This window comes from Ranitomeya variabilis, chromosome 1 (assembly GCF_051348905.1).
Source record: "Ranitomeya variabilis isolate aRanVar5 chromosome 1, aRanVar5.hap1, whole genome shotgun sequence".
Lineage (NCBI taxonomy): Eukaryota > Metazoa > Chordata > Amphibia > Anura > Dendrobatidae > Ranitomeya > Ranitomeya variabilis.
The window spans coordinates 974,862,006-975,006,184 of record NC_135232.1 but is presented as its reverse complement, the minus strand read 5'-3'; positions in this window follow the sequence as shown (position 1 = coordinate 975,006,184).

Genomic DNA, 144,179 nt, shown 5'->3' with positions numbered 1-144,179 from the left:
TTTAATAATCAAAACATATAAAATTCTCATCCACAAATAAAAGTGGAATATTACTTATGTTATAATTACCCCAGTATCATCTGTCATATATTTTATTAAAAAAATATTAAATAGAAGTTACCCCACAACAGTGTGATATGCATTATTATGTTAATTCGCTAAACAAACAAAATATATTATTTATTCTTAAAACCACTTACTTAGCCCATTATTAGGTCTGAGTCTTATAGCAAAAACCTCTATCACCAATGTAAAGAATACAGACCAAAGGCTGCATCCCTGTGTTCTACGTCTTGTAAGAGAGAATAAGTAAGCCCGATTCATTTCCATCTTCTGTTTGTGATCCCAATACAGCAATCTACACTCACCGGCCACTTTATTAGGTACACCATGCTAGTAACGGGTTGGACCCCCTTTTGCCTTCAGAACTGCCTCGATTCTTCGTGGCATAGATTCAACAAGGTGCTGGAAGCATTCCTCAGAGATTTTGGTCCATATTGACATGATGGCATCACACAGTTGCCGCAGATTTGTCGGCTGCACATCCCAAAGATGCTCCATACAAGGCAGGATGGATCCATGCTTTCATGTTGTTTACGCCAAATTCTGACCCTACCATCCGAATGTCGCAGCAGAAATCGAGACTCATCAGACCAAGCAACGTTTTTCCAATCTTCTACTGTCCAATTTCGATGAGCTTGTACAAATTGTAGCCTCCGTTTCCTGTTCTTAGCTGAAAGGAGTGGTACCCGGTGTGGTCTTCTGCTGCTGTAGCCCATCTGCCTCAAAGTTCGACGCACTGTGCGTTCAGAGATGCTCTTAGGCCTACCTTGGTTGTAACGGGTGGCGATTTGAGTCACTGTTGCCTTTCTATCAGCTCGAACCAGTCTGCCCATTCTCCTCTGGCATCAACAAGGCATTTCCGCCCACAGAACTGCCGCTCACTGGATTTTTTTTCTTTTTCGGACCATTCTCTGTAAACCCTAGAGATGGTTGTGCGTGAAAATCCCAGTAGATCAGCAGTTTCTGAAATACTCAGACCAGCCCTTCTGGCACCAACAACCATGCCACGTTCAAAGGCACTCAAATCACCTTTCTTCCCCATACTGATGCTCGGTTTGAACTGCAGGAGATTGTCTTGACCATGTCTACATGCCTAAATGCACTGAGTTGCCGCCATGTGATTGGCTGATTAGAAATTAAGTGTTAACAAGAAGTTGGACAGGTGTACCTAATAAAGTGGCCGGTGAGTGTAGTCCAGGAGATAAATTCTTATCTAGATCTAAATGGTCTCAAATATTCCCACAGACATGGCTGGCCACTCAACTGTGTTAATAATTTTTTTTTTTATATCTAGCAACAGGATACCTTGCTCTCTTAGATAATATGAATAATCTCATTTTATTATACAATATTGATTTACTTGAAATAAATCCTGTCTGGTCAATGGGAACTAATAAAATAATAATAAACCTATTTTTCTTAACAACTGTTATTAACACTTTCGTCATTCACTGAGGGAGTTTTCTTTATATCGCTCATAGGTATTCCATCCCTCCTCTTATTATTTGCTCTAAGTTCTCAATCTGTATTTAATCTAATTTTGGGAAATTAATTATTTCAAAGTATCAGAGCATTTTAAAGTCTTCTCACTTCTCACTGAGCCATGTCATGTATAATTGATTGTAGTTAGATGTGAGCAGATTGATCCGCTGTTGATCGACTTTGAGTTTATTTCCTAGCAAATTTGAACAATTGCATTGTGTCTCGCGAGGATTGGAAAAAATTCCTGGCACCAGTTCAAACAATGCTATTTATCTCAGGTGCCACAAAGTGGGCTTCCTCATTATGTCTTGCAGTTATCACATCACATGATCTAATGCTGCTAATCAGGGGGGACTACCATAACCACAATAAAAGATGAGAGCCAGCCAAGCAGAACTATTTTAGGATTTTACAGCTTAGGAATAGGAGGTTAAGGTGCATAGATCCATACATATGGGGACAGAAAAAAGCCAAAATCTCATTGTGGTGTAGTACTGCTGACATGAAGCACATTGAAACTGGGAGTGGAAGTCTCAGTCTGTAAAATAACAATACAGATCCAAAAGATATGTAGAGCGTTGCTTTAGCTGTTTACCTGCTTCAGAAATGTAATCGCAACTTTATACCTCACACAGTGTGCAAGTTGTAAAAATAAAAATAAATTATTTTATTTGTACACCTCTGTCACAGTTACACTATTTGGGAAAGTTTATGCAGCTCTTAATAGAGCTTCCACAGATAGGCTTAGGACAGGTCACCCCATTTACTAGATCCCAGAGGTTTCCTGAACCTCCAACCCCTGTACAGGGATCTGAACTTACAGTGGTGCATCTTGGTTGGATCTACAGAGTCAGCTGCTGATGAGAGCAAGTTGAAGACAAGAAAGGTTGCCACACGGGGTCAATGCCAATACCATTAACAGAGTCACAATTGATGCAACCCACAGCCGGACCGGCCCTTCTGGCATTTGCCAGAATTGCCAGATTGCCAGTCCAGTCCTGACTGCAGCAGTCACTCATCGCCAGCACCAAAGGCCCTAGTAGCCAAAACAGAAACAGAGGAGACAGGAACCAATACATAGTCCAATACTAGACCCATGCATACCAGCCGAATACAGCTGTTAATTCCCCCAACTTACAATGTAAAAAAACAAAATAGACAAGCACCCCCTAATAATAAAAAAGGAAGGCAGCCGACAGCACATCAATAGTGGGATGCACACTCCAGTCCAACGACCCAATTGGAAATAAACAGTCTTCAAAGTAAAAGGAACAGCATCCAGTCCAGGTGATAAAAGAATCCAATATCTTATCCTCAAAAGCTCTTTGTCAAGCATGCTTTGAAGCACCCCCTAATAGTCACAGCAACCTTCACATGAACATTTATTTAGTTTTTGTCAATTTTAATTTTATTTTTTCTGTTGGAGGAGATGAGGAACTCCATGTTAGCTGAACACTCCTCCTGTCTGTCTAAGATTGTTTTTAGTTAGAATTGGATCCTCTGACCTTTAAGCTTGTAATTCCAGGAGAGGTCGATCTGTTGTGTGCAGTTTGCTATCTAAAGAGATGGCTTTATCGCTGGCAGATAAGCTCACACTATTAGATCAAACTGTAGAAGTATTGTCTATATAGCAGTAATGACATTCAAATTACATATATTCAGTGTTCACATATACTCTCAGGCCATGTGCACACGTTCAGTATTTTTCGCGTTTTTTTCGCGTTTTTTCGCTATAAAAACGTGATAAAAACGCGAAAAAAACGCTAACATATGCCTCCTATTATTTTAAGTGTATTCCGCATTTTTTGTGCAAATGTAGCCTTTTTTTCCGCGAAAAAATCGCATCGCGGAAAAAAAAGCAACATGTTCATTAAAATGCGGAATTGCAGGGGATTCCGCACACCTAGGGGTCCATTGATCTGCTTACTTCCCGCACGGGGCTGTGCACACCATGCGGGAAGTAAGCAGATTATGTGCGGTTGGTGCCCAGGGTGGAGGAGAGGAGACTCTCCTCCACGCACTGGGCACCATATAAGTGGTCAAAAAATAAGAATTAAAATAAAAAACAGTCCTATACTCACCCTCGATGTCTTCCCGCCTCCACTGCACGCTGCCGTTCGGTTCCTGTAGCTGGTGTGCGGCGAAAGACCTGCCGATGACGTCACTGTCCTGTGATTGGTCGTGAGCGGTCATGTGACCGCTCACGTGACCGTGACGTCACGGAAGGTCCTGTGCGCACAGACCAGCTATAGGAAGAGGAGCCGGACGCCGGTGAGGAGATGTCTGGGTGAGTATAAGCATTTTTTTATTTTTTTTATTATTTTTAAACATTCTATCTTTTACTATAGATGCTGCATAAGCAGCATCTATAGTAAAAAGTTGGTCACACTTGTCAAACGCTATGTTTGACAAGTGTGACCAACCTGTCAGTCAGTTTTCCAAGCGATGCTACAGATCGCTTGGAAAACTTTAGCATTCTGCAAGCTAATTACGCTTGCAGAATGCTAAAAAAACGCGAAAAAAACGGAAAAAAAACGCAAAAAAAAAAAAGCGGATTTCTTGCAGAAAATTTCCGGTTTTCTTCAGGAAATTTCTGCAAGAAATCCTGAACGTGTGCACATACCCTCAAAGTGTGGTTGTATCAGATTGTATGCTAAAACAAATATTTGATTTATTGGCAGTTTGTAAGCAAAGTAATACCATGGCATAGAGAAAAAATTAATTGAAACTCCAAATAAGTAAAAATATTTTACTTTAAAGCCGAAACTTCTATGAATCTTGCATCTTTTCTGCAGTCCTGACCCCTCATCCAGTTAATCAGCAGCACCCTAAATATGTTTTTTCTCTCCATACCATAACGCTACTGGCTCTACTGGTGCACATCTGGCCTCTTAATTCCCTGACTAGAGATCCTATACCTGGGTATGGGCTGCAGATAAGAAAAAACCTTCCTTCCTTGTAGGAAACATGCAATTTTATCGCTCACATAAGGTAAGCAGCGTCTTGTTAATCCTGGTAGGGTAGAGTGCCCGAGAATATTACAAGAGGCACTATCCTCTCATTATATATATTTTTTTCAATGTGCAAGTAATGATAAATATGGAAATGGAAACCCAAGCAACCAGAATATTCCAAGAAACCATGAGTGATTCTTTACTGCAGTAAAGGCCAAAACTATATGGCTTTTAAATGACTTAGGCGTGAATCAGAAGACCATTTTTCTTTCCGTATGACAAGAGTGTACATATCAACAGAAACTTGTCCAAAGACAATGATTTACAACATGGATAGAATACGTAGGTGAATCAAACACATCTGTACATGTACTGTAGCTATTGTCTTCTCGAATAGTCAATGATTAAAGGGTAACTAAGCAAATGCAACATTTGTTTTCTCCTTTTAATTGTCTGCACGTGGGTGGGGGTAAATCTATTTCCCCTAAAGGTTACCGTTGACTTAAATACTTGACATTTTCATAAAAATTGATGCAAGCTAAGAAAGTTGATGCAATTATCATAAGTTAAATGAGAAATCACATAAGCTTTCCATTATCTTCAGCCTTTAGCTTTCAGGAAATGATTCAATCCATCAATAAATACAGTAACTAAACTTTTGCTATAAAATTTTGTATTGTTTTCATCATTTCAATTGTCTGAAGATGGGTTTTGACTGGGGCAGGAGATCTTCATCAATCGCTTAGAAGACCCCCTGGATATGCTCCCAGAACAAAGTCTAAAGCATAGACTGGGCTTCTGCCTTCTGAGCCTCTTACATCTTGGGGGGTCTTATGAGTCAGTGGGAGAATACAGGCTCAGACTCACACCCATTTTTAGACAATTAATAAAAACTAAAAATGTATAAAATTTTGTTTAAAAACATTTATTTAATCTTTAAGAATTTACTGATAAATTAACTTGTTTTTCTCACAGCTAAAGGCTGAAAGTAATGAAAAGTTGATGTCATTTCTTATGCAGCTTCTGATTAGTGACTCAGTTTTCTTAGCCTGCATTTATTTTTTTTATGATAATGGCAAATATTTATGTCATCTATAACCTTTAGGGTAAAGGTTATGCACAGTGACACCATCTGCAGCAAGTTGATGCTGCAGCTCTCTGGAGATGGTCTGAGGATTGTCCTTGACTGATCTCACCATTCTTCTTCTCTGCCTTTCTGATGTTTTTCTTGGCCTGCCACTTCTGGCCTTAACAAGAACTGTACCTGTGTTCTTCCATTTCCTTACTATGTTCCTCACAGGGAAATTGACAGGTTAAATATCTGAGACAGCTTTTTGTATTCTTCCCCTGAACAGCTATGTTGAATAATCTTTGTTTTCAGATCATTTGACAGTTGTTTTGAGGAGCCCATGATGCCACTCTTCAGAGGAGATTCAAACAGGAGAACAACTTGCAAGTGGCCACTTTAAGTAGCTTTTCTCATGATTGCATACACCTAGCTATGAAGTTCAAAGCTCAATGAGGTTACAAAACCAAAAAAAGTGCTTTAGTTAGTCAGTAAAAAGTAGGTAGGAGTATTTAAAACAAGAACATGATAAGGGTGCCCATACTTATGCACCTGTCAAATTTTGTTTGAATGCAGATTGCACATTTTCTGTTAGTACAATAAACCTCATTTCAAGGCAGAAACATTACTGTGTCCAACAATTATTAGATATATGAAACTGAAATAGCTGTTGCAAAAAAAACTATTTTTATAAAACATTAAGCTTAAGATTAATAGGGGTGCCCAAACTTTTTCATATGACTGTATATTATAGATTTATAGATTATATTTTTACAACAGCCTTCCTGATGGTGATCACCCTAATGCATATTTTGCGGTAACAAAGTGTACCTGATGATGTACATGTATGTTATTTTTACTGGAGGGATTATAAATATTGGGAGGGTTTTCCTGCAAAATTTACATTTTTACAGCCTAACATTTTTTTTTTCCTGCGTGCTTTTTTGTTTGCTAGGTGTCTGGTAAAATATTTACAGATTACATACATCATGCAAATACATGAACATCTTCTGTAAAGCGTTTATTGGATATTTTGACTTGCAATGGCTTTTGAAGGAAAGTCAATGTATGTTCAATTCATTTCCAGTTACTGTGGAATTTACTGTAAGCCTTAATTGAGTGACCCATATCAATATGCTATGTGACCAGGTTTTATCTCCAGACTGATGTGCTGATGTTGACAATGCGATATAGAAAATAGAATATATCCAGTTAGATTTCATTTTAACTACTTCAGGATCAGGCCATTTTCACCCATTCCTCACCAGGCACATTTTCGGGTTTTATCGTACATCCACTTTTAAAAGGAACCAAAACATTTTCTTGTTCGAATATTAAAATAGTTTTGATACAGTTTTGGGGGGACACAAGGGACCTAATTTTTATATTCCTTTTTTATTTTTTATGATAGGGACAAATGTAAAGAAAAATACGTGCCTATTTTTCCAAATGTTTTATCTTTCTTTTATTACCACAAATGACCAATAACAACATTTAATTTTGAATTTTCCTTTACATAGAAATTATTTTGATATATTTTTGACATATTTTTCACAGGGGCGGGACTAGAAACAATGATTTGGACTCCCAGGGTTTCTTTTTTTTACCTTTGTTTTACTTTATAATTTGTTTGCCTTTTTTTTACTTTGGTGAGCATTTTGACACATTTTTACATTATTTTCATTGCCAAATTCCCCTGTGACCAGGGTTTGTACACGAATCCTGGTTACAGCGGAAATTCAGCCTTCTGGCTGCATTGGGTGTCCTAGTATCTAACAGCACCTACTCTCTCCCTATACACAGGGCCGCCATTAGTGCATTTCTGCCATTATTACTGTATGGGTCCCAATGGACAGAAGTAAAGAGTGGGGGCCCAGACCAAGCCCTGTCGCAGGGTATCATGTGCCGGCGGTGTACATCTAGGAGCAGGGACGATTGGAGCTCTCACGGTCATGACATCCATGCAGTTCCAAGTGATTCCCTCCACCTCCTATGTGATGACGCACTGCTGATGGCGTGTATGCAATTACTCATTGTGCATGTGCCGTCATGTAAGAGCGCCAAGATGCCAGTCCAGAATGGAGCTGCAGGGGATCGTGTGAGAGGTAAGTATGGAAATCTTTTTTTTTTATAGAATTAATTACATGGTTTTGGGGGACAGCAAATGACAAGTTTGGGAGTGGGGGGTGGGGAAAGCAAATGATGAATTATGAGTGGAGGGTGGGGAGAGCAAATGATGATTTGGGAGTAGGGTGTGGGGGGAGCACATGATGTATTGGGAGTGGGGGTGGGGAGAGTAAATCATGAATTGGGAGTGGGGGGTGGGGAGAGCAAGTGATGAATTGGGAATGATGTTTGGGGAGATCAAAAGATGAATTGGGGGTGGGGGTGAGGAGAGCAAAAGACGAATTGGGAGTGGGGGGTGGGGGAAGCAAATGATGAATTGGGAATGGAGGGTAGGGAGAGCAAATCCTGAATTGGGTGTGGGGATGGGGAGAACAAATGATGAATTGAGTGTGTGGGTAGGGAGAGCAAATGATGAATTGGGAGTGGGGGTGGGGAAAGCAAATGATGAGTTGAGAGTGGGGAGGTGGGGAGAGCAAATGCTGGATTGGGAGTGTGGGGAAAGATGAGAGCAAATGATGAATTGGGAGTGGGAGTGTGGAGAGCAAATGATGAATTGGGAGTGGAGTGGCGAGAGAAAATGGTTGGGGAGTAGGGGTGGGGAGAGCAAATGCTGAATTTGGAGTAAGGCTGGAGTCACACTACAGCGAGATACGGCCGAGTCTCGCAGGTTAAAAACAAGCTCTGGCACCAGCACTGTGGAGTGGAGCGTGCGGCTCCATGTATTGCTATGTGGCCGCACGCTCCGCTCTGGAGTGCTGGTGCCAGAGCTTAGTTTTAACCTGCGAGACTCGGCCGTATCTTGCTGTGTGTGATCCCGGCATAAGGGTGGGGAGAGCAAATGATAAATTGGGAGTGGAGGTGGGGAGAGCAAATGGTGAATTGAGAGTGGGGGTGGGGAGAGCAAATAATGAATTGAGAGTGTGGGGAAGGGTTAGAGCAACTTATGAATTGGGACTTGGGGTTGAGAGAGCAAATGATGAATTGGGAGTAGAGGCTGGGGAGATCAAATGCTAAAATGGGAGTGTGGGTGGGGAGAGCAAATGATGAATTGGGAGTGGGGAAATGATGAATTGGAAGTGGAGAAGAGAGCAAATTATGAAATGGGAGTCAGGGTGGGGAAAGCAAGTCATGAATTGGTAGCGGGGAGAGCAAAAAAGATGAATTGGGAGTGGGCGCCGAGAGAGCAAATGATGAATTTGGAGTGGGGGTGGGGATAGCAAATGCTGAATTGGGTTATTTTACACCTAAATAAAATGGGAATGGTTGGTGATATCAACTTCCAGTTTGTGGCACATTAGTATATGGGAGGGGAAAACTTTTCAAGATGGCTGGAGAGCATGGTGGCCGTTTTGAAGTTGGCCATTTTGGATGCAACTTTATGAATGGCCCATCCAAGTGTATCCATATAAATGGCCCACCCTGTGTGTGTGTATATATATATATATATATATATATATATATATATATATAATCACATTTGCCAAGTGGACATCAATAAAGCGCATATGCACGTGCTAATAAACATTTTTCACAGGGTATCTGTGGGAAAAAGCTAACTCGAAACATGCATCAGGGCTGTCCCCTGGGTCTCTACACTTGCACTTTACTATGGGTAAGATTCATCTAATGCGATTTCATAGATATTCACATATTATTTAGACACAGTCATTAGCATTAGCTGTAAATGCTGGGGGAATCTCATGTTTAAGGGACTCACATGGGACTCACATGAACATTAAGATTTTTTAATGCATAGACTTAATTTTAATTTCTGCTGGTATAAGTCAATTCTATCACCTTATGTTTTCATCTCCTATTGATCAGTGCTTTATGTTGTAAAGAATTTTGTATAAAATTGTAAAATGATATCCATTAATTATATTCATGAAGTCAGCACTCTATTTTTTCTATCTTAACATTAAAACGCTGCACCGATGGCGTGTGGATTATCCCAAAATTTAGGCCACGTGCAGACATTGAGTATTTGGTCAGCATTTTACATCAGTATTTGTATGCCAAAACCAGGAGTGGGAAAAATATGCAGAAGTGGAGACATGTTTCTATTATACTTTTGCTCTGATTGTTCCACTGTAAAATACTGACCAAATACTGAAAGTGTGCATGTAGCCTTGTAGTCCATGGATGATCCAGGAGTAGTTAAACATAAGCACTGTCCTGTGTACACTTGTCAATAGAAAATCAGAAACTCAGAATAACAGATGTGAAAAATGTCAAAATATTATATTTGAGAATTCATTAAAAGGATAAAGTGTCTTCTTTTTCTTTTATTCCAACATTTATTGATTTGTCTAGAGAACGATGCTCATCATACAGCACAATCACATGATATTTTGGGGCATACACACTGTTACTATTCTCTGTCCATAACAGGGTATATTTGGTAAAAGTAAAAGATGAAGGTTCATGGATTTATAAGGATCATCATTCTTATCATTCTTACTGATAAACTATTTTTGCTAATTGTATTATTATAAGTATATTGTGTTGGTATAGCATTCAATAAATCCACTGACATGTTTTTTCTGGTCATGTGGGTCTTCAAAAATTACTCCAGAATGTCTGAATTATGCAAAACTGCAAATTTAATAAGCAATAATAACATTCATAATAATAATTTGTATGCATACAATGTGAACCGAATGTATGAACTAGTCTCATGTTCAGATATCAGTAACTAAGATCACATAGGGAAAGAGTTACAAGCCATAGAGCACACTAATTATTCTTGCCATTAATGTCACTCAAAAGCCAGTGGATTAAAGCTAAGCAATAAGTGCATTATCTGGTAAATCCTTGTGAATAATCCTGAAATTATACTGGTAAATGATGTATAATACCTATGAATGTCCAAATGAGTCCCACAGGAAAATAGATGTTGTTTTTGATAAAGGGATTTGATTTTTGTTTGCTGATGTTTCTACATCTATTTAAAGGCTATGTACTACTTTGGACAGATTTTTTTAAGCTGTTTATTTGCTTCACTAAAATAAAATGCACAGCCATGAAAATAAAAGGAACTTTAAAAATTCCCAAAATAATTCAATTATAAACATAGCAAAAAAAAAAAAAAGGCAATGGTATTTACCAGCCAAGGTAACAAAGGAAAATGCACAAATAGGATGCAGCAGCCCCCCCTTACTAAAGGAGGTAATACAGGTGCAAAATGCACACCTGTTCTTTGCTGGTTCGAGATCTACAAGTTCCAGTGACTCCAAGCAAGGGCTGCATTTTAAGTGCGAGATGCAGGTAGGTGCATAGCTAAACACAATATCATAGTTTAACACAAGAGCATAGTTTGGTGTTTTCCTTGCTAGTTTTCCATTGCTTTCTACTTTTATCTGTACTGTTTATCCTCATTTATTATATGCTCTATGGACATAAGGCTACCAGGTGTGCACCTCGTGAGATGTATTCGTGCTTTGAACATCCGTTTGAGGGTGAATATGTCTGCTCTCAGTGTCTGACACTTAGGGCTCATTTCCACATGCGAGGCACACGTCCGTATCTCGCATGTGGAAACCAAGCTGTGGCGCCGGCACTCAGGAGCGGAGAGTGCGGCCGCATAGGAACACATGGAGCCGCACAGCTCCGCTCCTGAGTGCCGGCGCCACAGCTTGGTTTCCACATGCGAGATACGGACGTGTGCCTCGCATGTGGAAATGAGCCCTTTCATGTTTGGTAGCCCAGATAAAGGATCTTAATGTGCAGATTGCAACACTCAGGAGCATTGCAAACCTGGAGAGGAGTTTAGAGCTCACTGAGCTTACCCTGGCTGGCAGGGGCGTAACTACCGCGGTCGCAGGGGTCGCAATTGCGACGGGGCCCGCAGTGCCTAGGGGCCCCGACTCTGAGCTACAAAATGGGCCGCCGGCCCTTTAAATAAACCTTCTTTACAGGCCCTAGTGCGCGTGCACTCTCTCAGTGCACGCGCGATCACGGGTGGGACTGCACTTGTCCTGCAGCAGAGCCCCTCCACCCCAGAGAGCCGCACACCGTCCACAACTATGGCTGCAGCTGCTCTGTGCACGCAGGACCTGTGATGAGGTCACAGGAGGGGAGGAGTCGGAGTCACATGATCAAAGGCTTCCGTGTAGTGCAGGACACAGGACAGTAGTGCAGTGCTGGTCGTCATCTTGCTGGAGGAGGGTAAGCTTTTGTGTGAGGTCAGGATGGGTTTGTGTGGATGTAGCAGAGCAGTGTGTGTATGAGGTGTACAGAGCGGAGCCGTGTGTGTATGAGGTGTACGGAGCGGAACCGTGTGTGTATGAGGTGTACGGAGCGGAGCCGTGTGTGTATGAGGTGTACAAGGCAGAGCTGGGTGTGTATGAGGTGTACGGAGCGGAGCCGGGTGTGTATGAGGTGTACAAGGCAGAGCTGGGTGTGTATGAGGTGTACGGAGCGGAGCCGTGTGTGTATGAGGTGTACAGAGCGGAGCCGTGTGTGTATGAGGTGTACGGAGCGGAGCCGTGTGTGTATGAGGTGTACGGAGCGGAGCCGTGTGTGTATGAGGTGTACGGAGCGGAGCCGTGTTTGTATGAGGTGTACAGAGCGGAGCCGTGTGTGTATGAGGTGTACGGAGCGGAGCCATGTGTGTATGAGGTGTACGGAGCGGAGCCGGGTGTGTACGAGGTGTACGGAGCGGAGCCGTGTGTGTACGAGGTGTACGGAGCGGAGCCGTGTGTGTACGAGGTGTACGGAGCGGAGCCGTGTGTGTACGAGGTGTACGGAGCGGAGCCGTGTGTGTACGAGGTGTACGGAGCGGAGCTGGGTGTGTACAAGGTGTACGGAGCGGAGCTGGGTGTGTACGAGGTGTACGGAGCGGAGCATGTGTGTACGAGATGTACGGAGCGGAGCCGTGTGTGTACGAGGTGTATGGAGCGGAGCCGTGTGTGTATGAGGTGTGCAGAGCGGAGCCGTGTGTGTATGAGGTGTGCAGAGCGGAGCCGTGTGTGTATGAGGTGTGCAGAGCGGAGCCGTGTGTGTATGAGGTGTGCAGAGCGGAGCCGTGTGTGTATGAGGTGTGCAGAGCGGAGCATGTGTGTACGAGGTGTACGGAGCGGAGCCGTGTGTGTACGAGGTGTATGGAGCGGAGCCGTGTGTGTATGAGGTGTGCAGAGCGGAGCCGTGTGTGTATGAGGTGTGCAGAGCGGAGCCGTGTGTGTATGAGGTGTGCAGAGCGGAGCCGTGTGTGTATGAGGTGTGCAGAGCGGAGCCGTGTGTGTATGAGGTGTGCAGAGCGGAGCATGTGTGTACGAGGTGTACGGAGCGGAGCCGTGTGTGTACGAGGTGTATGGAGCGGAGCCGTGTGTGTATGAGGTGTGCAGAGCGGAGCCGTGTGTGTATGAGGTGTGCAGAGCGGAGCCGTGTGTGTATGAGGTGTGCAGAGCGGAGCCGTGTGTGTATGAGGTGTGCAGAGCGGAGCATGTGTGTACGAGGTGTACGGAGCGGAGCCGTGTGTGTACGAGGTGTATGGAGCGGAGCCGTGTGTGTATGAGGTGTGCAGAGCGGAGCCGTGTGTGTATGAGGTGTGCAGAGCGGAGCCGTGTGTGTATGAGGTGTGCAGAGCGGAGCCGTGTGTGTATGAGGTGTGCAGAGCGGAGCCGTGTGTGTATGAGGTGTGCAGAGCGGAGCCGTGTGTGTATGAGGTGTGCAGAGCGGAGCCGTGTGTGTATGAGGTGTGCAGAGCGGAGCCGTGTGTGTATGAGGTGTGCAGAGCGGAGCATGTGTGTACGAGGTGTACGGAGCGGAGCCGTGTGTGTACGAGGTGTATGGAGCGGAGCCGTGTGTGTATGAGGTGTGCAGAGCGGAGCCGTGTGTGTATGAGGTATACGGAGCGGAGCCGTGTGTGTACGAGGTGTACGGAGCGGAGCTGGGTGTGTACAAGGTGTACGGAGCGGAGCTGGGTGTGTACAAGGTGTACGGAGCGGAGCTGGGTGTGTACAAGGTGTGCGGAGCGGAGCTGGGTGTGTACGAGGTGTACGGAGCAGAGCCGCGTGTATGAGGTGTACGGAGCGGAGCTGGGTGTGTACGAGGTGTACGGAGCGGAGCCGGGTGTGTATGAGGTGTACGGAGCAGAGCCGGGTGTGTACGAGGTGTACGGAGCGGAGCCGTGTGTGTACGAGGTGTACGGAGCGGAGCCGTGTGTGTACGAGGTATACGGAGCGGAGCCGTGTGCAAGGTGTACGGAGCGGAGCCGGGTGTGTAAGAGGTGTACGGAGGGGAGCCGCATGTGCAATGTGTACGGAGCTCAGCCGCATGTGTAGGAGTAACTATGTGTGGCCATTATACTGTAGGCAATATCATGTGTGGCCATTGTACAGTATGGAGCACTATGTGTGGCCATTGTACAGTATGGAGCACTATGTGTGGCCATTGTACAGTATGGACAGGGGCACCGCGGTTGCAGTGGTCGCCATTGCAACCGGGCCCAGCAGGTCAGGGGCCCGGGGCCAGCAGGTCAGAGCAGGGCCGGACTGGCCATCGGGCACTTCTGGCAAATGCCAGAAGAGCCGGTGCCAGTCATGGGCCGCTCGATCCGCCTCCCCCCGCCGCCGACGACTCACCCCCCCTGCCGTCGCATTCAACTATACCGGCGTCTATGACGCCGGTACAGTTGAATGCAATGACGGAGGAGAGAGCGTCTACAGATGCTCCCTCTCCCATCATTCCGCGCTCTGCCTCTGACACTGCGGGTGCGCGATCCCGGGCAGACTGCAGCCGAGCCTGAGACCGGAGCAGGAAGCAACGCTGGCAAGAGGAAAGGTAAGGAGAGTGGGGGGGCGAGAGATGCGGGCTGTGCTGGATAGACCACTGTGCGGGCTGTGCTGGATAGACCACTGTGCGGGCTGTGCTGGATAGACCACTGTGCGGGCTGTGCTGGATAGACCACTGTGCGGGCTGTGCTGGATAGACCACTGTGCGGGCTGTGCTGGATAGACCACTGTGCGGGCTGTGCTGGATAGACCACTGTGCGGGCTGTGCTGGATAGACCACTGTGCGGGCTGTGCTGGATAGACCACTGTGCGGGCTGTGCTGGATAGACCACTGTGCGGGCTGTGCTGGATAGACCACTGTGCGGGCTGTGCTGGATAGACCACTGTGCGGGCTGTGCTGGATAGACCACTGTGCGGGCTGTGCTGGATAGACCACTGTGCGGGCTGTGCTGGATAGACCACTGTGCGGGCTGTGCTGGATAGACCACTGTGCGGGCTGTGCTGGATAGACCACTGTGCGGGCTGTGCTGGATAGACCACTGTGCGGGCTGTGCTGGATAGACCACTGTGCGGGCTGTGCTGAATAGACCACTGTGCGGGCTGTGCTGGATAGACCACTGGGCGGGCTGTGCTGGATAGACCACTGGGCGGGCTGTGCTGGATAGACCACTGTGCGGGCTGTGCTGGATAGACCACTGTGCGGGCTGTGCTGGATAGACCACTGTGCGGGCTGTGCTGGATAGACCACTGGGCGGGCTGTGCTGGATAGACCACTGGGCGGGCTGTGCTGGATAGACCACTGGGCGGGCTGTGCTGGATAGACCACTGGGCGGGCTGTGCTGGATAGACCACTGTGCGGGCTGTGCTGGATAGACCACTGTGCGGGCTGTGCTGGCACCCAACACCATGTTGCAGTGCAGGAGATTCCTCCTGCACGGCAACAGTCCGAGGCGTATCTAGGGGAAGGGGGCAGCCGGGGCACGTGAGAGACAGGAAGCAGCTCCAGTCATCACGATGAGACAGCTTCTCAGTCTGTATTTTTCCCCCCTCATACATCTCATGTACGTCTGAATGAGATCGTATTTAAGAGAAAGCCAAAATAACCCCGGGACAGAAGGCGAGAGCAGGGGGGAGGTGCGGGACAGAGCCGCTTTAGTCAGGAGAAGCTGAGGAGCTGCAGCCGGTTTACATCAGCCACCCCTGTACCAGAGAGGAGATTGTGAGTTGTGTATATGAGCTGGTATCTCTGGTGTGTGTGTGTGATATCTGTAGTATGTGTGTGTGTGATATCTGTAGTGTGTGTGTGATAACTGTAGTATGTGTGTGTGTGATATCTGTAGTATGATGTGTGTGTGATATCTGTAGTATGTCTGTGTGTGTGTGTGTGATATCTGTAGTGTGTGTGTGATATTTGTAGTGTGTGTGTGATATCTGTAATATGATGTGTGTGATATCTGTAGTGTGTGTGTGTGTGTGTGTGTGAGATATCTGTAGTATGTGTGTGATATCTGTATGTGTGTGTGTGTGTGTGATATCTGTAGTGTGTGTGATATCTGTAGTGTGTGTGATATCTGTAGTGTGTGTGATATCTGTAGTGTGTGTGATAACTGATGTGTGTGTGATATCTGTAGTATGATGTGTGTGTGTGTGTGTGTGATATCTGTAGTGTGTGTGTGATATCTGTAGTATGTGTGTGTGTGAGGCAGCGGCGTAACTACCACGGTCGCAGCTGCAAGCGGCTCTGGCAGGTCAGGGGGCCGTGTGTCCCCTTCAGCCTGTCTCCCTTATGCTTGTGTCCCCATGTGCCAGTCTCCCTTGCCCATTAGTCACTGTGTGTCCCCATGTGCCTGTCTCCTATGTCCCCTTGTGCTTGTGTCAGTCTCCTTTGTCCCCTTGTGCTTGTGTCAGTCTCCTTTGCCCACTAGTGCCTGTGTGTCAGTCTCCCTTTCCCACTTGTCCCTGTGTGTCCCCTTGTGCTTGTATCCCTTGTCCCCTTGTGTCAGTCTCTTGCCCACTAGTCCCTGTGTGTCCCCTTGTGCCTGTCTCCCTTTTCCCCTTGTGCTTGTCCCTTATCCCCGTGTGTCTCCTTGTATCAGTCTCCATTGCCCACTAGTCCCCTTGTATCAGTCTCCCTTGCCCACTATTCCCCGTGTCAGTCTCCCTTGCCCACTAGTCCCTGTGTCCCCGTGTGCCAGTCTCCCTTGTCCACTAGTCCCCGTGTGCCCTTTGTGTCAGTCTCCCTTGCCCACTTGTCCCCGTGTGCCCCTTGTGTCAGTCTCCATTTTCCCCTTGTGTCAGTCTCCCTTGCCCACTAGTCCCCTTGTATCCTTCTCCCCTGCCTCCTAGCCCCCATGTGTCCCCTTGTGCCTGTCTTCCTTGCCCCCTTGTGCCCTCTCCCCACCATTTGCTCGTGTCTTTCTCACTGCCCCTGTATGGAGGGGCTGCATTATACTATGAGGGGGGCTGCATTGTATTCTACGGGGGTTACATTGAATTTTATGGCGGGGGGGGGGGGGCCCATTTGGAAGTTCGCACCGGGGCCCATAACTTTGTAGTTACGCCACTGACCAACCACATAGCCCTCACACAGTCCCCTCAATCAACAACCAAAGCAATCAACCTATGGGGCCCTAATACAAAACCTTACAAAATTCTCTGTCTAGTTACTTTAAAAACCCAATACATAAAGACATAAATGCACACACGTTTGCACAGAAAAACAGTGATTTAAAAAAAGAGCAGAAATGAGGGAAGACAAGGACTAGTTTTGCCCTTCTCAATTCCCTTCCTAACAGCGGAAGTTGGCAGCCTACACTGAAACGATATGACATCTCCGCTCCTCTTCAACAGCCCTTATGTAGCCCAACCACTACTCTAACCGATCAGGCATCCTCTATAGGTGATCAGATAGTATGTAATGAAGATATATAAATATATACAGCACAATATAGATACAAGCGGAGTGAGGGGTATATATATAGACACATTTCTATGGACATAGAATACTATATATATATATATACATATATACATATATACATATATATATACATATACCGTATTTTCCGGCGTATAAGACGACTTTTTAAACCCTAAAAATTGTCCCAAAAGTGGGGGGGTCGTCTTATACGCCAGATACAGGTGCACAGAGCAATCCTGGATGGTTCCCAGGGTCTGAAGGAGAGGAGACTCTCCTTCAGGCCCTGGGATTCATACTCATGTAAAAAATAAAGAATAAAAATAAAAAATATGGATATACTCACCCCTCCGACGGACCCTGGACCTCAGCGGTGCAAGCATCTGTTTCCGTTCCTAAGAATGCAGTGAGTGAAGGACCTTCGATGATGTTGCGGTCACATGACGTCATCGCAGGTCCTTCACTCACTGCATTCTTAGGAACGGAGGCAGACGCTTGCACCGCTGAGGTCCAGGGTCCATCGGAGGGGTGAGTATATCCATATTTTTTATTTTTATTCTTTATTTTTTACATGAATATGGATCCCAGGGCCTGAAGGAGAGTCTCCTCTCCTCCAGACCCTGGGAACCACACGCCGTATAAGATGACTGGGCGTATAAGATGACCCCCGTCTTATACGGTGGGTATATCCCAAATTCCATATTTTATATGGAAAAGTTGGGGGTCATCTTATACGCCCAGTCGTCTTATACACCAGAAAACACGGTATATATACACTCACCGGCCACTTTATTAGGTACACCATGCTAGTAACGGGTTGGACCCCCTTTTGCCTTCAGAACTGCCTCAATTCTTCGTGGCATAGATTCAACAAGGTGCTGGAAGCATTCCTCAGAGATTTTGGTCCATATTGACATGATGGCATCACACAGTTGCCGCAGATTTGTCGGCTGCACATCCCAAAGATGCTCCATACAAGGCAGGATGGATCCATGCTTTCATGTTGTTTACGCCAAATTCTGACCCTACCATCCGAATGTCGCAGCAGAAATCGAGACTCATCAGACCAAGCAACGTTTTTCCAATCTTCTACTGTCCAATTTCGATGAGCTTGTACAAATTGTAGCCTCAGTTTCCTGTTCTTAGCTGAAAGGAGTGGTACCCGGTGTGGTCTTCTGCTACTGTAGCCCATCTGCCTCAAAGTTCGACGCACTGTGCGTTCAGAGATGCTCTTAGGCCTACCTTGGTTGTAACGGGTGGCGATTTGAGTCACTGTTGCCTTTCTATCAGCTCGAACCAGTCTGCCCATTCTCCTCTGACCTCTGGCATCAACAAGGCATTTCCGCCCACAGAACTGCCGCTCACTGGATTTTTTTTCTTTTTCGGACCATTCTCTGTAAACCCTAGAGATGGTTGTGCGTGAAAATCCCAGTAGATCAGCAGTTTCTGAAATACTCAGACCAGCCCTTCTGGCACCAACAACCATGCCACGTTCAAAGGCACTCAAATCACCTTTCTTCCCCATACTGATGCTCGGTTTGAACTGCAGGAGATTGTCTTGACCATGTCTACATGCCTAAATGCACTGAGTTGCCGCCATGTGATTGGCTGATTAGAAATTAAGTGTTAACAAGAAGTTGGACAGGTGTACCTAATAAAGTGGCCAGTGAGTGTATATATATCCTGAACAGTTGTGTACTTAGTTCCATGGCATATTCTTCAGAAGCGTATTCTCTTTTGGTCATTCAGGGGTTCATCAGTAAATTCCTTCAATCGGGACAAGAAAAGGAGAAAATAAGCTATACTGCAATGAGGATAACAGATCACAGGCCCAGGCAATGTGCCCCCACATAGCCCCCAACACACCATATGAGCCCTCACAAAGCCTCCCTATATACAGTTTGAGCCCCCATATAGCCCCATGCATCCAGTATGAGCGGCCACGCACAGTCCTCTACTTACTGTATGAATCCCCACACAACCTCCTACATGCAATATGAGTCCACACACAGCCCCTTACACACAATATGAGTCCATACACAACCCCTACATACAGTATGAGCCCCCACATAGCTACCTATATACAGTATAATACCCACATACAGTCTAGCTCCCTATATACAGTATGAACCCCATATAGCTACCTACATATAGTATAATCACTCACATAACTCCCTATATACATATGCAGTATAAGCCCCACTTAGGTCACAGAAAGAGCCCCTATATAGCCTCCTGATCCAATTTGAGTCTGCACATAGCCTCCTATATACAGTATGAACCCCTATATAGCCTCCTATATACAGTATGATCCTGCACATAGCCTCCCGTATGCAGTGTGAGACCCCTATCTAGTCTCCTATGCACAGTATGAGCCCCCATATAGCCTTCTATATACAGTGTGAGCCCCTATATACAGTGTGTGCCTGCACATAGCTTACTATAAAAAGTGTGGGCCCCTATATAGACTCCTATATGCAGTATGAGCCCCTATATAGCCTACTATATAAGCCTGCACATAGCCTGTGCAACAAAACACATACAGAAATACTCACCTCGCTCCCGTGCCTTTGGTGCTTTGCTCCAGTTCCCGAGGCTCCACTTCTAATCTGACCCGTGCTTACATGCTAGCACGATGACATCATCTCGCCAGCGCCAGCTGATGATGTAATTGAGCTGGCCTGTCACAGCAGAGGCAATGTGAGCTCCCCTGGAGCTCTGCTGCCATTCTATAGCTGTACAGCTCCAGGAAAGCTCCCTTTCGGAATATGTGCACCACCGATGGTGGCACACAAAACATTTTAATGTGGCCACCTGTACCCTCGGGCCCTGGGTGGTAGACCAGATTGCCCTCATTATAATCCGCCTATGACTACAGCAGGACGTTGCTCCTATCAACCAGGAAAATGACTGATGTAGGAAGAAGGGAATTAGGAGTTCAGGAAAGGACACACAGATGGTGATAGGAGACTCTATAGGTGGATAGACATGGTTATCTGCCATGAATGCCAAACAGTGTGTTAGCCGCCAGGTGCTTGGGATCGGCATATTGCGGATTGGAAAGACAGATTGTTGAATGGGGCTAGGGAAAACCCAGCTGTCATGGTACACATTGGTACCAATGACAAAGTTAGAGGGAGGTGGAAGGTCCTTAAAATGATTACAGGTAACTAAGAGGAAAGCAGAAATCCAGGATCTTTAAGGTGCTGTTTTCAGAAATATTTCTTATGCCATGAGCATCACTAGAAAGACTGTGGGAGCTTAGGGAGATAAATAAGTGGCTTAGAAATTGGTGCAGGAAGGTTCATGGAGAACTGGGTCAACTTCTCTGTCGGCTACAAGCTCTACTGTAGGGATGGGCTACACCTCAATGGGAAGGGTGCAGCTGCAATAAGGGAAAAAATGATCTGACAGATGGAAGAGTTTTTAAACTACGATCTGGGGGAATGGTAGTTATGGAAATAAAGGGATAGAATAGACAAAGATTGAGACAGTCAATGAGGATTTAGGGGGGCTAGAACATGAAATGAAAGTAGGGAGGTGAGTAGGACTAATACATGTGATAATAGTATTACATGTTCGCTGGCAAATACAAGAAGTCTTTCAAACAAAATGAATGAAATGGAGACTCATATGTAAGCCGCAGACTATGATGTGGTGGGCATTACGGAAACCTGTCTGGATAAAAGCCACGACTGAGTGACAAATGTAGAGGGATACACTACATTCATAAAGGGCAGGAAAGCAAAAAAGGTGGAGAGGTGTGTTTTTTCGTTACATCCAATATAAGACCTGTGCTCAATGACGACATTGGGGAAAGCTACAACAATATAGAGTCAGTATGGGTAAATGTATATGGGGATCGCAATAATGGAAAGCTACTAATTGGAGTTTTCTATAAGCCTCCTAATATTCCTTAAGAGGTAGAGGATGAAAGCAAATTAAAAAGGCAACAAATATTAATAGGGTCATTATATTTGGGGGATTTTAACTATCCAGACATTCAATGGGTCATAGAATCTTCTGGTTGTGCTAAAAGTTGCAAGTTCTTATCTTATCTTTAAAGGGAAGGTGTTGCGGTTTTTAATTTTGTAATTATTGATTTTATAATTAATTATTTTTAATACAAAATTAAATGTACAACTTTAATATTTTTAAATTAATATATACCAGAATTTTAACCATTGGGGGCTGCCATTTTCATTTTGGGGTGTGTGACTAGCTGAGCAGTACACTTAAACACCTCACTTATGGCAGCCACGGCGCATAAGGGCCTGCGATTGGATGGTGACTGCATCTCCTCTATTGAGGTTGCTCCTCCAGGATGAACTGTATGGAGCCCTTTATACTGTGGGGCACTATATGGGGCCTATTATACTGTGGTGCACTATATGGGGCCTATTATATTGCAGGCCACTATATGGGGCCATTATACTGTGGGGCACTATATAAGGCCATTATACTGTGGGGCACTATATGGGCCCTATTATATTGCGGGCTACTATATGGGGTCATTATACTGTGGAGCACTACATGCGGCCATTATACCATAAGGCACTACATGGGTCCATTATACTGTGGGGCACTATATGGGGCCATTATACTGTGGAGAACTCTATGGGGATAATATACTGTGGGGTGCTACATGATGCCATTATACTGTGGTGTACTATATGGGGCCATTATGCTGTGGAGCAATATGAGGGGCACATTATAGTATGGGGAACAACATGGAGCCAATATACTGAGAGCTCGATGACTCTGATGAGTGGGGTACTTACTGATGTCACCGCTGTTCAGAGCTGCCGGGTCTCATGGAATGCAGTGGAGTCCGAAGAGTCTGCTGCTACAGGCTATGGAGCAAGGTTCACCGAACAAAGCACCATAGCCTTTGGATATCGGTGTAAGGAGGAGACCAGACTCGGTGTGCTTTATCCGGGACAGATCCAGAACCACCGGTGTTGTCTCCTGAGTTGCAGGGGGAAGAGTTTAGTTCCTCGGACCGACCCTTGAATCCAGAACAAGGAGGTGTGGATAGGATAAAATGGCGGAAGTGCATGGGAACGAGGGCTGTTATGGCAGAAAGTTGCAGAGCGTGGAAGCTAAGTGTTAGGCTCCCTGCGCTGCAGTGTCAGGAGAAAGCAGGCCCAAGCCATAGGGGTCCGCAGGTGGCTGCCAAAGACTACCAACGGGGATGTATCCAGATACCGCTGTCTCTGCCTACTTCTGTGACACCGCTTAGCATGAGTGACTTTCCCCCATGACCAGGCCCTGATTTGCGAATTCCCAAACGGGGAAACCAGGCCACATGCAGAGTGTGGCTGTCTGATGTACCTGCTCCCAGACACTCACAAGCAGTGCCAGCAGTGAACAAGGATTGCTCCCCTCCCATGTTTTCCTCTCCTAAGCGCAAGGACTGCAACTGGACATCAGATAATCATTGATGACGTCGGAACCCCGGACTCCTTCCTCAATGGGATGACACCGGATTCTTCAAGCATTCAGGCCAGGACGCCACCGCCATCATCTCAGAGACTGCTCCTCCACATCGCCAGACTGACAAGTTTGATTCCTTTGAACGATACCCTCTGTGTACACTCATTACCCCTAAGTTCCCAAACCCTTGCTTTACCACACTGTCTATCTCACACCTCCTCACTGTGCGGAGTATCCCTGTTATATTAAATCCCCACGTTAACCCTTGCTCTGCCTCCGACCGTTACTGCATTCCTGTGCCTGCTTTCACTGGATTCGGAGAGCGTCATTGTGTTTTGTTAAGGTTCAAGGAATTGTGATGAATAAATAAATGCTCACACGAAAATGTAATAAACTAAAATTAATTTACTTAATAAATGATAATATTAAAATAAATACAAAGCATTATTCATACATTACATTCTCAAGGTAGTAGTCCATCACTGATCGTCCAGAAAGCAAGAGAGCCAAGCACGTCTTGTCTCTTTTATTTGTCCAGCTAAAAAAGGTGTGTCCAGCCCCACATGTGGGGAATGATGTCACAAGTCTATTGTCCACTGGCAAAGGTACACGCCTCAATCCTCAATGAAACCTGTTCCACCATCAAATGGCAGCTGGAGGAGGTGGCCTCATGTGGAACACATGGCAGAAATACAGCAAGCTGGAGGAGGGGCTTCTGAGCACATGTGGGGAATTATATATATATATATATATATATATATATATATATATATATAACTGATTGAAACCATATCAATATTTAATTAATTGGAGTGTTGAAATAATTTTAAAATATAACATACTGCACAGTCATGGGAACATCATGGACTCCATCGGACCTGCATGGGAACTTTTTGCTTTTTAATAATTTGGTGAATGAGGGACAGTGTCTTATCTTTGTTTCTGTTGTTTTATTTTCTTCAGGTTTCTATTTTTGGAATACGGCACATTCCCAGGACTAGTGTGCACCTGCATTTTATATAAATTAGTGAACCATTGAACATGTTGGGAGTGTTTTTTTAAATAAAATGTATTTTTCTGCCTGTGTAATTTTCTTTCATTATAGGGTTAGTAATGTGGAGGGGTCTGATTGACGCCTCTCCATTACTAAACCCAGGGCTTGATGCCAGATGTGCTATTTGATAAATCACAGCTGTCATCAACTCCACCATGGCAATCGGGAAGAGCCAGGCAAAGTGCCAGAATCCCCATCCTGTGTGATATGCCCCAGACCCATGCATCCAATCCCCATTCTGCATGCTACGCCCCACACCCGTCTATCTAATCCCCATCCTGCGTAATACTCCCCAGACTCATGTATCTAATCCCCATCCTATGTGATATGCCCCACACTTGTGTATGTAACCTCATTATTGGCATGTATGATATGCCCCAGTCCCATGTATCTAATCCCACTATTTGGCAAGGGTGATATGCCCTAGACCCATGTATCTAATCCTATCATGGGCATCAGTGATACGCCCCATACCCATGTATCTAATTCCATCATGCTAGATATGCCCCAGACCAGTGTATCTAATCCCATCATGTGATACAATACACTGAGCCCTGTATCTAGATACATGGATTATAAAACACACTGAAATTAATCGCAGCACTTGATACACTCCACGTATCCGACACCAGTTTATGATACAGTGAGCAGCACCAACTAACAGAATCGGTGCTGCTGTCCGTCCTCAATGACACTGTACTTGTCAGTATCACTGGAAGTCACCAACAAAATGGCTCCGCACTGATATCCTAAACTTCATCCTTTATTATCCTTTTACAAACACCCAGAAGGGGAGGGGTAACATCAGGGCCGGCGTCAGCACCCGGTGCACCCGGGCAAGTGTCGGGGCCCTGGCGAGACGGGAAGGCCCATTCATGGTACGGTACACACACACCGGTCTGCCACAGGCACCATACACAAATACACTCCTCTGCTACAGACACGGTGTACACACAGCCCTCTGCTACAGGCACCATTCATGGTATTACTGGCTACTCCTGCACATACACCGACCAGGCAACCTCCCTATCCATCACACTACCCGGGTCATGACTCCTCCCACACACGTGACTGATCACATGGTCATGACACAACAAAAGGTCCTTTAACTATGAACTTTAGCATCAGCGGAGCTGTCATCTCTCCGAGCAGTGTGTCAGGGCTGTCGGGTAGGGCAGTGACGGGGATGATGGCCCCGGCTGGGTCACTCCTGCGTTGTGTATTACACAGGGGGTGAGCGACCTCCTCCGTGTCGTGTGCTGTGTATACATGGATGGCTCAGTGTTGGGTTATGCATTAGGCCCGGGATGGACGGAGGCTGCGGTTTTATGATCACGGATCAGTCACATGAGCTGAACTTGTGTCTGTATCACGTCCGTCATGATGACTGCGGCTGATCATTGCGTTTCTCTGCCGATCGCTGTGTCGGGGGCAGGACAGCCTGGTGACAGCCTCCAGACAGTCGTTTGGACACAGTGTACAGGCAAAATTGGGCTGTCAGTGACAGTATCGTTCTGTGCTCCGGCATTAAAGGGGTTTTCTGGGAATAAGTTCTCCATCGCCATCAGCTTCCTGTAGAGTAAAATAATAAAATCAGCCAGATTCCCTCTTCCTGGGCCAGCACTGCCCCCTCCACCAGTGCCCTGCACTTCATTGTACTGCTGCAGCGGTGACATCATGACTGCAAAACACATGACCGCTGCAGCTAATCACTGGGGTCAGTGTCTTGAATGATTGGTTGTTGCAGTCACGTGTACTGTAGTTGCTGTACCTGGGGAGAGTGTAGTGGTGCCGACATTTAGAATGTTATCCTACTGTAAGCTGATGAAGATGAAAAATGTATTCCCAGGAATTCCCTTTATGGATACAATCCAGGAAACATTAATGGCTGCGTTATGCCCAAATTATAAGAAATTCTTCTTGTAAGTGCGGAGTGTTATTAAACAAGACTGGAGAGCAAGAGTCACAAGAAGCAGAATGTGTAGATTTTAATCAAGTTATACGTTGTTTTGCTGCTGAAAAACACAGGAGAAAAGCTTTTTAGCAATTTTCAAATCAAATCTTTGGTTTGTCACCGAATTGCACTACTGGTTTATTTTTTTTGTTTTCTTGTTTTTATAGCTCTTAAGCTGCATTTTTGCACATTTCACTTACTGGGGTCAGTCATCAGCACTACAAATTGACAGTGAATTCAAAACAATGGGAGAACGAATACTGATGTATTGTGATTAGTGTTGAGCGATACCGTCTGATACTTGAAAGTATCGGTATCGGATAGTATCGGCCGATACCCGAAAAGTATCGGATATCGCCGATACCGATACCCGATACCAATACAAGTCAATGGGACACCAAGTATCGGGAGGTATCCTGATGGTTCCCAGGGTCTGAAGGAGAGGAAACTCTCCTTCAGGCCCTGGGATCCATATTAATGTGTAAAATAAAGAATTAAAATAAAAATATTGATATACCGTATTTTCCGGCGTATAAGACGACTGGGCGTATAAGACGACCCCCCAACTTTACCAGTTAAAATATAAAATCTTCTTAAAAGTCGGGGGTCTTCTTATACACCCTATGTCGTCTTATAGGGCCGGTGAATATGTGCCTTTTGGGGGGGGGGGGAGTGATCCTGATGCCGAGGGGGCGTCTCACAGGAAAGTGAGTATCCCCCATTACCTTATCGTAGCGGTGCAGCGTGGGGGTCTCAGTGCTGGGAGTGGCGGCGGCGGCTGCTGTGCTCTGGTGCGGCGGCTGCTGTGCTCTGGTGCGGCGGCTCCTCTTCTGTGTGGGGCCTCTGTGCTGTGAGGTGGCGGTGGCGGCGGCATATCTTTATCCAGTTGGGGCTCCTCCGGCATCTCCTTAGCCCTGGAGGCCCCGCCGCAACTCCATCGGTGCAATGCAGCGGCCATTTTCCCGGAGGCAGCTCAATAGGTGCGATGCGGTGGCCTCCGGGAAAATGGCCGCTGCTCAGATTCAGATCTCGTCCCGAAATCTCGGGACACGAGATCTGAATCTGAGCAGCGGCCATTTTCCCGGAGGCCACCACATTGCACCGATGGAGTTGCGGCGGGGCCTCCAGGGCTAAGGAGATGCCGGAGGAGCCCCAACTGGATAAAGATACGCCGCTGCCGCCGCCACCTCACAGCACAGAGGCCCCACACAGAAGAGGAGCCGCCGCACCAGAACACAGCAGCCGCCGCCGCTCCCAGCACTGACACCCCCACGCTGCACCGCTAGGATAAGGTAATGGGGATTACTCACTTTCCTGTGAGACGCCCCCTCGTCATCAGGATCACTCCCCCTCCCCACCCACCATATACACCGGCGTACACGACGATTCCCGGCGTATAAGACGACCCCCGACTTTTAAGAAGATTTTCGGGGGTTAAAAAGTCGTCTTATACGCCGGAAAATACGGTACTCATTTCTCAGAATTAGGAATTTAGGACCTGAGAATGACGTCGCGGCTTGTGATTGGTCGCGTGGCGGTCACATGAGCGGCACGCGACCAATCAGAAGCCATGACGTCATGGAAGGCCCTAAGCGCGCTCATTTTAAGCAAAGAAGGCTGCCGGTTAACAGCGGTAAGGTGCAGGGGCCTCCGGAGAGGTGAGTATATCAATATTTTTTATTTTAATACTTTATTTTACACATTAATATGGATCCGATACCGATTCCTGATACCGCAAAAGTATCGGAACTCGGTATCGGAATTCCGATACCGCAAGTATCGGCCGATACCCGATACTTGCTGTATCGGAATGCTCAACACTAATTGTGATGCTGCAACCCATTTTGCACTTTTACAAATACCGTATTTTTCCGACTATAAGACGCACTTTTTTTCCTCCAAATTTGGGAGGAAAGTGTGGGTGCGTCTTATAGTACGGATATAGCATGTGGGGAGGGGGGCAGCAGCGAGTGGGATCGCAATGATATCCCACTTCAGGATGTCCCTGCTGCCGGAATCAGCTGCTGGGGAAACCACATGGCCCCGCTGATTAAGTGAATATTCATTAGCGGCTCCCCGCCCACCGATCAGCTGAGCGGTGAGCGGGGAGCAGCAAATGAATGCTGCACTTAAGCAGCGACACACAGTTTCCCCAGCACTGATTCTGGGGAGAATCTGTGTCCGGGGGAGGAGGCAGCAGCAGCAGGGACCAGGAGATCACTGCATACCTGCCTGTGCTGGACACTGAGCTGTCTGTGGTGCACAAGGAGGACCTCTGTGATGTCAGAAGTGGGTGGGCTGGAGCATCACATGGCAGCTCAGAGCCCTCCCTCTTCTGACATCATCATAGGTCCTTCAGACTCCCACCTAGAATCTGCAGCTTCCTGTTATGTCCTGCGCGTGCGCTGTGGAAAGGCAACAAGAGAGAGGGCTCTGTGTGTGCAGCCATGGGATGCTCCAGCTTTTACCTCACCACAGGCTGGCTCCCACAATTAAGAGGTTAGTCTTTACAAAACACAATAAAGCACTCTGCCACTCCTTTGGTGAACTATAACTCCCAGCATGTCATAGGATCTGCAGGACATGCTGGGAGTTATAGTTCTCCCATGGGATTTTAAAGCAGCACTCCAGTGTTATTTTGCAGTGCTGGAGTGGTGCTTTTACTATAAGCCCTGTGCCCCCATTCTTATACTCACCCTCCAGCATCTTCATATAGTACTTCACAGACACCACACTGGTCCCGCAGCTTCCAGCATAATAACGTACTATTATATATAATAACACCACATATAATAGTATGTTATTTATGTTATTAAATATTTTACCACATTTTTTTTGCTTCAAATATTTTTTTCCCTATTTTCCACCTCTAAAACCTGGGTGCACCTTATAGTCCGGTGCGTCCTATAGTCCGAAAAATACGGTATTCTATGTTAAGACTTTCTAATGTTTACTTTAAAAAGTTTTCCATTGAAAAATTGTCATATTCAATGTATGTAGTTTTTTCTTTGCAGAAAGTTTAGCTAACAATAAAATGCCTACTGGTAACTGAGGAAGAGGGAGTAGATCACAAAAATTGGCATATAAGGGGTTGACATATAAAGCCCCTCTGCTGTATGGTATTGTAGAATTTACAATAGCTATCACTCATGTAAGAAGTGAAATCTGGCATTGTACGATACCTATATTTCTCTGCTGTATCTGTGCATGATGAATCGTGATATGTGTTAAAGGGGCGGGCCCACTGAGACTCTTTCACCCGGGGCCCTCAAAAACCTGGAGCCGGCCCTGGGTAACATCACACACATGTGAGCTGACCCCGCCCACGTTTACTGCAGCTGAAAAGTGAGCTATTACTATACTAGGTTTTCATGGCAAATTTCAGCAGCTGCTTAACTAGTGTTTAACCCCTTTACCCCCAAGGGTAGTTTGCACGTTAATGACCGGGCCAATTTTTACAATTCTGACCACTGTCCTTTTATGAGGTTATAACTCTGCAACGCTTCAACAGATCCCGGTGATACTGACAATGTTTTCTCGAGATACATTGTACTTCATGATAGTGTTAAAATTTCTTTGATATTACTTGCGTTTATTTGTGAAAAAAATGGAAATTTGGTGAAAATTTTGAAAATTTTGCAATTTTCCAAATTTCAATTTTTATACAATTAAATCACAGAGATATGTCACACAAAATACTTAATAAGTAACATTTCCCACAGGTCTACTTTACATCAGCACAATTTTGGAACCAAAATTTGTTTTTGTTAAGGAGTTATAAGGGTTAAAAGTTGACCAGCAGTTTCTCATTTTTACAACACCATTTTTTTTTAGGGACCACATCTCATTTGAAGTCATTTTGAGGGGTCTATATGATAGAAAATACCCAAGTGTGACACCATTCTAAAACCTGCACCCCTCAAGGTGCTCAAAACTACATTCAAGAAGTTTATTAACCCTTCAGGTGTTTCACAGGAATTTTTGGAATGTTTAAATAAAAATGAACATTTAACTTTTTTTCACAAAAAATTTACTTCAGCTCCAATTTGTTTTATTTTACCAAGGGTAACAGGAGAAAATGGACCCCAAAAGTTGTACAATTTGTCCTGAGTACGCTGATACCCCATATGTGGGGGTAAACCACTGTTTGGGTGCATGGCAGAGCTCGGAAGCGAAGGAGCGCCATTTGACTTTTCAATGCAAAATTAACTGGAATTGAGATGGGATGCCATGTTGCATTTGCAGAGCCCCTGATGTGCCTAAACATTGAAACCCCCCACACGTGACACCATTTTGGAAAGTAGACACCCTAAGGAACTTATCTAGATGTGTGGTGAGCACTTTGACCGACCAAGTGCTTCACAGAAGTTTATAAGAGCCGTAAAAATAAAAAATCATATTTTTTCACAAAAATTATTTTTTTGCCTCCAATTTTTTATTTTCCCAAGGGTAAGAGAAGAAATTGGACCCCAAAAGTTGTTGTCCAATTTGTCCTGAGTACGCTGATACCTCATATGTGGGGGTAAACCACTGTTTGGGCACATGACAGAGCTCGGAAGGGAAGGAGCGCCATTTGACTTTTCAATGCAAAATTGACTGGAATTGAAATGGGACGCTATGTTGCATTCGGAGAGCCCCTGATGTGCCTAAACATTGAAACCCCCCACAAGTGACACCATTTTGGAAAGTAGACCCCCTAAGGAACTCATCTAGATGTGTTGTGAGAGCTTTGAAACCCAAAGTGTTTCACTACAGTTTATAATGCAGAGCCGTAAGAATAAAAATTCTTTTTTTTCCCGCAAAAATTATATTTTAGCCCCCAGTTTTGTATTTTCCTAAGGGTAACAGGAAAAATTGGACCCCAAAAGTTGTTGTCCAATTTGTCCTGAGTGCGCTGATACCCCATATGTGGGGGGAACCACCATTTGGGCACATGGGAGAGTTTGGAAGGAAAGGAGCGCCATTTGGAATGCAGACTTAGATGGAATGGTCTGCAGGCATCACATTGCGTTGGCAGAGCCCCTAATGTACCTAAACCGTAGAAACCCCCCACAAGTGACCCCATATTGGAAACTAGACAACTCAAGGAACTTATCTAGATGTGTTGTGAGAAATTTGAACACCCTAGTGTTTCACTACAGTTTATAACGCAGAGCCGTGAAAATAAAAAATCCTTTTTTTTCCACAAAAATTATTTTTTAGCCCACAGTTTTGTATTTTTCTAAGGGTAACAATGTAAAATGAACCCAAAAAGTTGTCCAATGTGTCCTGAGTACGCTGATACCATATATGTGGGGGGAACCACCGTTTGGGTGCATGGCAGAGCTCGGAAGGGAAGGAGCGCCATTTGGAATGCAGACTTAGATGGATTGGTCTGCAGGCGTCACATTGCATTTGCAGAGCCCCTGATGTAACTAAACAGTAGAAATCCCCCATAAGTGACCCCATATTGGTAACTAGACCCCCCAAGGAACTTATCTAGATGTGTTGTGAGAACTTTGAACTCCCAAGTGTTTCACTACAGTTTATAACGCAGAGCCGTGAAAATAAAGTCTTTTTTTTCCACATAAATTATTTTTTAGCCCCCAGTTTTGTATTTTCCCAAGGGTACCAAGAGAAATTGGACCCCAAAAGTTGTTGTCCAATGTGTCCTGAGTACGCCAATACCCCATATGTTGGGATAAACCCCTGTTTGGGCGCACAGGAGAGCTCGGAAGGGAAGGAGCACTGTTTTACTTTTTCAACGCAGAATTGGCTGGAATTGAGATCTGACGCCATGTCGCGTTTGGAGAGCCCCTGATGTGCCTAAACAGTGGAAACCCCCCAATTATACCTGAAACCCTAATCCAAACACACCCCTAACCCTAATCTCAACAGTAACCCTAACCACCCCCTAACCCTGACACACCCCTAACCCTAATCCCAACCCTATTCCCAACCGTAAATGTAATCCAAACCCTAACCCTAACTTTAGCCCCAACCCTAACTTTAGCCCTCACCTTAACTGTAGCCCTAACCCTAGCCCCAACCCTAACCCTAGCCCTAACCCTAACCCTAGCCCTAACCCTAACCCTAGCCCTAACCCTAGCCCTAACCCTAACCCTAACCCTAATGGGAAAATGGAAATAAATACATTTTTTTAATTTTTTAATTTTTCCCTAACTAAGGGGGTGATGAAGGGGTGTTTAATTTACTATTTATAGCGGGTTTTCTAGCGGATTTTTGATTGGCAGCCATCACACACTAAAAGACACTTTTTATTGCAAAAAATGTTTTTTGCATTACCACATTTTGAGAGCTATAATTTTTCCATAGTTAGGTCAACAGAGTCATGTGAGGTCTTGTTTTTTGCGGGACGAGTTGATGTTTTTATTGGTAACATTTTCGGGCACGTGACATTTTTTGATTGCTTTTTATTCCAATTTTTGTGAGGCAGAATGACCAAAAACCAGCTATTCCTGAATTTCTTTTGGGGGGGGGGGCGTTTATACCATTCCGCGTTTGGTAAAATGCATGAAGCAGATTTATTCTTCAGGTCAGTACGATTACAGCGATACCTCATTTATATCATTTTTTTATGTTATGGCGTTTTTATACGATACAAACTATTTTATAGAAAACATAATTATTTTTGCATCGCTTTATTCTGAGGACTATAACTTTTTTATTTTTTTGCTGATGATGCTGTATGGTGGCTCGTTTTTTGCGGGACAAGATGATGTTTTCAGCGGTACCATGGTTATTTATTTCTATCTTTTTGATCGCATGTTACTCCACTTTTTGTTCGATGGTATGATAATAAAGCGTTGTTTTTTGCCTCGTTTTTTTTTTAACGGTGTTCACTGAAGGGGTTAACTAGTGGGTTCAGTTTTATAGGTCGGGTCGTTACGGATGCTGCGATACTAAATATGTGTACTTTTATTATTTATTTTTTTATTTAGATAAAGGAATGTATTTATTGGAACAATATATATATTTTTATTATTATTTATTTAGGAATTTAAATTTTTTTTTACATTTTTACTTTACCCCAGGGGGGGCATCACAGTAAAGTGACAGATCGCTGATCTGAGACTTTGCTGTGCACTGTGTCAGATCGGCGATCTGACATGCACAGCAGGGAGGCTTCCCAGCGCCTGCTCTGAGCAGGCGCTGTGAAGCCACCTCGCTGCAGGACTCGGATGCAGCCCCGTGGCCATTTTGGATCCGGGGCCTGCAGGGAGGAGACGCTCGGTACAAGGTGAGCACATTGCCTTGTACTGATCGTCTCAGGGAAGCCCGCAGGGAGCCCCCTCCCTGCGCGATGCTTCCCTATACCGCCGGAACATCGCGATCACATGATCGCGGTGTTCCGGCGGTATAGGGAAGCAGTGATCGCAGTGTGCCGGGGGTTAATGTGCCGGGGGCGGTCCGTGACCGCTCCAGGCACATAGTGCCGGATGTCAGCTGCGATAGTCAGCTGACACTCGGCCGCGATCGGCCGCACTCTCCCCGTGAGCGCGGCTGATCGCGCTGGATGTACTATTCCTTGGGAAGTAGGGCCCACCCCACATTGATGGAATAGTACGTCCAATGGCAGAAAGGGGTTAAAAGTGGAATTACAAAACATTTTTACATTTTTTTCATACTGTAATCCATTAAAAACAAATGATTTTTTTTTTTATTAAAACATTAATTTTTTACATTTTTTCAATTGTTGAATTTTTTTTTTCATGATACCTACCCTTTAACTTTAGGCCTTTTACTGTTGAGATCATTTCATCTTCAACTTGCTTAACTGTTTACAATAAAAGTAATTTTGTGCAGGGGTGGGTGCTCAAACTTTTACATGCCACTGTATATAGGATATTAAAAACTGACCTCAACAGTACAATATTAGAAAATGATCTGGATAAGATGTCTGAATGGGTAAACATTTGGCAAATGAGATTTATGATAAATGTAGAGTAATGCATCTAGGACAGAGTAATCCTATTGCTCTATATACATTAAATGAGAGTAAACCCGGGACTACAGAACAAGAAAAGGACTTGGGCATTCTGGATACAAGTAAGCTGAGCAGCAGTACTCATTGTCAAGCAGCAGCTGCAGAAGCAAACAAGATTTTAGGGTGTATAAAAAGAGAGAGAAAATCCTGTGATCCCGACGTATTGTTACTCCTCTATAAATCACTTGTGAGGCCACATCTAGAATATAGGACCCAGATTTTGCTCCACGTTTTAAATAGGATATTCAGAAGTTAGAGTCAGTTCAAAGAATGGCAACTAGGACATTACAAGGGATAGAAGGCCTCTCACATGATGAGAGGTTGGAAAAGTTGGGCTTGTTTAGCTTAGAAAAAAAATCTCAGAGGAATCTCATATATACAATATGTATAAATATATGTGTGGTCAGTACAAAGGACTGGACTGGAGCATGACTTATTCCTTCCAAAGACCGTACTAAGGACCAGGGGACACTCATTGTGGGTGGAAAAAAGGTAATTCCAGCAATAGTACTTACCAGGTCACAAAGAAAAATGCACAAAGAGGATGCAGCGGACCCCCTTACTAAAGGAAGCAACACAGGTGCAAAACAGTGATGAAACAACCACTCTCAGCCTGCCAATCTATGGAGGGGGCAAATGGCTAGTAATAGGCTGGAGACACATTAGCGTATGGCAGCTGATGCGAGAGCATCAGGTGCAATATGCTAGTGACACTTGGCTCCAGGTCTGCTGCGAGCATGAGCTGAGTGTCATGGTACTGTGCTCCGATCCTCTCGCATCAGAGAACCGCAGCCCAGGAGCTGAGGAAAATGAATTTCTCCATCTCCTCCATTGCTGGCATTTGCAGGCATAACACTGCACTCGGGTGATATCTGAGTGCACTGCAATGTTTCACACGCACCCATAGACTTAGATGGGTGAATGCGATCCAATTCTCAGGTGCAATTCCACCATGCTGCGGTTGCTTTCACATGCCGAATCAGCATGAGAAAATAATCTCTGATGTAAGCTGGCCCATAGGTTAACATTCGGCAGACTGCTATCCAATTTTTTATTACATCGCAAGTGCGAGCCCTTAAAATTTCACACAGCTGAAGCTTGCAATAGGGCACAAGCCACACACATGTATAGCACAGTGCCCAGCTAACAGCCTATTACACACCCCAACTATTCGGCCCGGCACTCTATCAGTGCATCTGATTTGAAAAAGCTTCAAATCTGCAACAAAAATGTAATCAACATGCATGAGATTTCAGAAAACGTACTATTCAATTTGCTGTGATAGAAAAGTGCTGCTTTTCTTCTCCGCAAAAGCGCAAGGAAAAAACTTGGCAAAAATGTGGAGTGTTTACTTATACAAAGATATTACTTTTCAATTTATACACCAAACAGCCATAACAATAAAAATGGGTGAATTAAAAACACCACTGATTATCTGATTACAATAGCGCCTGTACGTGGCAGCTGTTAAAGGGTAGGATATTTTAAGCAGCAAGTGAACAGTCCATTACTGTAGTAGGAGCAGGAAAAAGGGCCAATGTAAGCATCCGAGTGACTATTGCAAGGATCAAATTGTAATGTCAAAATCACAGGGTCATAACTGGGTCAAACGAAGAGTTATTGGTATGCAGTATCCAACAAAAGCAGCTCAAGTAGTAACACATGTCTACTTCAATCCCACTTGCAATTTGTTATACAAATTGCTGAAAAACACTGAATACTACTTAATAATAATTAGCGTATTAATAATTTCTTTAATTCATAGTTACTGCTTGTGTATTTGATGAGGCAGCGCACGAGCAAAGTTTTTGGAATGTCAATGTTAACCCCTGTCCACTGCCAAAAGTTACAATGGGCATGCAAACATCAGAACCGGATCATGGAACAATGAAAAAGATAGCCTCATTTGTCATATTTTGTTACAAACCATGGCGACGGTTGGGTACATGAGTGTTGCATTCCCGAAAGAGAGATGAACCAAGATACACTTTGGAAAGAAGAAATGCTCGCAGAAGCAGTGTGATGCCCTAGGCACAATTATTTTGGGGAAAATGATGTTTTTTTATCAATCATATCATTGTAATAAACATTGTTGCAGACCAAGTACAATTCATTTCTGGTAATGGCCTCTTTCAGTGGCATAATACACCTGCAATACTGTAAAATAATGACCTGGAATGGATTGAAGAACATGACAAAGAAGACAAGGTATTGACTTATCCTCCAAATACCCAGCTCTCCATCTGAGGCCGGTTTCACACGTCAGTGATTCCGGTACGTGAGGTGACAGTTTCCTCACGTACCGGAGACACTGACACACGTAGACCCATAAAAATCAATGCATCTGTGCAGATGTCATTGATTTTTTGCGGACCGTGTCTCCGTGTGCCAAACACGGAGACATGTCAGTGTTCGTGGGAGCGCACGTTTTACACGGACCCAATAGAGTCAATGGGTCCGCGTAAAACACGGACCTCACACGGACATTCTCCGTCTGGGGTCCGTGTGCGTGCAGGAGACAGCGCTACAGTAAGCGCTGTCCCCCCCACATGGTGCTGAAGCCTGTATTCATATCTTCCCTGTAGCAGCGTTTGCTATAGAGAAAATATGAAGAATAGTGTTAAAAATAAAGATCCATGTGTCCGCCGCCCCCCCACCCCCTGTGCGCCCCCCCGCTGGTCAGAAAATACTTACCCGCCTCCCTCGCTCCTTCCTGGTCTGGCCGCGCCTCCTACTGTATGTGGTCACGTGGGGCCGATCATTTACAATCATGAATAGTCGGCTCCGCCCCTATGGGAGGTGGGACTGTAAATGATCGTGACCGCATGCAGGAGAAGCCGCGGCCAGACCAGGAAGCAGCGAGGGAGGCGGGTAAGTATTTTCTGACCAGCGGGGGGGGCGCACAGGGGGTGGGGGGGCGCACAGGGGGTGGGGGGGCGGCGGACACATAGATCTTTATTTTAAACACTATTCTTCATATTTTCTCTACAGCAAACGTTGCTGCAGGGAAGATATGAATCGCAGCTTCAGCACCATGCAGAGTGGGTACCACACGCTCCGTGTGGTACCCACTCGCCATACGGGCGGCACACGTGTGCCGCACGTATGGCCTCCGTGAGTTCCCAGGCACACGGACACGGATAACTCCGGTACCGATTTATTCCGGTACCGGAATTATCTGGACGTGTGGGACAGCCCTGAATAGGTATCTGTGGGATTTGCTTGAAAAGCAAAACCAGTCTCACAATACAAAGCACCTTCAGAAGTCTTCTAGACTGTTTTGGCAGCACAAGGAAGACAGATATACAGTATATTACAAAAGTGAATACACTTCTCACATTTTTGGAAATATTTCATTATATCTTTTCATGGGACAACTCTGTAGATATGACACTTTGATACAGTGCAAAGTAGTCAGTGTTCAGCTTGTAAAACAGTGTAAATGTGGGGTGCCCTCTAAACAACTCAGCACACAGCCATTAATGATTAAACCACTGGCAACAAAAGTGAGTACACCCCCAACTGAAAATGGCGAAATTATGCCAAAAGTGTCAATATTTTGCGTGGTCACCATTTTTTCAAGCACTGGCTTATCTCTCTTGGGCATGGAATTCACTGTATGATCTTGGCTACCAAACTGCAGCTCAGTTTCGTGAGTGTTGGCAATCTTCTTATAGCCTAGGCCATCTTTACGTAGCACAATGATTCTTTTTTTCAGTTCCTCAGAGAGTTTTTTGCTGTGAGGTGCCATGTTTGAGAAAGTGTGAGAGCGATAAAACCAAATTTAACAAATCTGCTTCCCATTCACAACTCAGATCTTGTAACAGTAATGAGTCATATGACACTGAGGAGGGATAATGGCTAAATGGGCACAATTTGGCCATTTTTTGTTATCAGCGGTTTAAACTTTAATGGCTATGTGTTGAGTTATTTACACCACACCAAATTTACACTGTTATACAAGCTGTACACTGACTACATTGTATTGAAGTGTCATATAATTAGTGTTGCCCCATGAAAAGATATAATAAAATATTTACAAAAATGTGAGGGGTGTACTCACATTTGTGATATACTGTAATAGTACAATTCTGGTTTTATTTTATGGAAAGATATGATAATGACGTTGTCATTATTTGCAAGAAATTTATCAAAATGTTACATGATTGATAACTCTGGTGCATTTTTAACCCCTTTCTGACCTCGGACGGGATAATACGTCCGAGGTCAGAAGCCCCATTTTGATGCGGGCTCCGGCAGTGAGCCCGCATCAAAGCCGGGACATGTCAGCTGTTTTGAACAGACGACATGTGCCCGTAATAGGCGCGGGCAGAATCGCGATCTGCCCGCGCCTATTAACTAGTTAAATGCCACTGTCAAACGCAGACAGCGGCATTTAACCGGCGCTACCGGCTGGGAGGCTGGAAGTGAGCGCATCGCCGACCCCCGTCTCATGATCGGAGGTCGGCGATGCTTCTACATTGTAACAATAGAGGTCCTTGAGACCTTTATGGTTACTGATCCACGGTAGCTGTGAGCGCCACCCTGTGGTCGGCGCTCACAGCACACCTGCATTTCTGCTGCTATGTAGCAAAGACGATCGCGTTGTGCCTGCTTCTAGCCTCCTATGGAGGCTATAGAAGCATGGCAAAAGTAAAAAAAAGTAAAAAAGTGAAAAAAATAAAAAAAATATAAAAGTTTAAATCACCCCCCCTTTCGCCCCAATCAAAATAAATCAATAAAAAAAAAATTAAACCTACACATATTTGGTATCGCCACATTCAGAATCGCCCGATCTATCAATCAAAAAAAGCATTAACCTGATCGCTAAACGGCGTAGCGAGAAAAAAATTCGAAACGCCAGAATTACTTTTTTTGGTCGCCATGACATTGCATTAAAATGCAATAACGGGCGATCAAAAGAACGTATCTGCACCGAAATGGTATCATTAAAAACGCCAGCTCGGTACGCAAAAAATAAGCCCTCAACCGACCTCAGATCATGAAAAATGGAGACGCTACGAGTATCAGAAAATGGCACAATTTTATTTTTTTTTTAGCAAAGTTTGGAATTTTTTTTCACCACTTAGATAAAAAATAACCTAGTCATGTTAGGTGTCTATGAACTCGTACTGACCTGGAGAATCATAATGGCAGGTCAGTTTAGCATTTAGTGAACCTAGCTAAAAAGCCAAACAAAAAACGTGTGGGATTGCACTTTTTTTCTGCAAGTTCACGGCACTTGAAATTTTTTTCCCGTTTTCCAGTACACGACATAGTAAAACCAATGATCGTGTTCAAAAGTACAACTCGTCCCACAAAATATAAGCCCTCACATGGCCAAATTGATGGAAAAATAAAAAAGTTATGGCTCTGGGAATGAGGGGAGTGAAAAACGAACACGGAAAAACGGAAAATCCCAAGGTCATGAAGGGGTAAAATATAACACCGACGAGCTATTTCTGCAAATTTTAAACTACTCCATACAGGAGAGAGAATTCAGAATTTTTGTTGCTTTTTAGAAGTTAAAATTCATAAACCTGGCATACAGTTATTCACTTTCCTAACCATGCCAACTTTTCTATCCACTTTCCAAAAAACAAGAATTGTGTAAAATCAAAAAAAGTCACACGTTTTACAAAAACTTAAAAAAGTGAAACTCTTTAAATCATTTTAAATTATTTTAGGAATTTGAATATTGCAATTAACACTAAGTGTTGTGCATAATTTTGGTTTAAAATATATACCGGAATAATTTTGTGGTTATTTGTATAATTTGCATTGCTTTGGTGAGGTTTTTATGTAGCGCACCAATGTACTAAGCAGGGTGTACTTACTGAGATCAAAATTCATTACTAAAGATGGTCTTTTAGTACCCAATTATGTCATCATTGCTGAAATCTATAAAAAAATGTTAATTCCCTTCAAAGAGTTACAACATAATTTCTAGAATGATTTCACCAACAATGCTCTTTTTTGTTAGTATCAAATTATTATGTACATTTCTGTAATCCAACAGCGCTAACTGCTACACCATGAAGACATCTCTAAATCTATAATTTTATACAACATTTTATCTTAGAGTTTAAATTGAATGTATCTTTAAAAATATTATTTAAATCATACTATTTCTCCACTGTACCTGCTCCAGAGTCGTTACATGACCCGCAGGATGTGTATGGAACCTACTGAACCTGCTGGAGAGTGTTGTAATCATAGCCACAGTTGTGGTCACAAAGCAAACTAAAAATAAGTGTGGACTGGGTCAATCTATTTGACCAAGTTAGATGTAGAAGGATGGAGCATTCTTGAAATTAGTAAAATAATGGGCGTGATCATATCTAAAGTTTTCTTTACAAATAGTCATCAAGCTCACAGAAATGTGTTCAGAAAAAAGGATGCACATTAACTGCCAAAGATTTGAGAAGAATCAAACATGAAGCGACCAGGAATCCATTATCCTCCAGTGCTGTCATATTACAGAACTGGAACTTGCCTGTCCAGAAGTACAAGGCGTTAAGTGCTCAAAGACTTGACCAAGGTAAAGAAGCCTGAAATACAACCACTAGGGTTGAGCGAAACGGGTCGTGCATTTTCATAAGTCGCCGACTTTTGGCAAAGTCGGCGTCTCATGAAACCCGACCCAATCCCTGTGCGGGGTCGGCCATGCGGTACGCGACCTTGGCGGCAAAGTCGTGCTTCGTATGACGCGTTTAGCGCCATTTTTTCAGCCAATGAATGAGTGTGGGCAGAGTGATGACATAGGTCTTAGGGGAGTGAACGCCTATCGTCATGTTATCGCTTGTGCGCAGTAGGGATTTGGAATGTGCAATACGAAATTTTCTGTGCTGGGACGGAGGGGAGAGAGAGAGAGAGAGAGAGAGAGAGAAAGAGAAAGAAAAAAAAATAAAAATTAAATTCCTTCATTGGGTTTCGTGTTTCGACCGAAACCCGACTTTTCACGGTGGTCGGCCGATTTCACTCGACTCGACTTTTAAGACAGTCGGGTTTCACAAAACCCGACTCGACCCTAAAAAACTAAAGGTCGCTCAACCCTAACAACCACCACTGAACAATCACTAGGGAATAGATAGGTTTGCGCTAACTATAATGGAGATTAGGTACTCAGAAAGTAGACCTTGCCTTCAATAAGTAGGAAGAAACTTCGGCACTCAGATGATTGAAAACTTAGTGAATAACTTTATTATGGTGAACCAATATGTGCAACACAGAATATACCAACATTTTGGCCTTGCCGAGTCATCATCAAGGTTTATCTTTACCAAGTAGCGTAGCTACCAGATGGGTAGAGGGTACGGTCGCCCCAGGCCCACCACTCACTGGGGCCCACCCAGAGCTACACTACCCTTAATGTTATCAGTCTGCACAACCTGCCGATATAGTTAAGCTCCGTGGTAGAGGCAGAGGAGAACATGCCCCCCAGGGATGCTGGGTGCTGGCACTGTACTTTTGACAGCTGCCTCCAGTATGCTGCAGAAACGCCCACTTTCCACTCTGAGTGGGCATGTCTGCTGTCGAGAAATCAGGACTACGGTGCTACTTCTTCCATCCAGAGAGGAGCAGGACATGCAGGCAAGACACAGTGGTGCTGTAAGTAACAGTTCAGACTTCTGCCTGTACCGGCCGGCAGTGTTTGCACTGTGTAGGGAGGAGGCGGTAGGACGCTGCTCCCCTCCTGATAAGACCCAGCCTCGTGCTGTATCTGCAGTCTCTGTCTGAGGCACAGTAGATTTATGGCGACTGCTTGAACTGTTACACAGATCGTGTCACTGTCTGTGCTAGTCGCCCAAGAAACACCCGATCTGTAAAAGACTTCAAAGCAGCTGCCATAAATCTCATGGTGCCTCAGATAGAGAGACAAGACTGGTCAGTAATGTGCACTGATAGATGTGACCTGGCTGCAGGACACCACAGATGAGGAAATTTCTCTTTTCCATATTTGTATGATCTCATATCAGTAAATCCAAGATGGTAAACACAAAAAAAATTATAAAGCCTATTATATGCTAAATATCCAGATAGAAGAAAATAGAAACAGCCAGTAGGTGCATATAGAATGTTACATATGGGTGCTGGCTCCTGAACTTATACTCAAGGCTAGACAATAAGACCCCCAAAGTAGAGAAGGTGATAAGAGAGGAATAGACAAGCCAAGAGGCGCACTTTTTTCTTTAGATTGGTAATATTCTACCTTCCTCTCTTTCTTCTGATTCGCTCCTTTCTGTTTCCCTCTTTGGGATCTTGTGCAGACAAGAGTATTTCTTTTAGGGTTACCTGGATGCATTCAGGGAGCTATACACATATGCTGGCCTCTATTTGCACCCACTTTCTGTTTCTATTTTCTTCTATTTAGCTCTTTGTCATATATATCAGAACTGTGCAAATAGCAGCCTAAAGAAAGGGATGGACAGAAACCAGAATCTAAGGATTGGGAGCTATTGCGGGTTCCATTATACCGCGTGGGAGCTAATGTGGTGGTCATTATACAGTATAGGAGCTAATGCAAGGGGCATTATACAGCATGGGAGATAATGCAGGGGTCATTATACAGCGTGGGAGCTAATGCGGGGGTTATACAGCAGGGGAGCTAATGCAGTGGTCATTATACAGCATGGGAACTAATTCGGGTGTCATTATACAGCATGGGAGCTAATGCAGGGGTCATTATACAGCATGGGAGATAATGCGGGGGTCCTTATACAGCATGGCAGCTAATGCAGGGGTCATTATACAGTGTGGGAGAAAATGCGGGGGCCATTATACAGCATGGGAGCTAATGCAGGGGTCATTATACAGCGTGGGAGATAATGCAGGGGTCATTATACAGCATGGCAGCTAATGCAGGGGTCATTATACAGTGTGGGAGATAATGCGGGGGCCATTATACAGCATGGCAGGTAATGCAGGGGTCATTATACAGTGTGGGAGATAATGCGGGGGTCATTATACAGTGTGGGAGATAATGTAAGGGCCATAATACAGTTTGAAGGCTGCTGTCGGGTCATCATACAGTGTAAGGGTCTATATACAGTGTGGGAGCTACTGTGGCGGCCTGTAAAGTGTATGGTGCTACTGTGAGGGCACAAAGGAGACATTTTATGATGTAAGGGGCTAAGTGACACAAAATGAGGAGCATTGCTTGTGTACCACACAGCAGGAACAGGAATAGGTACACATATGGCAGCAACGGCTCAGTATTAGGGTATCAGCAGGATAAGCAGTTTGTGCAGGTTGGGGATAGACAGAGAAGGTGCTGGAAATGTGAGATGTGAAATCTGTCTTTGCTGTAATCTCTTCAGCTGGGTCCTGACTAGAGAAGTTATCATGTTGTTCTGGTCCAGATGGAAAAGCTGGGAAAAGTGAACAATTCCATCAGAAAGAACGTCCTCTGTAAATCACCATCTATAACTGTGCTGTAATCTCTTGTGTGTTTTGTAGGACCGGTATCTGCCACTATATGGTCACAATATGGCAGTAATTCAGTGTTGGTCATTGTGGAGATGTTTTGTTAGTTACAGCTGGATCATCTGCTTGGGTTCTCCTATACCTACTATTAGAGTGCGCCAACGTTGTAATCAGGGGTTAGGGGCCCACTCAGATGTCTCGCCATCCCCCCCCCCCCCCTCCTGAGCTGAACCCCTAGCTACGCCTCTTTCTGTACCAGAAATAACAAAAAACATCTTGGCGGTTTATGCAAAATTACGTACAAATGTACATGTGGAAAATAGAAACAGCACATAAAGGTTAGTCAAATATAGTTATATCAAAGTATATAGTTCAATATTGAGCAGAGTAATCCCCATCACATTGTGGGCTAAACTGCAGAAAATATGAACATCTCTGCTTTTCTAGCCTTGTTACATTTAACTTCCAATATTGAAACACCAATAATTTTGCCAGATCCAAGTCTGTACTATTCCATGTCTGCTGCTCAACTCTTCCACTTCTGTTTGGTTTCACTACTACATATCATTACATGTCAACATTGATGCATATTGACTTATTCTCTCTCCTCCATCAACACTACCTGTTTATGATGCTTGAGATCCCTTTCTTTGGACCAGAGACGTTGAGGATCCACCTCACCACACCACTCACCTCACACATAACACATTTTTATTCTAAAAATATTTTTTAAATGTTGATGTTTTTATTCTCTATGTGCCTAGCTACTAGATATACACAATAGGCAAACACTGTGTTTTTTTTCTTTGTTCACCTGTCAGCTTTACTGTATAGACTGGGATTGAAACAGCAGAGTCATCAATTTATTTTTGGGGGAGTTAATGTCAGCTTTGGTGGCCTAAGTAAGGTAGGATAACAAAGCTACAAACCATACGCACACAACTAGATCTCTACATGTCATCCCCTGTAGTGTTCTGGTTTCCAATGGAGGGAGCTGTATTTCATTTCTTCCTGGAGATTGTAATAATCTGTCATTTCTTTAGAAATTAACTCCCACTCACTGCAGCTGCCATATCACCCATATACTGAATTTCACAGCCTATTCAGAGAATGTAGGAATAAATAGTGTGTCTTCAATATGGCCCCAAAAGTGTATTTTTTTAAAATATCGTAAAAGCTACAGAATTTAAAAGATGGGACATATTTTGTTCTCAAAATACTTGTATTTAATTAAAGAAAATTAAGCGTGACATTTCCTTTAATAAGACAAACAGATATAATGGCAGTTTAATTATAAGTAATGTTCACAAACTCTCAAGAGGACTTTAACCTAAACTTATTTGCATCAGATTAAGATCATTATTGCCTTTCATATACGAGATAAAATATTCATACTTATTTTATCCATCAATGGCACTAAATCAATGCTGTCGGGAGATAATCAGCGTTCACGCTGCCAAGGCTGTATTATCAAAGTATTTGCAAAATCATTGTATTATTTCTGTCACTCTTCAATTAAGTCCAGTGAATAGTATGAGGGATTATTAATCCATTTGCACAGATAAGATGAGCAGAAACATGATTAGCAGGTAATGCATTCACTCTATTACATCATTATTTTCCCCATAGAAACATACTATAAATTTAATATAATTTCAATTGTCTGAATCAAAACTAACAGTTAAGTGTATAAAGCTAAATAATTGATAATATCTGTTTCTAATTTATGAGTAATGGTAGAACAAAATGTAGACTTATTCAGACTGCATATCCATTTGTTAAGTGACCTTATGCATCTTGAGCAATAGGTGGTGTAGTAAAGACCTTGCATTCATTTTGCTTAGCAGCAGTAGATCACCATGAAAAATGCACGTGCAGTCCATGTCCTTGTGAAGTATATATGTAGCAATCAGTTGCGTACAATGAGTGATTCCATTCTAAAGTGGTTCATTGTTTTTCAAGTCTTTTTAATTTACACAGAATATCAATTGAGTTGCGCTTTGTGGATGGTCGAACAGCCATAAAAATAACATGGGCTGTGAATTCACAATCGAGTTTAAATGACTATTGCTTTAGGATTACTGTCGTTAAAAAGAGGGTACTGACTTTTATTTTTAGAGTGACATAGCTACATAGTATGATTGATAAAATACATATGTCTGTCAAGTCCAAACAAGAGATGGGATAGGACTGTTGATGAAGGAAAGGCAAAGTAAAAAAGGTATGAATAAATCTGGTGTAAATTTTTTTATTTTTGCACCCTAACCCCAGGAAATACAGCGCTGCTCATAATTATTGGCACCCCTTAATTTTTGTTCATAGACTGTACAATATCTTAAGAAATAAATGTAAATGTACCAAATTTATGTCCTCAGGATCTTTTAATTAGTGGTCCAAAGTAATATAAATTGAAAAAACTATTTTTTATTGTTCTATGTTGCAATTTCAAAGAAGAAACAGCATGTGCAGCCATAACGGCACCTGTTATGACCCCAATGGCGAGGGTCTCAGAGGAACAAGTAAGTCTGCGAAGTACAAAAATCCAGCTCATAGGGCAGTGGTAACTGGGTTGACCATATATCTACTCCTAACGCCAACACTAGAAGTAGCCGGGGAACATGCCTACGTTGGTCGCTAGATGTCTCGCGCCAGCCGGAGGACTAACTACCCCTAGAAGAGGAAAACAAAGACCTCTCTTGCCTCCAGAGAATAGACCCCAAAAGTTGGATACAAGCCCCCCACAAATAATAACGGTGAGGTAAGAGGAAATGACAAACACAGAGATGAACTAGGTTTAGCAAAGAGAGGCCCACTTACTAATAGCAGAATGTAGTAAGATAACTTATATGGTCAACAAAAACCCTATCAAAAATCCACACTGGAAATTCAAGAACCCCCGAACCGTCTAACGGCCCGGGGGGAGAACTCCAGCCTCCCTAGAGCTTCCAGAAAGGTAAGGATACAGATTATGTACAAGCTGGACAAAAATGCAAACAAAAACAAATAGCAAAAAGCAAGAAAGCAGACTTAGCTTAATCTAGCAGGAACCAGGATCAGTAGACAAGAGCACAACAGATTAGCTCTGATTACAACGTTGCCAGGCATTGAACTGAAGGTCCAGGGAGCTTATATAGCAACACCCCTGACCTAACGACCCAGGTGAGCATACAAGGGATGGCAGACATTCCCAGAGTCAAATCACTAGTAACCACTAGAGGGAGCCAAAAAGGTAAATTCACAACAGTACCCCCCCCTTAGTGAGGGGTCACCGAACCCTCACCAAGACCACCAGGGCGATCAGGATGAGCGGTGTGAAAGGCACGAACCAAATCGGCCGCATGCACATCAGAGGCGACCACCCAGGAATTATCCTCCTGACCATAGCCCTTCCACTTGACCAGGTACTGAAGCCTCCGCCTGGAGAGACGAGAATCTAAGATCTTCTCCACCACGTACTCCAACTCGCCCTCAACCAACACCGGAGCAGGAGGCTCAGCAGAAGGGACCACAGGCACAACGTACCGCCGCAACAAGGACCTATGAAATACGTTGTGAATGGCAAACGACACCGGAAGATCCAGGCGAAAGGATACAGGATTAAGGATTTCCAATATCTTGTAAGGACCAATGAAGCGAGGCTTAAATTTGGGAGAGGAGACCTTCATAGGAACAAATCGAGAAGACAGCCATACCAAATCCCCAACGCGAAGTCGGGGACCCACACCGCGGCGGCGGTTGGCAAAACGCTGAGCCTTCTCCTGTGACAACTTCAAGTTGTCCACCACATGACTCCAGATCCGCTGCAACCTATCCACCACAGAATCCATCCCAGGACAGTCAGAAGGCTCCACATGTCCCGAGGAAAAACGAGGATGGAAACCAGAGTTGCAGAAAAATGGCGAAACCAAGGTGGCGGAACTAGCCCGATTATTAAGGGCAAATTCAGCCAACGGCAAGAAGGTCACCCAATCATCCTGATCAGAAGAGACAAAACACCTCAAATAAGCCTCCAGAGTCTGATTAGTTCGCTCCGTTTGTCCGTTAGTCTGGGGATGAAAAGCGGACGAAAACGACAAATCAATGCCCATCCTACCACAAAAGGATCGCCAGAACCTGGAAACAAACTGGGATCCTCTGTCCGACACAATATTCTCAGGAATGCCGTGCAAACGAACCACGTTCTGGAAGAACACAGGAACCAGATCAGAAGAGGAGGGCAGCTTAGGCAAAGGAACCAAATGGACCATCTTGGAGAAACGATCACATATCACCCAGATGACAGACATTCCCTGAGACACTGGAAGATCAGAAATGAAATCCATAGAGATGTGTGTCCAAGGTCTCTTTGGGACAGGCAAGGGCAAGAGCAACCCGCTGGCACGAGAACAGCAAGGCTTAGCTCGAGCACAAGTTCCACAGGACTGCAAAAATGACCGCACATCCCTTGACAAGGAAGGCCACCAAAAGGACCTGGCCACCAGATCACTGGTGCCAAAAATTCCCGGGTGCCCTGCCAACACTGAGGAATGAACCTCGGAAATGACTCTGCTGGTCCATTTAGCAGGCTGTTGTGAATTTGCTTTTTGCTCCCTCTAGTGGTTACTAGTTTTTTGACTCTGGTTTTTCTGTCATTCCTTTTATCCGCACCTGGGTCGTTAGTTAGGGGTGTTGCTATATAAGCTCCCTGGACCTTCAGTTCAATGCCTGGCAACGTAGTTATCAGAGCTAGTCTGCTGTGCTCTTGTCTACTGATCCTGGTTCCAGTTATATCAGCTAAGTCTGCCTTTTGCTTTTTGCTATTTGTTTTGGTTTTGTATTTTTGTCCAGCTTGTTCCAAATCTATATCCTGACCTTTGCTGGAAGCTCTAGGGGGCTGGTGTTCTCCCCCCGGACCGTTAGACGGTTCGGGGGTTCTTGAATTTCCAGTGTGGATTTTGATAGGGTTTTTGTTGACCATATAAGTTACCTTTCTTTATTCTGCTATCAGTAAGCGGGCCTCTCTGTGCTAAACCTGGTTCATTTCTGTGTTTGTCATTTCCTCTTACCTCACCGTCATTATTTGTGGGGGGCTTCTATCCAGCTTTGGGGTCCCCTTCTCTGGAGGCAAGAAAGGTCTTTGTTTTCCTCTACTAGGGGTAGCTAGATTCTCCAGCTGGCGCGTGTCATCTAGAATCAACGTAGGAATGATCCCCGGCTACTTCTAGTGTTGGCTGTTGTGAATTTGGATTCTGGGCTCCCCCGGTGGCCGCTTGTGGAATTGGACTTGTCATCCTCTTTCCTGTTTCACCTGGTTCCATCAGTAGTGGGTGTCGCTATTTAAGCTCATTTCTCTGGTGGTTTCTTGCCGGTCAACAATGTTATCTGATGCCTCTCAGTGCTTGTTCCTGCTTCTAGACAACTTCTAGATAAGTTGGACTTTTGTCCATGTTTTGTTTTGCCTATTTGTTCCAGTTCACAGCTGAAGTTTTGTTACTGTGTCTGGAAAGCTCTCGTTGATCAGGGATTGCTACTCTGGCGTTATGAGTTAATGCCAGAGTTTAAGGTAATCTCTGGATGGTGTTTTGTTAGTGTTTTTCTGCTGACCATGAAAGTATACTATCTGTCTTCTGCTATCTAGTAAGCGGACCTCAAATTTGCTAAGACTATTTTCCTGCTGCGTTTGTTGTTTCATCTGAACTCACCGTCATTATATGTGGGGGGCTACTGTCTTCTTTGGAATATTTCTCTAGAGGTGAGCCAGGTCTTATATTTCCCTCTGCTAGCTATTTAGGTCTTAGGCCAGAGCTGGGCATCTAGCGATAAATAGGAAATGCTACCTGGCTATTTCTAGTTGCGCGGCAGGCTTAGTTCATGGTCAGTATAGTTCCATCTTCCGAGAGCTTGTCCCTCTATAGGCTTGCTATGATCTCTGCCTGCAGAGATCATGACAGTTTGACCGGCCCATAAAGTGTTAAAGACCCAGGTTGAGAAAGGAGAGTTATAAGAAGTCTGCTGGAATTTTTTTTTTTTTTTTCCTCCAGTCTGCCTTGCTGCAGTCTTTTTTCTCTCTCTCCTCCTAATCTCTGTATGCTCTGTGTGCACCTGACAATAATGGATCTCCAGAGTGTAACTGCGGGTTTGAATAATCTCATCACGAAAGTACAAAATTTACAAGATTTTGTGGTACATGCTCCGGTATCTGAGCCGAGAATTCCTTTGCCGGAGTTCTTCACAGGGAATAGAGCTAGCTTCCAGAATTTCCGAAATAATTGTAAGCTTTATTTGTCCCTGAAGTCTCGTTCAGCTGGAGACCCTGCTCAGCAGGTTAGGATTGTGATTTCCTTGCTCAGGGGTGACCCTCAAGATTGGGCCTTCTCATTGCCAGCAGGGGATCCTGCGTTACGCGATGTGGATGCGTTTTTTCTGGCCTTGGGCTTGCTTTATGAGGAACCTCATTTGGAACTTCAGGCAGAAAAAACTTTGATGGCACTATCTCAGGGGCAAGACGAAGCTGAAGTTTTCTGCCAAAAATTCCGTAAATGGTCTGTGCTTACTCAGTGGAATGAGTGCGCCTTGGCGGCAACTTTCAGAGAAGGTCTCTCTGATGCCGTTAAGGATGTTATGGTGGGGTTCCCTTTGCCTGCAGGTCTGAATGAGTCCATGACAATGGCTATTCAGATTGATAGGCGTCTGCGGGAGCGCAAACCGGTGCACCATCTGGCGGTGTCTATGGAAAAGACGCCAGAAAGTATGCAGTGTGATAGAATTCTGTCCAGGAGCGAGCGACAGAATTTTAGACGGAAGAATGGATTGTGTTTCTATTGTGGGGATTCTACTCATGTTATATCAGCATGCTCTAGGCGTACAAAGAAGCTTGATAAGTCTGTTTCCATTGGCACCATTCAGTCTAAGTTTATTTTGTCTGTAACCCTGATTTGTTCTTTGTCATCCATTGCCACGGACGCCTATGTTGACTCTGGCGCCGCTCTGAGTCTTATGGATTGGTCCTTTGCCAATCGTTGTGGTTTTGATTTAGAGCCTTTGGAGACTCTTATTCCTCTGAAGGGGATTGACTCCACCCCATTGGCTAATAATAAACCACAATACTGGACACAAGTAACCATGCGTATCGATCCGGATCACCAGGAGATTATTCGTTTCCTGGTGCTGTATAATTTACATGACGATTTGGTACTGGGATTGCCATGGTTGCAGTCTCACAACCCAGTCTTGGACTGGAGAGCAATGTCTGTGTTGAGCTGGGGATGTAAGGGTATTCATGGGGACGTACCTTTGGTTTCTATTTCGTCGTCCATTCCCTCTGAAGTCCCTGAGTTCCTCTCTGATTATCAAGACGTCTTTGACGAACCCAAGCTTGGGTCGTTACCTCCGCACCGTGAGTGCGATTGTGCCATAGATTTGATACCGGGTTGTAAATATCCAAAGGGTCGTTTGTTTAATTTGTCTGTGCCGGAACATGCTGCTATGCGGGAATATATAAAGGAGTCTTTGGAAAAGGGACATATTCGTCCATCTTCTTCTCCCTTGGGAGCTGGGTTTTTCTTTGTCTCAAAAAAAGACGGCTCTTTGAGACCATGTATTGATTATCGGCTTCTGAATAAGATCACTGTTAAGTATCAATACCCATTGCCATTGCTTACTGATTTGTTTGCTCGTATAGAGGGTGCTAAGTGGTTCTCTAAAATTGATCTTCGTGGGGCGTATAATTTGGTGCGGATCAGGCAGGGGGATGAGTGGAAGACCGCATTTAATACGCCCGAGGGCCACTTTGAGTATTTGGTCATGCCTTTTGGTCTTTCTAATGCCCCTTCAGTTTTCCAGTCTTTTATGCATGATATTTTCCGCGATTTTCTGGATAAATTTATGATAATATATCTGGATGATATTCTGATTTTTTCTGATGACTGGGACTCTCATGTCCAGCAGGTCAGGAGAGTTTTTCAGGTTCTGCGGTCTAATTCTTTATGTGTGAAGGGGTCTAAGTGCGTTTTTGGGGTCCAGAAAATTTCCTTTTTGGGGTATATTTTTTCTCCCTCTTCCATTGAGATGGATCCCGTCAAGGTGCAAGCTATTTGTGACTGGACTCAGCCCTCCTCTCTTAAGGGTCTTCAGAGATTTTTGGGCTTTGCCAACTTTTACCGCCGATTTATTGCTGGTTTTTCGGATGTCGTTAAACCACTGACTGATTTGACCAGACAAGGCGCTGATGTTGCTAATTGGTCCCCTCATGCTGTAGAGGCCTTTCAGGAGCTTAAGCGCCGTTTTGCCTCTGCCCCTGTGTTGCGTCAGCCTGATGTGAATCTGCCTTTTCAGGTTGAGGTTGACGCTTCGGAGATCGGAGCTGGGGCAGTGTTGTCGCAGAAAGGTTCCGACTGCTCCGTCATTAGGCCTTGTGCCTTCTTTTCTCGCAAATTTTCGCCCGCAGAGCGGAATTATGATGTTGGGAATCGGGAGCTTTTGGCCATGAAGTGGGCTTTTGAGGAGTGGCGCCATTGGCTCGAGGGGGCTAGGCATCGGGTGGTGGTATTGACTGACCACAAAAATTTGATTTATCTTGAGACTGCCAGACGCCTGAATCCTAGACAGGCGCGCTGGTCTTTATTTTTTTCTCGCTTTAATTTTGTGGTGTCATACCTACCGGGTTCTAAGAATGTTAAGGCAGATGCCCTTTCTAGGAGTTTTGACCCGGACTCTCCTGGTAATTCTGAACCCACAGGTATCCTTAGGGAGGGAGTAATTTTGTCGGCCGTTTCTCCTGATCTGCGGCGGTCCTTGCAAGAGTTTCAGGCGGATAGACCGGATCGTTGTCCGCCTGATAGACTGTTTGTTCCGGATGATTGGACCAGCAGAGTCATCTCTGAGGTACATTCTTCTGCATTGGCAGGTCATCCCGGAATTTTTGGTACCAGGGATTTGGTGGCAAGATCCTTCTGGTGGCCTTCCCTGTCACGAGATGTGCGAGTCTTTGTGCAGTCATGTGACGTTTGTGCTCGGGCCAAGTCTTGTAGTTCTCGGGCTAGCGGACTGCTGTTGCCCTTGCCTATTCCTAAGAGGCCTTGGACACACATCTCGATGGATTTTATTTCAGATCTGCCTGTTTCCCAGAAGATGTCTGTCATCTGGGTGGTCTGTGACCGTTTCTCTAAAATGGTCCATTTGGTTCCTCTGCCCAAGTTGCCTTCTTCTTCTGAGTTGGTTCCTCTGTTTTTTCAGAATGTTGTCCGATTGCACGGTATTCCTGAGAATATTGTTTCTGACAGAGGTACCCAATTTGTGTCTAGATTTTGGCGGGCATTCTGTGCTAGGATGGGCATAGATTTGTCTTTTTCATCTGCTTTTCACCCTCAGACTAATGGCCAGACCGAGCGGACTAATCAGACCCTTGAGACATATCTGAGGTGTTTTGTCTCTGCTGACCAGGATGATTGGGTTGCTTTTTTGCCATTGGCAGAGTTCGCCCTCAATAATCGGGCCAGTTCTTCCACCTTGGTGTCCCCGTTTTTCTGTAATTCGGGGTTTCACCCTCGATTTTCCTCCGGTCAGGTGGAATCCTCGGATTGTCCTGGAGTGGATGCGGTGGTGGAGAGATTGCATCACATCTGGGGGCAGGTTATGGACAATTTGAAGTTGTCCCAGGAGAAGACTCAGCGTTTTGCCAACCGTCATCGTCGTGTTGGTTCTCGGCTTTGTGTTGGAGATTTGGTGTGGTTGTCTTCTCGTTTTGTCCCTATGAGGGTCTCTTCTCCTAAGTTTAAACCTCGGTTCATCGGCCCTTATAGAATATTGGAGATTCTTAATCCTGTTTCTTTCCGTTTGGACCTCCCTGCGTCCTTTTCCATTCATAACGTTTTTCATCGGTCGTTATTGCGCAGGTATGAGGTACCTGTTGTACCTTCAGTTGAGCCTCCTGCTCCGGTGTTGGTTGAGGGTGAGTTGGAGTACGTTGTGGAGAAAATTTTGGACTCTCGTGTTTCCAGACGGAAACTCCAGTATCTGGTCAACTGGAAGGGTTACGGCCAGGAGGATAATTCTTGGGTCAATGCATCTGATGTTCATGCTTCTGATCTTGTTCGTGCCTTCCATAGGGCTCATCCTGGTCGCCCTGGTGGATCTGGTGAGGGTTCGGTGCCCCCTCCTTGAGGGGGGGGTACTGTTGTGAATTTGGATTCTGGGCTCCCCCGGTGGCCGCTTGTGGAATTGGACTTGTCATCCTCTTTCCTGTTTCACCTGGTTCCATCAGTAGTGGGTGTCGCTATTTAAGCTCATTTCTCTGGTGGTTTCTTGCCGGTCAACAATGTTATCTGATGCCTCTCAGTGCTTGTTCCTGCTTCTAGACAACTTCTAGATAAGTTGGACTTTTGTCCATGTTTTGTTTTGCCTATTTGTTCCAGTTCACAGCTGAAGTTTTGTTACTGTGTCTGGAAAGCTCTCGTTGATCAGGGATTGCTACTCTGGCGTTATGAGTTAATGCCAGAGTTTAAGGTAATCTCTGGATGGTGTTTTGTTAGTGTTTTTCTGCTGACCATGAAAGTATACTATCTGTCTTCTGCTATCTAGTAAGCGGACCTCAAATTTGCTAAGACTATTTTCCTGCTGCGTTTGTTGTTTCATCTGAACTCACCGTCATTATATGTGGGGGGCTACTGTCTTCTTTGGAATATTTCTCTAGAGGTGAGCCAGGTCTTATATTTCCCTCTGCTAGCTATTTAGGTCTTAGGCCAGAGCTGGGCATCTAGCGATAAATAGGAAATGCTACCTGGCTATTTCTAGTTGCGCGGCAGGCTTAGTTCATGGTCAGTATAGTTCCATCTTCCGAGAGCTTGTCCCTCTATAGGCTTGCTATGATCTCTGCCTGCAGAGATCATGACAGTTGGCGTTAGGAGTAGATATATGGTCAACCCAGTTACCACTGCCCTATGAGCTGGATTTTTGTATTCTGCAGACTTCCACGTTCCTCTGAGACCCTCGCCATTGGGGTCATAACAGCAGGCATAAACAATCTGTCAGATGGACAAGAGTCAGGCCTACCAGCCTGAAATCTCTGCAACACACGCCGCAGATCAGGAGAAATAGCTGACAAGATAACTCCTTCCTTAAGAATACCCACAGGTTCAGCGACTCCAGGAGCATCAGGCACAAAGCTCCTAGACAGAGCATCGGCCTTCACATTCTTAGAACCTGGTAAATACGAGACCACAAAGTCAAAACGGGAGAAAAACAATGACCAGCGGGCCTGTCTAGGATTCAGGCGTTTAGCAGACTCGAGATACATCAGATTTTTGTGATCAGTCAAGACCACCACACGATGCGTAGCACCCTCGAGCCAATGACGCCACTCCTCAAATGCCCACTTCATGGCCAACAACTCCCGATTGCCCACATCATAATTTTGCTCTGCCGGCGAAAACTTCCTGGAGAAAAAGGCACAAGGTCTCATAGTAGAGCAACCAGGGCCTCTCTGTGACAAAACGGCCCCTGCCCCAATCTCCGAAGCATCCACCTCCACCTGAAAGGGAAGTGAGGTGTCAGGTTGGCACAAAACAGGCGCCGAAGTAAACCGGCGTTTCAACTCCTGGAAAGCCTCCACGGCAGCAGGAGCCCAGTTAGCTACATCAGAGCCTTTCTTGGTCATATCCGTCAATGGTTTAACAACGCTAGAAAAATTTGCGATAAAACGACGGTAGAAGTTAGCAAAACCCAAGAACTTCTGAAGACTCTTAACTGACGAGGGTTGAGTCCAATCATGAATAGCTCGGACCTTGACTGGGTCCATCTCCACAGCAGAAGGGGAAAAAATGAACCCCAAAAAGGGAACCCTCTGTACACCAAAGAGACACTTTGAGCCTTTAACAAACAAAGAATTTTCACGCAAAATCTTAAAAACCATCCTGACCTGCTCCACATGCGAGTCCCAATCATCAGAAAAAACCAGAATATCATCCAGATAAACAATCAAAAATTTATCCAGATACTTCCGGAAAATGTCATGCATGAAGGACTGAAAAACTTAAGGTGCATTAGAGAGCCCAAATGGCATTACCAAGTACTCAAAATGACCTTCGGGCGTATTGAATGCGGTTTTCCATTCATCGCCTTGCTTAATGCGCACAAGGTTGTACGCACCACGAAGGTCTATCTTAGTGAACCACTTGGCACCCTTAATCCGGGCAAACAAGTCTGACAACAGCGGCAAAGGATACTGAAATTTGACAGTGATCTTGTTTAAAAGCCGATAGTCAATACAAGGCCTCAAAGATCCGTCCTTTTTGGCCACAAAAAAGAATCCCGCACCAAGAGGGGAAGAAGAAGGACGGATATGCCCCTTCTCAAGAGACTCCTTGATATATGAACGCATCGCGGTATGTTCAGGTACCGACAAATTAAACAGTCTCCCCTTAGGAAACTTACTGCCAGGAATCAAATCTATTGCACAGTCACATTCCCTATGAGGAGGCAGTGCACTGGACTTAGACTCGCTGAAGACATCCTGATAATCAGACAAATACGCCGGAACTTCCGAGGGCATAGAAGAAGCAATAGACAAGGGCAGGGAATCTCCATGAATTCCATGGCAGCCCCAACTTGACACCGACATTGCCTTCCAGTCCAAGACTGGATTATGGGTCTGTAACCATGGCAAACCCAAAACAACCAAATCATGCATCTTATGTAGAACAAGAAAACGTATCACCTCCCGATGTTCGGGAGTCATGCACATGGTAACCTGTGTCCAAAACTGCGGTTTATTTTTTGCCAAAGGCGTAGCATCAATACCCCTAAGAGGGATAGGATTTTCTAATGGCTCCAGAACAAAACCGCAGCGCTTGGCAAATGACAGATCCATCAGACTCAGGGCAGCACCCGAGTCTACAAACGCCATGACAGGATACGATGACAGTGAGCAAATCAAAGTTACAGATAGAATAAATTTAGGTTGCAAATTACCAATGGCGACAGGACTAACAACCCTAGTAAGACGTTTAGAGCATGCTGAGATAACATGTGTAGAATCACCACAGTAGTAACACAAGCCATTCTGGCGTCTATGAATTTTCCGCTCATTTCTAGTCAGGATTCTATCACATTGCATTAAATCAGGTGCCTGTTCAGACAACACCATGAGGGAATTTGTGGTTTTGCGCTCCCGCAACCGCTGGTCGATTTGAATTGCCAGGGCCATGGAATCATTCAGACCTGTGGGAATGGGAAAACCCACCATCACATTCTTAATGGCTTCAGAAAGGCCATTTCTGAAATTGGCAGCCAATGCACACTCGTTCCACTGGGTCAGCACGGACCATTTCCGAAATTTTTGGCAATACACTTCAGCCTCGTCCTGGCCCTGAGACATAGCCAGCAAGGCTTTTTCTGCCTGAATCTCAAGATTGGGTTCCTCATAAAGCAAACCGAGCGCCAGAAAAAACGCATCAATATCAGCCAATGCCGGATCTCCTGGCGCCAGCGAGAAGGCCCAATCCTGAGGGTCGCCCCGTAAAAAAGAAATAACAATTTTCACTTGCTGAGCGGAGTCTCCAGATGAACAGGGTCTCAGGGACAAAAACAATTTACAATTATTCCTGAAATTTCTAAATTTAAATCGGTCTCCGGAAAACAGTTCAGGAATCGGTATCTTAGGTTCTGACATAGGATTTCTGATAACATAATCTTGTATGTCCTGCACACGAGCAGTAAGCTGGTCCACACCTGTAATCAAGGTCTGGACATTCATGTCTGCAGCAAACACAAGCCACTCAGAGGTAAAGGGGAAAAGAAAAAAAAATGAGAAAGAGAAAAAAAAACTCAGAATTTTCTTTCTTATAATCCCGCTTCTGCAATGCATTTAACATTTAATACTGGCCTGGCAAACTGTTATGACCCCAATGGCGAGGGTCTCAGAGGAACAAGTAAGTCTGCGAAGTACAAAAATCCAGCTCATAGGGCAGTGGTAACTGGGTTGACCATATATCTACTCCTAACGCCAACACTAGAAGTAGCCGGGGAACATGCCTACGTTGGTCGCTAGATGTCTCGCGCCAGCCGGAGGACTAACTACTAGGGTTGAGCGAAACGGGTCGATCATTTTCAAAAGTCGCCGACTTTTGGCTAAGTCGGCGTCTCATGAAACCCGATCCGACCCCTGTGCTTGTCGGCCATGCGGTACGCGACTTTCGCGCCAAAGTCGCGTTTCAATGTCGCGAAAAGCGCCATTTCTCAGCCAATGAAGGTGAACGCAGAGTGTGGGCAGCGTGATGACATAGATCCTGGTCCCCACCATCTTAGAGAAGGGCATTGCAGTGATTGGCTTGCTGTCTGCGGCGTCACAGGGGCTATAAAGGGGCGTTCCCGCCGACCGCCATCTTACTGCTGCTGATCTGAGCTTAGGGACAGGTTGCTGCCGCTTTGTCAGAAGCAGGGAGAGCGTTAGGCAGGGTCCACTAACCACCAAACCGCTTGTGCTGCAGCGATTTCCACTGTCCAACACCACCTTCGGTGTGCAGGGACTGTGGAAGCTATTTTTTTTTTTTTTTCCCCTCAGCGCTGTAGCTCATTGGGCTGCCCTAGAAGGCTCCGTGACCGTGATAGCTGTATTGCTGTGTGTACGCCACTGTGGAAACCAACTGCTTTTTTCAAAGCACATATCCTCTTGTTCCTTCCTTTCTGCACAGCTATCTTTTTTGTTTGTCCACACTTTTTATTTAATTTGTGCATCAGTCCACTCCTATTGCTGCCTGCCATACCTGGCTTAGATTACTGCAGGGAGATAGTAATTGTAGGACAGTCCCTGTTTTTTTTTTTTTTTTTTTGTGGGAGATTAAGATTGGCATTTCTGCTACAGTGCCATCCCTGTGTGTGCCATCTCTCACTGAGTGGGCCATAGAAAGCCTATTTATTTTTTCCGTGATTTGTGTTCTAAATTCTACCTCAACACAAAAACACTACATCAATCAGTGGGAGAAAAATATTGGCCTCAGTCAGGGCTTGTGTGCCACTGCTGTGTGTGCTATCTCTCATTCAGTGGGCTATAGAAAGCCTATTTTTTTTTTTTTTTTTTTTTAATATTATTTGGTTTCTAAAGTCTCCCTGAAAAAAAAAAAAAATACCTAAAAAAACAGTGGGAGAGTAATATTGCCCTTTCAGCTTGTGTGCCAGTCTTGACTCCTGGGTGTGCCACCTCTCTCTCTCATTCAGTGGGCCATAGAAAGGCTATTTTTTTTTTGGTTTTTTTAATATTATTTGGTTTCTAAAGTCTCCCTGAAAAAAAAAAAAAAAACATACAAAAAACAGTGGGAGAGTAATATTGCCCTTTCAGCTTGTGTGCCAGTCTTGACTCCTGGGTGTGCCACCTCTCTCCCTTTCATTCAGTGGGCCATAGAAAGCCTATTTATTTTTTTTTTAAATATTATTGGGTTTCTAAAGTCTCCCTTAAAAAACAAAAAATACATAAAAAAACAGTGGGAGAGTAATATTGCCCTTTCAGCTTGTGTGCCAGTCTTGACTCCTGGGTGTGCCACCTCTCTCTCTCATTCAGTGGGCCATAGAAAGGCTATTTTTTTTTTGGTTTTTTTAATATTATTTGGTTTCTAAAGTCTCCCTGAAAAAAAAAAAAAAAACATACAAAAAACAGTGGGAGAGTAATATTGCCCTTTCAGCTTGTGTGCCAGTCTTGACTCCTGGGTGTGCCACCTCTCTCCCTTTCATTCAGTGGGCCATAGAAAGCCTATTTATTTTTTTTTAAAATATTATTGGGTTTCTAAAGTCTCCCTTAAAAAACAAAAAATACATAAAAAAACAGTGGGAGAGTAATATTGCCCTTTCAGCTTGTGTGCCAGTCTTGACTCCTGGGTGTGCCACCTCTCTCTCTCATTCAGTGGGCCATAGAAAGGCTATTTTTTTTTTGGTTTTTTTAATATTATTTGGTTTCTAAAGTCTCCCTGAAAAAAAAAAAAAACATACAAAAAACAGTGGGAGAGTAATATTGCCCTTTCAGCTTGTGTGCCAGTCTTGACTCCTGGGTGTGCCACCTCTCTCCCTTTCATTCAGTGGGCCATAGAAAGCCTATTTATTTATTTTTTTAAATATTATTGGGTTTCTAAAGTCTCCCTTAAAAAACAAAAAATACATAAAAAAACAGTGGGAGAGTAATATTGCCCTTTCAGCTTGTGTGCCAGTCTTGACTCCTGGGTGTGCCACCTCTCTCTCTCATTCAGTGGGCCATAGAAAGGCTATTTTTTTTTTGGTTTTTTTAATATTATTTGGTTTCTAAAGTCTCCCTGAAAAAAAAAAAAAAAACATACAAAAACAGTGGGAGAGTAATATTGCCCTTTCAGCTTGTGTGCCAGTCTTGACTCCTGGGTGTGCCACCTCTCTCCCTTTCATTCAGTGGGCCATAGAAAGCCTATTTATTTTTTTTTTTAAATATTATTGGGTTTCTAAAGTCTCCCTTAAAAAACAAAAAATACATAAAAAAACAGTGGGAGAGTAATATTGCCCTTTCAGCTTGTGTGCCAGTCTTGACTCCTGGGTGTGCCACCTCTCTCTCTCATTCAGTGGGCCATAGAAAGGCTATTTTTTTTTGGTTTTTTTAATATTATTTGGTTTCTAAAGTCTCCCTGAAAAAAAAAAAAAAACATACAAAAAACAGTGGGAGAGTAATATTGCCCTTTCAGCTTGTGTGCCAGTCTTGACTCCTGGGTGTGCCACCTCTCTCCCTTTCATTCAGTGGGCCATAGAAAGCCTATTTATTTTTTTTTTTAAATATTATTGGGTTTCTAAAGTCTCCCTTAAAAAACAAAAAATACATAAAAAAACAGTGGGAGAGTAATATTGCCCTTTCAGCTTGTGTGCCAGTCTTGACTCCTGGGTGTGCCACCTCTCTCTCTCATTCAGTGGGCCATAGAAAGGCTATTTTTTTTTTGGTTTTTTTAATATTATTTGGTTTCTAAAGTCTCCCTGAAAAAAAAAAAAAAAACATACAAAAAACAGTGGGAGAGTAATATTGCCCTTTCAGCTTGTGTGCCAGTCTTGACTCCTGGGTGTGCCACCTCTCTCCCTTTCATTCAGTGGGCCATAGAAAGCCTATTTATTTTTTTTTAAAATATTATTGGGTTTCTAAAGTCTCCCTTAAAAAACAAAAAATACATAAAAAAACAGTGGGAGAGTAATATTGCCCTTTCAGCTTGTGTGCCAGTCTTGACTCCTGGGTGTGCCACCTCTCTCTCTCATTCAGTGGGCCATAGAAAGGCTATTTTTTTTTTTGGTTTTTTTAATATTATTTGGTTTCTAAAGTCTCCCTGAAATAAAAAAAAAACTTAAAAAAACAGTGGGAGAGTAATATTGCCCTTTCAGCTTGTGCGCCAGTCTTGACTCCTGGGTGTGCCACCTCTCTCTCTCTAATTGTGGGCCATAGAAAGCCTTTTTTTTTTTTTTTTTTTTTTAATATTATTTGGTTTCTAAAGTCTCCCTGAGAAAAAAAAAAAAATAAATTAGGTGGGAGATTAATATTGACATTAGTGCTTGAGTGACAGTCCTGCGTGTGTGTCATCTCTGTGATTTTGTGCCACAGAAAACAGAGTGTGTAACATTGTGCCTGATTTTCCTTGTGGTCTCACCAACCTGTTAAGGGATATTGAAATCATACTGAAGTTATAGCTCACCGTGTAAGTTGTTTGACAGCAACAAATAAAGTTACTTTGGTTAAGATTTTAAAACAATGAGGAAGTCTGGTGCAAGAGGTCGTCGTGGGCGTTCATTGTCAGCTGGTAATGATGGTAGTGGTAGTGGAGCATCAGGTGGTCGTGGGGATAAAAATATTCCACCTAAGTCTGGAGCTGTGGAGCCAGTTTCGTCGTCAGGCTACACAAGGCCTCGAACGCTCTCTTTTCTGGGAGTAGGAAAACCGCTTTTAAAGGCGGAGCAGCAACAGCAAGTTTTGGCTTACATTGCAGACTCAGCCTCTAGCTCTTTTGCCTCCTCTTCCGAAACTGGTAAATGTAAAAGCAGCGCGTCGCTTGTGGATGTTCACGGTCAGGGACAAGTCGCTTCCTTGTCCTCCTCAGCAAAAACTACAACAAGAGAGAAGGATGCAGCAGGCGACACAACGGGTCACTCCATGGAGCTCTTTACAGATACCGTCCCTGGCTTAGAAAGTGAAACATTTAACAGGCCATGCCCATTACAAGTATATTCTGACATGGAGTGCACTGATGCACAGCCACAGCCAGAGTACTATGCTGCTCCTTTGACTCAGACCACCACATTGCCCTCTCAGGGTACAGATCCACAATCAGACCCTGATGAGACTATGTTGCCCCGCCACGAACGCTATACCACCGACCGACACAGTGACACAGACGAAGTTGCACACGAGCTCGAAGAGGAGGTAATAGATGACCCAGTTATTGACCCCGATTGGCAGCCATTGGGGGAACAGGGTGCAGGCGGCAGTAGTTCAGAAGCGGAGGTGGAGGAGGGGCCGCAGCAGGCATCAACATCGCAACAGGTTCCATCTGCCGGGCCCGTATCTGGCCCAAAACGCGTGTCAAAGCCAAAACCTGTTGGAGCACAGCGTTGCCATCCGGTTAAAGCTCAGTCTGCAATCCCTGAAAAGGGATCCGAGTCTAGGAAGAGTGCAGTCTGGCATTTTTTTAAACAACATCCAACTGATCAGCGCAAAGTCATCTGTCAAAAATGTTCAACTAGCTTAAGCAGAGGTCAGAATCTGAAAAGTCTAAATACTAGTTGCATGCATAGACACTTAACCACCATGCATTTTCAAGCCTGGACTAACTACCAAACGTCCCTCAAGGTTGTAGCACCCTCGGCCAATGAAGCTAGTCAGCAACGCAACATCCCTTCCGTCACTGTAAGGCCACCATTTTCCGCACCACCGGCAGTATCTGTGCAGGTTTCTTTGCCAGCCAAAAGCAGTCAGGGTCAGGGAATCACCAGTTTTGTAGGAGGAAATATTGCATCTAGGGCACCGGCGGAAACAATACCGTCTCCAACCGTCTCTCAGTCTGCCATGTACACCGGCACACCCGAAAGTTCCACGATCTCCAGCTCTCCAGTCCAGCTCACCCTACATGAGACTCTGGTTAGAAAAAGGAAGTACTTATCCTCGCATCCGCGTACACAGTGTTTTAACGCCCACATAGCTAGACTAATCTCGTTAGAGATGATGCCCTACCGGTTAGTTGAAAGCGAAGCTTTCAAAGCCCTGATGGAGTACGCTGAACCACGATACGAGCTACCCAGTCGACACTTTTTTTCCAGAAAAGCCATCCCAGCCCTGCACCAGCATGTTAAACAGCGCATCGTCCATGCACTCAGGCAATCTGTGAGTACAAAGGTGCACCTGACTACAGATGCATGGACCAGTAGGCATGGCCAGGGACGTTATGTGTCCATCACGGCACACTGGGTGAATGTGGTGGATGCAGGGTCCACAGGCGACATCAATTTAGGGACAGTTGTGCCTAGCCCACGGTCTAGGAAACAGTTGGCTGTAGGCGTTCGCACCCCCTCCTCCTCCTCCTCCTCGTCCTCCTGCAGAAGCTACAGCTCTTCCACAGAACGCAGTCTGCCAACCACTCCATCGGCAGATGACACTGTTGCACACCAGTTGTCCCATTATGGGCCAGCTACTGCCAAGCGTCAGCAGGCTGTATTGGCTATGAAGTGCTTGGGCGACAACAGACACACCGCGGAAGTTCTGTCCGAGTTCTTGCAACAAGAAACGCAGTCGTGGCTGGGCACAGTAGATCTTGAGGCAGGCAAGGTAGTGAGTGATAACGGAAGGAATTTCATGGCTGCCATCTCCCTTTCCCAACTGAAACACATTCCTTGCCTGGCTCACACCTTAAACCTGGTGGTGCAGTGCTTATTGAAAACTTATCCTGGGTTCTCCGACCTGCTCCTCAAAGTGCGTGCACTTTGCTCACATATCCGACGTTCGCCTGTACACGCCAGCCGTATGCAGACCTATCAGCGGTCTTTGAACCTTCCCCAGCATCGCCTAATCATAGACGTTGCAACAAGGTGGAACTCAACACTGCACATGCTTCAGAGACTGTGCGAACAGAGGCGTGCTGTTATTTATTTGTGGGAGGATACACGGGCAGGCAGTAGGATGGCAGACATGGAGTTGTCAGGTGTGCAGTGGTCTAAGATACAAGACATGTGTCAAGTCCTTCAGTGTTTTGAGGAATGCACACGGCTGGTTAGTGCAGACAACGCCGTAATAAGCATGAGCATCCCCCTAATGCGTCTGCTGATGCAAAGTTTGACGCACATAAAGGAGCAGGCGTCTGCACCAGAGGAAGAGGAAAGCCTTGATGACAGTCAGCCATTGTCTGGTCAGGGCAGTGTACAGGACGAGGTAGCGGGCGAAGAGGAGGTGGAGGACGAGGAGGATGATGGGGATGAGTATATTTTTAATGCCGAACCTTTCCCGGGGGCACAGGAATTTGGTTGCGTGTCACGGCCGGGTTCTGGTTTTTTGAGGGACACAAGTGACGTAGATTTGCCTGCAACTGCCCCTCAACCAATCACAACCGGAGATTTGACAACTGGAACTTTGGCCCACATGGCGGATTATGCCTTACGTATCCTAAAAAGGGACACACGCATTACGAAAATGATGAACGATGACGATTACTGGTTGGCCTGCCTCCTTGATCCACGCTATAAAGGCAAATTGCAAAATATTATGCCACATGAGAACTTGGAACTAATATTAGCAACCAAACAATCAACTCTTGTTGACCGTTTGCTTCAGGCATTCCCAGCACACAGCGCACGTGATCGTTCTCACACGAGCTCCAGGGGGCAGCAGACTAGGAGTGTTAGGGGTGCACACATCAGAAGTGGCGTTGGACAGAGGGGTTTTCTGACCAGGTTGTGGAGTGATTTTGCTATGACCGCAGACAGGACAGGTACTGCTGCATCAATTGAAAGTGACAGGAGACAACATTTGTCCAGTATGGTTACTAACTATTTTTCATCCCTTATCGATGTTCTCCCTCAACCGTCATTCCCATTTGATTACTGGGCCTCCAAATTAGACACCTGGCCAGAATTGGCAGAATATGCATTGCAGGAGCTTGCTTGCCCGGCAGCAAGTGTCCTATCAGAAAGAGTATTCAGTGCTGCAGGTTCAATATTAACCGAAAAAAGGACTCGTCTGGCTACCCAAAATGTTGACGATCTAACATTCATTAAAATGAACCACAACTGGATTTCGAAATCTTTTGCCCCACCTTGCCCGGCCGACACCTAGCTTTCCTATGAAAAGCTCTTGCCTGTGAATTACTTTTCTAATGTCTAATTTGCTGCAGCTGATTGTACAGCATACGACATGTTTACACCTCCCTAAATGGCAAAACTCCCCACACGGGGCCGTGGTATCGCGACTTGGCGCAAGCACCCGTGAGACTGCTGTTTGTCTGAAGAGGTGGGTGTGCTCGCTTTTGGTTGACGGCATTCCTACTGGGTCCCTCATAGTACAATGTAGTGTCTCTGGCGGTGGTGGTGCGCACCCAACGTCAGACACACCGTTGTAACATGAGGGGCCCTGGGGCGGTCCCGCCGGCCTCAAGAGAGTTCCCCCCTACCCCAGCTCAAAATGTGCTCTACCACGTCCAAAATTATGTCGCACAGCTCCACCAATCTTTAGTCTATTCGCTGACATCATTCAATGTCTGGCACTGACAATACAAATTTGTAGACATCTATGATGCAACTTAAAGTAGTCTGTGTCTGTGTCCTATATTGGCACCATTAAATAGTTACTGCCAAATTACTATGTCAGAAACTCAGTAGATGAGCCCACCCCTGTACCTAAGTATGCCACCTTTTTTTTTGTTTTGGTTGTTTTGCGAGACATTAACATCTATTTATATTTTGGGAGTACTGGGACAGACACTCCTTGCACTACTCCTCCACTCACCACCAAGCTGCCTGTGTATCCATGTAACCGCTGTAAAGCTGCCATGAGCCTATTGTTTGTTATTTTAGGCCTTTGATAGCCTGTCTGCGGTCCCTACTTTAAATACTCCTCCACTGACCACCAAGCTGCCTGCCCGTGTATCCATGTAACCGCTGTAAAACTGCCATAAGCCTATTGTTTGTTATTTTAGGCCTTTGATAGCCTGTCTGCGGTCCCTACTTTAAATACTCCTCCACTGACCACCAAGCTGCCTGCCCGTGTATCCATGTAACCGCTGTAAAACTGCCATGAGCCTATTGTTTGTTATTTTAGGCCTTTGATAGCCTGTCTGCGGTCCCTACTTTAAATACTCCTCCACTCACCACCACCAAGCTGCCTGCCCGTGTATCCATGTAACCGCTGTAAAACTGCCATAAGCCTATTGTTTGTTATTTTAGGCCTTTGATAGCCTGTCTGCAGTCCCTACTTTAAATACTCCTCCACTGACCACCAAGCTGCCTGCCCGTGTATCCATGTAACCGCTGTAAAACTGCCATGAGCCTATTGTTTGTTATTTTCGGCCTTTGATAGCCTGTCTGCGGTCCCTACTTTAAATACTCCTCCACTGACCACCAAGCTGCCTGCCCGTGTATCCATGTAACCGCTGTAAAACTGCCATGAGCCTATTGTTTGTTATTTTAGGCCTTTGATAGCCTGTCTGCGGTCCCTACTTTAAATACTCCTCCACTGACCACCAAGCTGCCTGCCCGTGTATCCATGTAACCGCTGTAAAACTGCCATGAGCCTATTGTTTGTTATTTTAGGCCTTTGATAGCCTGTCTGCGGTCCCTACTTTAAATACTCCTCCACTCACCACCACCAAGCTGCCTGCCCGTGTATCCATGTAACCGCTGTAAAACTGCCATAAGCCTATTGTTTGTTATTTTAGGCCTTTGATAGCCTGTCTGCGGTCCCTACTTTAAATACTCCTCCACTGACCACCAAGCTGCCTGCCCGTGTATCCATGTAACCGCTGTAAAACTGCCATGAGCCTATTGTTTGTTATTTTAGGCCTTTGATAGCCTGTCTGCGGTCCCTACTTTAAATACTCCTCCACTGACCACCAAGCTGCCTGCCCGTGTATCCATGTAACCGCTGTAAAACTGCCATGAGCCTATTGTTTGTTATTTTAGGCCTTTGATAGCCTGTCTGCGGTCCCTACTTTAAATACTCCTCCACTGACCACCAAGCTGCCTGCCCGTGTATCCATGTAACCGCTGTAAAACTGCCATGAGCCTATTGTTTGTTATTTTAGGCCTTTGATAGCCTGTCTGCGGTCCCTACTTTAAATACTCCTCCACACACCACCACCAAGCTGCCTGCCCGTGTATCCATGTAACCGCTGTAAAACTGCCATAAGCCTATTGTTTGTTATTTTAGGCCTTTGATAGCCTGTCTGCGGTCCCTACTTTAAATACTCCTCCACTGACCACCAAGCTGCCTGCCCGTGTATCCATGTAACCGCTGTAAAGCTGCCATGAGCCTATTGTTTGTTATTTTAGGCCTTTGATAGCCTGTCTGCGGTCCCTACTTTAAATACTCCTCCACTGACCACCAAGCTGCCTGCCCGTGTATCCATGTAACCGCTGTAAAACTGCCATGAGCCTATTGTTTGTTATTTTAGGCCTTTGATAGCCTGTCTGCGGTCCCTACTTTAAATACTCCTCCACTGACCACCAAGCTGCCTGCCTGTGTATCCATGTAACCGCTGTAAAACTGCCATGAGCCTATTGTTTGTTATTTTAGGCCTTTGATAGCCTGTCTGCGGTCCCTACTTTAAATACTCCTCCACTGACCACCAAGCTGCCTGCCCGTGTATCCATGTAACCGCTGTAAAACTGCCATGAGCCTATTGTTTGTTATTTTAGGCCTTTGATAGCCTGTCTGCGGTCCCTACTTTAAATACTCCTCCACTCATCACCAGCTGCCTGCCCGTGTATCCATGTAACCGCTGTAAAACTGCCATAAGCCTATTGTTTGTTATTTTAGGCCTTTGAAGCCTGTCTGCGGTCCCTCCTTCCACTAGGCCTCCACTGACCAGACCACTGCTGCCCGTGTACCCCTGGAACCAATAATAAAGTGCCTACCGCCAGCCCATTTTCTTATGTTAGGCCTTTGAAGCCTGTCTGCGGTCCCTACTTTAAATACTCCTCCACTGACCACCAAGCTGCCTGCCCGTGTATCCATGTAACCGCTGTAAAACTGCCATGAGCCTATTGTTTGTTATGTTAGGCCTTTGATAGCCTGTCTGCGGCCCCTACTTGCAATACTCCTCCACTGACCACAATGCTGCCTGGAGTGCCTGCCTGTGTATCCATGTAACCGATGTAAGACTGCCATGACTGCCTACTGTTTGTTATTTTAGGCCTTTGATAGCCTGTCTGCAGCCCCTACTTGCAATACTCCTCCACTGACCACACCAATGCTGCCCGTGTACCCCTGGAACCTATTTAAAAGTTCATAGAGCCTAGTTATATATTTTATTTACTATTAATAAGGCCATGATGGACTACGCTGTACCACGCTACAAGCTAACCAGTCGACACTTCTTTTGCGAGAAAAGCCATCCCAACCCTCCACCAGCATGTAGAAGACCGCATTGTCCATGCACTCTGGCAATCTGTGAGTACAAAGGTGCACCTGACAACAGACGCATGGACCTGTAGGCATGGCCACGGAAGATTACGTGTCCATTACGGCGCAATGGGTTGATGTGGTGGATGCATGCTCCACAGGGGACAGCCTACTAAGTCTGTCTGCAGTCCTGTTGTGAATTTGCTTTTTGCTCCCTCTAGTGGTTACTAGTTTTTTGACTCTGGTTTTTCTGTCATTCCTTTTATCCGCACCTGGGTCGTTAGTTAGGGGTGTTGCTATATAAGCTCCCTGGACCTTCAGTTCAATGCCTGGCAACGTAGTTATCAGAGCTAGTCTGCTGTGCTCTTGTCTACTGATCCTGGTTCCAGTTATATCAGCTAAGTCTGCCTTTTGCTTTTTGCTATTTGTTTTGGTTTTGTATTTTTGTCCAGCTTGTTCCAAATCTATATCCTGACCTTTGCTGGAAGCTCTAGGGGCTGGTGTTCTCCCCCCGGACCGTTAGACGGTTCGGGGGTTCTTGAATTTCCAGTGTGGATTTTGATAGGGTTTTTGTTGACCATATAAGTTACCTTTCTTTATTCTGCTATCAGTAAGCGGGCCTCTCTGTGCTAAACCTGGTTCATTTCTGTGTTTGTCATTTCTTCTTACCTCACCGTCATTATTTGTGGGGGGCTTCTATCCAGCTTTGGGGTCCCCTTCTCTGGAGGCAAGAAAGGTCTTTGTTTTCCTCTACTAGGGGTAGCTAGATTCTCCGGCTGGCGCGTGTCATCTAGAATCAACGTAGGAATGATCCCCGGCTACTTCTAGTGTTGGCGTTAGGAGTAGATATATGGTCAACCCAGTTACCACTGCCCTATGAGCTGGATTTTTGTATTCTGCAGACTTCCACGTTCCTCTGAGACCCTCGCCATTGGGGTCATAACAGTTTGCCAGGCCAGTATTAAATGTTTAATGCATTGCAGAAGAGGGATTATAAGAAAGAAGATTCTGAGTTTTTTTTTTTCTCCTTCCCCTTTACCTCAGAGTGGCTATGCTTGCTGCAGACATGAATGTCCAGACCTTGATTACAAGTGTGGACCAGCTGGCTACTCGTGTGCAGGGCATACAAGACTATGTTATCAGAAATCCTAGGTCAGAACCTAAAATACCGATTCCTGAACTGTTTTCCGGAGACAGGTTTAAGTTTAGGAATTTCGTGAATAATTGTAAATTGTTTTTGTCCCTGAGACCCTGTTCATCAGGAGATTCTGCTCAGCAAGTAAAAATTGTTATTTCGTTCTTACGGGGCGACCCTCAGGATTGGGCTTTTTCGCTGGCGCCAGGAGATCCGGCATTGGCTGATCTTGATGCGTTTTTTCTGGCGCTCGGTTTACTTTATGAGGAACCCAATCTTGAGATTCAGGCAGAAAAGGCCTTGCTGTCTATGTCTCAGGGGCAGGACGAGGCTGAAGTGTATTGCCAAAAATTTCGGAAATGGTCCGTGCTGACACATTGGAACGAGTGTGCACTGGCCGCTAATTTTAGAAATGGCCTTTCTGAAGCCATTAAGAATGTTATGGTGGGTTTTCCCATTCCCACAGGTCTGAATGATACTATGGCACTGGCTATTCAAATTGACCGGCGGTTGCGGGAGCGCAAAACCGCAAATTCCCTCATGGTGTTGTCTGAACAGACACCTAATTCGGTGCAATGTGATAGAAAAACCGCAAATTCCCTCATGGTGTTGTCTGAACAGACACCTGATTTAATGCAATGTGATAGAATCCTGACTAGAAATGAGCGGAAAATTCATAGACGCCGGAATGGCTTGTGCTACTACTGTGGTGATTCTACACATGTTATCTCAGCATGCTCTAAACGTATAGCTAAGGTTGTTAGTCCTGTCACCGTTGGTAATTTGCAGCCTAAATTTATTCTGTCTGTAACTTTGATTTGCTCACTGTCATCTTATCCTGTCATGGCGTTTGTAGATTCAGGTGCTGCCCTGAGTCTCATGGATCTCTCATTTGCTAAGCGCTGTGGTTTTACTCTTGAACCATTAGAAAATCCTATTCCTCTTAGGGGTATTGATGCTACACCATTGGCAGCAAATAAACCGCAGTATTGGACTCAGGTTACCATGTGCATGACTCCTGAACACCGCGAGGTGATACGTTTCCTGGTTTTACATAAAATGCATGATTTGGTCGTTTTAGGGCTGCCATGGTTACAGACCCATAATCCAGTCCTGGACTGGAAGGCTATGTCAGTCTCAAGTTGGGGCTGTCGTGGTATTCATGAGGATTCCCTGCCTGTGTCTATTGCTTCTTCTACGCCTTCGGAAGTTCCGGAGTATTTGTCTGATTATCAGGATGTCTTCAGTGAGTCTGAGTCCAGTGCACTGCCTCCTCATAGGGACTGTGACTGTGCTATAGATTTGATCCCAGGCAGTAAATTTCCTAAGGGAAGACTGTTTAATCTGTCGGTACCTGAACATACCGCTATGCGTTCATATATCAAGGAGTCTCTGGAAAAAGGACATATTCGTCCGTCTTCTTCCCCTCTTGGTGCGGGATTCTTTTTTGTGGCAAAAAAGGACGGATCTTTGAGACCTTGTATTGATTATCGGCTTTTAAATAAGATCACTGTCAAATTTCAGTATCCTTTACCGCTGTTGTCTGACTTGTTTGCCCGGATTAAGGGTGCCAAGTGGTTCACCAAGATAGACCTTCGTGGTGCGTACAACCTTGTGCGCATTAAGCAAGGTGATGAATGGAAAACCGCATTCAATACACCCGAAGGTCATTTTGAGTACTTGGTGATGCCTTTTGGGCTCTCCAATGCGCCTTCAGTTTTTCAGTCCTTTATGCATGACATTTTCCGGAAGTATCTGGATAAATTTTTGATTGTTTATCTGGATGATATTTTGGTTTTTTCTGATGATTGGGATTCGCATGTGGAGCAGGTCAGGTTGGTCTTTGAAATTTTGCGTGAAAATTCTTTGTTTGTCAAGGGCTCAAAGTGTCTCTTTGGTGTACAGAAGGTTCCCTTTTTGGGGTTCATTTTTTCCCCTTCTGCTGTGGAGATGGACCCAGTCAAGGTCCGAGCTATTCTTGATTGGACTCAGCCCTTGTCAGTTAAGAGTCTTCAGAAGTTCTTGGGCTTCGCTAACTTCTACCGTCGTTTTATCGCTAATTTTTCTAGCATTGTGAAACCTTTGACGGATATGACCAAGAAGGGCTCCGATGTAGCTAACTGGGCTCCTGCTGCCGTGGAGGCTTTCCAGGAGTTGAAACGCCGGTTTACTTCGGCGCCTGTTTTGTGCCAGCCTGACGTCTCACTTCCCTTTCAGGTTGAGGTGGATGCTTCGGAGATTGGGGCAGGGGCCGTTTTGTCGCAGAGAGGCCCTGGTTGCTCTGTTATGAAACCTTGTGCCTTTTTCTCTAGGAAGTTTTCGCCTGCCGAGCGAAATTATGATGTGGGCAATCGGGAGTTGTTGGCCATGAAATGGGCATTTGAGGAGTGGCGTCATTGGCTCGAGGGTGCTAAGCATCGTGTGGTGGTCTTGACTGATCACAAAAATCTGATGTATCTCGAGTCTGCCAAACGCCTGAATCCTAGACAGGCCCGCTGGTCATTGTTTTTCTCCCGCTTTGATTTTGTTGTCTCGTATTTACCAGGTTCAAAGAATGTGAAGGCCGATGCTCTTTCTAGGAGCTTTGTGCCTGATGCTCCTGGAGTCGCTGATCCTGTTGGTATTCTTAAAGATGGAGTTATCTTGTCAGCTATTTCTCCGGATCTGCGACGTGTGTTGCAGAGATTTCAGGCTGATAGGCCTGAGTCTTGTCCACCTGACAGACTGTTTGTCCCGGATAAGTGGACCAGCAGAGTCATTTCCGAGGTTCATTCCTCGGTGTTGGCAGGTCACCCGGGAATTTTTGGCACCAGAGATCTGGTGGCCAGGTCCTTTTGGTGGACTTCCTTGTCAAGGGATGTGCGGTCATTTGTGCAGTCCTGTGGGACTTGTGCTCGAGCTAAGCCTTGCTGTTCTCGTGCCAGCGGTTTGCTCTTGCCCTTGCCTGTCCCGAAGAGACCTTGGACACATATCTCCATGGATTTCATTTCTGATCTTCCGCTATCTCAGGGCATGTCCGTTATCTGGGTGATATGTGATCGCTTCTCCAAGATGGTCCATTTGGTTCCTTTGCCTAAGCTGCCTTCCTCTTCCGATCTGGTTCCTGTGTTTTTCCAGAACGTGGTTCGTTTGCACGGCATCCCTGAGAATATTGTGTCAGACAGAGGATCCCAGTTCGTTTCCAGGTTCTGGCGATCCTTTTGTAGTAGGATGGGCATTGATTTGTCGTTTTCGTCTGCTTTCCATCCTCAGACTAATGGACAGACGGAGCGAACCAATCAGACTTTGGAGGCTTATTTGAGGTGTTTTGTCTCTGCTGATCAGGACGATTGGGTGACATTCTTGCCGTTGGCTGAGTTTGCCCTTAATAATCGGGCTAGTTCCGCCACCTTGGTTTCGCCTTTTTTCTGCAACTCTGGTTTCCATCCTCGCTTTTCTTCGGGTCATGTGGAGCCTTCTGACTGTCCTGGGGTGGATTCTGTGGTGGATAGGTTGCAGCGGATCTGGAATCATGTGGTGGACAACTTGAAGTTGTCACAGGAGAAGGCTCAGCGCTTTGCCAACCGCCGCCGCGGTGTGGGTCCCCGACTACGCGTTGGGGATTTGGTGTGGCTTTCTTCCCGCTTTGTTCCTATGAAGGTCTCCTCTCCCAAATTTAAACCTCGTTTTATTGGGCCTTACAAGATATTGGAAATCCTTAATCCTGTATCTTTTCGTCTGGATCTTCCTGTGTCGTTTGCTATTCACAATGTATTTCATAGGTCCTTGTTGCGGCGGTACATCGTGCCTGTAGTTCCTTCTGCTGAGCCTCCTGCTCCGGTGTTGGTTGAGGGCGAGTTGGAGTACGTGGTGGAGAAGATCTTGGATTCTCGCCTCTCCAGGCGGAGGCTTCAGTACCTGGTCAAGTGGAAGGGCTATGGTCAGGAGGATAATTCCTGGGTGGTCGCCTCTGATGTTCATGCGGCCGATTTAGTTCGTGCCTTTCATGCCACTCATCCTGATCGCCCTGGTGGTCGTGGTGAGGGTTCGGTGACCCCTCACTAAGGGGGGGGTACTGTTGTGAATTTGCTTTTTGCTCCCTCTAGTGGTTACTAGTTTTTTGACTCTGGTTTTTCTGTCATTCCTTTTATCCGCACCTGGGTCGTTAGTTAGGGGTGTTGCTATATAAGCTCCCTGGACCTTCAGTTCAATGCCTGGCAACGTAGTTATCAGAGCTAGTCTGCTGTGCTCTTGTCTACTGATCCTGGTTCCAGTTATATCAGCTAAGTCTGCCTTTTGCTTTTTGCTATTTGTTTTGGTTTTGTATTTTTGTCCAGCTTGTTCCAAATCTATATCCTGACCTTTGCTGGAAGCTCTAGGGGCTGGTGTTCTCCCCCCGGACCGTTAGACGGTTCGGGGGTTCTTGAATTTCCAGTGTGGATTTTGATAGGGTTTTTGTTGACCATATAAGTTACCTTTCTTTATTCTGCTATCAGTAAGCGGGCCTCTCTGTGCTAAACCTGGTTCATTTCTGTGTTTGTCATTTCTTCTTACCTCACCGTCATTATTTGTGGGGGGCTTCTATCCACCTTTGGGGTCCCCTTCTCTGGAGGCAAGAAAGGTCTTTGTTTTCCTCTACTAGGGGTAGCTAGATTCTCCGGCTGGCGCGTGTCATCTAGAATCAACGTAGGAATGATCCCCGGCTACTTCTAGTGTTGGCGTTAGGAGTAGATATATGGTCAACCCAGTTACCACTGCCCTATGAGCTGGATTTTTGTATTCTGCAGACTTCCACGTTCCTCTGAGACCCTCGCCATTGGGGTCATAACACAGTCCCTAATTCAAATTGTCCTCCACTGTCTAAATCGGAGCTTCCACCTTCTGGCTTTCGGCCTATAGTATCAGAAATTAAACTGCATTTGGCCTTCAACTTTGGTTAGGGCCTACTAACGGCTTCTGCCCCTGCCTGGTGTTGCCCTCAACTAAATAAAGCTGAGCTTCAACCTTCTGCTCCAAATTACCATTTTAAAAAATGCAATAGGCTTTTCCGGCCTACTAAAGGTGTCTGTCTGTGTGCCCCTGCCTGGTGTTGCCCTCAACTAAATAAAGCTGAGCTTCAACCTTCTGCTCCAAATTGCCATTTTAAAAAATGCAATAGGCTTTTCCGGCCTACTAAAGGTGTCTGTCTGTGTGCCCCTGCCTGGTGTTGTCCTCAACTAAATAAAGCTGAGCTTCAACCTTCCGGCTCTCATTAAGTGGTTTTAAAAAAAAAAAATGGTGGTTAGGGCCTACTAACGGCTTCTGCCCCTGCCTGGTGTTGCCCTCAACTAAATAAAGCTGAGCTTCAACCTTCTGCTCCAAATTACCATTTTAAAAAATGCAATAGGCTTTTCCGGCCTACTAAAGGTGTCTGTCTGTGTGCCCCTGCCTGGTGTTGCCCTCAACTAAATAAAGCTGAGCTTCAACCTTCTGCTCCAAATTACCATTTTAAAAAATGCAATAGGCTTTTCCGGCCTACTAAAGGTGTCTGTCTGTGTGCCCCTGCCTGGTGTTGCCCTCAACTAAATAAAGCTGAGCTTCAACCTTCTGCTCCAAATTACCATTTTAAAAAATGCAATAGGCTTTTCCGGCCTACTAAAGGTGTCTGTCTGTGTGCCCCTGCCTGGTGTTGTCCTCAACTAAATAAAGCTGAGCTTCAAACTTCCGGCTCTCATTAAGTGGTTTTAAAAAAAAAAAATGGTGGTTAGGGCCTACTAACGGCTTCTGCCCCTCCCTGGTGTTGCCCTCAACTAAATAAAGCTGAGCTTCAACCTTCTGCTCCAAATTACCATTTTAAAAAATGCAATAGGCTTTTCCGGCCTACTAAAGGTGTTTGTCTGTGTGCCCCTGCCTGGTGTTGCCCTCAACTAAATAAAGCTGAGCTTCAACCTTCTGCTCCAAATTACCATTTTAAAAAATGCAATAGGCTTTTCCGGCCTACTAAAGGTGTCTGTCTGTGTGCCCCTGCCTGGTGTTGCCCTCAACTAAATAAAGCTGAGCTTCAACCTTCTGCTCCAAATTACCATTTTAAAAAATGCAATAGGCTTTTCCGGCCTACTAAAGGTGTCTGTCTGTGTGCCCCTGCCTGGTGTTGCCCTCAACTAAATAAAGCTGAGCTTCAACCTTCTGCTCCAAATTACCATTTTAAAAAATGCAATAGGCTTTTCCGGCCTACTAAAGGTGTCTGTCTGTGTGCCCCTGCCTGGTGTTGCCCTCAACTAAATAAAGCTGAGCTTCAACCTTCTGCTCCAAATTACCATTTTAAAAAATGCAATAGGCTTTTCCGGCCTACTAAAGGTGTCTGTCTGTGTGCCCCTGCCTGGTGTTGTCCTCAACTAAATAAAGCTGAGCTTCAACCTTCCGGCTCTCATTAAGTGGTTTTTAAAAAAAAAAATGGTGGTTAGGGCCTACTAACGGCTTCTGCCCCTGCCTGGTGTTGCCCTCAACTAAATAAAGCTGAGCTTCAACCTTCTGCTCCAAATTACCATTTTAAAAAATGCAATAGGCTTTTCCGGCCTACTAAAGGTGTCTGTCTGTGTGCCCCTGCCTGGTGTTGCCCTCAACTAAATAAAGCTGAGCTTCAACCTTCTGCTCCAAATTACCATTTTAAAAAATGCAATAGGCTTTTCCGGCCTACTAAAGGTGTCTGTCTGTGTGCCCCTGCCTGGTGTTGTCCTCAACTAAATAAAGCTGAGCTTCAACCTTCCGGCTCTCATTAAGTGGTTTTAAAAAAAAAAAATGGTGGTTAGGGCCTACTAACGGCTTCTGCCCCTGCCTGGTGTTGCCCTCAACTAAATAAAGCTGAGCTTCAACCTTCTGCTCCAAATTACCATTTTAAAAAATGCAATAGGCTTTTCCGGCCTACTAAAGGTGTCTGTCTGTGTGCCCCTGCCTGGTGTTGCCCTCAACTAAATAAAGCTGAGCTTCAACCTTCTGCTCCAAATTACCATTTTAAAAAATGCAATAGGCTTTTCCGGCCTACTAAAGGTGTCTGTCTGTGTGCCCCTGCCTGGTGTTGCCCTCAACTAAATAAAGCTGAGCTTCAACCTTCTGCTCCAAATTACCATTTTAAAAAATGCAATAGGCTTTTCCGGCCTACTAAAGGTGTCTGTCTGTGTGCCCCTGCCTGGTGTTGCCCTCAACTAAATAAAGCTGAGCTTCAACCTTCTGCTCCAAATTACCATTTTAAAAAATGCAATAGGCTTTTCCGGCCTACTAAAGGTGTCTGTCTGTGTGCCCCTGCCTGGTGTTGTCCTCAACTAAATAAAGCTGAGCTTCAACCTTCCGGCTCTCATTAAGTGGTTTTAAAAAAAAAAAATGGTGGTTAGGGCCTACTAACGGCTTCTGCCCCTCCCTGGTGTTGCCCTCAACTAAATAAAGCTGAGCTTCAACCTTCTGCTCCAAATTACCATTTTAAAAAATGCAATAGGCTTTTCCGGCCTACTAAAGGTGTCTGTCTGTGTGCCCCTGCCTGGTGTTGCCCTCAACTAAATAAAGCTGAGCTTCAACCTTCTGCTCCAAATTACCATTTTAAAAAATGCAATAGGCTTTTCCGGCCTACTAAAGGTGTCTGTCTGTGTGCCCCTGCCTGGTGTTGCCCTCAACTAAATAAAGCTGAGCTTCAACCTTCTGCTCCAAATTACCATTTTAAAAAATGCAATAGGCTTTTCCGGCCTACTAAAGGTGTCTGTCTGTGTGCCCCTGCCTGGTGTTGCCCTCAACTAAATAAAGCTGAGCTTCAACCTTCTGCTCCAAATTACCATTTTAAAAAATGCAATAGGCTTTTCCGGCCTACTAAAGGTGTCTGTCTGTGTGCCCCTGCCTGGTGTTGCCCTCAACTAAATAAAGCTGAGCTTCAACCTTCTGCTCCAAATTACCATTTTAAAAAATGCAATAGGCTTTTCCGGCCTACTAAAGGTGTCTGTCTGTGTGCCCCTGCCTGGTGTTGTCCTCAACTAAATAAAGCTGAGCTTCAACCTTCCGGCTCTCATTAAGTGGTTTTAAAAAAAAAAAATGGTGGTTAGGGCCTACTAACGGCTTCTGCCCCTCCCTGGTGTTGCCCTCAACTAAATAAAGCTGAGCTTCAACCTTCTGCTCCAAATTACCATTTTAAAAAATGCAATAGGCTTTTCCGGCCTACTAAAGGTGTCTGCCCCTCCCTGGTGTTGTCCTCAACTGAACAAAGCTGAGCTTCCACATTCTGGCTTTCGCCCTATACTATCAGATATTAAACTGCATTTGGCCTACTAGTGTGGTTAGGCCCTTGAAACAGTGTCTGCTGCTCTTGGGTTTGCTACTCCACTGAACAAAGCAATGCCGCCTGTTTAGTCCTGTTACCAAGTTTGAACTGCATGTAGCCTACTTTATTCTTTGGCCCTATATCTGTTTCCTCCTCATCCTGCCCATTGCCCAGCCACTGCTAAATGAGTCTGCTGGTACATTGACCTAGACCACTACATTCCCCTTGTACTCTACACAGCCAGAATCTGACCCTGCTGAAAGTAAGGTTCCCCTTCCCGCATGTTATACCACCTTACACAGGGACAAAGAGGAAGGTGCAGATGAAAGTGCAGGTTCCTTCATCAGGTGGGGGGGCATACTCGTTGGCGACGTCACTGGCACAGGGCCCCTCAGAGTACGCAAAAGTGTCGCTGCTGGTGGGAGGCGCCCCCGCCATGCAAACACACCGCCGTACTTTGAGGGGCCCTGTGCCAGTGGCAATGCGAACGAGTGGGCCCCCCCTGCTTGCTCAGGATCACAGCACTTGCAACGTTTAAATACTTACCTTTCCCTGCAACACCGCCGTGACGTAGTCCGCATTTCCTGGGCCCACGAAAAACTTGAGCCAGCCCTACTCCCCCCACAACTTTCCCCCAATTCCCTATGCCCAACTATTATTATACAGTTAATTAAGATTGGCAAGCTTCAGAAACAAGAATGGATGTTTTTGGCATTAAAATGGGCACTGTAGGTGTTTTCCTGGCCTCCACTCACTGCCGACTATGCTTCCCCATTGACTTGCATTGGGTTTCGTGTTTCGGTCGATCCCCGACTTTTAGCGATAATCGGCCGACTGCACTCGACTCGACTCTGGACAAAATCGGGTTTCCCAAAACCCTACTCGATCTTAAAAAAATGAAAGTCGCTCAACCCTACTAACTACCCCTAGAAGAGGAAAACAAAGACCTCTCTTGCCTCCAGAGAATAGACCCCAAAAGTTGGATACAAGCCCCCCACAAATAATAACGGTGAGGTAAGAGGAAATGACAAACACAGAGATGAACTAGGTTTAGCAAAGAGAGGCCCACTTACTAATAGCAGAATGTAGTAAGATAACTTATATGGTCAACAAAAACCCTATCAAAAATCCACACTGGAAATTCAAGAACCCCCGAACCGTCTAACGGCCCGGGGGGAGAACTCCAGCCTCCCTAGAGCTTCCAGCAAGGTAAGGATACAGATTATGTACAAGCTGGACAAAAATGCAAACAAAAACAAATAGCAAAAAGCAAGAAAGCAGACTTAGCTTAATCTAGCAGGAACCAGGATCAGTAGACAAGAGCACAACAGATTAGCTCTGATTACAACGTTGCCAGGCATTGAACTGAAGGTCCAGGGAGCTTATATAGCAACACCCCTGACCTAACGACCCAGGTGAGCATACAAGGGATGGCAGACATTCCCAGAGTCAAATCACTAGTAACCACTAGAGGGAGCCAAAAAGGTAAATTCACAACAGGCACCCCTAATTAATACTTGGTTGCACACCATTTGGCATTGATGACAGCCTCCAAATGTTTCTTGTGGCCACCTATAAGCTTTTTGCACTTCTCAGCTGGTATTTTCTACCACTCTTCCTTGGCAGTTTGTTTAAGCTCTTGAATGTTTGCAGATTTTTTTTATCCCAATTGCAGATTTCAGCTCATCCAAAGATTTTCAATGGAATTGAAGTTAGAACTCATTGCTGGCCATTTTAAAACAGTCCATTTTTTCTTTTTCAACCATTCTTGTGTACTTTAGGAAGTGTGCTTTGGGTCATTGTCTTGCTGGAGGATCGATGATCTTTGACTCAAACCACGTTTTCTTACACTGGGTAGGACATTTCTCTGTAAAATCTCGTGATAATTCTCTGATTTCATGATTCCTGTGACACGGTCAAGGTCTCCAGTATCAGAAACAGCAAAGCAACCCCACAGCATTATGGATCCTACACCATGCTTAACTGTTGGTAGGGTGTTTTTCTCCTTTTAATCTTAATTGCACCCTCTGTAATCAAACTGTTGCCTTGCATGGCCAAAAATCTATTTTTGTTTCATCTGTCCACAGAACATTTTCCCCAAAGTATTGTGGCTTGTCAAGGTACTCTTTGGCAAGATCAGTCATTCCTTTTTATGTGTTTTCTTCAGCAATGTTTCTCTCCTCGGCCTTTGCCCATAAAGCTCTGCTTGGTTTAGTGTGCATGTTACTTGTTGTAACCATGACCCAAGACTGTTCCAGGTTGGCCTTCAAGTCTTTGGATGTTTGACGCCGTGTTTTTTCCATCATTCACACCAACCTTCGAAGACAGGACATTCTTGACACTGCCATGCTTGGAAAACTTCTTAATAACATTGTGCAATGTTAAAACTGGGATACCAAGGTCTTTGGAGATGGCCTTATACCCTTTGGAAGTCTTTTGTTTGCTAATAATAGCAGTTCCGATGTGGTTTTTTAATACACTGAACTCATCATTCCTTGGCTAATTCATGTCACATGGGCACAGACAATTATTCATGGTTGATTCTCATTTGTGATTTACCACAAGTGAGTCAAGATATGTTTCCATACTAATTTAATGTAAAGGGTGCCAAAACCAGTGTCATAGCAAGCTTTACATTTTTCTATTTTTCCCTCCCATTGTTTTTTGCTTTAAATTATTGTTTATCATTTGCTCTTTTATATTAAACACGAGTGGTCTATGCAAAAAAATGTTTCTCTTGATTCTTTTTTTTCAAGAGATATTCAACTTTATGTACTTCATGGGTGCCAATAATGATGAGGAGGACTGTAACATTGTTCTACATCCAAATTGTTTGAGAGACTAAAAGAGTTGAACTTAACTAATTGTGTGGTGCTAAAAACGAATATGATGCTAACATTTGCTGATTGTCTCTAATTTTTAAGTTCCATAGAAGGGTGCAGTTACTTATGACACCTTTCAAGCAGGCTTATAGAAAAATTGTGTTTTTATTATTTCATCAACATTATTGCATTTTTCGTAGCTAGCCTATTACATAATCTATTTAGCTTATTAAGCCTTTAGTATTCTATCACCTTAAGTTGACCAATCAGAAAATTCCAACTTGGCTCCGATGATGTAATCCTAATTATTGCTGCATCATCTACTTTTAGTAATGCTCTCTGTGTTAGGTATGTAGATTTAGGATTTCTTAACTGAGTTTCTCAGCATAGTGACATGCTCCTATATTTTTTTGGGCCTCATTCTTGCTTTAATAAAGCGGATAGTTTTTGCTACACATGCAGAGAAGTCATTTTTGCATCACAAAGGGGAAACTTGACTGCCATGATAAGGAAAGCCTACAACCTGCATTTTTGCTGCAGAATAGGAGATCAGTTCAAGAGTTGGCTCCACACTTATGGTGCTATAAATGTGCATAATATCTTACACCGTGTTTGCATGATAAGAGGCAACCTATGCCTTTTGCAGTCTCAATGACCTGGAGAAAGCCAACCAATCACACTGTCAATTGTTATTCACATTTTCCCATTAGGAAAGGTTTCAAGGAAGAAGTGGGTGATTTATGGATTTTTTTGTTTAGCAACTGTGATAAAGATCTTACCCAATACTTTTTCATGGAGAGCAAGCTTGTGGCATGCAACAGCATCAACAGTTTAATGGAAGCACTGAAGGGAAGTCATAATCCAGAGGAATGGAAACTTTGTCTTGCAGTGCCTTGCGACTGTGGGTGCTAACCAGGTCCCTAGAACTAGGGTTGCCTTAGTCTTTCCCTGTCCCCTGGATTGCTCCCGAAGGTGGAGACACTGGGTTCACCTGCCTTGCTATGCAACTATGTGAAAAATTATTTGACTCAGGGAGGTGAGAGGCTGAGGTGTTTAGGAAAACAATTACCAGACAAACAAGGGAAGACAGACAGGGATAAATGAAAATAACAATCATACAAAATACACTCCCCAAACAATAAAGTGAAACACAGGGGAGTTAAAGGAAGGATAAACCAAATAGGAGAGTATGAGGATTTGGACACGAACAAAACACCAAGCAACAATCCCCTGAACAAATCTCAAAATGCCAACTCCCACCATGAACTTCACCTCCAACTTCTAACCAATCAGTAAGAACTAACACTGGCAGTGCCTCAATTCCAGAGGTGAGCATACCCAGAAGAGGGGAGTGGCCAACACTGAACAGCTAAGGCCTCTTTCACACATCCATTTTTTAGAAGCGGTCACAATCCGTCAAAGTGTTGAAAAGACGGATCCTGTGCTGATTGCAAAAAACTGATGCACTGGATCTGATTTTTTTGACAGTTCCATTGAAGTAATTGCAGCTGGAATTTAAAGAAACGGAATTCTGGAGAGAGAGAGAGATTTTCCTGAAAGGAAAAATGGGTTCCGGGCATGCTCGGTTGCAAAAAATCGGAATCCGTCACTGGAATCCATCTTCTGATGGACAGCGACAAATCCTGCACCCATAGGTTTTCATTATAGCCAACAATGGACGCTGCAGAATCCGTCACTGCACGTCTTTTCGATGTGCACAAAAAATGTTAGTATTCAGTAAAAGAGTCAACAAGCACAATATAACACTGAGATCTGGAATGAACAAATATCACTCCCCCCATCGTAAACACCAGAAGAAGATAGCTGAAAAGAACTTCTCCCAAATACACAATGCACAAAAAAATGCAGCATGCTCAATGTCCCACTGATCATGATAAAAAGGTTATTTTATTGAAACAAATCATATATACAAATAAATAGATATACAAATTACAATAAAGACCCAAAAACAGGAGGTACAAAGGGAAACCTGGCGATAAATAGGGAAGGGGTGGGAGATGAAGTGTATCCCATCAAGGTATAGGCATGGTTATGGTCATACCACGCAGAGTTCAATGGCTATACACATCAGAAAAGCGTCATTACATATATCGGTAACATACCCATCATGAGCCCAGAACAACTGCAATTATATCCGCATGCTTACCCATGAGTAAGGGTGAATCCCACAGCTTCCCAGATGCCCTAAGGCACTTATGTACAGTATGTAATGATGCTTTTCTGATGGGTATAGCCATTGAACTCTGCGTGGTATGACCATAACCATGCCTATACCTTGATGGGATACACTTCATCTCCCACTCCTTCCCTATTTATTGTAATTTGTATATCTATTTATTTGTATATATGATTGCACTGCCAGCAAGGAAAAAACCTACACTGTTTAATAAAATAGTGAAATACTTTTATCCAGTGCAGGAGTTCGTGAAGCCAGATGCCACAATCTTCTGGCCCCTCTCTGTCATGGTATCCCTGTGATACTCTTCACTGATTCATCCAAAATAAGCGTAAAAGCCATATTGCTGCATAATGGCAATAGGCTACCATCAATTCCAGTTGATTATGCAGTTTACATGAACAAAACCTATGGCAACATGCAGCAGCTGTTGAGGTGCCTAACTATGACTAACATTTGTGGCCCCTCTGTTGTTACTTAAGGTTGGTTGAACTCTTACTTGGTCTGCAGGGTGGATGCACAAAGTTCTGTTGCATTCTGTGTGTGTGGGATAGGCATGCAAGAGAATATTTCTACAATAAGAGACTGGCCTCTCTGACATTCACTTCAATCCAAGAGTAAAAATGCCCTGCATCCAGCACATGTTGACCCATATAAGATTTTACCACTATTGCATATTAAGTTGAGCCTAATGAAGAAGGTTGTAAAGGCAATGGATAACAATGAAAATGCATTCAAGTATTGATAAATTTCCAAGGTTGGGTGAAAGTGAAGCAAAGATAATGGAACTACTTTTAATTGCACCTCATATTCATAAGCTTCTTCAAGATGAGGAATTTGTTTGTTGCAGGGTAAGGAAATGGCTGCATGGGTAGCATTCGCATAAGTGGTAACTAATTTTTTGGGGAAACTCAAGAGCAGATAACTCTGAAGAGTTGGTGGAAAATCTCCTCAAAACATATAATGATCTTGGGTGTAACATGTCCTTAAAGATACATTTTTTACATTCACATCTAAACTTCTTTTCACCAAACTGTGGAGCAGTGAACAATGTGCACCATGAGAGATTTCACCACGATATTTCAGATATGGAGAAAAGATATCAAGGAAAATAGAATCTGTCAATGCTTGCAGACTACTGTCAGACAATTGTAAGAGATGATCCAATGAAGGAGTACAAGAGGCAAGCAAAAAAGAGTTGTCACTGAATGAGGACCACATTTTGTAGAGCAATTTCTGTTTATAATTCACAATAGTGTTTAGATATATTTTAGCTATTTGAATTGTTGCCAAGTTTCCTCTAAATAAATATCAGATAATTGGCATGACAAAATATTCTGCATCTTTATATTTGTAAAAATAATAATGTTTCAAAAGTTCTAAACCTTTTGTGCATTAATTATATGTAGCAGTAATAGGAAAACTCTTTGATATAGAATCAAGGGCGATCTAAAAATGTTCATTTTCAGATTTGAATTCTGGAGGTCAAAAATCATAAAAAAATGGTTTATTTCGTAAATGAACGTGACAATTTTTGAAAACATGTAGATCACTGTAATCAGCCTGGATCCACATTCCTAAGAACTCTCTACATCATTGTGATTTAGCCCCTTCGCCACCTGGCTATTTTAATTTGTTTTGTTTCGTCTTTTTCTCCCCTTCTTCCAAGAGCCTTACATTTTTTATTTTTCTTGCCATATAGCCTTATGAGGGCTTTATTTTGATGGACGAGTCGTATTTATGAATGATACCATTTATTTGACTGTATATTGTACTGCAAAAGGGGAAAAAAATTCCAAGTGTGTTGAAATTGACAAAAAACTGCAATGTCACAATTCTTCGGATATTTTTTTTACCATGTTCACTGTATGGTAGAACTAACATAGCAATATGATTCCACAGGGCAGTTTTACTAAGCAGATGCCAAACTTGTATGGCGTTTTATTTTATTTAGGTTGGTAAAAGCAAAATTGGAAATTTGCAAAAAAAAAAATAATAGCTTTGCTTTTGTGATGATTTTCTGAGACTCGTAATGTTCCCATTGGCTTATTTTTTTCACCATAAGCTGATGTTTTTATTGATACTATTTTGGGGAAGATACAATGTTTTGAGCGCCTCTTGCATTTTATTGCAAAGTTGCAGTGGCCAAAAAGGCATAATACTGGAGTTCTGATTATTTTTCTTGATGAGCCGTTTACCGCTCAGATTAATTTATTTTATATTTTGATAGATTGAACATGAGAAAGTCTGTCATCACAAAATACAGATTTTACGTCAGAATTGAGAATTTTTATAATGACTGATCAATTCTGAGAGAAAAAGAGACATATATATCTGATAAGATATATTGCAAAATTGCTTATTTTCGATATATGAAATAAAAACTAAAACAATGGTTACGCTTTAAGAAATTTGCCTGACCGTTTCTTGAAGCCAGCACCTATTCTTGCTGAGTTTGTCTTTTCCACATACCTATAGCTCATGTGTAAAAATCTCTTTCCACTTATGGAGATTCTGGAGAGTGCCCTCATGTCATATGCATGGAATAGGTTTTCAATGTATTTTTTGTATATGCTATGACCTCGCAATGGATTAACTAATGAGGCCCAAGTAGAAATATTTTGATAAGCCATGATTTAGACTGATGTTGTGAAGGCAGTTAATAATAGCAGATTGTCGTTATAATGGGTGCTCCAGAGTGCACAGCAAGATTGATGTTATAGTCAGAGGTCCAGACCATACAGCAGAGCTACTGTTACAGGGGTGCCTTCAGACTACACAGGCAGACTGCTGCTATAACTGGATGGTCCCAATTTTAGTGGTTAGCAGTGGCATAGCATGGATTGCCAGTGACTAGGGAAAGGCATGTGCTCCCTGAAAACAAATAATGCCCACTGATTGCCACCTTAAAATAAATAATGCCCTTGACGGCCACCATTAGAAAGCATCATTGCTGCCTTAGTGCTCTGGAACTGTCAGGGCTGTCACCCAGGTTTCACGGGGGAAAGCTTAATGCCCCGGACCGACCTCTGCACCTAGGAGTAGGGGGCGTGGCTAAGATAAAAGGGCCACAGTGCGTGGCAAATTAGTTAGTTGCCGTGAGAACATGCATCGCGCAGGAGGGCAGTGCCAGGGCTTCTGCGGGGGGGCAACTGCCAGAGCGGGGAAAAACCAGCAGAGGCTAAAAGCTGTTAACAGACATTGCCGACAATGACGTACCTGATCCCCGCTGACATCGCTGACCATGAGTGACAGGATGCACAGTCTGGACATAAGCCTGCGCACGCACCGATGGGAGAATTGGGACACCCGCTGTGAGGGGTTTCGCTTTGTACCTGAATCGAGTTGCTCATTGTCCCTGTACGCTGTCAGGCGGAAAGACTGTGCTCTGTCTGGCTCATCGTTTCCTGATACATCAATCACCCACCAGACCACAAGGAATCACCATCGCTGCCAGGAGCCAAGACGTCATCTTTTCCAGGACTACACTGGGCCATGAGGAATCACCGTCGCCACCAGGATCCAGGATGCCATCTTTTCAAGGACCATACTGGACCCCTTATGCACCACTGCTTTGTCGCCAATGTCCACATCCTGAACTAACCACATTCTGAAGTCGTAAGACTGATATTTTTGCTATCCTTGAACTTCCTACCTTATGCTTCCCACCCGCTTCCCCTGAGTTACATCCCCTGTGTCTTCCTTTATACGGTTTTATCTGTTTTCTACCTGCAAGGAATATTCCTGTAAAATTAAACCCACGTTACCACTTGCTCTGCCTCTGACCCGTTACTGCAGCTTCCTACCTGCTCACACTGTCTTAAAAATAATAATGACCCCTAGCTGCCATACCTCCCAATAGTCTCATATCCAGCTGGATTGCAAGGTGGCATAAGATGTCTTCTCCATTAATCAATCTTGGTAAAGACTGAAGGACCTACACTCTACATGACATTCTCAAGTCATGTGGCTGGCACCTGAGAACAGCTCAGAAGCAGGACACATAAGCAAGTGGTGTGCTTGTTTGAGGAAATCATTAACTTGCATCTGTGTGGAGTAGACACTGGAGACATCATACAGTGTACCTTTAGCATTATTTATTATTATTGATTAATGCCTTCATAAGATAAGGAGCTACAGTGAATGGCCAGGTGTTGAGGAGGGAGGTGAGAGAATCATGTCATCTGGGTGAGAGAGACTGATGGGAGAGAGAAAGGCAGTAACTGCTGATGATAGCAGGTCACAGGGCAGTCTCCCACAAAATGGTGCTGTCCTGTGATGCTACTCTTCATTCTGCCCCAGGGATACTAGACCACCCAAAAGGGGAGGGAAATGGTGATGTCAGCAGTTACTGCCCCAATTTTGCTGCTAACAGTAAAGCTGGTAAGTCTTACTATAGCTGCTTGAGGTCTAAAATGGAAAATGCTTCCCCTAGTGGTAAATATATATATTTGTATACAAATATATAATATTTTTCATATAGAAATGTTTGCAAACAGTGCAAACATTACATTAATACATTTTAATTACTATTTTAAGCTTAATTTCACAATAAAACAAAGTACAAGAAAACTGGTGGCACCTCCCCTTTAATTAGCAGAAATATTTTTGTTCCTGCAAAAATATAATGCTAGGCAAATGTAAGCACTGGCTTAACATAGAAAATGAATTGTGTGTCCCTCTTTCATATCGTGCAATGTTGGAAGATAGACACAAAAGAGCACAGTGAGGTCAAAAATACTCTGTTGTAAAAAAAAAAAATCACAGTAATCAGCAAGTGCTAGTCAAAAGATGTAAAGAAAACAGGGTATTTAGTTGATACGTTTTTTTGCAAAAAAATGTATACTAAGCTGCTCCACCAAATCGTTAAGGTATACCCTTATAGAGCAGTCCTAACTAATGTATATAATCCCTATCTGATGTATTTAAAACAGAGAACAATTATAGAACCAGAGACAATTTGGTGGAGCAGCTTAGTATACATTTTTTTGCAAAAAAACGTATCAACTAAATACCCTGTTTTCTTTACATCTTTTGACTAGCACTTGCTGATTACTGTGATTTTTTTTTTTTTACAACAGAGTATTTTTGACCTCACTGTGCTCTTTTGTGTCTTCAAGCATTCTGGTGGTGTGAACAGGTTCCTACAGACTTGTTCAATGTGCAAGTGGCCCATGTGTTTCTGGTTCTATAATTGTTCTCTTGTTTCTACAAGACTGGGGAGTCCACCACTCCTCTGTGGGTCATTTGCATTTAACTGCTCCATCCTGCATGTCCACATGGATAGTCCTTCTCTGAACCCTGCTTATACAGGTATTATACAGATGATCAGGTTTTAAATACATCAGATAGGGATTCTATACATTAGTTAGGACTGCTCTATAAGGGTATACCTTGACGATTTGGTGGAGCAGCTTAGTATACATTTTTTTGCAAAAAAACGTATCAACTAAATACCCTGTTTTCTTTACATCTTTTGACTAGCACTTGCTGATTACTGTGATTTTTTTTTTTTTACAACAGAGTATTTTTGACCTCACTGTGCTCTTTTGTGTCTTCAAGCATTCTGGTGGTGTGAACAGGTTCCTACAGACTTGTTCAATGTGCAAGTGGCCCATGTGTTTCTGGTTCTATAATTGTTCTCTTGTTTCTACAAGACTGGGGAGTCCACCACTCCTCTGTGGGTCATTTGCATTTAACTGCTCCATCCTGCATGTCCACATGGATAGTCCTTCTCTGAACCCTGCTTATACAGGTATTATACAGATGATCAGGTTTTAAATACATCAGATAGGGATTCTATACATTAGTTAGGACTGCTCTATAAGGGTATACCTTGACGATTTGGTGGAGCAGCTTAGTATACATTTTTTTGCAAAAAAACGTATCAACTAAATACCCTGTTTTCTTTACATCTTTTGACTAGCACTTGCTGATTACTGTGATTTTTTTTTTTTTACAACAGAGTATTTTTGACCTCACTGTGCTCTTTTGTGTCTTCAAGCATTCTGGTGGTGTGAACAGGTTCCTACAGACTTGTTCAATGTGCAAGTGGCCCATGTGTTTCTGGTTCTATAATTGTTCTCTTGTTTCTACAAGACTGGGGAGTCCACCACTCCTCTGTGGGTCATTTGCATTTAACTGCTCCATCCTGCATGTCCACATGGATAGTCCTTCTCTGAACCCTGCTTATACAGGTATTATACAGATGATCAGGTTTTAAATACATCAGATAGGGATTCTATACATTAGTTAGGACTGCTCTATAAGGGTATACCTTGACGATTTGGTGGAGCAGCTTAGTATACATTTTTTTGCAAAAAAACGTATCAACTAAATACCCTGTTTTCTTTACATCTTTTGACTAGCACTTGCTGATTACTGTGATTTTTTTTTTTTTACAACAGAGTATTTTTAACCTCACTGTGCTCTTTTGTGTCTTCAAGCATTCTGGTGGTGTGAACAGGTTCCTACAGACTTGTTCAATGTGCAAGTGGCCCATGTGTTTCTGGTTCTAATGTTGGTAGATATGCTGAGTGGCCCCTCCAAAAGTAATAATGCTACATTTGTGCCACCCGGCACAAAAAAAAAAAAATTTCCCTACTTTTTTCCCTTGCACACAAAACGGGCTAACACCAAAACAAAACTGATGTTATTGCACCATCTACACCAGAAAGCTGGTGCAGTGACATCTTCAGCTGCCTGTGTCCATGAGAGTTTTACCCACAGGGCAAACCCACATTGTGTTCTACTCACCCCCACTACACCATGGGTGTAACAGGAGTGGTGTAACCACTGTGCCATGATTTGAGAAGAGCATGGAGGGGCGTGACTAGGTGTGCATCTGACTTTTCACTAGAGCCCTTAATGGTGGGGTTAAGCTTGGATCCCAAGGAACACCAGGTACTACTCCAGGACAGACCTCAGATGCACTGCAGCTGACCCCCAGGGAACAGGAAGCTGGAACAGCTCAGTAGGAGAGTACGTTTGATACACAGACTGGCATGACAGGATCACAGGGACCATGGATGCTGACAGGTACAGATGTATACAGGTAGGCACAGGTAAGTGCAAGCTGGTCCACCTGGTATACAGATAGGTACTGGCAGGTGCGGACTGGTTCAGCTGGTATACAGATATGCACTAGCAGCTGTGGACTGGTTCATGTGGTATACAGATAAGCACTGGTAGGTGTGGGCTGGTTTGGCTGGTATACAGATAAGAACTGGGAGGTGCGGACTGGTTCGGTTGATATACAGATAAGCATTGGCAGGTGCTGACTAGTTCAGCTGAAATACAGTGAGACAAGGCAAGTACGAGCAGATAGGCACTGGGGACCTGACAACTAGCAAGCATGCAAAGGCTAACATTACCTGTTGCTCAGGCACTTCCCAATACTAAGTAGCTTCCATTGGCTGGGGACACTTTAGGATGGCACGCTCTGTCCCTTTATGAGGGCAACACCGTGTGCGTGCCCTAAGCAAACTCCCTGGGGATCTGCGATCCATGCCTAGACTCTAGGAGAAGGAGGAGGGAGTGCTGGGCCATGGTGGTGAATGAGACGGCATCCCTGCCGGGGGAGGAGGATAGCGTGAAGAGATGCCGACGCTACAACGAGACACATTACTTTCACATATAAAACCACACAAGGGTATTCACATAGTGTGTCTGTTGTCTTCAGGGGCAGGAAAAGGGTAAGACAGTCCACATCCCTACAGGATGTACATTGCAGGTACAGGGACTGTGTGAGCTATCCATCATTTTGCAAAATAGTAAAATTTTAACTTTTGTCTGGATACAGATTTAATCTGTTAGCCTTTCTGAATGTCAGAGTTACTTTGTGATCTGACCTGATCTTCTCAGAGTACACCATGATATTTACCTATTATTTACAAATGACTACCTTCATGGATTTTGTAACAGTACATCTGACCTTGTGTCCTGTAAATCAGACAGAATCATGTCATACAGACCTCTCATAGATACAAAATGGAAAAAAAAAACATTTATAACATTTCATGCGCATTTTGAGGCTTAGGTGATGGAGTTAGTGTGAAGTTTAGAAAAATACTGAATTTATTCTTTCATCTGCCAGCTTTTCAAATGTCTGTAAAACCCAAAGTAATATATCTGTGATGACAAATGTGCAAGCTAGAAAACTAATTGCTGCTGGATCTGGCAATCAACAAATAGATTACAGCAAAGGTAATACTTAACCATAAAAAGACATTTAAAATGACAACCTTGACAGAGCATTTCAAGATTTAGAACCATTCAAATGTTGAGCGCTCAGAAGGCAAACTGCCTGAAGGCTGCTTACATAAGAAGAAAACCTTGTGGGAATTATGATATGCCAGAAACGTACTTATTTTTATTGGAACTCCAGAAATCTCTATCGCTTTGTTTGTGCAGTGCCAGGATAAGCTGTCTTGGTCCCTAGCATGAAGATTTTAAATATGATACCTGCCATTTTTTATGATGATAGATGCTGGTCATTAATTTAATTACCCCTTGTCCTCTATTCCATCCACCAACCCCAATGTCCTAATTTATATTTATTTACTTAACTTATTTTACTTGCTTTCACAGCACCATTAATTCCACAGTGCCTTACCGACATCGGCATCACTGTCCTCATTGGGGCTCACAATCTAAATTCCCATCAATATGTTTTTCAAAATGTCAGAGGAAACGGAGTACTCAGAGGAAACCCAAAAAAATTCTGGAAGAAATACAAACTTCTTGCTGATGTTGTCCTTCACCTAAATCCCCTACACCTCCCCTTGTGTAGTTCTCAACACACACAGCTTGTTCTCTTTAACCAGACCCTTCTTTCCAAATTTAAAGAGTAACCATTGTTTTATTTTTTTCTATCATAGGTCACGATCAGAGGAATTTTTCTCTGCTTCTTTCTGCTCCCATACTGATCCTTCATTCTCAATATTCTCAATTCATCAGCAAGAATCTGTCTTTGGTGAAGACTGACTGAGATGAGGGATAATTAGCACACCTTTCCTATTATTCAGTTAGCGTATACCATTTCAAATACGTATGAAACTGTAGCCTGAGAACATTTAATCACAGGTCTAAGAAGAGACATATGCTAAGAATTCATAAAATTATAGATTTTATTTAGAAAATATATTACAAAAATCATATATATAAAAAGCAGAAAATGCCCGAACTATCACACAATGTAGGACATAGCCTATATATAACCATGCAAGTGGTTAAATTTCAAAAAGCATTGCAAATATATATCTGAGATAAGATTAAAGTATTTAAAAAATAAGTGATGCCTAAATGTAATATATTATAGTCCAGATAGATTAAAAATTATCTATACAATAATATTACATCTCCATTAGCTGAATACCTGATATGGCAAATGGATGAAAACAAAGATAAAAATAAAGTGCAGTGCAAACTGACAAAGTGCTTAGTACAATCCTAGGAATGTTCCTATGTAGGTTTGTATATAAGAAATCATGTAAACTTACATTTTTATTCCGTGTCTATGAGTTTTGTGTAGTAACCCTGACAACACCGTTTCGCCATTGCTTTTCCAAGGGGCGTTAACAAAAAAAAGGGAAAGGTTCCTTAAGTCCGTGATTAGGACCAATACATAGTTGGCACATATGGAATTATATGTCATTGCTCAGGAAGTAGGTGGCGCATGAGATGCCTGTATGTCTCTCGCTGATAAAAAGTGACTTGCAATCTCGGCACTTGGAGCACACACATGTTGTTCCGGGTGCGCTGGCTCGGAAGTCATCAAGGATCGCAGGCTGCGCATGCGCACATCTCCGGAGCAATACTATACAGGTTTAAATCAATATCAATTGCTGGAAGGAGCAGAGTACAAAGAGGGCGGTAATAATGCTGGAAATATATATATGAGATATCCAGGTATAGTCCAAGATGGATCAATAACCAATTTATTAAGGATATCAGGTAAATGCACGTCTGAGAAATAACTGACGTTACTGAGTTTGTTATACAATAACATCGCCATTGAAGGGATGAAAAAAACAAAAAATGTAAAAATAAATAGTCAAGTAAGCTTTATTTTGAAACAACAAGATGAGCATTGAAATAAGTGAAGGGAGTATAATAATGAAAAGTAGAGCCAGGGCCCTGAGCAGGTGGGGGGTCCACTCAAAATCGAGGACATCGTTTGCGCTATGGGGGCTTGGTGCCTGTGCCAGTGCCAATGAGTGGTCCCCACTCCCCCACTTGCTCAGGGCCCTAAACTTGCGATATTTACCTTTCCCCGTTCCACTGCTGCAGCATCTTCCACGTCTTCTGACTGTGACATTTCATGTCAGATGGCGCGATGACGTGGCTAGTGTGCACCCTTTGCTTTGAACATGCACAGTGCAGAGAACCGAAAGACACTGACGCTGAGGAGTCTGGAGCAGTGGTGAATATTTCATTTTTTAATGTTTGGAGCAATATATGGAGCCAATCATATACTGGAGCATCATATGGGGCCCTTTGAATATGGAGCATCATATGGGGCCCATTAAATACAGAGCACCATAATGGGCCCATTCTGTTTGGAGCAATATATGGGGCCCATCATATACTGGAGCATCATATGGTGCCCAATATATATGGAGCATTTTATGGGACCCATTATATATGGAGTATCATATGGGGTCCATAATATTTGGTGCATTATATGGGGCCCATTCTGTTTGGAGCATGATATGGGACCCATTATATATGGATCATCATATAGGGCCCATTATATATGGAGCATTATATGGGGACCATCATATACTGGAGCATCATATGGTACCCATTATATATGGAGCATCATATGGGGCCCATTATATATGGAGCATTATATGGGGACCATCATATACTGGAGCATAATATGGTACCCATTGTATATGGAGCATTATATAGGACCCATTATATATGGATCATCATATGGGGCCCATTATATATGGAGTATAATATGGGGCCCATTCTGTTTGGACCACTATATGGGGCCTATTTTGTTTGGAGCAATATATGGGGCTCACCATATACTGGAGCATCATATGGGGCCTATTCTGTTTGGAGTAATATGTGGGGCCCATCATATAATGGAACATTATATGTTGCCTAGCATATACTGTATGGAGCATTATATAGGGTTCATTCTGTTTGGAGCAGTATATGGGGCCCATCATTTACTGGAGCATTATATACTCACCGGCCACTTTATTAGGTACACCTGTCCAACTTCTTGTTAACACTTAATTTCTAATCAGCCGATCACATGGCGGCAACTCAGTGCATTTAGGCATGTAGACATGGTCAGGACAATCTCCTGCAGTTCAAACCGAGCATCAGTATGGGGAAGAAAGGTGATTTGAGTGCCTTTGAACGTGGCATGGTTGTTGGTGCCAGAAGGGCTGGTCTGAGTATTTCAGAAACTGCTGATCTACTGGGATTTTCACGCACAACCATCTCTAGGGTTTACAGAGAATGGTCCGAAAAAGAAAAAAAATCCAGTGAGCGGCAGTTCTGTGGGCGGAAATGCCTTGTTGATGCCAGAGGTCAGAGGAGAATGGGCAGACTGGTTCGAGCTGATAGAAAGGCAACAGTGACTCAAATCGCCACCCGTTACAACCAAGGTAGGCCTAAGAGCATCTCTGAACGCACAGTGCGTCGAACTTTGAGGCAGATGGGCTACAGCAGCAGACCACACCGGGTACCACTCCTTTCAGCTAAGAACAGGAAACTGAGGCTACAATTTGTACAAGCTCATCGAAATTGGACAGTAGAAGATTGGAAAAACGTTGCTTGGTCTGATGAGTCTCGATTTCTGCTGCGACATTCGGATGGTAGGGTCAGAATTTGGCGTAAACAACATGAAAGCATGGATCCATCCTGCCTTGTATGGAGCATCTTTGGGATGTGCAGCCGACAAATCTGCGGCAACTGTGTGATGCCATCATGTCAATATGGACCAAAATCTCTGAGGAATGCTTCCAGCACCTTGTTGAATCTATGCCACGAAGAATTGAGGCAGTTCTGAAGGCAAAAGGGGGTCCAACCCGTTACTAGCATGGTGTACCTAATAAAGTGGCCGGTGAGTGTATGTGACCCATAGTATACTGTATGGAGCATTATATGGGGCCTATTCTGGGGCTCATTATTCTGTATGGAGCACTGTTGTGAATTTGGTTTCTGGGCTCCCCCGGTGGTTACTGGTGGTACTGAACTTGTGTGCTTCATCTCCTCTGTTCACCTGTTTCCATCAGGATGTGGGAGTTTCTATTTAGCCTTGCTCCTCAGTCATTTCTATGCCGGCCAACAATGTTACCAGAAGCCTTTCTGTTGCATGTTCCTGCTCCTAGACTACTATCAGCTAAGTTGGACTTGTAGTCCTAAGATTGTTTTGCATTTTTGTTCCAGTTCTCTGTTTTTGAATATTTCTGAGGCTGGAAGCTCTTGTGAGCTGAAATTGCCACTCTGGTGTCATGAGTTGATATTAGAGTCTTAAAGTAATTTCAGGATGGTGTTTTGAAAGGGTTTTCAGCTGACTGTGAAGTTCCCTTTTCTGTCTTCCTACTATCTAGTAAGCGGACCTCAATTTGCTAAACCTATCTTCATACTTCGTATGTCATTTTCCTCTAAAATCACCGACAATATATGTGGGGGCTACTGTCTGCCTTTTGGGGAAAATTTCTCTAGAGGTAAGCCAGGTCTGTATTTTCCTCTGCTAGGGTCAGTCAGTCCTCCGGCTGGCGCTGGGCGTCTAGGGATAAAACGTAGGCACGCTACCCGGCCACTGTTAGTTGTGCGGTAGGTTTAGCTCACAGTCAGCTTGAGTTCCCATCTTCCAAGAGCTAGTCCTTTTGTATGCTTTACTACGGTCTCTTGCCATTGAGAACCATGACAGTTTGGCCGGCCAAGAGTTAAAATAATTGGCAGAAGAAAGGAGAGAAAAGAAGTCTGCAGAGAATTTTTTTTTTTTTTTTTCTGAGTTTGCTCATTAGTTGATTCACTTGCATCTCTGCTTACTGCAGCCTTCGTCTCTCTCTCCTTCTAATCCTTGAATGGTTCTGATTTCACCTGATTAAAATGGATCCTCAGAGTTTAGCTATTGGTTTGGATAATCTCGCTATGAAGGTTCAAAGTTTACAGGATTTTGTAATTCATGCTCCTATATCTGAACCTAGAATTCCTTTACCTGAATTTTTCTCCGGGGATAGATCTCGCTTCCAGAATTTCAAACATAATTGTAAATTATTTTTGTCTCTGAGATCTCGCTCCGCTGGAGATCCTGCACAGCAGGTCAGGATTGTAATTTCCTTGCTCCGGGGCGACCCTCAGGATTGGGCATTTGCTTTGGCACCAGGGGATCCTGCGTTGCTCAATGTGGATGCGTTTTTCCTGGCTTTGGGGTTGCTTTATGAGGAACCTCATTTAGAGATTCAGGCTGAAAAAGCCTTGATGGCCCTGTCTCAAGGGCAAGATGAGGTTGAAATATACTGCCAAAAATTTCGTAAGTGGTCTGTGCTTACTCAGTGGAATGAGTGCGCCCTGGCGGCGAATTTCAGAGAGGGTCTCTCTGATGCCATTAAAGATGTTATGGTGGGGTTCCCTGTGCCTACAGGTCTGAATGAGTCCATGACAGGGAGCGCAAACCTGTGCACCATTTGGCGGTGTCTACTGAGAAGGCGCCAGAGATTATGCAATGTGATAGAATTCTGTCCAGAAGCGAACGACAGAATTTTAGGCGAAAAAATGGGTTATGCTTCTATTGTGGTGATTCAACTCATGTTATATCAGCATGCTCTAAACGTACTAAGAAGGTTGATAAGTCTGTTTCAATTGGCACTTTACAGTCTAAGTTTATTCTATCTGTGACCCTGATTTGCTCTTTATCGTCTATTACCGCAGACGCCTATGTCGACTCTGGCGCCGCTTTGAGTCTTATGGATTGGTCCTTTGCCAAACGCTGTGGGTTTAATTTAGAGCCTCTGGAAGTTCCTATACCTCTGAAGGGTATTGACTCCACGCCATTGGCTAGTAATAAACCACAATACTGGACACAAGTAACTATGCGTATTAATCCGGATCACCAGGAGATTATTCGCTTCCTTGTGTTGTATAATCTACATGATGTGTTGGTGCTTGGATTGCCATGGCTGCAATCTCATAACCTAGTCCTCGACTGGAAAGCAATGTCTGTGTTAAGCTGGGGATGTCAGGGGACTCATGGGGACGTACCTTTGGTTTCCATTTCGTCATCTATTCCCTCTGAGATTCCGGAATTTTTATCTGATTATTGTGACGTTTTTGAGGAGCCTAAACTTGGTTCACTACCTCCGCACAGAGATTGCGATTGTACTATAGATCTGATTCCGGGCAGTAAGTTTCCAAAGGGTCGTTTATTTAATCTATCTGTGCCTGAACATGCTGCTATGCGGGAATATATTAAGGAGTCCTTGGAAAAGGGACATATTCGTCCTTCGTCATCTCCCTTAGGAGCCGGTTTTTTCTTTGTATCTAAAAAAGATGGCTCTTTGAGGCCGTGTATTGATTATCGGCTTTTGAATAAAATCACGGTTAAATATCAGTATCCTTTGCCACTGCTTACTGATTTGTTTGCTCGAATAAAGGGGGCCAAGTGGTTCTCTAAGATTGATCTTCGTGGGGCGTATAATTTAGTGCGAATTAAGCAGGGGGATGAGTGGAAAACCGCATTTAATACGCCTGAGGGCCATTTTGAGTATTTAGTAATGCCTTTTGGTCTTTCAAATGCCCCTTCAGTCTTTCAGTCTTTTATGCATGACATTTTCCGTGAATATTTGGATAAATTTATGATTGTGTATCTGGATGATATTTTGATTTTTTCGGATGACTGGGACTCTCATGTCCAACAGGTCAGGAGGGTTTTTCAGGTTTTGCGCTCTAATTCCTTGTGTGTAAAGGGTTCTAAGTGTGTTTTTGGGGTTCAAAAGATTTCGTTTTTGGGGTACATTTTTTCCCCCTCTTCCATTGAGATGGACCCTGTCAAGGTTCAGGCTATTTGTGATTGGACGCAACCCTCTTCTCTTAAGAGCCTTCAGAAGTTTTTGGGCTTTGCTAATTTTTATCGTCGATTTATAACTGGTTTTTCTGATGTTGCTAAGCCGTTGACTGATTTGACTAAGAAGAGTGCTGATGTTGCTGATTGGTCCCCTGCTGCTGTGGAGGCCTTTCGGGAGCTTAAGCGCCGCTTTTCTTCCGCCCCTGTATTGCGTCAGCCTGATGTTACTCTTCCTTTTCAGGTTGAGGTCGACGCTTCAGAAATCGGAGCTGGGGCGGTTTTGTCGCAGAAAAGTTCCGACTGCTCCGTGATGAGACCTTGCGCGTTCTTTTCTCGTACATTTTCGCCCGCTGAGTGAAATTATGATATTGGTAATCGGGAGCTCTTGGCTATGAAGTGGGCTTTTGAGGAGTGGCGTCATTGGCTTGAGGGGGCTAGACATCAGGTGGTGGTATTGACTGACCACAAGAATTTGATTTATCTTGAGTCTGCCAGGCGCCTGAATCCTAGACAGGCGCGCTGGTCGTTATTTTTCTCTCGGTTTAATTTTGTGGTTTCTTACCTACCGGGTTCTAAAAATGTGAAGGCGGATGCCCTTTCTAGGAGTTTTGAGCCTGATTCCCCTGGTAATTCTGAACCTACAGGTATCCTTAAGGATGGAGTGATATTATCTGCTGTTTCCCCAGACTTGCGACGGGTCTTGCAGGAGTTTCAGGCGGATAGACCTGATCGTTGCCCGCCTGGTAGACTGTTTGTTCCGGATGATTGGACCAGTAGAGTCATCTCGGAGGTCCATTCTTCTGCGTTAGCTGGTCATCCTGGAATCTTTGGTACCAGGGATTTGGTGGCTAGGTCCTTCTGGTGGCCTTCCCTGTCGCGAGATGTGCGAGGTTTTGTGCAGTCTTGTGATGTTTGTGCTCGGGCCAAGCCTTGTTGTTCTCGGGCTAGTGGATTGTTGTTATCTTTGCCTATTCCGAAGAGGCCTTGGACTCACATCTCCATGGATTTTATTTCTGATCTCCCTGTTTCTCAGAAGATGTCTGTCATCTGGGTGGTGTGTGACCGTTTCTCTAAGATGGTCCATTTGGTCCCCTTGCCTAAATTGCCTTCCTCATCCGAGCTGGTTCCTCTGTTTTTTCAAAATGTGGTTCGCTTGCATGGTATTCCGGAGAATATCGTTTCTGACAGGGGAACCCAATTCGTGTCTAGATTTTGGCGAGCGTTCTGTGCTAGGATGGGCATTGATTTGTCTTTTTCGTCTGCTTTCCATCCTCAGACTAATGGCCAGACCGAGCGAACTAATCAGACCTTGGAGACTTATTTGAGGTGTTTTGTGTCTGCGGATCAGGATGATTGGGTTGCCTTTTTGCCCTTGGCGGAGTTTGCCCTCAATAACCGGGCTAGTTCTGCCACCTTGGTTTCTCCTTTCTTCTGTAATTCGGGGTTTCATCCTCGTTTCTCTTCCGGTCAGGTGGAGTCTTCGGATTGTCCTGGAGTGGATGCTGTGGTGGAGAGGTTGCATCAGATTTGGGGGCATGTGGTGGACAATTTGAAGTTGTCCCAGGAGAAGACTCAGCAGTTTGCCAACCGCCGTCGTCGTGCTGGTCCTCGTCTTTGTGTTGGAGACTTGGTGTGGTTGTCTTCTCGTTTTGTCCCTATGAAGGTTTCTTCTCCTAAGTTTAAGCCTCGGTTCATCGGCCCGTACAAGATATTGGAGATTCTTAACCCTGTGTCCTTTCGTTTGGACCTCCCTGCATCTTTTTCTATTCATAATGTCTTCCATCGGTCATTGTTGCGCAGGTATGAGGTACCGGTTGTGCCTTCCGTTGAGCCTCCTGCTCCGGTGTTGGTTGAGGGTGAGTTGGAGTACGTTGTCGAGAAGATCTTGGACTCCCGTGTTTCCAGATGGAGACTTCAGTATTTGGTGGAAGGGCTACGGTCAGGAGGATAATTCTTGGGTGACAGCCTCTGATGTTCATGCCTCCGATTTGGTCCGTGCCTTTCATAGGGCTCATCCTGATCGCCCTGGTGGTTCTGGTGAGGGTTCGGTGCCCCCTCCGTGAGGGGGGGGGGTACTGTTGTGAATTTGGTTTCTGGGCTCCCCCGGTGGTTACTGGTGGTACTGAACTTGTGTGCTTCATCTCCTCTGTTCACCTGTTTCCATCAGGATGTGGGAGTTTCTATTTAGCCTTGCTCCTCAGTCATTTCTATGCCGGCCAACAATGTTACCAGAAGCCTTTCTGTTGCATGTTCCTGCTCCTAGACTACTATCAGCTAAGTTGGACTTGTAGTCCTAAGATTGTTTTGCATTTTTGTTCCAGTTCTCTGTTTTTGAATATTTCTGAGGCTGGAAGCTCTTGTGAGCTGAAATTGCCACTCTGGTGTCATGAGTTGATATTAGAGTCTTAAAGTAATTTCAGGATGGTGTTTTGAAAGGGTTTTCAGCTGACTGTGAAGTTCCCTTTTCTGTCTTCCTACTATCTAGTAAGCGGACCTCAATTTGCTAAACCTATCTTCATACTTCGTATGTAATTTTCCTCTAAAATCACCGACAATATATGTGGGGGCTACTGTCTGCCTTTTGGGGAAAATTTCTCTAGAGGTAAGCCAGGTCTGTATTTTCCTCTGCTAGGGTCAGTCAGTCCTCCGGCTGGCGCTGGGCGTCTAGGGATAAAACGTAGGCACGCTACCCGGCCACTGTTAGTTGTGCGGTAGGTTTAGCTCACAGTCAGCTTGAGTTCCCATCTTCCAAGAGCTAGTCCTTTTGTATGCTTTACTACGGTCTCTTGCCATTGAGAACCATGACAGAGCACTTTGTGGTGCCCATAGTACTGTATGGAGGAATATACTGTCCATTCTGTGAGCTATTGTAGAATTTACAATAGATATCACTTATGTAATGTAAGTAGTAAGTGAAATCTTTGGCATTCTACTATACCTATATGTCTGTACATCATGAATTGTGGTATGTGTTAAAGGGGCCCACTGATACTCTTTCGCCCGAGGCCCACGAATACCTGGAGCCGGCCCTGATGAAAAGACTGCTGAGACTATGAAAACCAAAATAAAGGTTAAGGTGTGATAATATATCTTAATTTATAGGGATTGGATCTGAAATCAAAATCCAAACGTGTGTATGTGTGTAAATAAAGCATGGTGCTGAAAGTGAAGTTGAAGAGCCCGTGTAAATGTGGTGTGTGCATGTGTATTGCAGGTACGTGTTGGAGTCATAGCTAGTAAGAGAAAACTATCTAAAAAAATTTTTTGATTTGATACAGAATAAAAACCATATACATGATAAATCTATTGTCCAGATAGTTCAATGGTAAATGACCACAAACCAGAAATAAAAGACTAATGGGCAATGTACGAATGTAACTGGCAACACATATTTCAATCCATTATTATTGCACCATTGAACATCCGTACAGTGTCCCAAAAAAGGCAACACTAAGAAATAACTATATTTTGAAGAACAGTGCATAACTACTGTATATTCTTGCATGTAAACATCCTACAAATTGAGTAGGAAACTGTGACTCAGCCAATCAGATGAGCAGAATTCATGATGTATTTATGTTGGTGTCCACATTAGGTACGTAAAGTTCATGATTTATTTACAGGTCATATGTGCAAGATCCAGGTATGGACTGAGGCTGAAATTCAGCCCTGGCATTTGAAATCACACAGGCCCATGCTGTCCCCGTCCCCATGAACCAGATGGGATATATTACAAAAAAATAACCTGGATGGAGGAAAGCAAGATTTACTACATGACCAATATTTCTAATGATACCCATGGCCTGCTGGGGTAAGTGATGGAGTCAGTGACTTTGTGCTCCATCACAACTCTTAACAGTGTGGGTGTCTTGAGAACACCGATTCTGTTAATAGCGTAGAAGACAAGGCGGCCCACGACCAGACAGGCCCTTCTGGCATTTGCCAGAAATGCCAGCTGGCCAGTCCGGCCCTGGTAAGATCCATGAGGGAGGTCAGATTCTCAATAATCAGTGTGATATCGGGGTGAGACATCTCTTTCCCACTAGTGTTTGGTAAGCAAGGTCCATGATATATTAACAAGTTCGTATATGCGAGATCTGCGAGACAGGCCGAATTTCAAGCAATCAATGTACTGTCGATAACTAAGACATCTCCTTCCCAACAGGTCAGTATCATCATCTTGAGCCTTCACTCTGACCCCCATTCAGTCCAGCACTGTTCTTTGTATGGATCAGAATTTTAGGATCCCATCATGGTATATCTAAAAAGCAAACAAGTGAGATATAGATAAAACAATAATATAAAGGAGTTAAAATAACAACCATCCCCAGGAAATTAGAAGGGGCTATAACCATGAAAAGTGATTAATTACTTTTATAAAAATATGGTGGAAGTTTACATGATTTCTTATATACAAACCTACATAGGAACGTTCCTAAGATTGCACTAAGTACTTTGTCTGTTTGCACTGCACTTCATTTTTGTTTTCAACTACTTGCAACATCAGGTATTCAGCTAATGGAGATGTAATATTATTGTACAGAATATTTTTCATCTACTGTATCTGGACTCTACTATATTCCATGTAGGCATCTCTTATTGTTTAAATACTCTAATCTTATCTCAGATATAGATTTGCAATCATTTATGAAATGTAACCACTTATAAGGATATATACAGTATAGGCAGCGTCCTACATTTTTCTAAATAAAATGTATAATTTTATGAATTCTTAGCATATATGGAGCGGCCCCAGGGGCTGTGGGGTACTCGGTACCGGGTCCTGCGGTTCACAGGGGGATGTCACGGTGGCTGACCCAGTCCATGGCCCTGGGACATCCGTATAAAAGGGAAAGGTCTTTGAAGGGATAAAGTTTATGTTCGTGACGCCACCTGTGGTATTCGGTCAGGGTGACCAACGCTACTTTAAAGGGTCCGCTGGGGTGATGTTATGGCAGCTAGATGGAATACCTTCCCACAGGTGAAGTATGTCCCCAAGGCGTCCCAGTGTGTAGACGGTGGATGGTGAGAAGCGCAGAGAAGAACGAGGACACAAGGTTGCAGTCTCTTTACCTTTGCTGAAGACTCCAGCATCCACAGTCCAGAGCACCAGATCACAGGGCAGGCAGAGTCCAGCCAGTTTGGAGGCAAGTCCAGAGTTCCAGTAGCCTTCCCTTGCGCTGCGGTCGTGTAGTCCCTTACTGCCTATGGCTTCACATAAGGGTCTCACAGATGTGGTGTTTCGCTCTCTCTGTCCCCCGTATAGGATAGGACAAAACTCATATGACTGATGACTTGAGCCTGTTTATAGGGTCTCTTAGATAACCCAGCTCTGTAGGTGTCACCGTGCCTCCTGGGTGTAGGTGCAGACAGGTAACCTGCAATTAGCTGTCCTGCTGGTCTCTGAAATAAGGCGTAGAGATCCTTACTCCCTCGATGTTCCGGCTACCAGGATTTTGCGCCTCAGAAGGAGGCAGCCTGAGCGGGGCTGGTCCCCTTCTGGTATCCCCTCCTTTGCTTTGACTTCCTTCACGCTCGCTGCAATACAATTCTGCCTTTCAATGTCTCTTTCCAGGAGCTGCAGCTCTGAGGGCATGCACAGCTCCGTTGACCTATCCTCCTCAGACTCTGGTCTGGAACTAACAGAACTACTGTCTGGAGCTCTGTCAGGAACTGACTAACTTTCCCTACAGACTACCAGTTATATATATATGGGGAGTGACCTAATAAATAGGAGCAGAAGCTCCCCCTGGTGGTCTGGAGTGTGAAATGTGTTGCATGTTTGTGATACCAGGATGCAGTTATCCTTTCTTGCCTCCAAAGATAGCATCACTCTCCCCGAGAGGAAAGCAATACCACTGCGATGACCAGGACCCTGGGGCGCCACATATACCTCTTCTTAGACCTGTAACTAAATGTTCTCAGGCTATGGTTTGATATTGAGATAGGAGATAGCATCTGGAGCTCATAAAGGCGTATGGATAGGGGAGACAGGCACAGACATAATACTTCAAGTTCTCCTGAATCAATAGTTACACTTTAGGGACTGATTCCTTAAAGTTTGTAAATCCATACAAGTCTATGGGGCCGATTCATCACAGCTTTTATGTAAAAAAGTGGTGTAAAAGTTTTGAAAAGTCGCAAAATTGATTCATAATAATAAAGAGCATTGCAAAACTTTGTGAATTTTGATGTTTTCACGTCAGATTAAATGAGCGCTGCCAAAATGGACAGAGCTTACCAAGATGGAATGTGGCAACACTCTCCAGTCTAATTTATTAATAGTGATGGCATTTTATATGCCAGAAATGCTACTCCAATCTTTGACTGGAGTAGCATTTCTGGAGCAACTCATGGAGGCGCACGCCGCTTACAAGATGCACTAAGTTCATTAAGTGGCGTGCAGCTCTTAATGAATGTGGCGTCTTGTACTCTATAAAGACTGGTGTATTGCAAGTGTGTGCTACTCCAGTCTTGATGAATCGGCGCTATTTTCTAATGGTATCACTGAGTGAAGACAAAAGCTTATATTAATGTACTCGAAGGAGTCGAATCAACTCAGAAACACATTGCTTCAATACAAACTTTCTTTCATCCTCTCTCGGACACCTCATATCCAATGGCAGCGTCCAGTTTATGCTGCAAGTTTTTGTCTTCACTCCACAGGAATTCTTTAATTCAGGCACTTACATGTTTTGGACCTAGCGGTCTGAGCTACAGCAATTCATTGTGGATTCATCCATGCCGCTCAGAGTGTTCTTCTCCTCACAATCTACCATAATCAGGTGAGCGGTGCATGTTTATCCATCTAAGACTCAGAATTATTGATCCACACAAGGAGAACTTTCCATTCCTTTTCTTCCATTTTCGAATGGGTAAGTGTTCAAACTGTATTAGCTTTACCAGCGCTGATCCAGTTTCAATTTTGGTATACAAAGAAATTTAAAGGCAGAATATTTTTATTCACTTTTTAATTACCCATTAACGCAAAAGGCAGCTGTATTCATTGGCAACTAAGACACTCATCTTGGCCTAAATATCTTATTTCTTAATGCTGTATCCACATAGAAAATAAAAAAGAAACATGAATTTAATATTTGGGTCAACTACAAACAGAAATATTTGTCTAAAGAAAGCTGTTATAGTTGACCTATTTTGCATCTTCTGTTCCAATACAGGACATTTTTATGTGCTACATTGTTAAGTCCATCACTAAATCCTTGTGTAATATGGAAAGGGCTCAGATGGACAATTAAGCCTTCGTGCTACATGTATAATACTGTAAAGCTTAAACTGATTTAAAGGTTTGTATTAAATGGTTGCATTTGCATTAAACAGTACATGAAAACCTGGGAGGTTTAAAAGAGTTGTCTTTTGAACAGTAGAGACAGATATTAAATCATAACACATATTCCTGAACATAAATACAATTGTAAAGCCTCATTTCTTTCTGTTTCTTCCTCAGTTTATTAGCAACTGCAGCCATGTTCATCTACTAATTACACAATCATATTTAAAGAAAGGATGGATGTCGCTTTGTGTTTCCAAGAATATCTACATTCCCTGTCTTTATATTATATTAATTATATTATCATGAAGATATACGGTAAGGTAACATATTTCACATAGTCTACAATAAGCAGATTTAGTCATAATGAAAAGTATAACCAGTGCACAAAATCAAACTAATGGAAATTAAAGCAAATTGAATTAACAATGTGAAGATATTTATTAACAAAGAAAATGTCTGTCTGTCTCCTTCCACAATTAAACTATTAAGCTATTCGATGTCTGGTTTTAAAAGTATTTATCAGTCATGGAGTAGTCTACGGGTATGTGTATACATTATCTTAGATGCCGGCGTACCCGCATTGTTTTTCCTGAAGCGTCTTCTGTGTCAAATCTTTCAACATTTTTGCAGTGACTTCTCTGGTTTTACAAGTGGAAGCTGCCTGAAGAATGGTCAGGGCACTTCTTTTAGCTGCTTCACGGCTTTCCAAGACTTGGGCATTTAAAAGGAGTGAATTAGACGAAACACACTGTGCATATGATTGTTCTTTTAGCCTTTTATTTAGTGCTTTTTCAGGAGGTTTCAAGATGGACTCCACTTGAAAAACATGTTGTGTGTACAAACCCTTAGAAGAACAATTTTCAATTACTTGACATTCCCACAAAAAGCGTAAAGTCTTATAAATATTAGAGTTGGTGGTAATTTATTGGCACATCCCATTCCACTAGCCACAACAGTAGTCTATGGATGCCGCATTGGAAAGGGTGTACCATCTCCAACATACAGATAACCGTAGATCTTCTTTTGATTAATTGTCCTGGCACGACGTCATATCTTGTAGCAACCAGAGATCACTGTCATGGCTGATGGATATGGATCAATTCACACCAACACTATTGTGGCACCCCAGAGTCCAGTTGCCACGGTGATGTTGCCTCCCTTTAAGGGGTGATGTCATGCCTGGAAGCAGGAAGAGGTCCCCCATGCCAGGTAATACACAGCATGCATCACAATTCTGGCTCCAGGCCAAAAGGGGGAGCTCTAGACCCAACTTCAGGGGAGCTGATCTCTCTGGTTGGGAGGAGGAGTCAGTTTTAGGCTGTTAGGAAGTGAGTAGGAGAGAGAGGAGCGGAGACAAGGGCTCTGGGGAATTGCAGCTGCATTAGTGTTGACCTCAGAATGGAGTGCTGACAAGAAGGGTGCCAGAGTCCTTGGCTGTGCGGGTGCTGTACGCCCCAAGAGCCAAATCTTGAGGGCAGGGGATTGCATGCTCCCTGGCCACACCGAACACCCAGAGGCACCGCAGCAGACTAAGAGCCCAGGGCTGCTAGTGAACAGGCAGCGCCTGTGATAGGCTCATACTGTCTGCCATACAGGTCAAAGCCAACACGCAGGAGAGGGTTGCATCTAGCTACAGACAGCAGAGACCTGAAAATAGAGCACAGCAGGAAGGCCTCCAACCCCACCTGGCAAGGTGGACCCCCTGAATTCTTCCAGGCTTGCTGGACTCCTGCTGTCATCTGTAACTGGTACCCCGGACTGCATGTTCATCTACAAAGAAGCAAAGGTAAAGAAAACTGCACTTTTCTGCGTCCCTTGCTTAGTCCCCCCCCCACATTCACCACCACCTGAACTGACTGTTATATCTGCCCTGGGGCCCTGCTCTACCTGTGGGGAGCTGTACCATTTTTGCTGCGCCACCATCGGCCCCAGTGGACCTGAACCATAGCATCGGCCATCCCTTGCCGAGCACCACGAGTGGTGTCACGAATCAATCCCATATAACTTTTCCCCTTGCATTTTTACTACACGCCCAGGGCCACGGAGTCGGGTCACGACCCCGTGACTTCCCAAAAAAACTGCCCAACCCAGTTCCGAGTAACCCATGGCCCTGGTGGGCGTCACACTATCATTAGCTATAATAGATGTACAGTGAAACACATGGTGCATATTTGATGCAGATTTGCGCTCTCAAAATCTGCCATGTAATACAGTGTGAGCAATGTTAATTAAGTTTTAAAATCTCATCTCATCTACATGTTGTATAAATTGACCTGTGGTGCGTATTTTACAATTTGCATGTCAATTCTTTGTGCGGCACTCATAACTGGCTTTAATCTTGCAGTGCATTATGTAAAATTCTCAATCAAATCTTCAACAAAAGTTGCTTTTAAAATGTGCCAATTCTTATGTGGAAACCCAGTAAAAATGCTGGAAAAATGCTACTGCTGATAAGGAGGGGAAAATCTGCATGCAAAGCTCAACGATGCTATGAAGCAATAGCAGCAATGCATAGTGACTGCATTACATAGTACTCTATACCAGTAGAAAATACACAATAAAATGGACATAGTGTAAGTGCAATCTGTGCAATGTGACTTTGGGGGGCCCACTGTCACCAACATAAAAGCAAATTCCTTTTATTTTGTACAGAAGCAAAGAGATAAATGGCTTATCCCCTATTTTCATATTTAATAGCTATATAACCCAAGTTGTCTAACTGAGAACGTAAGCTGGGGGCAAGATAGAGGTTTTTTTTACTATGGAAGCATAATTCTCATGAAAATTGCACCTTTTTGAGTGGAAGCCTGCTGACTATAAAGTCGTTTTTTTCTCTCACTTAAAGATGTGTTCTATCAAAGGGGATACCAAGTGGCATAATGATCTCGGTTGCAGAGAGTGTAACTATGAGTGGACCCATGCGGGAGTGAGTCCTGCCAATGCCAGCAGCTACTTCAGCTGGATGTGCATAAAAGGACGCACATTCAGCTGAAACTTATTGTGGCACAGAGAGAGACATTATTACTGTAGGAACATTATAGCAGAATGGGGGGCGTATATTGGAGGAAGGAGGCCAGGATGGGGGGCATTATACCACTATGGGGGGCATAAATTACAGGAAGGAACTCAGGATGGGAGGCAGTATAGCAGTATGGGGGGACATATATTACTGGAAGGGGTGCCAAGACGTGAACCATTATACCAGAATGACAGACATATATTATTGTAGGGGGCCCAGAATGGAGACATTATAAAAGGATGGAGACATATATTATTGGAAGGGCCCTAGAACAGGGGAAATTATACCAGGATGGCTGAACATATGTTCCTGGAAGGGGATCAGGATTGGGGGGGGCATTATACTAGGATGATAAATTATGTAAAAGGGCCTAACATAGGGGGCATTACACCAGAATGAAGACATATATTACAGTAAGAAGACCAGGATGGGAGGCATCATAGTAGTATGGGGGACATAAATTACTGGAAGGGAGCCAGGATTGGAGACATTATACCAGGATGGGGGACATATATTACTGGTAGGCTGCCCAGAATGGAGGATCATTATACCAAAATAGAAGACATACATTACTGAAAGGTTCCCAGAATGGGTGAAATTATACCAGGATAGGGAGACATATACTTTTGGAAAAGGACCAGGGTGGGGGGCATTATGCCAGGATGGGATTCATATATTACTGGAAGGAGCTCAGGATGGGAGGCATTATAGTAGTATGGGGACATATATTACTGGAAGGGGGCCATCATATGATTCATTGTACCAGGATGGGAGACTTCTATTACTGGAATGGGCACAGAATAAGAGGTATTATTATTATATGGGGGACATATATTATTGGAGGGAGCCAGAATTGGAGGCATTATTCCAAGATGGGAGACATATACTATGGGAACTGGTCCAGAATGGGTGCATTACACCAGGAAAGGGGATATATATTACTGGAAGGAGCCCAGATTGGAGGACATTATATCAGGATGGGGGATATATATTACTAGAAAGGGATCCATATTGTGGACATTATACCAGGATGGGTGACATACATTACTGGATGAGGTCTAGGATAGGTGACAGTATAGCAAGAAGGGGCCCAGGATGTAGTACATTATACCAGGATAGAGAGACATTATATAAGAAGGGGCACAGAATGGAGGAAATTATACCAAGAAAGGGAAACATTATGCCAGGAAGGTGCCCAGGATGTAGGCATTATTCAAGGATATTATTACTGGGAGGGGCTACGGGTGGGGGATATTATGCCAAGTAAAGACTCAGAATGAAGGACATTAATATAGTAAGTGGCCAGGATGGAGGCCATTAGTACAGCAAAAAGGGCATAGGATGGGTGACAATATTACAGTTAGGCACCAGGTTCATAGACATTATTACAGGATGGGAGACAATATTACATGAGAGGGTGAAAATGTTACAAGGGCCCATACATCTGATGAACATGCAGATGTGGGTCTAGATCGAAATTTTGCACCAGGGCCCATCGGACTCAGGTTATACCACTGGGGATACTCCCATTATATGGCGCTGATGTTCTATTGAAGGAATCAAATAATATGAATACTTTGCTGTTATTTTGAAACCTATAAGAACAACAATAAAATGGCTTTTTCCAGCAAAACGTCATAGATTTTCCCATGATTTTACCGTATTTTCATTCTGGTTGACTTATTCTTGTTTTCTCTGCTATGTACATTAGTACATTACTTTAGAGCTGTTTAGCAGCTGGATTCTGAGTTTAATTAATGTTCTCATATAATCATAAATGAACTACACACGATTTGCTGCTTATTTTATATAGACTGCATAGAAACATACATATTCATATCTTTATAACGCAGACCATTTTCTTCACAATAAACTAATTTATTATTTGCGTCTGAGTCGTGGTTGACAACCGCACTGACTAATTGCTTGTCAATATACACTCTATTTTTGCAGGCAACAGCTGTTTCCTCCGCAAACCTGAGCACTTTTGCGTTTGAAACAGCTGTTTCCCTGCAAAACCAAGTTACTACATGTTAGATGAAAAATAAATACAGACGATATTTGTCTCTGTTGTTATCAGCTGTAACTCGGCTGCCACATGAGCCTTTATCCTTACTTTCTTATTGTTACTTACTGTATTTTCCATTAACTTCCAAACATTAATTAAAGATATATATAATTGGCATATGGTTTTGCTAAACAGGAAAACATTGCTGTTATTAATTTGACTAATATCGATCAGCAATAACATGTCAACAGCACCTTTAGAAATATATTTACTTAAAAAATTGGTGATGTGGACAATTCTTATTGCACCTGCTATATATAATTATGAATAACAATAACTTTCCTGTTGCAGTGACACCTGTTAATTAAGTGAACAAGGCAACTGAGCAGTCAGTTTTTGAAGTTGATGTACATGAAGCAAGAAAAAGGCTAAGTGTAAGAATTGGTCAAGGACCAAATTGGTTAGACAAGATGACTGGGTCTGAGCGTAACCAAAATTAAAGAGGTTGTCCACTACTACTCAAAATGTTTAGCCCTGATAACATAATGAAGCTTATACTCACCTCATGTGTCGGCGCCATTCCCATTGTGTCAGCATTCACAGTCCTGGGACTGTCGTGAGGTGTTGTGAAAAGTGACCTCGGTGACCAATCGGTGCTGGTGTCACTGTCTACTCCTTCGGATGTTTTGAACGTGAAGAGAAAGTCTGGGCTACATCTCAGACTTCCTCTTCATGCTAAAAATGTCCAAAGGCGGAGACTGTGAAGCCAGCACTGATTGGGCGCCGAACTTACATGTCACAACATTGCACAAAAGCCCTGGGGAGACACAGGCATGGGAGGTGAGTATAAGCTTTACTATGCTATCAGTAGTGGACAACTTCTTTAAACCTCTTGTGGAGTATTTCTGATGTGCAGTGCTCAGTAGTATACCTATGAAACATGATCCAAGGAATGACGACCTGTGACCGGGCAATGGGGTCATGTGTCCTCAAACGCTCATGAGGTTTATTTTCACATAAAAGCTACATAATGTTGTAAAATTCTTTAAAAGTTAAAGAGGTCAGAACTGGTCGATAAAACAATGAAAAGAAACCAGAAACACTATAGGAAGTAGGCAGTGTTCTACTGGATCAGCTTGGATCCTGGCATTCATGAGGCTTGTACATTGTCGCAGTCCAAGTTTACCTTTTCATTGCAACAGTATTTCCTAATGTCAGTGACCTTTTGCAGCTGGATGGTCACATGGTAATTCCATTCAGCAATGGTTTGAGTAACACCACAAATTTCAAGGTCTACCATCTAAATGCCCAAATCTTAATTCGATTCAGCATCTGGGCGATGTTCTTGAAGAATAGTACTTTGGTAAATTAAGAAACTTGGGCGCAGTTTCTAGACGAAAGCCATAGTTTTCTAATCCTGTTCACCTTTAACAAAGGAAACAAGTTGCTTAGAAAAGGCAAGTCTTTAATAATTGAGTGTTGCATGATTATGTAACACTAGATGGAGACCCAAGGACGGTAATGTCACGATGGGGGCAGGTTTTGCAGCATTGAGAATCTCTCCCCCATGTGCTCACCCACCTATCCACTCTCTCTTTTCCCATGTGCTGACTTCTCCCATCTGTGCTCTCTTCTTTGACCTGTCTACCCCATGTGCTATCCCCCTTGTCTGCTGTCTTTCTCCTTCCTATGCTGTTCTCCCCTCATGTGCTGTCCTGTTTGAGATGTCTCCCAGACCACCGCCATTTTTGTACAGACAGATAGCCGCGCTCCTCCTGTGCAAAGATGGTGATGGTCAGTGAATCATATGGCTGATCCCGGCAGCGGGGTGTTCGCGATGGTGTTCCGCTGGTGGTACCGAACAATAGGCTGCGTATGGCGTATACAGTGTGTGTGTGGTGCGTACGGCATATACAGTGTGTGTTTGTGTGTGTGTGGTGCGTACGGCGTATACAGTGTGTGTATGTGTGTGTGTCTGTGGTGTGACGGTGTTCCACTAGTGGTACGCGCAAGAGGCTGGTACCACCAGCGGTTTCCATATTGAGACACCCATCACTTGGGTGTCCCAATATGGCGATCGGTGAATTTCCGTTGCTTGGAATTCTGGGATCTGGACACATCTGGACGGAACAGGATGTGAAGACATTACAAGGTAAGTATATATTATGACGTTTGCATTTAGAGGAGATTTGATTGAACCTAGTGATTGTCCATGGAATCAATCAGGTGTTAACCTTCTTTATAATCATTTGCAAAACAACAACAAAATCTTCAGGAATCTGATTGGCTGTTGTGAAAACCAATTATATTGCAATACAGCAATACATTATAGCAACGATCGAATAATATCTGAATTATCCATTGCCCATCTGGCGCCCATTATAATTCAGATGAATAATATGTTTTGGATAAACTGTTTTGCATAATGTGTATGGAACATAATATATGATGGCAATCCTCAATCCTCGCTTTAATGTCTAACTCTGCTAAAATAGGGTTCGTAAATAAACTACAGTACATAGTAGCAATATATTGTATTAATATTTAAATTACACTGAAACCTAATTAATAAAACAGAAAAGCTAAAAATACAGTATGTCCTGGACATCAGCAGGATTATTGTATTTGTTTCATGGAAATATTGTGTGCAATAACTTTGAAAAATAGTAACATTTTTATCAACAGTAATCAGATTGTCTTCTGATTTTTTTTTCTTGATATTTTCCATTTCTAGTTGCAAAATTTATTTTCAAGCAATAAGATTGATGGCATCCTAAGGTTTATATTTATCACCAGCATAACATTGATGACCCTTTCTATCTTTGTTCATTTTTCCTATATATTTTCTCTTAATTAAAAAACTGTTTGGAGTACATCTGCAGAACCTGCAAATTTTGGTGGAACTGTCCCACTATCATAATTTCTGATTAATTTTACACACTGTCTCTCAAGATATTGAAACTATCTATTGCATTAAATGTATGGAAAACACAACTATACTTCTGCCCTGCATGTATGGTTCCCAGAAGTCTCTGATTTATGCTGGCGTTTTGAGGCGCATGAAGGGACAATGTCCCACATATGGTGGTCTTGTCCAGTCTTGACAGCCTTCTGGGAAGAGACCATCAAAGTCATTCAGGAGATAACAGATGTGACTATCCTTTAAACCCCAGAGGCAGTCCTTTTATACATATTTCCCTTATCCAAAAAGGTTTATAAAAAATCATTGTAAAGACACTTACTACGAGCTGCAAAAATAGTGATCCCACATCACTGGAAGAGAAAAGAGCCGCCTCCTATAGAAGAGTGGTTTGCAGAAATAGCAATCTCACATCGTATGGAATCCTTGATTGCCCACACGCATTAAGAAAGTGCTGCAGTTGCTTCCAAGTCATTTCATTGGGAAATGGATGACTCTGGGGAAATAATTTTCCTGTGTTCTAGCTAAAAAATAACATTTTTGACTTTTGGTTTGATTGCTTTTTCTCTTGACATACGTAAGTCATAGTTTGTTTGTGGATCTGGAAAGTTGTCTTGGTCTAGTTAGTCTCCCGACTCCCCTCCCCTCCCTATCTCTTTTTCTTTTTCTTTTCCTTTTATATTTTTTCACTTAAATTTGAAATTTACAAAAATAGTGTAAAATGTGTGTTGAATGGGCTGAGTGATTTTGCCCCATTATATGTTATAATGTTTATCTTTGTGGTATGTGTTTTGACATTCCATCTGCATATCTCCTGATTGTAGAGTAATTTATGTTTGTGATTTTCCTATACAGAAACATTTAAATTTTGAACTTGAAAAAAAGCTTATTTCTTTCTGTAGAAGGTTGAACCAGACCACTGACTTCATTGCAAATCAAATTAAAAGGGAATCTGTCACCGCCTTGGATGCTTTTAAGTTATTTCTATGGGCATACAGGTAATAGAATGGCTAAAGTAGTATTACCTGTATGCCACACAGCTGCAGCCTAGATGATGAGAAATGCACTTTTAATCTTTGATGTAAATTATTTCTTCCAGTCGTGGCGTGCGGTGCATTGAAGAAATCCCTGCCTCCTCTCATCATTAGTATACCAACCCCCTCCCATGCATGTCACACTGCCCTGTGGCGTGCAGTTGCGGCACTGTAATCCCGTGCATGCGCCATGCACTTACGCGATTATGGGTACCTTATCCGCCTTTCTATGGTCAATGTCTTCATCATGCTTCTGAGCAGGCTTTATAACCTTATCCAGACAGATAGATCTCAGTTACTTTGTTTCCTATTTGTTTCAGAACTTCTTTGGATCGTGGCATGATGTCTAGCTTTTGAAGAACTTTTCATCTACTTCACTTTGTCAGGCAGGTCCTAAGTGATTTCTTGATTGAGAACAGATGTGGTAGTAATCATGCACAGCACGGTACTCCCCGCCGTGCTTCATTACGTGGACATTTCAACATGCCAGAAGCGTGCCAACTGGCTAGCTATTTTACCACTTCACTATTGAGCATCCACTGTTCTTAACCTAAACCATGCCTCCTGACAAAGCCACGCAGGTGAAACACGCATTGAGGCGCTCTTCTGATCTTCTGCTACACGCTAATGTGCCTACATCATGTCACAAGGTATTTTACCTTACCATCAATACTGTCACTGATGTATTCATGCTTATTCTATGAACTTTATTAGAACTTCCTGATTACATGCACTCTCTATAGTAGGCTTAACAGCATGATCACTTGATTTTCCTTATTTACATTCATGCTAGTCAGCCTTCTATCATGGCTCCTTCACAATGATTGAGATTTATAGGAGTTGTTTGTTGGCATTGGATAATCTTTATTAGGAACACAATTGAATCTGTAACATTATCATGTGCATTTTTTCCTATAGTATTCATTGCCCCCATGCCAGTAGTTAGTGCTGTACATTCACAGGATATATTCCTCACTTGCACTATATACAATTTATCTGACAGTCATTGCGTATTTACATTTGGGCATTATTACATAGCAAACTGATAATTTCTGGTCATATATACCCACCAGCATCCTGCAGCATGCTGGTTAGTTACATACATATACCATTCACACCAAATATTACCAACAGGCTATAGGCTTACTTACCTTGGGCGTGTAGCTTAGGGAGAGAGACGAGTCACCATAGGGGGTTTTGATGTTCCATTCTTTCCATTTATACAATTTTAACCATTCCTCTCATCAATTGTTATCTGTATTATCATTGCTTGTTATTTTTATATATTGCTTTTCCAATCCTAGTTTTCTGGGTTTCTTATATGGCACAATTTCCTACATTTTCACACTCAGTATTTAGCCATGTGATGATACCCATGCTGGTTCTCGGTCATGTATTCTTCTACTAGGATTCATTTTTGTATTTTTCTACTAGGATTCATTTTAGGTTAATAAGTGGCAGTAATCAGGCAAGCATGTGGCTATGGAATTTCAACCCAGCTTCACAAAGATGTGATAAGCCATACCTAATTTACATGTTAAGGGGGGGGATCACTTTTTCACACAGGACCCTGTAGGTTTGGACTTCGTTTTCCTTTACCCCCTTTAACCCCCAAGGGTGGTTTGCATGTTAATGACCTAGCAAATTTTTACCATTCTGGTGACTGTCCTTCATGAGGTAATAACTCTGGAACGCTTCCATGGATCCTGGTATTTCTGAAACTGCTTTTTTGTCATATATTGTACTTCATGTTAGTGGTAAAATTTCTTTGATATGACTTACAATTATTTGTGGAAAAACAACGGAAATTTGGAGAAAATGTTGAAAATGTTGAAACTTTGAATTTTCATGCCCTTAAATCACAGAGATATGTCACACAAATACTTAATAAGTGACATTTCCCACATGTCTACTTTACATCAGCACAATTTTGGAACCAAATTTTTTTTGTTAGGAAGTTATAAGGGTTAAAATTGACCAGCGATTTCTCATTTTTACAGGGACCACCTCAGATTTGAAGTCACTTTGAGGGGTCTATATGATAGGAAATACACAAAAGTGACACCATTCTAAAACTGCACCACTCAAAGTGCTCACAACCACATTCAAGATGTTTATTAACCCTTCAGGTGCTTCGCAGGAATTTTTGGAATGTTTTAAAAAAAATGAACATTTAACTTTTATTCACAAAAAATTTAATTTAGACCCAAATTTTTTTATTTTACCAAGGATAACAGGAGAAATTGGACCCCAAAAGTTGTTTTGCAATTTGTCCTGAGTCCGCTGATACACAATATGTGCAGGTAAACTACTGTTTCAGCGCATTGGCAGAGCTCAGAAGGGAAGGAGCGCCGTTTGACTTTTCAATGCAAAATTGGCTCTAAGTGAGATTGGACACCATGTTACTTTTGGAAAGCCCCTGATGTGCCTAAACAGTGGAAACCCCATACAAGTGTCACCAGTTTGGAAACTAGACCTCCTAAAGAATTTACAGTGGGGCAAAAAAGTATTTAGTCAGTCAGCAATAGTGCAAGTTCCACCACTTAAAAAGATGAGAGGCGTCTGTAATTTACATCATAGGTAGACCTCAACTATGGGAGACAAACTGAGAAAAAAATATCCAGAAAATCACATTGTCTGTTTTTTTATCATTTTATTTGCATATTATGGTGGAAAATAAGTATTTGGTCAGAAACAAAATTTCATCTCAATACTTTGTAATATATCCTTTGTTGGCAATGACAGAGGTCAAACGTTTTCTGTAAGTCTTCACAAGGTTGCCACACACTGTTGTTGGTATGTTGGCCCATTCCTCCATGCAGATCTCCTCTAGAGCAGTGATGTTTTTGGCTTTTCACTTGGCAACACGGACTTTCAACTCCCTCCAAAGGTTTTCTATAGGGTTGAGATCTGGAGACTGGCTAGGCCACTCCAGGACCTTGAAATGCTTCTTACGAAGCCACTCCTTCGTTGCCCTGGCGGTGTGCTTTGGATCATTGTCATGTTGAAAGACCCAGCCATGTTTCATCTTCAATGCCCTTGCTGATGGAAGGAGGTTTGCACTCAAAATCTCACGATACATGGCCCCATTCATTCTTTCATGTACCCGGATCAGTCGTCCTGGCCCCTTTGCAGAGAAACAGCCCCAAAGCATGATGTTTCCACCACCATGCTTTACAGTAGGTATGGTGTTTGATGGATGCAACTCAGAATTCTTTTTCCTCCAAACACGACAAGTTGTGTTTCTACCAAACAGTTCCAGTTTGGTTTCATCAGACCATAGGACATTCTCCCAAAACTCCTCTGGATCATCCAAATGCTCTCTAGAAAACTTCAGACGGGCCTGGACATGTACTGGCTTAAGCAGTGGGACACGTCTGGCACTGCAGGACCTGAGTCCATGGTGGCGTAGTGTGTTACTTATGGTAGGCCTTGTTACATTGGTCCCAGCTCTCTGCAGTTCATTCACTAGGTCCCCCCGCATGGTTCTGTGATTTTTGCTCACCGTTCTTGTGATCATTCTGACCCCACGGGGAGGGATTTTGCGTGGAGCCCCAGATCGAGGGAGATTATCAGTGGTCTTGAATGTCTTCCATTTTCTAATTATTGCTCCCACTGTTGATTTCTTCACTCCAAGCTGGTTGGCTATTGCAGATTCAGTCTTCCCAGCCTGGTGCAGGGCTACAATTTTGTTTCTGGTGTCCTTTGACAGCTCTTTGGTCTTCACCATAGTGGAGTTTGGAGTCAGACTGTTTGAGGGTGTGCACAGGTGTCTTTTTATACTGATAACAAGTTTAAACAGGTGCCATTACTACAGGTAATGAGTGGAGGAAAGAGGAGACTCTTAAAGAAGAAGTTACAGGTCTGTGAGAGCCAGAAATCTTGATTGTTTGTTTCTGACCAAATACTTATTTTCCACCATAATATGCAAATAAAATGATAAAAAAAGACAATGTGATTTTCTGGATTTTTTTTTCTCAGTTTGTCTCCCATAGTTGAGGTCTACCTATGATGTAAATTACAGACGCCTCTCATCTTTTTAAGTGGTGGAACTTGCACTATTGCTGACTGACTAAATACTTTTTTGCCCCACTGTATCTAGATGTGTGGTGAGCACTTTTTTCCATAAAAATGATTTTTTGCCTTCAATTTTTTACTTTCCCAAGGGTAAGAGAAGAAATTGGACCCCAAAAGTTATTGTGCAATTTGTCCTGAGTACACTGATACCCAATATGTGTGGGTATACTCTTCTTTGGGTACATGGCAGAGCTCAGAAGAAAGGAGCCCCAGATTTTACTGATATGGTTTGCAGGTGCCATGACCCTCTGGGAGAGCCCATAAGGTGCCAAAACAGCAGAACCTCCCATGAGTGACCCCATTTTATGAACTATACCTCTCAATTAATTAATCTAGGGATGCAGTGATAATATTGATATCATGGGTGTGTCACAGAATTTTATACCATTGGGCAGTGAGGACAAAATAATTACATTTTTACCACCAAAATTTAGTTTGAGCCAAAGATTTTACATTTTCACACAAGAAGTGGGTAAAAATGGCAACAAAATTTGTTCCACAATTTCTACTGAATGTGGCAATAGCCCATCTGTGGCTGTACAGTGCTACTTAGCTATGCGGAGAGACTCGGGAGGAACAGAGCGCTATTTGCTCATTCAAGTGAATAGGTCTTTGCACATGTCATTGTGTTTTCACGGACATGCTGACAAGTCATTGCGGTGACTTCTGTGAGATCCCTGCTAGCACTGTGAGCCGTGAGCGCTCACTGTGATAGCGGGGACCTCACTGGATCTCATCGCAGCTCAGCCCGGCTGGGAATGGAGTTCAGTGACCGGAGGTTAACTCTATGATGTCACCCCTGGTCACTGACGCTGCTGTTATGATCCTTAGTGGTTGAGGATCACAAAATACTCCAGCTAAGTAACAAAACATAGGACAAGCTTTAGGGAGGTGGTAAACTGGACTGACCGCAAATCTGAACCTATCCAACACACTAGAGGTAGCCGGTGAACGTGACCAAAATCCTAGACGTCTCGAGCCAGCCTGAGGAACTAACTACCCCTAGAGAGAAAGAAAGAAAGACCTCACTTGCCTCCAGAGAAATAATCCCCAAAGATATAGAAGCCCCCAACAAATAATAATGGTGAGGTAAGAGGAAGGCACATACACAGGGGTGAAAGCAGATTCAGCAAATGAGGCCCACTAATACTAGATAGCAGAAAATAGAAAAGGGGTCTGTGCGGTCAGTAAAAAACCCTTACAAAATATCCACACTGAGATTTCAAGAACCCCCGCACCAACTAACGGTGTGGGGGGAGAAACTCAGTCCCCTAGAGCAACCAGCAAGCGAGGAAATCACATTTTAGCAAGCTGCACAAGAAACATGATGAATGCTGATAATCAAAAAATAAACAAACAAAAACTTAGCTTGTCTTGGAGAGACTGGGAGCAAGGTAGTCACAAGGAATCTGAAGAGCACTGAATACATTGAGAGCAGGCAAGGAACTGAGTATCCAGGTGAGCTAAATAGGAAACCAACCAGGATAACGAACCAGTTGATGCTGCCAACCTGCAGAAAGACAACACTACACAGTAACACTTGTGACCACTAGAGAGAGCCCAAAAATAGAGTTCACAACAGTACCCCCCCCCTTGAGGAGGGGTCACCGAACCCTCATCAAGACCCCCAGGGCGATCAGGATGAGCCGCGTGGAAGGCACGAACCAAATCGGCCGCATGAACATCAGAGGCGACAACCCAGGAATTATCCTCCTGACCATAGCCCTTCCACTTAACCAAATACTGAAGCCTCCATCTAGAGATACGAGAATCCAAAATCTTCTCCACCACGTACTCCAATTCGCCCTCGACCAGCACCGGAGCAGGAGGCTCAACAGAAGGAACCACAGGTACCACATACCTCCACAACAAAGACCTATGGAACACATTATGAATGGCAAACGATGCTGGGAGATCCAAACGAAAAGACACCGGGTTAAGGATTTCCAAGATTTTATAAGGACCGATGAAGCGAGGCTTGAATTTAGGAGAGGAGAACTTCATAGGAACATACCGAGAAGACAGCCACACCAAATCCCCAACACGAAGTCGGGTACCCACACCGCGGCGGCGGTTGGCAAAGCGCTGAGCCTTCTCCTGTGACAACCTCAAATTGTCCACCACATGGTTCCAAATCTGCTGCAACCTATCCACCACAGAATCCACCCCAGGACAGTCAGAAGACTCAACCTGACCCGAGGAAAAACGAGGATGGAAACCAGAATTGCAGAAAAAAGGCGAAACCAAAGTAGCAGAACTAGCCCGATTATTAAGGGCAAACTCGGCCAATGGCAAAAAAGTCACCCAATCATCCTGATCAGCAGAAACAAAACATCTCAAATAAGTTTCCAACGTCTGATTAGTTCGCTCGGTTTGGCCATTAGTCTGAGGATGGAAGGTCGACGAAAAAGACAAATCAATGCCCATCTTAGCACAAAAAGTCCGCCAAAACCTGGACACAAACTGGGATCCTCTATCAGACACAATATTTTCAGGAATGCCGTGCAAGCGAACCACATTCTGAAAAAATAGAGGAACCAAATCGGAGGAAGAAGGCAACTTAGGCAAGGGCACCAAATGGACCATCTTGGAAAAACGATCACACACCACCCAGATGACAGACATTTTCTGAGATACTGGAAGATCCGAAATAAAATCCATGGAAATGTGTGTCCAAGGCCCTTTCGGAATAGGCAAAGGCAAAAGCAAACCGCTGGCATGAGAACAGCAAGGCTTAGCCCGAGCACAAATCCCACAAGACTGCACATCCCACGACAAGGAAGGCCACCAGAAGGACCTAGCCACCAAATCTCTGGTACCAAAAATCCCAGGATGACCCACCAACACCGAAGAATGAACCTCGGAAATAACTCTGCTGGTCCATCTATCCGGGACAAACAGTCTCTCTGGTGGACAACGGTCAGGTCTATCTGCCTGAAATTTCTGCAGCACTCGTCGAAAATCTGGGGAAATGGCAGACAAAATCACTCCCTCTCTGAGAATACCAGCCGGCTCAGAAACTCCCAGAGAGTCAGGCACAAAACTCCTAGAAAGTGCATCAGCTTTCACGTTCTTCGAACCAGGCAGGTATGAGACCACGAAGTTGAAACGGGAGAAAAACAACGACCAACGAGCCTGTCTAGGATTCAGGCGCTTGGCAGATTCAAGGTAAATCAGATTTTTGTGATCAGTCAAGACCACCACACGATGTTTAGCTCCTTCGAGCCAATGTCGCCACTCCTCAAATGCCCACTTCATAGCCAACAACTCTCGATTACCAACATCATAATTCCGCTCGGCAGGCGAAAACTTTCTTGAAAAGAAAGCACATGGCTTCATCACAGAGCCATCAGAGCTTCTCTGCGACAAAACAGCCCCTGCTCCAATCTCAGAAGCATCAACCTCGACCTGGAAGGGGAGAGAGACAACTGGCTGACATAAGACTGGAGCTGAAGAAAGCCGGTGCTTCAGCTCCCGAAAGGCCTCCACGGCCGCAGGAGACCAATTAGTCACATCAGAACCCTTCTTGGTCAAATCCGTCAAAGGTTTAACCACGCTAGAAAAATTAGCGATGAAACGACGGTAAAAATTAGCAAAACCCAAGAACTTCTGAAGACTCTTAACAGACGTGGGCTGAGTCCAGTCATGAATAGCCTGGACCTTGACTGGGTCCATCTCCACAGTAGAAGGAGAAAAAATAAAACCCAAAAAGGAGACCTTCTGTACTCCGAAGAGGCATTTTGAGCCCTTCACAAATAAAGCATTAGCACACAGGACCTGAAACACCATCCTGACCTGCTTCACATGGGACTCCCAATCATCAGAAAAGACCAAAATGTCATCCAGATAAACAATCATAAATTTATCCAGATATTCTCGGAAGATGTCATGCATGAAGGACTGAAACACAGAAGGAGCATTAGAGAGTCCAAAAGGCATCACCAAGTACTCAAAATGGCCTTCAGGCGTATTAAATGCTGTTTTCCATTTATCTCCCTGCTTAATGCGCACAAGGTTATACGCACCACGGAGATCTATCTTGGTGAACCAACTGGCACCCTTAATCCGAGCATACAAATCAGACAATAGTGGTAAAGGATACTGAAATTTGACTGTGATTTTATTCAGAAGACGATAATCTATACAAGGTCTCAAAGAACCGTCCTTCTTGGCCACAAAAAAAAAATCCTGCACCAAGAGGGGAAGAGGATGGGCGAATATGTCCCTTCTCCAAAGACTCCTTTATATAACTCCGCATCGCGGCATGCTCTGGTATAGACAGATTAAAAAGTCGTCCCTTAGGGAATTTACTACCAGGAATTAAATTTATAGCACAGTCACAATCCCTATGAGGGGGCAGGGCACTGGACCTGGGCTCATCAAATACATCCTGGTAGTCAGACAAAAACTCAGGGACCTCAGAAGGAGTGGAAGAAGCAATAGACACCAACGGAGCATCGCCATGAATTCCCTGACAACCCCAACTTGACACAGACATAGCTTTCCAATCTAAAACTGGATTATGAGCCTGCAGCCATGGCAGACCCAAAACGACAACATCATGCAAATTATGCAGAACAAGAAAGCGAATCACCTCCTGATGTACGGGAGTCATGCACATGGTCATTTGCGTCCAATACTGAGGCTTATTCTCAGCCAATGGCGTAGCATCAATTCCCCTCAGAGGAATAGGAAATTCCAAAGGCTCCAGGACAAAACCACAGCGCCTGGCAAACGACAAATCCATCATATTCAGGGCAGCACCCGAATCCACAAAAGCCATAACCGGGTAGGACGACAAAGAACAAATCAAAGTAACAGACAAAATAAATTTAGGCTGCATAGTACCAATGGTGACAGGTTTAGCGATTTTTTTTAAGCATTTAGAGCATGCTGAGATAACATGAGTAGAATCACCACAGTAAAAGCACAACCCATTTTGACGTCTATGACTTTGTCGCTCAATTCTGGTCAGAGTTCGGTCACATTGCATAGACTCAGGTCTCTGTTCAGAAAATACCGCCAAAGGATGGGCAGACTTGCGCTCCCGCAAACGCCGATCAACCTGAATGGCTAAAGCCATAGAATCACTCAGACTTGTAGGGGTGGGAAACCCCACCATAACATTCTTAACGGCCTCAGAAAGACCTTCTCTGAAATTTGCAGCCAGGGCACACTCATTCCATTGAGTAAGCACCGACCATTTCCGAAATTTTTGACAATACACCTCTGCTTCATCCTGACCTTGAGAGATAGCCAGCAACGCTTTTTCTGCCTGATTCTCAAGATTAGGCTCCTCATAAAGCAGTCCAAGAGCCAGAAAAAATGCATCTACATTAAGCAATGCAGGATCTCCTGGCGCCAGAGAGAAAGCCCAATCTTGAGGGTCGCCACGCAACAAGGAGATAACAATTTTAACTTGCTGAGTGGAATCACCAGAGGAACGAGGTCTCAGAGATAGAAATAACTTACAATTATTCTTAAAATTTAGAAACCTAGATCTATCTCCAGAAAACAACTCAGGAATGGGTATCTTTGGTTCTGACATAGGGCTATGAATAACAAAATCCTGAATACTTTGCACCCGTGCAGTAAGATGATCCACACTAGAAGTCAGAGTCTGAACATTCATGTCTGCAGCTGAGCTCAAAACCACCCAGAGTTCAAGGGGATGAAAGAAGCTAAACAGACTGCAGCAAAGGAAAACCGGGAGGAAAAAAAAAAAAAAGTACTCAGGTCTTCTTTTTATCCCACTTCTGCGATGCATTAAACACTTTTTGGCCTGCTCTACTGTTATGATCCTTAGTGGTTGAGGATCACAAAATACTCCAGCTAAGTAACAAAACATAGGACAAGCTTTAGGGAGGTGGTAAACTGGACTGACCGCAAATCTGAACCTATCCAACACACTAGAGGTAGCCGGTGAACGTGACTAAAATCCTAGACGTCTCGAGCCAGCCTAAGGAACTAACTACCCCTAGAGAGAAAGAAAGAAAGACCTCACTTGCCTCCAGAGAAATAATCCCCAAAGATGTAGAAGCCCCCAACAAATAATAACGGTGAGGTAAGAGGAAGGCACATACACAGGGGTGAAAGCAGATTCAGCAAATGAGGCCCACTAATACTAGATAGCAGAAAATAGAAAAGGGGTCTGTGCGGTCAGTAAAAAACCCTTACAAAATATCCAAACTGAGATTTCAAGAACCCCCGCACCAACTAACGGTGTGGGGGGAGAAACTCAGTCCCCTAGAGCAACCAGCAAGCGAGGAAATCACATTTTAGCAAGCTGGACAAGAAACATGATGAATGCTGATAATCAAAAAATAAACAAACAAAAACTTAGCTTGTCTTGGAGAGACTGGGAGCAAGGTAGTCACAAGGAATCTGAAGAGCACTGAATACATTGAGAGCAGGCAAGGAACTGAGTATCCAGGTGAGCTAAATAGGAAACCAACCAGGATAACGAACCAGCTGATGCTGCCAACCTGCAGAAAGACAACACTACACAGTACCGCTTGTGAAGTTGTGACCACTAGAGGGAGCCCAAAAATAGAGTTCACAACACGCTGCATTCCCAGCAGCTCATTCACCAGTGGTTTTCAGCTGGGACAGTCGCATTTGGCCCTGTCCAGGTTGAAAACTTATTATCCTCAAACATTGATTACTGCGTGAGACACAACGATGGACAGGTATGGTATATTGTTGTTTTTTTTATTTTCCTTTTATTACAGGAGATCGAGGGCTTCAGTGGAATTAGGCAAGGTTGTAAGTATGGTTTAATTAAGATTATAAAAGGTGTCTGTGTCATGTTTTTCAAATAAAGGACTTTATTCTGGCTGTGTCTTTATTTACCATACAATTATAGGATTAGTAATGGATAGGTGTCTTATAGCTACTTCTCCATTACTAAGCCGTGGGCTTGATGTCACCGGTGACATCAACCCCACAAATATGAATCCCATTTGCCACCGCTACAGGGCAAGTGGGAAGAGCCGGGAAAAGTGCTAGAATTGGATGTGCCTTTTCTGGGCAGCTGTGGGCTACTATTTTTATGCTGGGGGTCAATATCCATGGCCCCTTACCAGACTGAGAATACCAGCCCCCAGCTGTGAGCTTTAGCAAGGCTTGTTTCAAAAATGGGGGGACCCTACGCCGTTTTTTAAAATTATTTATTTAAATAATTAAAAAATATGGCATGAGGACCCCTCTATTCTTGATATCCAACCTTGCTGATGCTGATAGCTGAGGGTTGCAGCACCCAGCTGTGAGTTTTGTCTGGCTGGTTATCAAAAATAGGGGGGAACCCACACTGTTTTTGTTTTTTTTAAATTACCATATTTATTTACAGTGCAGGAGCGGCAGATGAATACTCCCATCAGCCGCTCCTGCTGTCACTGATATTAGCAGCAGCTGGGGTAGGCTGATGGGAGTAATAGCCCCATCAGCCGCTGTCTGCTGCCTCTTTTATTACTTAAATGTAACTCTCATCATTCTAACCTGCTCGTGCCAATCGCCCGCAGAGCTGGGGAACAGAACGTACTGTAACGCTTCTTCCCTGGCACCCATCCTTGTAGTACAGATGCGTCACACGCATGCCACACATGTGACACAAGTATTATACACATGGACACTGACATCTCTGGTACCGGAAATATCAGGAAATGTGAAAGAGACCTTATAGCGGGTTTTGATCTTTGATGTCACACACTAAAAGACATTTTTTATTGCAAAAAATAGTTTTTGTATCACCATATTTTGAGAGCTATAATTTTTCATATTTCGGCCGATAGAGTCATGTGATATCTCGTTTTTTGCTGGACGAGATGACATTTTTATTGGTACTGTTTTCGGGATCATGACATTTTTGATCGCTTTCTATTCCGATTTTTGGGAGGCAGAATGAAGAAAAAGCAGCAATTCATGAATTTGTTTTGGGGGGTTGTTTATACCATTCCATGTGTGGTAAAACTGATTAGGCAGTTTTATTCTTCCAGTTAGTGCGATTACAGCAGTACCTCATTTATATAATTTTTTATGTTTTGGCACTTTTATGCAATAAAAACAATTTTATATAAAAAATAATTATTTTTGCATCCCTTTATTCTAAGAGCTATAACTTTTTTATTTTTCCGCTAATGAAGCTGTTTGGGGGCTTGTTTTTTGTGGGACAAGATGTTGTCTTCAGAGGTACCTTGATTATTTATATCCATCTTTTTGATTGGTTATTCCACTTTTTTGGTCAGCAGTATGATGATAAAGCATTGATTTTTCCCTTGTTTTTTATGGTGTTCAGTTAAGGGGTTAACTAGTGGTATAGTTTTATAGGTCGAGTTGTTTTGGATGTGGCGATATCAAATATGTGTACTTCTATTGTTTCTTTTTTTTCATTAACCCCTTAACGACCGCCGATACGCCTTTTAACGGCGGCCGCTAAGGGTACTTAAACCACAGCGCCGTTAATTAATGGCGCTGTGGAAAAAGTGAATAGCGCCCCCCAGAGTCGGATTTCTCTGGGGTCTTGGTTACCGGGGGTAGCCGAGACCCCAGAGAACATGATTCGGGGTTTTTTTACCGACCCCCGAGTTGCGATCGCCGGTAATTAACCGTTTACCGGCGATCACACAGAAAAAAAAACAACGCGATTTCCCATTTAATTTCTCTGTCCTCTGATGTGATCGCACATCAGAGGACAGAGAAATGGGGTCCCCGATCGCCCCCAATACTCACCTGTCTCCCCCGGTGCTCCTCGTGGCTCCCGATGGGCGCCGCCATCTTCTTCCGGCAAAAAAATGGCGGGCGCATGCGCAGTGCGCCCGCCGGCCGGTACCTGGGAGATCTTTGGGGTCTCGGCTGCCGGGGGTAGCCGAGACCCCAAAGAAAATGATCGGGGTCAGTTTTTACTTACCCCTGTTTTACGATCGCCGGTAATTAACTGTTTACCGGCGACCGCAAAAAAAAAAAGCGATGTGTGAATTCTCTGTCCTCTGATGTGATCGCACATCAGAGGACAGAGAAATAGGGGGATTCAGGGACCCTATCATACTTACCGGTGTCCCTGGGTCCTCCTGTGTCCTCTTCTGCCCACCGGCTTCTCCCTTCGGTAAGAAAATGGCGGGCGCATGCGCACAGTGCGCCCGCCATGATCTGCCGACCAGCAGCTAGAGGAGTTGGGGCTAAATTTAGGGTTAGGGCTAGGGTTAGGGTTAGGGTTAGGGCTAGGGTTAGGGTTAGGGTTGGGGCTAAATTTAGGGTTAGGGTTGGGGCTAAATTTAGGGTTAGGGTTGGGGCTAAATTTAGGGTTAGGGCTGGGGCTAAATTTAGTGTTAGGGCTAGAGTTAGGGTTGGGACTAAAGTTAGGGCTAGAGTTAGAGTTGGGGCTAAATTTAGGGTTAGGGTTGGGGCTAAAGTTAGGGTTAGGGTTGGGGCTAAAGTTAGGACTAGGGTTGCGGCTAAAGTTAGGGTTAGAGTTGGGATTAGGGTTTGGATTAGGGTTGGCGTTAGGGTTATGTTTGGGATTAGAGTTAGGTTTGGGATTAGGGTTAAGGTTAGGGTTGGGATTAGGGGTGTATTGGGATAAGGGTTAGGTTTGAAGTTAGGGTTGAGATTAGGATTAGGGGTGTGTTGGATTTAGGTTTCTGATTAGGGTTATGGTTGTTTTGGGGTTAGGGTTGCGATTATCCTTAGGGTTGTGATTAGGATTATGGATCGGGTAGGCATTAGGGTTAGGCCTCTTTCACACTTCAGTCTTTTGGCGTCAGTCTGAAACCGCCATTTTCATCAAATAGCATTTCCGCCATTTTTTTGGCAGATCCGCTATTTTCCCATAGACATGCATTAGCGACGGATTGTGGCGGATGGTCGTCCGTTCCATCCGCCATGCGACGGATCTGTCGAGATTTGGCGGATATCATCTAGACATTGATGGCCGTTGTAACGTTTTGTGTCTGCGCCGAAATGGCGGTTCGCGACGGATCCGTCGCGTCCGTCATTCCATAGAATGGCCGCCTATGGGCGACAGATCCGTCGTTACCGTCATTTCGGCGGATCCGTCGCCCCAATCCACTTTTTCAATTGCGCATGCTCCAAAAAGTAGATATTTTTCCCAGACAACCCCCAAGTAACGGATCTGTCAAAAAAACGAGAACCGTTTTCTCAACAATTGTGACGGATCCGTCGATCCGTCACTATGTCAGAGCTGACTGACGCCAAACAACTGAAGTGTGAAAGAAGCCTTAGGGGTGTGTTGGGGTTAGGGTTGGAGTTAGATTTGGGGGGGTTTCCACTGTTTAGGTACATCAGGGGGTCTCTAAATGCCACAGCCAATTTTGCGCTCAAAAAGTCAAATGGTGCTCCCTCCCTTCCGAGCTCTGCCGTGCACCCAAACAGTGGTTTACCCTCACATATTGGGAATCAGCGTACTCGGGATAAATTGGACAACAACTTTTAGGGTCCAATTTCTCCTGTTACCCTTGTGAAAATAAAAACTTGGGGGCTAAAAAATCTTTTTTGTGGAAAAAAAAAATATTTTTTATTTTCACAACTCATTATAAACGTCTGTGAAGCACTTGGGCATTCAAAGTTCTCACCACACATCTAGATAAGTTCCTTGGGGGCTCTAGTTTCCAAAATGGGGTCACTTGTGGGTTTTTTTACTGTTTAGGTACATCAGGGTCTCATAATGGGTCAACATAATGCCCGCATACCATTCTATCAAAGTCTGCATTCCAAAATGGTGTTCCTTCCCTTCCGAGCTCTACCATGCTCTCAAACAGTGGTCCCCCCCACACATGGGGTATCAGTATACACAGGACAAATTGGACAACAACTTTTGGGGTCCAATTTCTCTTGTTCCCTTGTGAAAATAAAAATTTGGGGGCTTAAAAACCTTTTTTGTGGAAAAAAAAATTTATTTTTATTTTCACGACTCTGCATTATAAACTTCTGTGAAGCACTTGGGCATTCAAAGTTCTCACCACACATCTAGATAAGTTCCTTGGGGGGTCTAGTTTCCAAAATGGGGTCACTTGTGGGGGGTTTCTACTGTTTAGGTACATTGGGGTCTCTGCAAACGCAACATAACACCCGCAGACCATTCTATCAAAGTCTGCATTCCAAAACGGCGCTCCTTCACTTCCGAGCTCTGCCGTGCACCCAAGCAGTGTTCCCCCCACACATATGGGGTATCAGTGTACTCAGGACAAATTGTACAACAACTATTGGGGTCCAATTTCTCTTGTACCCTTGTGAAAATAAAAACTTGGGGGCTAAAAAATCTTTTTTGTGGAAAAAAAAAAATATTTTTTATTTTCATGACTCTGCATTATAAATTTCTGTGAAGCAGTTGGGCATTCAAAGTTCTCACCACACATCTAGATAAGTTCCTTGGGGGTCTAGTTTCCAAAATGAGGTCACTTGTGCAAACGCAACATAACGCCCGCAGACCATTCTATCAAAGTCTGCATTCCAAAACGGCGCTCCTTCCCTTCTGAGTTCTGCCATGCACCCAAACAGTGGTTTACCCCAACATATGGGGTATCAGCCTACTCAGCATAAATTGCACAATAAATTTTGGGGTCCAATGTCTCCTGTTACCCTTGAGAAAATAAAAAATTGCAGGCTAAAAAATCATTTTTGAGGGAAAAAAAATGATTTTTTTATTTTCACGGCTCTACTTTATAAATTTCTGTGAAGCACTTGGGGGTTTAAAGTGCTCACCACACATCTAGATAAGTTCCTTAAGGGGTCTAGTTTCCAAAATGGGGTCACTTGTGGTGGGTTTCTACTGTTTAGGCACATCAGGGGCTCTCCAAACGCGACATGGTGTCCGATCTCAATTCCAGCCAATTCCACATTGAAAAAGTAAAACGGCACTCCTTCTCTTCCAAGCTCTGAGGTGCGCCCAAACAGTGGTTTACCCCCACATATGGGGTATCGATGTACTCAGGAGAAATTGCACAACAAACTTTGTGGTCTAATTTCTCCTGTTACCCTTGTGAAAATAAAAATTTGGGGGCAAAAAATCATTTTTGTAGAAAAAATCAGATTTTTTATTTTCACGGCTCTACGTTATAAACTTCTGAGAAGCACCTGGGGGTTTAAAGTGCTCACCACACATCTAGTTAAGTTCCTTAAGGGGTCTAGTTTCCAAAATGGGGTCACTTGTGGGGGGTTTCCACTGTTTAGGTACATCAGGGGCTCTCCAAACGCGACATGGCGTCCGATCTCAATTCCAGCCAATTCTACATTGAAAAAGTAAAACGGCACTCCTTCTCTTCCAAGCTCTGCGGTGCGCCCAAACAGTGGTTTACCCCCACATATGGGGTATCAACATACTCAAGAGAAATTGCACAACAACTTTTGTGGTCTAATTTCTACTGTTACCCTTGCGAAAATAAGAATTTGTGGGCGAAAAGATCATTTTTGTGTAAACAAATGCGATTTTTTATTTTCACGGCTCTACTTTATAAACTTCTGTGAAGCACTTGGGGGATCAAAGTGCTCACCACACATCTAGATAAGTTTCTTAAGGGGTCTAGTTTCCAAAATGGTTTCACTTGTGGGGGGTTTCCACTGTTTAGGCACATCAGGGGCTCTCTAAACACGACATGGCATCCGATCTCAATTCCAGCCAATTCTGCATTGAAAAAGTCAAACGGCGCTCCTTCTCTTCCAAGCTCTGCGGTGCGCCCAAACAGTGGTTTACCCCCACATATGGGGTATCGGCGTATTCAGAAGAAATTGCACAACAACATTTATGGTTAAATTTCTGTTTTTACACTTGTGAAAATAAAAAAAAATGGTTCTGAAGTAAAATGTTTGCAAAAAAAAGTAAAATGTTCATTTTTACCTTCCACATTTTTTCAGTTCCTGTGAAGCACGTAAAGGGTTAATAAACTTCTTGAATGTGGTTTTGAGCACCATGAGGGGTGAAGTTTTTAGAATGGTGTCACACTTGATTATTTTCTATCACATAGACCCCTCAAAATGACTTCAAAGGTGATGTGGTCCCTAAAAAAATGGTGTTGTAAAAATGAGAAATTGCTGGTTGACTTTTAACCCTTATAACTCCCTAAAAAAAAAAATGTTGTTTCCAAAATTGTGCTGATGTAAAGTAGACATGTGGGAAATGTTATTTATTAACTATTTTTTGTGACATATCTCTCTGATTTAAGGGCATAAAAATACAAAATTTGAAAATTGCAAAATTTTAAATTTGTTTGCCATATTTCTGTTTTTTTTATAAATAATCGCAAGTAATATCGAAGAAATGGTACCACTATCATGAAGTACAATATGTCACGAAAAAATAATCTCAGAATCAGCAGGATCCGTTGAAGCGTTCCAGAGTTATAACCTCCTAAAGTGACAGTGGTCAGAATTGTAAAAATTGGCCTGGTCATTAAGTACCAAATTGGCTCTGTCACTAAGGGGTTAAAATACTTATTTAGAGATAGAATAAATATTGTTTTTTTTATTATTATTTTTGATTTAAAAAAAATATTTTTACAATTATTTAAAACATTTTTTTTTACTTTTTTCTAACTTTTTTACTTTATCCCACTACGGGACAATCATTTTTTGCAGGCTTATCACTTTTATGGCATGCAGATGAAGCAGCATCTGCATGCCATATAAGCTGTCAGCGTTGCACTGACAGGGAGACTTGGTGATCATGCACTGCGCACGATCACCATGTTTCCTAGCTTTGGTGACCCGGATGTCGTCTTGACGACATCGGGTCAGCATGGCAACGATCGTCAGCCCGCGTCAGGGTCTCTAATCCAAAGGCAGAGGAGCTGTCAACCCCTGTGCTGGTGTCATGGAGTTACCACGACAGAGTAGTACCAGAAGACCGCAGCGTCTTATAGCTCCTGCTCCACAGCTGAGAAGAAGCACTTCTCCAGTATATTGAATGTGTTTGTTTTCTTTCAGAAGGACAGGGGTTAATCGGCCATATGGTAATCCCTGCATTCAGCTGTGCTCGATTAGCCACTCCCCTCTCCTATAAAAGCTAAGTTTTCAGGCCAGATCCTTGTCTGGGATAGCACTTGCTAGAGAGACCTGGAGTAGTGAGGAGCTGATGTCTGTACAGCAGGAGGAGTTTATTGTGCGACAGTTGTTTGGTCTATGCTTGGAAATTCCTCATCCTTACCTGCCTTATTTTCTTCCCCCTTCCTTCACACCCTGGTGAATACCTCTGTTATTTGTGAGAGTATATTTTGTGTGAGTGGAGTTTTCTTTTTACCCTTTCCTTGATTTCCCTGTTTGTCAGGTTGGTGTACTGCGGTACACGGTAGCTCCTCTCTTCTCTGGGTGGGGAAGGGGACAGATGCAGGGCTGCAGTTAGGAGACAGGGCAAGGGCGGAGGCCCCAGCATCCTCGCCATCTGAGGTTTCCCAGGGAACAGGGTGAGTTAGGGTGCCCCCTAGTGCTGGGGCCAGGAAAGGTGCCCCTGGTCCCAGTTTACTCACCAGTCCAATCGTGACAGTCGGATTCCGGAATGCTGCAATCCTGTTTGATCGCAGTATTTCTTGGGTTAAAGTGCTGGGAATGGTCTGTGACTGCTCCTGGCATCTAGTGCTGGGTGCCAGCTGTCAGAATCAGCTGACACTGGCAGCAATCGACCACGCTCCCCCCGTGATCGTGGCCGATCGCTCAGACGTACTATTCTGTCCATGGTCAAATTGACTTGTGTCACATGGACGGAATAGTACGTCTGATGTCAGAAAGGGGTTAGAAATAAAGACCTTAATTTAAAAACTGCATTTTGCATTTTGCTTGTTTTATCTTTGTCTAATATTTAAATTTGTTTGGTGATCTGAAACATTTAAGTGTGACAAACATGCAAAAGATAATCAGGAAGGGGCAAACAGTTTTTCACACAACTGTAATATGTAGGGGGTTTGTGAATTTATATATCTGCAGGATATCTATCTATTATATATCTACTGTCTTTGTATCATCTTATCTGCATCTGTATATTAGATTGCTTTATAAGTGTTGTAAACTATCTCTTTAAGCTACATAGAGCATTACAGTATGTAAAAGATGATGTTAAAACCGGATTGCGTATGGATGCTAGTCGAGAACAAAAATCGCACACTCGCATGACATGCAGTGACATGTGCATGACACTTTTCCAACTTTTAGAGATGAATAACGGAGTGATTTATAATAAACTGATGTGAGCAAACTCTAAGTCAAGACAAATCTGCCACTCCTATGACTGGAAGCTGAACGCGGCCGGGTAGAATGAAGTTAATTTCATCACAGAAGGGGGGCTTTCAGTGCCGATGCTGCGCCGCGCAGAACGCTATCAAACTGTAGATTAATCCATGACTGCAAGTTTATAGTATTATTTTACATGATAGTTAAGAAAAGTTACAAATCCTTATCATATTCACAGCAAGTAATTTTTATAAAGAAGTGCATGTGTTCATACTTTTGAGCATTTTCTTATATTTTTTAGCCAGTTTCCACAAAAGAATCCACCTAAAAAGACGTTGTGTGTACATACTTTAACACAGTGATTTTTTTTTGGTCCTTTATTCTCAAAAGGATAGAATAGTCATTTTCATAGCATCACTAAGTCAGTCCAGTTTTATAGTTCCCCAGAAAGATAGGACAAAACAGTCTGTCCAACTGAAATAGACTTTTAATTTATAAGTTTAACCTTGCCTTTAGTGATTATATATCAAATCACTTGTTTCTGTGCTTTTTTAAACCTACATTGAAAAAGTTATCGAAAATTATTTCTTCTGACTGTCTTTTATGGTGAAAACTAAGCAGCAAAAAGAAAACACTTCTTCAAATCACTACCCATATCTCCTTAAATTCAGCGCATTTTAAAACTGATGAATCCTGATAAGAAATGATAATGCTAAAAGAGAAAAAGTTTCAGAAAATCATGCATCTATAAATGTATAATTTTCTATTTTTTTACAGGCTTAGTTTGGATTAACTAGTGTTACTGTTTGGTAAGTTATTGCCCGCGATGTTCTCTGGGTTTTTTTAGAATAAAAACATTTGTTTTTCACCCTGTCTAAAACAATTGTAAAAAAAAAATATTGCTAAAATAAATTGTGCAATTTACTCTAATGCAATTCTACAATAATCATGAAACTCTGCTCTAAAACAGGTGTCAAAAAAGTATGTAATTTCCTCCAATTAGTGTGCAATAGAAGTAATACAATGTTCTGTGAATATGAATTCAATAAATGTTAAAGCACAAAAATGCATAAAATATCATCACATTTTGTAACCTTTAAGTATAATCTGAATTGTCAATAATGATGAGACATTTAACCCTGTAATCAGCCATTGAAAGCTTTTCAGAAATTCTGTAGAGCATTGAAAACAAAAGTCATGTATTTGCATAAGTATTCTCAATGAGACCTAAAGTGGGGAAAATAAGAATTTGATACCCTGTCAATTTTGCAAGTTTTCACACCTACAAAGAATGGAGAGGTCTGTAATTTTTATCATAGGTATACTGTACTTCAACTGTGAGAGACAGAATCTAAAAGTAAAAAACCCAAAATCACACCGTATGATTTTGAAAAAATTAAATTGCATTTAAGGCTACTTTCACACTAGCGTCACTTGCTGTCCGTCGCAATGCGTCGTTTTGGAGAAAAAACGCATCCTGCAAAGTTGCCCGCAGGATGCGTTTTTTCTCCATAAGCTTGCATTAGCAACGCATTGCGACGTATGGCCACACGTCGCATGATGTGATGCTAGCCACAAATGTGACGCTACGGACCCACGGACAGACTGTGAGTCAGTGAAGTCAGACGTTTAGGGGTCAATACCAAAAAAGCACGTAGCAAACAAAGAGAAAATATGAAGTCATAGATCAAGTCATATGCCAGGGTCAGAATACCAGAGAAATAGTGGATAAGCAAAGGGACAATAACAAATGGGTAGTCAGAACATGGTCCAAAGGTCAGCAGCAGAATATCAGATGTAAAGGGGCAATAACAAACGGGTAGTCAAAACCCGGTACAAAGGTCAGCAGCAGTAGATCACAACTTACAGCACAGGGTTCAGGCGAACACACACCAGAGAGCACAGGCTATTATTATTATTTATTGTTATAGCGCCATTTATTCCATTGCGCTTTACATGTGAGGAGGGGTATACATAATAAAAACAAGTACAATAATCTTAAACAATACAAGTCACAACTGGTACAGGAGGAGAGAGGACCCTGCCCGCGAAGGCTCACAATCTACAAGGGATGGGTGAGAATACAGTAGCTGAGGATAGAGCTGGTCATGCAGCGGTTTGGTTGATCGGTGGTTACTGCAGGTTGTAGGCTTGTTGGAAGAGGTGGGTCTTCAGGCTCTTTTTGAAGGTTTCGATGGTAGGCGAGAGTCTGATGTGTTGTGGTAGAGGGTTCCAGAGTAGGGGTGATACGCGAGAGAAATCTTGTATACGATTGTGGGAAGAGGAGATAAGAGGGGAGTAGAGAAGGAGATCTTGTGAGGATCGGAGGTTGCGTGCAGGTAAGTACCAGGAGACGAGGTCACTGATGTAGGGAGGAGACAGGTTGTGGATGGCTTTGTACGTCATGGTTAGGGTTTTGTAGTGGAGTCTCTGGGCAATGGGGAGCCAGTGAAGGGATTGACAGAGGGGAGAGGCCGGGGAATAGCGGGGGGACAGGTGGATTAGTCGGGCAGCAGAGTTTAGAATAGATTGGAGGGGTACGAGAATGTTAGAGGGGAGGCCACAGAGCAGGAGGTTGCAGTAGTCAAGGCGAGAGATGATGAGGGCATGGACTAGGGTTTTTGCAGATTCTTGGTTGAGGAATGTACGGATTCGTGAAATATTTTTGAGTTGAAGTCGGCAGGAAGTGGAAAGGGCTTGGATATGTGGTTTGAAGGAGAGATCAGCGTCAAGGATTACTCCGAGGCAACGAGCTTGTGGGACTGGGGAGAGTGGGCAGCCAGGCTTAGAACAAGCTTTTGAAGCTTTTGACTGGCAGTGATCTGGGCCAGATAGCTCACCTCTATAGCAGGACATTTACGAAGAACAGGGAGAAAACAGGGAGGGAAATCTCTGCACCTTCCAGTCTCAGAGAGGTCAACCGAGCTGTCAATCAAAGCACCAAGAGCTCAGCACTCCCCAGCACAGGATAGGATGACAGAGCTGTCCATCACTGTGTCCCAGACACTCTGAGCAGAGGAATCATGAAGCGTGAAATAAGTATTTGATCACCTACCAATCAGCAAGATTTCTGACTCTCACAGACCTGTTACTTTTTCTTTTAGAAGCCGTCCTACTCTGCACTCTTTACCTGTATTAATTGTCTGAACCCATTGCATGTATAAAAGACACCTATCCACACACTCAATCAATCACACTCCAACCTCTACACCATGGCCAAGACCAAAGAACTGTCTAAGGACACCAAGGACAAAATTGTACACCTGCAAAAGGCTGGGTTGGGCTACAGAACAAAAGGCAAGAAGCTTTGTGAGAAGGCAACAAATGTTGACACAATTATTAGAAAATGGAAGAAACAAAAGATGACTGTCAAGGTTTCTCGGTGTATACCTCCATGCATGATCTCGCTTCGTGGAGTAAAGATGATTCTGAGAAAGGTCAGGAATAAGCCCAGAACTACATGGGAGGACCTGGTCATGAAAACAGCTGGGACCATATTATCAGGCATTAGCATTAGTAACACACTAAGTCAGATGAGACCAAAATAGACCTTTTTGGTATCAACTCCACTCGCTGTGTTTGGAGGAAGGATGAATGCATCCCCAAGAACACCATCCCAACCATGAAGCATGGTGGGGTAAATATCATACTTTGGGGGTGCTTTTCTGCAAAGGAGACAGAACGGCTGTACAGTATTGACTGGAGGATGGAAGGGATCATGTATTATGATATTTTGTCCAACAACCTCTTGAAGAAAATATTGAAAATGGATCATGGCTGGGTCTTCCATCATGACAGTGACTTGAAATACACAGCCAGGGCAACTATGAAGTGGCTCCATAAGAAGCATTTCAAGATCCAGGAGTTGCCAAGCCAGTCTCCATACCTAAACCAAATAGAAAATCTTTGGAGGGAGCTGAAACTCAATGTTACCCAGCGACAACTCCAAAACCTGAAAGATCTGAGGAAGATCTGTATGGAGGAGTGTGAAATAGAAAAAAGTCCAGCTCACAGTAGTAGACATCCTTAGGTGTTCGGAGCAGGGAGAATGCTGTGTCAAAGCGTGGGGCAATCAAAATATTAGAAGTCTAGCTCAACGAACTTGTAAACAAACTCCTTCTTTATTCACCAAGAGGTGCTCAGCAAAGGATAAAACAACATCAGCGTTGACAGTTACATGATATGCGACATCAAGTTTGTTGAGCTGGACTTCTAATATTTTGAGTGTGCCAAAATCCCTGCTGCAGTGTGTGCAAACTTGGTCAAGAATTACAGGAAACGTCTGTCCTCTGTAATTGCAAAAACAGGTGTCATGATCTGGTCCGGGTTTTAGTCCTGTCTGCCCTCTTCCTGGGCTGATCATGTCAAGGGTTAACTTTGCTCTGCCTCATTCTGGGTTCAGGTTTGCTATTTAGCTCCGTTGCATCCTGCAGGCGGTGTCAGTTATAGCTTCTGCCTACGGCGTGAGTAGCTGACTCAGGTTATATCCTTATCTGTCCTGATGCGATCTCTGACTGTTCCTGTGTCTGTTTATTTCCCTTCCCCCATTCTGACTCACTGTTTTCCCTTTGTGTTTGGACTCTCTGGTACTTGACTCGGCTTTTGTCTCTGACCTGACTCTGTCTTTTGCTCCTGGTACTTCTGCTTCCATCTGGTATTGACCCTCTGGCATGTCTCTGACTCGATTTGCCCCTTTGTACTTCATTACTCTTCAGGTTTTATGCAGTTTGTTTGACTATTCTGTTGCCACCTGGTGGTGGCCTCACTGCAGCATTGCAGGTCTGCTCTGGCAAGTGTTGCAGTATTCCTTCCACTCTACTGTCATCTAGTGGAGCGTGCATCTACCTGCATAGCTGCGGCGTGACATTATAACTGACCACCACCAACTCCAATGGGAGCTTACTGAAACTGTAAAATCTTTTCAGGGTTCCATGACAAAATCAGCTGCTAAGCAATCTAACCCCATTGATGTTTCCTTACACTCTCCTGAACCTCTGGAGAGAAAGGAAGGTTTCTTACATTCAGAGAGGGTTGTAAGCTTTTTTTTCCCTTAGACCCAGATCCTCAGCAGATGAGAGTCAAGGGGTGGGGATAATTATTTTGTTGCTCCGGGAGGGTCCTCTAGCTTGGGCTTTTTCTTTACCTGCTACTGCCCCTGAATGAACGTCTGTGGATAAGTTCTTTGAGGTTTTAAGACTGATTAATGATGAACCAGACTGTGTCAGGGTGGCAGAGGATGTGATCACGGATCTCTCCCAGAGTAAACTCACTGCTGAATGGTATTGTTCTGAGTGTAGACAATGGTCCACTGAGGTGTCTTGGGATGATGCTGCTTTGAGATGCCAGTTCAACAGAGGACTTTTGGATCATCTCAAGGATGCTCTGGCCCTCCATCCGCCACCCAGTTCCCTGGAGGAGGGCATGACCCAGCCCATTCGCATGGACCGGATATTATGGGAAAGAGGAATTATTCAGCGAGAGATTCCTGTATTGCCTGCTAAGTCTGAGGTGATGCCATTTACGGAGACCATGGAGGTTGATGCCACCAACTTCAAGGAGAAGGAGAGGAAGTGACAACGTGATGGGAAATTATGTTTTTTATTGTGGAGATCCTGGACATTGGAAGAGGACTGCCCCTCTTGTCCATCGATTAGCAAGCTTCCGAGTCAGGGTGATTGTCGAGGAGGTCACCCAGACTCTCAGGTACCATTTTCATTGTTTCAAAAAGTTTTCTTAGAGGTGGAACTGTGTTATGGAGGTAGCTATGCATTTAATCCAGCTTTTGTTGACTGTGGCTCTTCCATGAACCTCATTGACTCTAGTTTAGTGTCCAAGTTAAAGTTAGGGACAGTTTAGCTAGAGGCTCCTATTCATATCATTGCCATTGATAAGACACCGTTGACTCAAAATGTTATTAAGTTTATCTCTGAGGAGTTCCTCCTCAAGGTGGGTTCTGTGCACCAGGAACAAATTTCATGTTATGTTATGAATAATCTTCCTGCGGGACTGTGTTGGGGTTCATCTGGTTATAGAGGCACTATCCTGTTATAGACTAGGGATCTCGTGATATTGTTAAATGGGGTCCTAATTGTTTCAATGGTTGTCTTTCTGCTGTTTTTGTGTCTGAAAGACCGCTCAAACAAATACTACTTAGGATCCTAGAACCAACCAAAAAAACAAAAAACAACAAGGATCCCTAAAATATAACTTTTATTAATTAAAGCTAAAATCTGTTTGTTCCAAATTTGAAAACATTGGTGCATAAATACATAACAATATGAACACAAGGAGAGAATCCAATAAGGACTAACAGACCCTGTCAGGTACCCTAATGCTGATCCCTACCTGACAGAGGAGGTTGGCACCCTAAGTTTCAGCGGTAGGCGCCCCCGCTCCTCGACGGCTGGCCCTGATAGCCCTATACAAACCCTGCGTTCCCTAAAAAGACGTAGAAAAACGTACCAGTGTATTCAATACCCAAAAATTGAAAAAAATATAAAAACTCAAAAAAATGCAAAAAATAAAGAAGAAAAAATCAAAAAAACTTAACAAAGCAAAAAAACAAAAAATTTGTTATTTGCCCCCAACAAGAAACCCCTAATAGGGAACAATAGAACATTGTAACAACTCATTGGGTAGACACACAATACCAATGTCTTATTCATCCAAGGTAAAAAATAATAACAAAGGGCCACTCCACCTGATTCTCATAATATTCAAATCAACCCTGTAGTTTGTATATATCCAATATTTTAACTGGTCAAATGGCCCCTTGATATAAGAATACCCCTAATGGAACAGTGGCCCACAAAAGCACAAGATAACAAAAGCATCCCAACAGGGGACCCCAGAGCATACTTATCAAGAACAGCCATGTAAAGGCCACCCCATCTTAATATTTAGTAATGTAATCAATGCTTCTAGCCATCTGCATCCAGTGATACACTTCAGGCGTTGTGGGTAGTCATTCAGTCATATAGCTCAAGGGGTCTCCAAAGGGATTTCCTCCTTACTAAGCCCGACGTGTTTCCCCCCGGTGGGAATGCCGGGGGTTCATCAGGGGATGTGGACTGTGCCAAATGATAAGAGGGTGCAGGCTGTTTTTGTGTCTGCCATTAATCTGGAGGGTATTCCGGAGTACCTGAAGGATTTTGGGGACGTGTTCTCCGAAAAAGAGGCTGAGGTCTTGCCACCACATCGTCTGTGCCACCGTAATCTTATTCCGGGTTCTAAATTGCCTAAAGCCCATTTGTACAATTTTTCTGGCCTGGAATGTACCGCTATGAAAAACTATATCTCTGATAGTCTGCGCAAAGGTCACATCCGTCCCTCTGTCTCTCCTGTGGCCGCTGGATTCTTTTTTGTTAAGAAAAAATATGGTGGGTTATGCCTGTGCCTCGATTTGCAGGAACTAAATAAAATTACAGTGAGAAATACCTACCCTCTCCCACTCATTCCAGATCTTTATAACCAATTGTCTGGGGCTAAGTGGTTTTCCAAACTTGATCTCAGGTAAGCATATAACCTTATCTGCATTCGTGAAGGGGATGAGTGGAAAATGGCGTTTCTCACTTCCTAGGGTCTGTTTGAAAATTTGCTCATGCCCTTCTGTCTGACGAACACGCCTGCAGTGTTTTAGAACTTCATGAATTATATTTTTTCTGATTTTATTGGGCACTTTATGGTTATATACCTGGGCAATATATTTAATTTCTCTCCTGACAAGGAATCCCACATTGGCCATACGTGCTGTTCTTCATAGGTTATGGGGAATTTCTCTGTTCACTAAACCTGAGAAATGTTCATTTTGTGTCCAGGAGCTTTTCTTTCTAGGGTTCATCCTTTCTGCCAATGGGTTTTGGATGGATCCCATTGTTGATTGGGTGCAACCTAAAGACTTCAAGGGTCTACAGCATTTTCTGGGTTTCGCCAATTATTGTAGAAAATTCATCAAGGGATTTTCTCAGGTAGTCAAGCCACTCACCAATCTCACTCGCAAGGGGGCTGATCTCAAGGTCTGGTCACCCCTGGCGGTTGAAGCATTTACTACATGAAAGAAGTGTTTTATGTCTTCTCCTGTATTGGTTCAGCCCGATTCGTCAGAACCATTCATTGTAGAGGTGGACGCATCAGAAGTGGGAGTGGGGGGGTGTTGTTTCAGGGACCCACTACTTTGACCAGTTTAAGACCATGTGCCTTTTGCTCCAGGAAGTTTTCTTCTGCGGAGAGGAATTATGATGTTGGTAACCAGGAGTTATTGGCCAAAAAATTGGCTTTTAAAGAATGGAAGCACTTTTTGGATCACAGTTCATTGGATCACGGTGATTATGGACCACAAGAATTTGTCATACACGGAGTCTGCCAAGAGGTTAACTTCAAGACAAGCGAGGTGGTTGCTTTTTTTCGCGTTTTCATTTTTCTATGACCTTTCGGCGTGGTTCCAAGAATGTCAAGGCAGATGCCTTATCTCGCAGTTTTGATCTGATATCACCCCCCGAACCTCCTTCCTCCATTCTTCAGCATGGAGAATATTTTGCTGATAAGCGATGATCTGTGGGACCTAAGTTGCTGGTGGGAGACAAGGTGGTTGTCTTCCAAGAACATAAGTCTAAAAGTTCCCTCTATGAAACATTGAGGTTGTCAATCCAGTTGCCTTCCATTTATGCTTACCTCCATCGCTTCGGATGCCCAATGTATTCCATAAGTCCCTTCTTAAGCCATGTGTACCTTCCTCTGCTGGGTCACCATCCCCTCCACCCCCTGTCTCAGTGGATGGTCAGACTGAGTATGAAGTTGAACGGATTGTCAATTCTCAGAAGGTTCACAATTCGCTTCAGTACTTGGTCCATTGGAGGAGTTACAGTCCTGAGGAGCGATCTTGGATCCGACGTGTTCCATCCATGCTGATCGTCTAGTTCAGGTGTTTCATGCACATTACCCTGTTACACCTGGGGGTCCGGTGTCCCCCCTTGAGAGGAGGGTATGGTCATGATACGGTCTGGGTTTTACTCCTGTCTGCACTTTTTCCTGGGCTGATCATTTCAAAGGTTAAGTCTTGCTATTTAGTTCCGTTGCATCCTGCAGGCAGTGTCAGATATAGCTTTTATGTACGGTGTGAGTAGCTGACTCAGGTTATATCCTGTTCTGTCCTGCTGCAATCCCTGACTGTCCCTGTGTCTTTTTAATCCCCTAACCTCATTCCGACTCAGTGTTTTCCCTTTGTGTTTGGACTCTCTGGTACTTGACTCAGCTTTTGTCTCTGACCTGACTCTGTCTTTTGCTCCTGGTATTTCTGCTTCTGCCTGGTATTGACCCTCTGGCACGTCTCTGACTCTGAGTTGATTTTCCCCTTTGTACTTTGTTACTCTCCTGGTTTTTATGCGGCTTGTTTGACTACCCTGTTGCCACTGGGTAGTGGCATCGCTGCAGCGCTGCAGTCTTCCCTCCACTCTACTGCTATCTAGTGGAGCGTGCATCTACCTGCATAGCTGCAGCATGACAACAGGTTTCTGTACCAAATATAAAGTTTTCTATCGCATCAAATACTTATTTCATGCAATACAATGCAAATTAATTATGTAAAAATCATATAAAGTGATTTTATGGATTTCTTTAAGACTCTGTCTTTCACAGGTGAAATGTACCTATGATAAAAATTAGAGACCTCTCCATTCTTTGTAGGTGAGAAAACTTTCAAAATCAACAGTATATCAAATACTTATTTTCCCACTGTATATTTTTTATTAAGCTTTGTACACTATGTATATTTTATTAATACTTGGTAGAGATGAAACTTTTGAAAATTTAAATGCAAGACCACATTCGCACATTCAGTATTTGGTCAGTATTTTACCTCAGTATTTGTAAGCAGGTGCATACTGGGGATGAAATTGAGCCCTGACATGATGGCACCAGATGTGGATGTATTCCTAATATTACCCTGGATGGAGGAAAGGAAGATTTACTGCAAGGCCAATATTTCTAATGATGCCCGTGGCCTGCGGGGGTAAGTGATGGAGTCAGCGACTTTGTGCTCCATCACAACTCTTAACAGTATGGGTGTCTTTAGAACACCGATTCTGTTAACAACGTAGCAGACAAGGCGGCCCAAGACCAGACAGGCCCTTCTGGCATTTGCCAGAATTGCCAGATGGCCAGTTCGGCCCTGTTTGTAAGCCAAATCCAGGAGTGGCTAAAAATACAGAAGTCGTGAAGTATTTCTATTTTACTTTTCCTTTGTTTGTTCCACTTCTGATTTTGGCTTACAAATACTGAGGAAAAGTTTGTAAATAGTTAGAAAGTCAATAAAAATTATTGAAACCCAAATACTGATGTAAAATACTGACCAAATACTGAACCTGGCCACACACTTTTCAGTAAACCTTCAAGACACCATATACACTCTGAGACATATGCAATAAAGTTGTCTGGGTCAAATTTGAGAGATATTTATTTTCGGGTCTAAAAATTCAGGAATCATGGAGTTTATTTTCCATATGGGGAGTGAAATGTGTGTTTTGCACAGTATATGTTCTTTTGTTGTTGTTTTGCCTAATGTTACAATAGAAACAATTACAATATTCTGTGTAAAAAAAAAATCCAGTAACAAAAGGAGTAGAAGCCAAGGAAGGTGGGAATATTGCTTCAAAGGCTAATAGGTAGAGCATTGAAGTCATTTCCATATGTACAGCTATCTCTTTTATTTAAGCAGGTTTAAGATCTTTTTTCTTTTCTGGGACCAGTAATAAACTGCAATAGTAACTTGAAATAAAACTACTGTTTTGGAAACAGCACATTGGAGAGCTGCCCATTGTTCTTTATGGGTGACAGAGCTCCTTCTCTATTATGCATGCCTTCAACTGCCCTGAAGGAAAACATATATAAATTATATTCTTATTTTAGTAACATTATTCCTTATTCATAAATATTGTTTCAGGGAGTACTTTCATAGGTCTGTGTCATAAAAACGAAGCCTTCCATGGATTAATGCATTGTTCCAGAAAGAGCACATGTTAGAATCTTAAGTGTGAAGCATTGTGAACTCTGGTCTTGGGAGATATTGTGAAAGTGAAATTATTTGAGCTGACAAATTGCTACTCATAAAACATATTCAATATATTCTTTATTGTGATGTGTTCTGCATTCAAAGGAAGGATAGAGCAGATTTGTTTTACCATAAATATATATACATATACAGCTCTGGCAAATATTAATATTAATATTTTTGAGTAAAATGTAAATTGTTCTTTTATTCTATAAACTTCTGACAACATGTCTCCGAATTTCCAAGCAATATATTTTGTATTTTTTTTCTGACAAAGAAAAATGGTCAAAATAAAAAAAAAACAGTGCTTTCAGACCTCAAATAATGCAAAGAAAACAAGTTCATAATCATTTAGACACAACAATACTAATAAATAATAATTCTAATAACACTAATAGTAATAACTAATAA